We start from the raw sequence: 144,179 nt of genomic DNA on the forward strand, positions 1-144,179 counted from the left end.
AGGAAGCCGAGCACAGAAGCAGTGGGATAAAGGAAAGAGGAGGCGGAGGGAAGAAGTTGCTGGAAGCACAGAAAACAGCCCCAGTATTCAGCATTAATGGGATAAATAAGCCCAGAAACTTTCTTCATTTACATATGAGGCAGGGAGGACATGGGGAGGACACCCAGCTATCACTTCTGTGCTGTAACCTTCTTATCTGCAAGAAATGTGTCACAAGTCTTCTGACAGGTTGCAGAGACAAGTGAGCTGGAAGGAAAGCACGTGGTGTACAGCAGTTATGAACTACAAATCCCAGAATGCCCTGCTATGTATTTTACCATCTCTTAAATAGGATTTCATGTGCTAGAAGACATTTTACCTAATGGTGCTGTTCTGACTAGCACTGGTCTGGCTTTGTTCCTGCCTATCTCTGCTCCTGAGATATGAGATGCCTTCTTCCCCCGTATGACAAGTGCCGCAGAGCGATAGTCATGGTAATGGTGGAAAGTGCCGCAGAGCGGTAGTCATGGTAATGGTGGAAAGTGCCGCAGAGCGGTAGTCATGGTAATGGTGGAAAGTGCTGCAGAGCGGTAGTCATGGTAATGGTGGAAAGTGCCGCAGAGCGATAGTCATGGTAATGGTGGAAAGTGCCGCAGAGCGGTAGTCATGGTAATGGTGGAAAGTGCCGCAGAGCGGTAGTCATGGTAATGGTGTAAAGTGCTGCAGAGCGGTAGTCATGGTAATGGTGGAAAGTGCTGCAGAGCGGTAGTCATGGTAATGGTGGAAAGTGCCGCAGAGCGGTAGTCATGGTAATGGTGGAAAGTGCCGCAGAGCGGTAGTCATGGTATTGGTGGAAAGTGCCGCAGAGCGATAGTCATGGTAATGGTGGAAAGTGCCGCAGAGCGGTAGTCATGGTAATGGTGGAAAGTGCCGCAGAGCGGTAGTCATGGTATTGGTGGAAAGTGCTGCAGAGCGATAGTCATGGTAATGATGGAAAGTGCTGCAGAGCGGTAGTCATGGTAATGGTGTAAAGTGCTGCAGAGCGGTAGTCATGGTAATGGTGGAAAGTGCTGCAGAGCGGTAGTCATGGTAATGGTGGAAAGTGCTGCAGAGCGGTAGTCATGGTAGTGGTGGAAAGTGCTGCAGAGCGGTAGTCATGGTAATGGTGTAAAGTGCTGCAGAGCGGTAGTCATGGTAATGGTGGAAAGTGCTGCAGAGCGGTAGTCATGGTAGTGGTGGAAAGTGCTGCAGAGCGGTAGTCATGGTAATGGTGTAAAGTGCTGCAGAGCGGTAGTCATGGTAATGGTGGAAAGTGCTGCAGAGCGGTAGTCATGGTAGTGGTGGAAAGTGCTGCAGAGCGGTAGTCATGGTAATGGTGTAAAGTGCTGCAGAGCGGTAGTCATGGTAATGGTGGAAAGTGCTGCAGAGCGGTAGTCATGGTAATGGTGTAAAGTGCTGCAGAGCGGTAGTCATGGTAATGGTGGAAAGTGCTGCAGAGCGGTAGTCATGGTAATGGTGGAAAGTGCTGCAGAGCGGTAGTCATGGTAGTGGTGGAAAGTGCTGCAGAGCGGTAGTCATGGTAATGGTGTAAAGTGCTGCAGAGCGGTAGTCATGGTAATGGTGGAAAGTGCTGCAGAGCGGTAGTCATGGTAGTGGTGGAAAGTGCTGCAGAGCGGTAGTCATGGTAATGGTGTAAAGTGCTGCAGAGCGGTAGTCATGGTAATGGTGGAAAGTGCTGCAGAGCGGTAGTCATGGTAATGGTGTAAAGTGCTGCAGAGCGGTAGTCATGGTAATGGTGGAAAGTGCTGCAGAGCGGTAGTCATGGTAATGGTGGAAAGTGCTGCAGAGCGGTAGTCATGGTAGTGGTGGAAAGTGCTGCAGAGCGGTAGTCATGGTAATGGTGTAAAGTGCTGCAGAGCGGTAGTCATGGTAATGGTGTAAAGTGCTGCAGAGCGGTAGTCATGGTAGTGGTGGAAAGTGCTGCAGAGCGGTAGTCATGGTAATGGTGTAAAGTGCTGCAGAGCGGTAGTCATGGTAATGGTGGAAAGTGCTGCAGAGCGGTAGTCATGGTAGTGGTGGAAAGTGCTGCAGAGCGGTAGTCATGGTAATGGTGTAAAGTGCTGCAGAGCGGTAGTCATGGTAGTGGTGGAAAGTGCTGCAGAGCGGTAGTCATGGTAATGGTGTAAAGTGCTGCAGAGCGGTAGTCATGGTAATGGTGGAAAGTGCTGCAGAGCGGTAGTCATGGTAATGGTGTAAAGTGCTGCAGAGCGGTAGTCATGGTAGTGGTGGAAAGTGCCGCAGAGCGGTAGTCATGGTAATGGTGTAAAGTGCTGCAGAGCGGTAGTCATGGTAATGGTGGAAAGTGCTGCAGAGCGGTAGTCATGGTAGTGGTGGAAAGTGCTGCAGAGCGGTAGTCATGGTAATGGTGTAAAGTGCTGCAGAGCGGTAGTCATGGTAGTGGTGGAAAGTGCTGCAGAGCGGTAGTCATGGTAATGGTGTAAAGTGCTGCAGAGTGGTAGTCATGGTAGTGGTGGAAAGTGCCGCAGAGCGATAGTCATGGTAATGGTGGAAAGTGCTGCAGAGCGATAGTCATGGTAATGGTGGAAAGTGCTGCAGAGAGATAGTCATGGTAATGGTGGAAAGTGCTGCAGAGCGGTAGTCATGGTAGTGGTGGAAAGTGCTGCAGAGCGGTAGTCATGGTAATGGTGGAAAGTGCTGCAGAGTGGTAGTCATGGTAGTGGTGGAAAGTGCCGCAGAGCGATAGTCATGGTAATGGTGGAAAGTGCTGCAGAGCGGTAGTCATGGTAATGGTGGAAAGTGCTGCAGAGCAGTAGTCATGGTAATGGTGGAAAGTGCTGCAGAGCGATAGTCATGGTAATGGTGGAAAGTGCTGCAGAGCGGTAGTCATGGTAATGGTGGAAAGTGCTGCAGAGCGGTAGTCATGGTAATGGTGGAAAGTGCTGCAGAGCGGTAGTCATGGTAATGGTGGAAAGTGCTGCAGAGCGGTAGTCATGGTAATGGTGGAAAGTGCTGCAGAGCGGTAGTCATGGTAATGGTGTAAATTGCTATAGAGGCCAATCTGTTATCCAGTTTCACTCTGGCACTTTAGAGGAGAGCAGTGTCCCAGGTTGCTGACAGGTGTGGGGTGCATTACACTCTGTTGTAGGCCCCAGGTTTCCTGCCGTCTCCAGACCTCCGTCCTCAGGAGCCACTGCACACAATTTAGCCCATTGACTGTCAGCCTCAGGAATTTTCTGTCCACTTCAGCAGTGCACCTGGGATTGTCCACCTTCCAACTATACAGATCCCTGTCCATCTTCCACAGTACGCCAGCGGACACAATGTGCCGAGCAGCCAATATGCCTAACCTTGGGTTCTGGACACGACAGTTCGGGATACCAGTAGGGCTTCCCACTGATTTGAACAACTGGTACATGTTGGCCCTAGCAGCCCACGGCACCTGAACTTGACTTTCTCATGGTAGTTCCCTAATTCACTATCAGGAAGTGCCCACTTTTCACTTAGGCTACTTTCACACTAGCGACGCACGACGCAATGCGTCGTGGCGACGTACCGATGCATGCTGTGAAAGCGCAGCTCTGGGGAGGAGGGGGCGGAGTTCCGGCCACACATGCGCGGTCGGAAATGGCAGACACAACGCACCAAAAAACATTACATGCATCGTTTTTTGGTGCCAACGGTCCGCCATAACACGACGCAACCGTCGCACGACGGGTGCGCCGTGTCGCAATGCCTCGCTAATACAAGCCTATGGAGAAAAAACACATCCTGCAAACAACTTTGCAGGATGCGTTTTTTCTGCAAAACGACGTATTGCGACGTGCGTCGTACGAAGCTAGTGTGAAAGTAGCCTTACACTAGTCCCCACTCACTGGGCTAGTTTTACCTATTAACTATATGCTATCCTATAGACTAAGCCTAGTGTCCTTATCATATTTCCTATGTTGTTACTAAACCACTTAACTATATGAGCAGTACTTATACTATCCCAGGTCTAACCCTGCACTATGCACTACTCACATTATACATTAACACCTCACATCCTTATACGCTGTACATTACCATCATATAATGTAAAAGACGCACATCACCATTCATATTGCATGTAGAACCGCATGACATTGTTGTCTTCAGAGGTAGGAACGCAGCAGAACAGCCCATCACTCTTACATTCCTCCCCTCATTGGACATGGTCATCCTCAACCATTCTGGAACTGGAAGGCAACATATAGTATACAGTATATAGTGTAAGTGTACAGGTAACACACTGACTCACCGGTGACGTCTCTAGTTGAAGTCCTTCATCTTCGCTTTTCTTCTTCATCCAGTTGAGACCGCTATCATTTCTTCCAGCAAGGACTCCTCTCTGCAGAAAATAACAAAGTCATCTAGAGCACATTAGCCAAATTTTCCACAACCTCTATAGTACGCCAGATGAAGAAAAAAGCGACCGTGTCGCCCTGCACAGTAGCAGGACCTCTCGTCCCCCACACTGAAGATAGTATCCTCAAAAATAATATCCCTTAATTAGCCCCTACTGTAATAATATCCCACATTCTGGACCCCATGTGTCCACCCATTCTGCCTCATGTCTCTCCATATTGCCCCCATAATCATCTATAATAGTATAATGCATCCCATAGACATATACCTGTATAGTAGTATAATGCAGCCCCACAGTGGTATAATGCAGCCCATAATATAATAAAGCCCCATAGCAGTATAATGCAGCCTCATAATAGTATAATGCCGCACCAAAGTAGTATAATGCACCCAATAATATAATGTGTATAAAGAAATATTATGTAAAATTATAATTATTATAGAAATATTATATAAAATAATATTTATTGTACTAAAATGATTTTACAAAAAATGTGCCTCCACTATTAGGCTTAATCTTTCCCTAATTTGGTTTTAGAACAAGTTTTTGGGTGCCATATGTGACAACTTTATGAATACAGCCTCTTTTTAGTAAGTATTAACCATAGAAAGATCTGTATCACACTTGTTCGATGACTGGCTTTTTTGCCACTGATACCATTGATATATAAAACAATTTTAATTTGTTCCTTTTTTATTATCAAAAAATATAGTTCTTACCGATAACGGTATTTCTCTGAGCCCATAACGGCACCACGGAGAGAGGGGATCCGCCCACCAAGGACAGGAAACCTACAGATAAAAAGGCGGTACCACTCTCCTGCATCAGTTGTTTTACATAGAGAACGATGGGAGACTACTAAACATTTGTTAATTTTAACTGTTTATCATAACTAGATACCGCGTGACTTTAAAACTATGAGTAGACTATGGCACTATTTTGATGTGAGCACCCACAAGTGAAGGGAGGGAATGTACGGGTGCCGTCATGGGCTCAGAGAAATACCGTTATCGGTAAGAACTGTATTTTTCTCTGATCGCCCATGACGGCACCACGGAGAGAATTGCATAGATAGTATATTCAGGGAGGGACCACCGCCTCCAGAACCCTTTTACCAAAAGTAAGGTCTGAAGAGGAGATTAGGTCCAATCTATAGTGCCTATAGAATGTGGATGGTGAGGACCAGGTAGCAGCTCTACATATCTGGTCAATGGAAGCTCCGGCCTTCTCCGCCCAGGAAGTCGCTACTGCCCTTGTTGAGTGAGCCTTAACCTCCCCGGGAACGGACATCCCACTTGCCGAGTATGAGAGACTGATGGCGTCCGTGATCCATCTTGCTATGGTGGCTTTAGATGCTTTTTCCCCTTCCGGGGACCCTGGAAACACACAAACAGAGAGGAATCCTCCCTACTCTCTCTAGTGACTTCTAGGTAATGTAAGAGACATCTTCTTACATCTAGTGTATGTAGTGTTTGTTCCTCCTTATTTTTAGGATTGGGACAGAAGGAGGGGAGAGATATCTCTTGAGACCTGTGAAATTTTGAAGCCACTTTCGGGAGATATGCTGGGTCTGTTTTTAAAATGACCCTATCCTCTAGAAATTGTGTGTAAGGAGGGTTAACTGAGAGAGCCTGTAAATCGCTAACCCTACGGGCAGAAGTAAGGGCGACTAATAAAGCTGTTTTGAGAGAGAGTTTTTTTATTGTAGATTCGTGTAATGGTTCGAATGGCGGACTAGTCAGGGCTTTAAGGACCAAGTTTAAGTCCCATTGAGGAACAACTTTTACTGGAAGAGGCCTTGATCTTCCTGCCGCCCTGATGAATCTAGAGACCCACCTATTTGAAGCCAAGTCAAAGTTCAATAGGGCTCCCAATGCCGCCACATGAACTTTTAGGGTGCTAGTGGCTAAACCCATCTCCAACCCATTTTGTAGGAATTCTAGTATGGAAGCAAGGGGAATTTCTTTCCCTATTTTTTCACCTGAAGAAGACAGAAATTTTTTCCATACTTTGCCGTATTGTTTTGTTGTAACCGGCTTCCTACTTTGTAACAGAGTTGAGATTAACCCTGGAGAGAACCCCCTGCTTTCTAATAATTTCCTTTCAAAAGCCAAGCTGTCAAGTGCAAGTTCTTGACTCGAGGATGACAGACTGGGCCCTGCGACAATAGATCCTGGTGGTCTGGCAATACCCAAGGGTCGGATATTGACATCTTCCTCATCCATGAGAACCAAGGTCTCTTCTGCCAGAACGGGGCAATTAAGATGACCAGCGCCCCGTCCTCCCGAATCTTCCTCAGCACTGCTGGAATCAGAATAAGAGGAGGGAAGGCATAGACCAGATGGTGACCCCAAGATATCAGGAAAGCGTCCACAGCTACTGGGTTCCCCAGGGGAGATAGGGAGCAGAAGGAGGTTACTTTTTTGTTTAGATGACTCGCAAAGAGATCTATTTTGGGAACACCCCATCTTTCTGTGATCTGGGTGAATATCACCTGATTTAGTTCCCATTCCCCCTGTTTTAGACTGGACAGGCTGAGGAAGGCTGCTTTGTAGTTGTCTACTCCCCTTATGTGTAGACTTGTTAGGGATAAGAGGTTGCTCTCGGCTATTTGCAGGATTGATTTGGTCACTTCCATTAGATTTTTGGAACGGGTACCCCCCTGGTGATTTAGGTAAGATACTACCACCCGATTGTCCGACATTACTCTTACATGGTGAGAGTGAAGGACCCCCAAGAATTCCTGAAGGGCATATTTTACTGCAAGGAGCTCCTTCATGTTGGAGGATTTGTTCACTGTAGATGGAGACCAAATGCCCTGGGTTACTAGGTCGCCCAGATGAGCCCCCCACCCTGAAGGGCTTGCGTCCGTAGTCAGGACTTTCGAGATCTGAATTACCCACGGGACTCCCTGGGAAAGATTTTCCTGCGATTTCCACCATGTCAGAGAGTGATTGGTGCGAGGAGATAGAGTTAACTGCCCGTCTAAATGCCCTCCTAGATGGATTTGCTCCGACAATATCTGCCATTGAAGATCTCTTGAATGTAATTGGGCCCACTGGACTGCGGGGATGCAAGAGGTCATGGAGCCTAAGAGGGACATGGCCTGACGGAGTGTTATGGAGGGGAGAGATTGGGTTCTCGATACTAAACTTTTTAGTTTTTGTATCTTGTTCTCCGGGAGCAGACATTCCATCTTTTTGGAGTCTAGAGTGAGACCCAGGTACTCCTGGACCTGAGAAGGCATTAGTCTGGATTTTTCTATGTTTATTAGCCAACCCAGTTTCTTTAAGGAATGTATCACTATTGCCAGTTGATCCTCGCAATGTTGCGGGGAGGAGCCTATCACCAAGAAATCGTCCAGATATGGAACGATTAGGGTATTTTCTTCTCTGAGGTGAGCCATTACCTCTGCTATCAGCTTTGTGAAAACCCTCGGGACTATGGCAAGACCAAATGGTAGAGCTGAAAATTGGAAGTGATTTAGGACTCCCCTGATGTGAACTGCCATCCTGAGGAATCTCTGGTGATCCTTGTGTATTGGGACGTGATAATATGCGTCCTTTAGGTCCAGGACCACCATGAAGCATTGGGGAAACAACATCTTGATAGATGATTTTATCGTTTCCATCTTGAATGCTTGAACCTCCAGGTAATCGTTTAGTTTTTTTAGATTTATAATGGTCCTGAAGGAACCGTCTGGTTTCTTCCTCAGGAATAGAGGGGAATAGTACCCTTGCCCTCTTTCTTGTGGGGGAACCTCCAGGAGTACTCCCTTTTTTACTAACCCGATGACCTCGTTTTCCAGTGCCAGCTGTTCTTCTGCCGAAGATCTTATATATGTCATCGTAAAAGAGGGACGGGGACATCTTTTGAATGTCAGCCTCAGACCTGATTCTATAATGTTCAGAATCCATTGACTGGAGGTAATCTTTTTCCAGGCTGGGAGAAAGAGAGATAATCTCCCTCCCACCTGGGGCGAACCTTCATTGAGAAGGTTTCTTGTTATCGCTGGGGTTTTTGTTAAAGATGAACCCCTTGTTTTTGTTCCTCTTATCCTCCCACTTTCCCTGGCCTCTCCCAGGGTTCTTGCGGAAAAACCTCTTGTTCCGAAAGGGCTTCCGGTAAGAGGGGAGACCTAGAGAGGGAAAGGACTTTTTCTTGTCCCCTGCTTTTTCCAAGATGTCGTCTAATGTGGAACCGAACAAAAACTCTCCTTCGCAGGGGATAGTACACAGTTTTGTTTTTGTTTGCAGATCGCCAGGCCAATTCTTAAGCCAGAGGGCACGCCTGGCCGCATTAGCAAACACTGCTGACCTGGCAGCTAATCTGATAGAGTCTGCGGAGGCGTCAGCCAGAAAAGCCGCAGCTCCCCTTATTACAGGTAATGTCTTCAGCATCGAGTCTCGGGAAGTTTTCCCCTTTAATTGACCCTCTAGTTGATTTAACCAGATCATTAGGGAGCGGGATGTGCAAGCTGCTGCCACTGCCGGTTTCAGGCCTCCTCCCGCTGACTCCCAAGAGCCCTTGAGGAAGGCGTCCGCCTTCTTGTCCATAGGGTCTTTTAGGACCCCCATGTCCTCAAACGGGAGAGCGAATTTCTTTGATGCTTTAGCTATTGCTACATCTAATTTGGGGGCTTTTTCCCAAAAGGAGCAGGATTCATCCTCGAAGGGGTATTTCCTTTTTGGAGTTAGGAGAGTCTTTTTCATGGGTTTTTTCCATTCCTTCTTAATTAACACTGCAATTGCTTCATTAAGCGGGAAAGCTCTTCTCTTTTTTTGTTCTAAGCCCCCAAACATGATGTCTTGTGCTGACTTTTTAGGGTGGGAGTCTACTAATCCCATAGTACTCCTCACTGCCTTTATGAGGCCATCGGTGTCCTCTAGCGGGAAACAATTGTGACCTCCTGAGGAAGAAGTGGATGATGAAGATGAGGAGGAGGAGTCGGAGGATACTGAACTTGCACTATCGCTGTCAGATTTAGAGACTGGGGACGGGGACCTGTGTCTGGTCCTTCTCCGTTTTTTCCCCTTTTAAGGGATCTAAAGGTGTCTTCCACCTGTTCTTTAAACAGGTTTTTAAGATCTGTTGCAAACCCGGGCAGGCTTTCGGATACAGTCTGCTGTATGCAGGAATTAGATAGCTGCTTCTCCAATGCGGGTGGAAGATCCTCTTTACAGATGGCACAGATTTTGTGCTTTGTTTTACCTACGCTTTTCCTCCCCTAAAAGAGACAAATAATAATCTTACTGTCTCTAACTTTCACGAAGATCAACTTACCACCTCCAGGACCCATAAATACCGGTTGGGGATTCTCTGCCTCTGGCTTTTTCCCCAACGCCGTGCTGGACTCCTTGCTGTGTTGAGACCTTTGGCGTTCTTTGCTGGTGTCCTGGTGACCTTTCTGCTGTCGCCTCTTTTGCTGCTGCTGCGGCGATGCTATAGGTGAAGGTGATTCAGGCAAGGGAGATGCCGGGTCGCTCATACTGCTGCTGGTCTGCTGTCACTGCCAATAACGCGTGCTGCGCTGATGCTGCGACAACTAGTAGCTCCTAAGGCTCTTGCCGATATACTGCAGAGCCACTGGGAGGAAGTAAATTCTCCCTTTTAAAGCTCCCGCCGCTTTATTTTTTTCCTTCGGCGCCTGCGCAGTAGCGCTCAGCCGACGGCGAGGAGCGTTGAACGCCGGCGCCTGCGCAGACGCTTCTGCGGCGCCTTTGGAACGCACAAGCGTCAGATCGGCGTCGCCTGCGCAGTGGCGTCCAGACAACGGCGAGGAGCGCCGAACGCCGACGCCTGCGCAGTCGGGTTTCAGCGGCGCCTGTGCAGATCCAAGCCCCAGCGTCTCGCGAGACCAGCGCAACTCCGGGCATGCGCCGGACTCTCAAGATGGCCACCCGGAGTGCAGATATGGCGCTGCTGACCGGCACCCCCGGTCCTATGCAGACCCTACCGCGCGGCTCTGCATGCCTGATGGCAGTGCAGTGTGCAGGCTGACGCGTGCTAGGGGAGGGCCACGCCGCACCTCCCGCAACCACAGAGGGACCCCCCTGGATGTTGCCACTGCTGCATCTTACCTGGGGAGGTGACCGCAAACTCCTTGTCACCTCCCCCACTCACCCTAGAGGCCCACTAGCCCCCAGCGGTGGTGCTTCGGGTCATCACCCCAGCCGAGGCAGAGGGACCCCAGCTGCCTGAGTCGGACTGGTTGGCCCCGGAATTCCAACGTTGAACCGGTAAGTCCGTAGGTCTCCCATCAAGGACAGGAAACCAACTGATGCAGGAGAGTGGTACAGCCTTTTTATCCGTAGGTTTCCTGTCCTTGGTGGGCGGATCCCCTCTCTCCGTGGTGCCGTCATGGGCGATCAGAGAAACAATATCTATATATTCCTTTTTTTGCTGTATTTTACAAATATCTCTGAAAGTCATGAACTGGGAACTGAGTAATTTTAATCATGATTTTAAAAGTAAAAATCCTTTTTTTATCTTCATTTTTCAATTAATCGATCACATATTATATATATATATATATATATATATATATATATATATATATATATATATACATACACTAGATGGTGGCCCGATTCTAACGCATCGGGTATTCTAGAATATGCATGTCCTCGTAGTATATTGCCCAGCCACGTAGTATATTGCCCAGCCACGTAGTATATTGCCCAGTCACGTAGTATATTGCACAGCCACGTAATATACAGCACAGAGCCACGTAGTATATTGCCCAGCCACGTAGTATATTGCACAGCGACGTAGTATATTGCCCAGTCACGTAGTATGTTGCACAGCCACGTAATATACAGCACAGAGCCACGTAGTATATTGCCCAGTCACGTAGTATATTGCCCAGTCACGTAGTATATTGCCCAGCCACGTAGTATATTACACAGCGACGTAGTATATTGCACAGTGACGTAGTATACAGCACAGAGCCACGTAGAATATTGCCCACCAGGTAGTATATTGCCCAGTCACGTAGTATACAGCACAGAGCCACGTAGTATATTGCACAGCCCACGTAGTATATTGCCCAGTCACGTAGTATATTACACAGCGACGTAGTATATTGCACAGCGACGTAGTATACAGCACAGAGCCACGTAGTATATTGCCCAGCCAGGTAGTATATTGCCCAGTCACGTAGTATACAGCACAGAGCCACGTAGTATATTGCACAGCCCACGTAGTATATTGCACAGCGACGTAGTATACAGCACAGAGCCACGTAGTATATTGCCCAGTCACGTAGTATATTGCCCAGCCACGTAGTATATTGCACAGCCCACGTAGTATATTGCACAGCGACGTAGTATACAGCACAGAGCCACGTAGTATATTGCCCAGTCACGTATGTAACAGGTTAAAAAATAAAAAAGAAACATACTCACCATCCGAAGAGCCCGTTGTAGTTCCGGTGCTTGTGAGCGGTGTCCGGTCCCAGGATTGGTATGACTGCAGGACCTTCCATGACGTCGCCTTCACATGACCGTGACGTCATGGAAGGTCCTTCTCCCATAGCATCTTTGGAAGTGGAACCTGCCGCTTGCAGTGCAGAGGAGAGGACGCAACGGTGGAAGGTGAGAATAAGTTTTTGTTTTTTTTTAATTATTATTATTTTTAACATTAGATCGTTTTACTATTGATGCTGCATAGGCAGCATCAATAGTAAAAAGTTGGGGTCACACAGGGTTAATAGCGGCGGTAACGGAGTGCGTTACCCGCGGCATAACGCGGTCCGTTACCGCCGGCTTTAACCCTGTGTTAGCGGTGACCGGAGGGGAGTATGCGGGCGACAGGCACTGATTGCGGGGAATAAGGAGCGGCCATTTTCTTCTGGACTGTGCCCGTCGCTGATTGGTCGCGGCAGCCATGACAGGCAGCTGCCGAGACCAATCAGCGAATGAATAACCGTGACAGACAGAAGGACAGACAGACAGACAGACGGAAGTGACCATTAGACAATTATATAGTAGATATACACACATATATACACACATATATATATATATATATATATATATATATATATATATATATATATATATATATATATATACACAGCGTCGGACTGGAGCACCTTGGGCCCACCAGAGAAAATCATTCTTGGGGCCCACTATGTAGCTACATAGAAATAGATACAAGACCACCAATTGTGCGGTAAAAAGCGCTAATATCAGGGTATAATATAAGGTAGTTCACATTTTAATAATGTAGCAAGGGTTGGGGTAGCCCCCTCACAGAATATAATGTAGCCCCCTCATAAAATATAATGCGGTCCCCTCTCATAGAATATAATGCAGCACCCCACAAAATATAATGCAACCCCCTCAGGTATGACAGTCCCCACCATAGAATATAATGTAGCACCCCCATAGGTTATAATGCAGCCCCCCTCATATAGTATAATGCAACCCGCCACAGAATATAATATATATAAAGGCACAGATGATTGGCCTCGGGGAGACCAAAACATCCAACACCGCAGAGACACCATCACGTGTTTCTCAACGCAGTGATTCCAGAACACTGCCCCCATCCCTTATGGGAAATATGCAGATGCATGTAAAGAAGCTGCGGAGACACCATCACGTGTTTCTCGACGCAAGCAGTGAATAGCCAGGCCTTTCCCCGGGAAGGAACAACCACGGGAAGGGCAGCATCCTATGAAGGAAAGCCACCTATGCCAAGCATGGTATCCATCCACAGACAGCTGTTTCGGGGTTTTTGCCCCTTATCTGTAAGGCCTGGCTATTCACTGCTTGCGTCGAGAAACACGTGATGGTGTCTCCGCAGCTTCTTTTCATGCAACAGAATATAATGTAGTCCCCTGAGAGAATGCAGTTCCACCACAGAATATAATGCAGCCCCCCATAGGGTATACTGTAACCCCTCATATAGTATGATGTAGCCCCCCATAATATAATGTAGTCCCCTGAGAGAATAATGCAGCCCCACCACAGAATATAATGCAGCCCCCTATAGGGTATACTGGAACCCCTCATACAGTATGATGTAGCCCCCCATAATATAATGTAGTACCCTGAGTATAATGCAGTCCCCCCACAGAATATAATGCAGCCCCCCTGGGCCGTATTTAGAGTTTCTGCTGCCCTAGGCACTTTTAGTGCTGCCTCCCCCATTGGTGAGATACTATCGGCAGTGACTTTGGCAAGAATCACTGATGTGAAAGTCGCCTTTTGCAGCAGATCTGGCAGTGTTTCTGCATCTGCTGCGTAACGGATCACTTACAGCAACACTGCATTCGGCCTCATTCATTCCCTATGGGATTTGCGGCACTTGCCGTGATCTGGCAAATGCGGTACCATACCTCCCAACTTTTGAAGGGAAAGAGATATAAAGTTTGTGGCGCGCGTAGTGCGCCGCGGCAAATTTTAGGCCACGCCTCTGACCACACCCATTTCACAACTAGTCACACCCATATCCACGTCCCAACCACAGCCATTTAGCAGTGCTGATCACACTGTTTTATATACAATAATTATAAACAAAAAAAAATATGGCCACACATAATAGCCACACATGATGCTCAATACTGTATAACGGCCACCACACATGATGCTCCATACTGTATAATGGCCACACACAGTCCTCCATACTGTATAATGGCCACACATGATGCTCAATACTGTATAATGGCCACACATGATGCTCCATAGTGTATAATGGCCACACATGATGCTCCATAATGTATAATGGCCACACATGATACTCCATAATGTATAATGGCTACACATAGCGCTCCATACTGTATAATTGCCACACAGTGCTCCATACTGTATAACGGCCACACACAGTTCTCCATACTGTATAATGATCCCACATGATGCTCAATACTGTATAATGGCCACACATGATGCTCCATAGTGTATAATGGCCACACATGATGCTCCATAATGTATAATGGCCATACAGTGCTCCATACTGTATAATGGCCACACATAGCGCTCCATACTGTATAATGGCCACACAGTGCTCCATACTGTATAATGGCCACACAGTGCTCCATACTGTATAATGGCCACACAGTGCTCCATACTGTATAATGGCCACACAGTGCTCCATACTGTATAATGGCCACACATAGTGCTCCATACTGTATAATGGCCACACAGTGCTCCATACTGTATAATGATCCCACATGATGCTCAATACTGTATAATGGCCACAAATGATGCTCCATACTGTATAACGGCCACACATGCTGCTCCATACTGTATAATGTCCATTGGCCACACATGATGCTCCATACTGTATAACGGCCACACATGATGCTCAATACTGTATAATGGCCACACACAGTTCTCCATACTGTATAATGATCCCACATGATGCTCAATACTGTATAATGACCCCCCCCCCTCTTGTATGCAAGGCTCATATCCCCCCTCTTATATGCATGGCTCATATCCCCCCCCTGAATGCATGGCTCATATTCCCCCCTGTATGCTTGGCTCATATTCCCCCCCCCTGAATGCATGGCTCATATTCCCCCCTCCTGTATGCATGGCTCATATTCCCCCCTCCTGTATGCATGGCTTATCTCTCCACCCCCCCGCTCCTGACCTGCTCCCATCTTGCATGGCGCGCCGGCTTATGTCCTCCTTCATCCCCCCGTCCCTCATACTCACCTGACCCGTCCCTCATACTCACCTGACCTGTCCCACACACCGCACCGACATCCCTCTGGCTCTGTCCCTGTCCCAACTCCCGGCGCAGCACCTTCTTCCTGCGTGAGCGGTCATGTGATACCGCTCATTAAGGTCATGAATATGCGCATATTCATGAGCTTAATGAGCGGTACCACATGACCGCTCATTCAGGAGAAGCTGCAGATGCCGAGACCAGGCATCGCTGGAGCAGGGTGAGTATCGTCTTCAAGGAGGGTGGGAGGGAGCCCACACAGCAGTTGTCAGTGCCTGGGCCCTCCGGAGAATCTTCTGGTTCTCCGGTGGGCCGGTCCGAGTATATATATATATATATATATATATATATATATATATATATATATATATATATTCATTCATTTTTAATGCAATAAATATAATTTTATATAATATTTCTTCTTAATCATTATTGTTTTTCTGTTTTATTCCATCCGTCAAATTGACAGGTTAGGACAAGATGTAGGGAACTTCTTCCCAGTTTTTTTTCCTACGTGGGTTCTCCTCCAAGATTTCCAAAACCAACATTTTTTTTCTTCTAGTCTTAAAGCTGCAAAATAATTAAAGAAATATTATTTATAATGTTCATTCATTAAAGGAAATCTGTCACCTCATTTTTCGCATATAAGCTGCGGCCACCGCCATCAGGGGCTTATCTACAACATTCTGTAATGCTTGGACAGCACTGGTGATCGGCTGGCAGAGGGAGAAGGGTCCCCGTTTGGCTTACCTCCCCTCCAGCTGAATCCCGATGGCTTCCGCACCTCAGGCATCCTGTTAGCCACATAGCAGTCCGCAATCCTTGCAGCCTGATCCGCAGTTTGTGGCGACCGATTACACACAAATTGTCATACATTCGTGGGGCACATGTGAAGAAATTGATCATTGACCAAAAGATCCATTAAGTCCTCAAAACTGTTAACAGAAAGTCCCCTAATCCATTGGTGGAACGTGGTCCTCAAGGTGCTCACAACATCCGCATAGCTGTCCGGTGATCCATGTTGTAGGTTCCGGAACTTTCTACGATACACTTCTGGTGTCAGGTTGTATTTTCTGATCAGGGCCTCTTTTATGGCCTCATATTTCGCATCTAGCTCTGGTGGGAGGTCAGCAAAAACTTCCAGGGCTTTGCCTCTCAACCCTGGGGTTAGATACTGTGCCCACTGCTCACGGGGTAGATGGTACTGCCTGCAGGTTTTTTTAAATCCCCGCTGGAAAGTATCTAAGTCCGTATCCTTCTCCATCACAGGGAAGTTTTCAAGACGTGGCCTCCTTGGATTTATGTCCTGGGAGGGGGTTATCTGAGGACTCATACCCCGCTCTATTTGAGCCATCTGAAGCTGGAACGCTCTGTCCTCCCGGCGTTCTGCAGCCTCTCTCTCAGCCCGGTCCCGGCGTTCTGCAGCAGCAGCCTGGCATTCTGCAGCCTCTCTCTCAGCCTGTTGGTCCCGGCGTTCTGCAGCTTCTCTCTCAGCCTGTCGGTGCTGTAAAATAAGCTGCATGCGCAGATTGGGATCACTTGTTCCCAGCCATTGTAAGTCCATTTGCAAAGTACAGTCCATAGGCTCCTCAGCACTGGCATTGCTGACACTTCCATCAGGCATATCCAGTGCAAGAGCTGGCATTGCTGGGTCTCTCTGAGGTGGGCTCTCTCCGAGGTGGGCTCTCTCCTTGCCCAGATGTTCCAGCACTTTGCTCTATGTCCTGCTCAACCAGGGCGCGTATCAGCAGCTCCCTGGATCTGTCGGCTGTCTCTATTCCTCTCTGCTCACAGAGGCCGGTCAGAGCCTCTTTACTCTGCTTCTTGTACTGGGCTGCCATATCGATGAACAGCCTTTGCCAAATAAAAGATAGCAAATAAAAATGGGGTGGGGAAACTGTTTGCAAGTATGTCTAAGTAAGCACTGAGTTGAACCTTGAAGAACTGGTGCACTCCTCGCAAGGATACCAATTCTTTAGCACAGGGAATAATTGCTTAAACCATGCACTAATGCTCTAATAGAAATAATTCTATCCCACCGCTCGCCACCAATTGTCACGGATCCCTTCTCTGTGGTGTCACTTATTCGTCACATGCCTGCTCTCACACGTGACTTGGGGTTGTGCCTGCAAGAGTTAATCTATCTCCCCACTCTCAGTCCAACATTCAACCTCTGTCCTATGCTGTAATGGGAGCATAAATCACACACCGACCCAGGCCACACACCCGCTCATACACGTTGCCACCACTCATCGAATACACAGGCGATGAGTCCTGGAACTAATAATAATACTAATAAAAATATGTCTATCACTCATAAGGCTCACACACCTTTGGGCTATGGATTCATTTAGAACATTCAAGGTTCAACTTGTTAAAGTTTTATACTTAAATAGCAAAAAGTTCAATGCTTACAATAAGAAAAAGGTATAAAAATATGATAATAAAAAGACATACAACTTATGGAAAACAGTGTCAAAATAAACAGGAGAAACTTACAGAAATTACCTAACTGGTAGTTGCTTTCTGCTCCCTGAGGGAAGGAAGAATGTAGTTGGTGGAACACATCAGCTTCTCAGGCTGCCCTCACATGTGAACACAATTCTCTGTCAGCAGCCTAAATTTATAGCTCTGGTCTGAGGTCAGGTTTCTAGACCGGCCCCTCAGGCCAATATCATAACTGCTGCCTGTTTGATTGGGCCACGGCCGCGCCCCCCAATGAATTTCTCTTGTAGAAAGGCTCTCAGGGATAGATTACCTCAGACCGCAATTAAGCATCTCCTCCAAGACCTCAGAGGTGCCAAATGTTGCTTTTCTTCTCGGCCCTAGCTAGACCCCCTGGTGAGATATGGAGACAGAATTTCTACTAGTCCCAAGGAAGTACCTATTAACACCTAGGTGCGACTTGCCTTCAGGACAGATGTTACATTATCACTAGTCACACATATAACCCTAGACATATGTCCCTACACACACATATATATGTATATATATATTTCACCACACCTTTATTAATACATATAGCAGTAGAGATGATGAATTAAAATGTGCACACAACATAGAGCATTTTAGATATATTCTGAATCAAAAGAATGCAACAGAAAATTATTTAAAAAGTATATAATTAGACCAAAATGACACTTGTAAAGTGCCTCCAACAAATTAATATTTATGATCCCATAATAAAAATATAAAAATATTAGAAAAAGGGAAAAACTTCCTATAAGGGCTCATACTCACTTGCGCGAGACTCGGATGAGTCTCGCATGGCAACACCCGGCTCTGCACCCGGCACTCAGATCGGATCGTGCGGTCGCATAGGAATACGTGCAGCCGCACGCTCCGCTCCTCTGTGCTTGGTGCAGTGCCGGGTATTGCCGTGCGAGACTCATCCAAGTCTCGCGCAAGTGAGTATGAGCCCTTATTGTGAATCAATAAAGTGCAAGTAGTGTCACATTACAAAGGAACAAAGCGGTGATCAGTGTCAGCCTGATGAACATTGGGTCCCCCGGAGGATTTGATTCTGAGGGCCCATCTTTCTCCCACACTGAAGAGCCCCTTGGAAGCTGCAAGGTTTGCACTATGAACTCTCTTGAAGGAGAAGCCAGGGCCCACCGGAGGATTCTCCAGTTCTCTGGTGGGCTAGTCCAACCCTGGGGGTGATCTTCATACAGGAGCAAAGTGCACAGTGTCAATAGCAAAAATATGAAAATACTGTATAAATTGGAGATCTATACCTTTTAAGGTCCACCTGGTCACTATGGCGTGCCCACCCTCAACAGGGCAGAGAATTACGCCTGCACAGGAGCCGTGACAGGAAGCAAGGAAGAGGACATCATTGCATGAAGATGGGAGGCGCCGGACCCCGACCTGCAACGCCCATCGGATCGGACTGCCCCTGGGGTGAGCAAAATCAAACTTGTTATAGAATGCTGAGAAAAAAAAACACAAAAATTGAGCTTAACTTGAGTTGGTACACATGCAGAGGTTAAACGCATGTTCACATTGGCCACAAAACATTAAAACCTACAAGAGAAAAAAGTAAGCGAAAACCCTGATGTAACTAAGTAAAAATGCATTTAAGTAACAGAGTTTTTAGTAATACTGTTTTTTGATTAAAAAAATAGCACAAAAGCCATCCCACCGCGTCAAGGTAACTCTGATAGGGACAGTCCTGCACTGTCTAATATTAAAACCTTACCATGTGTCAATGTTGACCTCAGTGTGAATAAGGGCAGACAAAAGGACTGGGCCCAACCAGGGAAACACCAGACTAGCATTAAAGAATGCTGTAGATAAGCCCCTAATGGTGGTGGCCGCAGCTTATATGCAAAAAATGAGGTGACAGATTCCCTTTAACATTAACATTCTTTAGTTTGTCTTTTATATATGTCATGTGCTCCACCATGTGGTGATACTTTGAACTTTGACATTGTTTTTCATTTGGCTAAATTGATCTGTTTAAACAGCTACTTGTGCTTGATTGGCCAGAAAACTCACCTGACCTTGTATTGTCAAAAGGAAGATGAAAGACACCAGCTACAACAATGCAGATGAGCTGAAGGCTGCTATCAAAGCAACCTGGGCTTCCATAACACCTCAGCAGTGCCACAGGCTGATCGCCTCCATGCCACGCCACATTGATGCAGTAATTGATGCAAAAGGAACCCCGACCAAGTATTGAGTGCATTTACTGAACATACATTTCAGTAGGCCAACATTTCAGATTTTAAAATCATTATTTCAAGCTGGTGTTATAAAGTATTCTAATTTACTGAGATAATGATATTTGGGTTTTCATTCATAATCATCAACATTAACAGAAATCAGCACTTGAAATAGATCACTCTGTAATGACTCTATATAATAGGAGTTTCACTTTTTGTACTGAAGAACTGAAATATATTAATTTTTTGATGATATTCTAGTTTTGTGAGAAGCGTCTGTATATTGCCCCCATGCTACTGAACATTGTCCCCCATGATGATGTACATTGTTCCCAATGCTGCTGCTTCTGAATAGAGTCGTCCAGCAGAACAACAAATCCGTCATGTCTCTGCTCTGTAAATGGGAATAGCTGCTGTTCTCCACCGATGGTCACAAAGTTATCTCATATTTAAACAAAGAGCCTGCAGAGGGGAAAACTGCTGAAACCGTCTGATACAAGTCACATATCATCCACTAATATTTATTCTTCATGTACACCCATGACAGCTTATTACCTGAAAAATAAACTGTAAGTGCCCATGTATATGTAACGGTGTAGATTTGGCCTTTGCGTTGCAGTTCCACCATTAAAGTATAGATAACAGAGTGCAGGCAGGCACCACCGCCAGGGATCACCGATAACATGCTACAAAACAACATGGCGTATAAACAAAAAAGAAAACAGTAGCATGCAAACTGAAGGGATCACCACCAGGAGTATATATCAAAGTGTACCAATTTTATTGAACCACACACAAAAAACACTACACAAAATGATTAAAAACACTTAAAATTTGCAAAAACATAGCAAAAGAACAATGAAAGCCAGACCTGTAATAAGGTCAAACCACAGTGCCACCCATAAAGCTATCTCAGAGTACAAAATGAAAGTCCCCCCAGTGGCTATAAAGTAGCCAAAACATAGGGCATCCTATACTACCTGCCAGAAATACATCAGGTCTCCAAGATAGCATCCCCACAAGATCGGTAAGGGCAATCAAAGATGGTAAGGTGAAAGGGTGGCACCGGGCACAGGTTCCACCATTCCACCATGACAGGAAGTTGCAGCGGGCTGCAGGGATTTTGTGTAGAGACTCCAATGCGATGGTTGATTCACTAAAAAAGTTCAAGGAGGAACGGGACACATGGACACATTTCTTGAAAGATATAATATATGACAAGTTATGGGCACTAGATTTTTTGTTCAAGCCTGGATGGCTTTCATAAAGGTAACCTTTAAGGACACGTTAACCACATGAAGAGGGGAAGGATGATGGTGATCTTAAGAAAAGAGGCGGGTCAAAGCCATATACACCTATCTTAACGGACCGCCACATCTGTAAGTATAATAAAAGCTATTAAGCGGCATCTGCGGACTGGATTGAGGACTTTTTTTTTTTTTCTTTTTACAGTATTCCAATATACTGTAAAAAAAGGCATTAATGGTGGGGGCCATAATTTATATGGGAAAAACCTGGTGACATGTTCCCTTTAAAAACGATTATATTACAGTTTATGAGGATCAGAGTCTGTGATGGCACATTGCTCCAGGGAACTAGTCTGATTGCCATATGTGGAAGGCATTTTTCCCCTAATATTGAGCTATTAGCATCTGCCTCGTGCCTTCCTATGAATCAATACGTTACTTTATAGGCTGAACTTGATGGTCTTATGTCTACCTTCAACCTTAAAAACTATGAAACTGCAGTGTGGGGAAGGTATCATGAGATATAAGCAGGGCTGCTACTATAAATTTTCGGGGCCCCATACTGGCAAAATTTTCGGGGCCCCTTGAGACTCCGCCCAGGCTCCACCCCAGCCCCGCCTCCACCCCTCGAACTGTCCACAGTCCCACTGCTATCTCTTGGAAAAACTCCACTTCTCACCTATCACACATTAACAGTTCCCATCACCAGATCACACATATAGCCGGCAGCTTTTGATTTGGCCAAAAGATTTTTTAAGCCGCCACCATAAACCGGTAGATGCTTTTGGCCGGGCCCTACTCTACTGTAACCTACTAAACATTTGTTAAAATATGCAATACAATTTAGGTATATTTTTATTTATTTTTCAATTTTTAAAATGACCAGCAATATCACATACAACGAACAAATACCACCGCACCATGACCAGACACCATATTACCACCACAAAGTGACCAAATAGCACATACACGGGACAAATACGGCAACACCATGTCTAGACCACATATTACCACCACATAGTGACTGAATACTAGAGTACTGATAAGTAATAAAAAATAAACACAGTACTATCACCATCAGTGCCATTATACACAGGAGATCTGTACTTAGTATGCAGTGTCCGTGTACAGATCACTGGTGACATTGTACACAGGACCACTGTATATAGTATACAGTGTATAGTGTCAGTGTATAGGTAACACACTTACTCACCTGTGACTTGTCTAGGTGAAGTCCTTCATCTTTGTTTTTCATCTTTCATCCAGCACAGACCGCCATCACTTCATCCAGCCAGGGCTCATCTCTGCAGGAAATAACAGTTATCTCAAGCTCCACTTGCAGAACACATTACTTAATTTTTCCCAACTTCTACATTACACATGAAGAAAAAAAGGCGACATAGAGTCACTCAACACAGTAACAGGACCGCCGCCCCCCCATTTAAAACAGTATACTCAAAAAATAAAATAAATACATCACTGCAGTAATAATATCCCTAAATTAGTCCCTATGTAATAATATTCCCCATCCTGGCCCCCGTGTGTCTCATTCCTGGCTCCAGCCATATGTTCTCCAGTCCTGCCCTCATGAGTATCCATTCTGCCCCCTATGATCCCCCCATCCTGACCCATCTGTCTCCGTCGTATCCATCCTGCCCCATGATCCTGCGCGATCTGTCTCCAATCCTGCTCCCAGTGTCTCCAAACATGCCCCAATGTCTTTCATTCTGCCCCGTATCTCCATTCTTGCCCCACCTGTCTCCAGTCCTGCCCCCAGTGTGTCCAGCATTCTGCCCCCAGTGTCTCCAGCATTCTGCCCCTAGTGTCTCCAGCATTCTACCTCCAGTGTCTCCAGCAGTTTGCCCGTGTGTCATGCATTCTGCCCCCAGTGTCTCCAGCATTCTGCCCCCAGTGTCTCCAGCATTCTGCCCCCAGTGTCTCCAGCATTCTGCCCCCAGTGTCTCCAGCATTCTGCCCCCAGTGTCTCCAGCATTCTGCCTCCAGTGTCTCCAGCATTCTGCCCAGTGTCTCCAGCATTCTGCCCCCAGTGCTCCAGCATTCTGCCCCCAGTGCTCCAGCATTCTGCTCCCATTGTGTCAGGCATTCTGCCCCCAGTGCTCCAGCATTATACCCCCAGTGTGTCCAGCATTCTGCCCCCAGTGCTCCAGCATTCTACCCGCAGTGCTCCAGCATTCTACCCCCAGTGGGTCCAGCATTCTGCCCCAGTGCTCCAGTATTCTACTCCCAATGTCTCCAGCATTCTGCCCCAGGCCCCCCAGATCGCCGCTCTTAATAATAATAATAATAATAATAATAATAAAAAGTTCTTCTTACCTGGCCGCGCTCCTTCAGCGAAGGCGAAGCTCCCCTCCACTCAGCTGAAGCGCGCACTTGCCGGCAACTGACACTGACGTCAGACGCCGGCAACGTGCATGCTGCGGCTGACATCAGCTGCCAACCTCCAATTGGCTGGCGGCTGTTAACTATTGATGTGCGGGCTATAAATTGCCAACGCTGCAAAAGGAGTCCGCTGGGGCCGATGGTGTGCAACTTATATGGTTTTGCTCCCTACAGGTGGAGCGGAGGCCCCAAGGATTCCAGGACAGTATGAGGGGTTGTGGATGTTGGGGTGCAGGAATAATTGGAAGACACAAGGACTGTAGTTTCTTTACCTTTAATTGTAGGTGCAGTCCAGAGCACAGGTAGATCTGGGTAGCCTGGAAGCAGTTCAGAATCCCCCAAGCCAGTTGGGGTTGGAGGCCTCTCTACTGCGCTGTTCTTTGGTGCTTGGTACTTTTAGTTCTCCTTATGTCCCTCTCTCAGTCTGTCCCTCAGGTGGAACACTACCCGCATGGCAGGCAGCTTGAGCCTTTTCCAGGGGTCACTCCCTCGTAACTCCGGGCTCTTGTATGCGGCTGTGCCTTTGGGTGTCAGCTGGGGCCAGGAGACCTGCAATCTCCTGTCCTCAGGATTTGGCTGCGGGGCCTGCAGTTCCCACACAACCACGGACTCCGGTGTGTGGTCTTCTGCGCTCAATCCTGGAGTGAGCTCAATCACAGCTCCACTCCCAGTCTCTCACCTCACATGCTTCCTCTCCCTTCATTGTCTCACACTGCACTCCCTAACCCCGCCTCCAGACCAGAACTTATAGGGAAGTTCCCCTGAAATTGGGTTTAGAGCTCCCCCTTCTGGTCTGGAGTCAGGAAGGTGCTGTATGTTTGTGTTACCTGTTAAGGGGATCACTTCTTGCTTCCAGGCATGACATCACCCCCTGTGAGGGAGGTCTTGCCACTGTTGCATCCAAACTCCTGGGGTGCCACACAGTGAGCTGAAGGCCAGGAGGCGCCATGCGAGACCCGAGGAGAGCTGCACAGAGGGTTGCTTGGTCTGTGGGAACGAGTCTCCAGAGGGGAGCAGTTCAAATGCTTCTTTGAGCAAGGCTTAGTTGTCATGGGAGCAGAAGGCGAGCTTAAATGTGATCGTTTGTGAAATAAAGGCTAGAAAGGCTTGCGGTGGAGGTTCTGCCATTGACGGGGTGCAGGCTTTGTGTACTGTTAACCAGGGTAGGGTCTGCTCTGTTAGAGTCTGCTATGGAGATAATGGTACAGAGTAACCCTCATCTTAGTTTAAGTTATAAATCAGTAGAAAATAAGCAATTTTTCGGAGCTGTCGGCTTCTTCCTCCCCCTGGACTGATCTTTCACTTAGGATTCATGGGTAAAATCTGTATTCAGTGAAATTCTAATGTGGAGTAAGGAGGAGAGAGCTAGAGACAGACATTCGGCTGCAAGTTCTCCTGAAACCACAGTTACAGTTCTCCATAGACCTATATTAGCACCGACTACCATCTCCTATCTCCATAATGGGAAAGTCTGTCTTCACTGAAGACAGGTTTTACCCCTGAATTGGGAATGAAAGCTCAGTCCAGGATGAAAAAGAAGCAGATTTCTCTGACAAGATATTAAGGAGTGTCTTATTTTCACATATATTATTGATTTATGGAAAAAAGCAATTACAATGACAGTTACTTTGTAACCCCTTCCTGACCATAGACGTATCCATATGTCCTGGTTGGACATATGGATGCATCCTGGTGATCTTGCGCACACAACAGCTATGCATGTACGATCGCCGCCAGGTGTTCAGCTAACATGATAGCTAACACCCAGCTCTCAAGGCCATGAGCGGTATCTGCACCACTCCTGGCAAATTAACCCCCTAAATGCTGCAATCGATAATGATCGCAGTATTTAGAAAGCAGGGAGAGGGAGGGAGCTCCCTGTCCCCACCGATTGGTGACCCCGCAATGTCATCGCAGGGGGCCTGATCACTGCCATGGTGACCCAAGATCATCGGAACAACATCTGGGTCACCAGGCTAGCATTCTTGTTAGACCATGCTCAGACCATGATCTTACAAGTTTGTGTACCAGTGAAGCACTGAAAGTTATAAAGCATAACAATGCTAGTTTTAGGGTGTGACAGCAGCCAAAAGTAAAAAAAAAAAAATATATAAATCGCTGTAATCGCACCGAGCTGAAGAAGAAAGTCCTCTAATCACTTATACTGCACGAGGAACGGCATAAAAAAATTAATAAAACCAATTGTTTACCTCTGTTGATTTGTTAATTCTGCCTCCCAAAAATCCCATTAAGGCTCAGCGCACATTTATCCTGCGCTTTACGCCAAATGGTGACACCAGGGTTTCTATGTAATTCTCTGAAATATGTGATTCATACGGAACCCCGGGTGGAAGATCCCCTATATTGAGGCAGATGGAGGAACTGTGGACACCGTCTGACTCTGGATTTGCCTTCAGACCGGCCGGACTCTGCCAGCCCTGTGATCTGGTGCTCTGGACTGTGGATGCTGAACCTTTAGTAAAAAGGTAAAGAGACTGCACCCTTGTGTCCTCGTTCTTCACTGCGCCTCACTCCATCCATCATCTACACTCCGGGAAGCCCTGGGGATATACTTCACCTGTGGGAAGGTATGCCATCTAGCTGCCATAACATCACCCCAGCGGACCCCTAAGCAGCGTTTGTCACCCTGACCGAATACCACAGGTGGCGTCACGAACATTATCCCTTTAAAGACCTTTCCCCCCTTTTATCAATGGACGTCCCTAGGGCCACGGATCGGGTCAGCCACCGTGACATCCCCCTTGAGAACCGAAGGGCCCAGCTCCGAGTAACCCCTAGCCCTTGGGGGCGCTCCAACTTTGGCGTCGCAAACAGGATCTACTTCAGCCTGAAAATCAGGTCATGTGCGCCTAAGAACTGTGCCAGAATTGTATTTGAACTGTGATTTACTAAAGGACTGTGTATTGCAAAAGACCGCCAAAATTCCCGCCAAAATTGCCACCATTACAGCGCCACGAGGAGCGCAGGAGAAGAAGAAGGGCATGCCATCGTGGGCGGGTCCAGCAGAGCGGCATGAAAAATATGCCTTCCCCCTGCCAAAACTTATGTGAAGAAGGAGGTGTTGAAAAACAACATGGCGGAGGGAAGTGAGCGGACCTAGGAGCATGGGATGGAGCACGAGGACTCTCCCAGCTAGGGCCTGCAAGAACTGCACCCTTCACCGACGATGAATCCGGACCTCTTGCGGAAGAAAGAGTGAGAACGCACCTGTCAGCTCATGTGCCAGGAGATGGAAGCTGTGGCCGGGTGGAAGAAGACCTCCATCGGCAGCCTCGTCTGGTCCGGAGCAAGAAAGAAGTTCCGGCGCTCCGAAGCCAGAAAGCAAGGCCCTGCCGGAAAGTGGGATACTGCAACCGGAGACGACCACGCCGCTGCACAAGGCTCTGCAACAGCGTTCCAGACCGGCGCTAGTGGGACCACATCTGAAGCAGGTATGAAGAACGACCTTGCCCCGATGACCAACCCCACTCCAGCGACTACTCGTGCCACAACTAAGACTCATGACACTACCCCTCTAGTCCCTGAACTAGCGGGTCTTCAAACCAAAACCACTACTACTGTGTGCATCATTTCTACTACTGAACCTGCTACTGTAGCAGAAGCTGACACTTGTACCCAGACAAATAATGACTTGACCACACATGAGAGACAAACCAATGACATCGATACAACAACAGATGAGAACTCGGATACAGATCTTCTCAGGCCAGGAAGTGTTCGCTACCGACTGATGCCTTGCAACCTACTATAAAAGAACACTGAAAATGACTGTAAATAGTTAACTGTTCATCTTTTGCTGCTCTACAAAGTACTGAACCCGTTACTGAAACAGCAACCGCGGCCCCTGTTGTGGCCGCCGCTAACGACCAAGCTACTCAGACTTCCGTTGTGGCCCTGGATTCCCAGGCCAAGAAGGGATGTGTGCCAGGTAAAGCCCTTAAAGCCGTCTAAATGAACCTCGAAACCCTGAAAAAGGAATGTAAATAGTTCTTAAAACATTTTTCTTGCTTTTCAAGTTTAAACCCATCCAGGGTTAACTCTTAAAGGGATCCCCAGCTTAAAGGGATCCTATGTTTGTTTGTACCAGTTGCATCAGTTTTGCACAAGTTTTCTTACTTTTATTAAAGAACTGCAGAATCATGGACCGTTGCATGATCATAAACTGTCCTTGCAAATAGTTTGCACCTTCTTAAAGGTGCTTTCTACTGGTTTTACAAAAGGAGGCTTTTACAGAGACTGCCTCTTAACAGAAACTGCTGTTATAATCTTGCTGTAATAATTGCTTTGCTTTACAGACCTGAAGAAAAATCCGTTGGTGTGGCAGAATTCCGGGTCAGGATTACACATCTTGTAGCCCACCCAAGACCAACGTTGGGGGTTCGTCACGGGTCCCTCGCATCACGTCACCTTTAAATAGACTTCAATATTGATTATGTGATTAATGCTTTGCACTACCTCAGAAAAAGACTTGACTTTGCCCTTAAAGGGATTGGTTACTTGTTGCACTGTGTTGAAAAGTTAATATATTATAGAAGTAATATAATAGATAGTGAGTTAATGTAATAAAGAGAAAGTAGATAGTAATAATGTTTACATAGCTGGTAGTATGTAGCTAATATGGTAGAATTAAGGTTAGATTGTTAAAATGATGTACTGAGAATAAAATTGGAAGAAAGATACAGTGAGCCTGTAAGGGGGTGATATCTGTTCTGCGTTTCAATAAAGTGAACCCGTGGGGGTCAATGAGTCATTTAGTGAGTTACTTAGTTAGCTAGTTGGTTGCTAATTTTGCACTTAGGAAAGAATAATAAGCCTACAACCTACAGTAACCACCGATCGACCAAACAGCTGCATGACCAGCTCTATCCTCACCTACTGTATTCTCACCCATCCCTTGTAGATTGTGAGCCTTCGCGGGCAGGGTCCTCACTCCTCCTGTACCAGTTATGACTTGTATTGTTTAAGATTATTGTACTTGTTTTTATTATGTATACCCCTCCTCACATGTAAAGCGCCATGGAATAAATGGCGCTATAACAATAAATAATAATAATAATTGTTACACTTGAATAAAGAATAAGAATGCTTGCCCTTCATAGATAGTATACCTGTACGGGTAATAGTATTTTATAGTTAATACAAGATGAGCCAAGCAGTGCTCTCACCTCCCATAAAAGAAAGCACAGTTAAATTAACTTGTTTTATAGCATTTCAAAAATTGCATGTCTTTTCCTAATGTATTGTTGTTTTCTTTCCCAGTCTGGGAGTACTGGATTTAACAGGGGGGGGGGGGGGGGGAGTGCAGCACCCCAAGGTCCTAGTCATTGCAGTAATGTTATTCTTCCACCAGGGGGAGTGATGTTACATCTGAGGGCAATAAAGGAAGTCTCCTTACCAGGTATCACAAACCACACAACACACTTCAAACTCCAGTCCGCCAGGGGGAGCCACGCTCCTATCTATTAGGGCACTCCTCACAATTAGGTAAAACTGGTGGTCTGGATAGGACATTAGGCAGAAGCTGACTGGGCTTGAGCCAGGCAGCACCTGTCAGGCAGCCAGTGGGGAAAAGAGGAACATCTAGCAGCTGCAGACAGGAGGGTCCCTGACAGGGGTGGGATCCTGTCAGAGGCCTAGACAGAAGGCCACGGAAATGTGCCTGCTTACCAATGCGGCAGCGTCCTAAGAAAGAGACATTGAAGGAAATTGCATTGCTGAGAGTGAGAAACGAAGTCATAGCAAAAGGAGAGGAAACCAGAAGGAGTTCTGCCCTGTAAAAGGCTGCCTCCTTTCTGAGGCGCAGAAGCCGGTAGCCGGAACACAGAGGGAGTCATCGTCTCCAAGCCTGGCTCCAGAGACCGACAGGACAACTAGTTCCATATTAGTTGCCCGACCTTATACCCAGGAGGCACGGTGGCAACTGTGTGGGCCGGGGCGTGATAGTGTCCCTGTAAAAAGCCTCAGGCCATCAGTCATACAGGTTTGTCCTATCCATACCATCAGGGGGACAGAGAGAGAAAGAGACATAACATCTACAACAGTTGTGAGGACCTTACCGAGACGCCCAGCAGGGAGGTACTACAACACTCAGGCGCTAGAGGAAGGCTACTGATTTCCACCTGGATAAGGGGACTCTGGATTTGCCTTCAGACCGGCCAGACTCTGCCAGCCCTGTGATCTGGTGCTCTGGACTGTGGATGCTGAACCTTCAGTAAAAAGGTAAAGAGACTACACCCTTGTGTCCTCGTTCTTCAATGCGCCTCACACCATCCATCATCTACACTCCGGGAAGCCCTGGGGATATACTTCACCTGTGGGAAGGTATACCATCTAGCTGCCATAACATCACCCCAGCGGACCCCTAAGCAGTGTCGGTCACCCTGACCGAATACCACAGGTGGTGTCATGAACATTATGCCTTTAAAGACCTTTCCCCCCTTTTATCAACAGACGTCCCTAGGGCCACGGATCGGGTCAGCCACTGTGACATCCCCCTTGAGAACCGAAGGGCCCGGCTCCGAGTAACCCCTAGCCCTTGGGGGCGCTCCAGGAACACAGCTAAACAGAGGCCGCATGGAGTCCAGAGTAACTCTGCTGCCTCATTCTATTGAATGGATTCCTCAGGGGCTTCATCTGAATCACATAATTCGGAGATTTAGATGGAAACCCCAAACTAAGTGCTCAGCGTAGAGCGCCAGATAAATGTGATTCCAAATTTTATGTAAAATGTTCCCAATAAAAGCTTCAACTCAGTCCACAAAAAAGCAAGTCCCCAATCAGGTCCATCATCTGTCAATGGAAATATAGAGGGCTTCCACATTACTGGTAGTACAACAGCTCTAGAAAAGCAAAATGGCTCCTAACCCTTCAAAAGAAATCCAGGGAATTCTGCGCTCCCAAATCCAAATGCCCCCCTCCCTTCTAAGCCCCACAGTGTACCTAAACCACATATAGTGCCCACATGTTTGGCATTGCTGTAGTGATGAGAGCCCGCCTAATTTACAGATGCGTGTCTCCAGAAGCCTGAGCTAGACATAATGCACTGGGCATAACAACCTACTGGGCACTACAATAGCAGATTTGCAATTTTCACTCAGCATCATTCATTGCTGCTTGTTTCTGGAAAACACCCATGGAGTCAAATCAGCACTACACCTATAAATAAATTCTCAAAGAGGTATAATTTCCAAAATGGGGTCACTTGAGGAGGGATTCTGCTCTTCTAGCACTTAGGGGCTCTGTATATAGAGTCTGCACACTGTTCTAGGAAAATCTGCACTCCAGGAGGCAAATAGCTCACTGTCCTCCTGTTTTGCTTATGGGACATATCTGCTGTAAAAGGACGAAGCAAAATATTTTGTTTGACATGACACCTCCCATGATTGTTGACATTTTGCTTTCTCATGCCGCATTTCATTTTTATGGGGATACAGCAATGAGGATTACATGGTGTCTTTATAAAGATGAAATCAGAAAAAGAAAAAAATATTAAAAAAACAAAAAGGAAAAATTATCTATTAGAATGAATAGTGTCTCTTCAACTGCTTTAGTGCCATGACCAAAGAAAATGTGCAAGGCAAATCAGAAAAGATGAATAAAATAAATCATGCATCTAAAATTATTAAAAAAAAATAAACCATGTTCACAGAAATACAGAGGAGACACCAGGAAAGTAAAAACCCTGTTGTACAAATACAGCTCTGGCAAAAAATTAATAGACCACTTGCACAGTTTTATAAAAAATCAGCTTCTCTCCATGTCTGACAGCCATTCCATTCCAGTGTCAGTTGAATTCCAACCAGAGTACATCTCACTCTACTTAATGTGCTTCTGATTAGGTGATCACCTGAACCAAATCTTATTTAACGAAGGAAAGTATATAAAAAAAACCCTGCTGTGGTGTTCACAAACCTCTCGCAATAGGACAAGTGGGATGGCAAAACAAGTGCTAATAATAGCCCAAAAGTAATAGGAATGAAAAAATAACTTTTAACCATGCCAAAGGAGTGGGAAAAGAAAAGTCTTGAGTGAGGAAAAGAATTCTGGCTTTACTAGCAGAGGGACGCAGTGAGCATCATGTTGCCTCCATCCTTAAAATGTCTAAGATGGCAGTCCATTACAACAAGGTCAAGTAACAGACATTGGGAACAACAAAGCTACAGACCGAAAAAGGGTGAAAACGACTCTCCACTGACTGGAATGACCACCATCTTATTCAAATGTCACTCAGCAACCGCAGGATGACCAAGTAACCTACAAAAGGATTGGCAAATGGCAGCTGGGGTGAAGTGCATGGCAAGAACAGTTCGTAACAGGCTCCTAGAGGCAGGGCTCAAGTCATGTAAAGCTAGAAAAAATCCTTTCATCAATGAGAAGCAAAGGAGAGCCAGGCTGAAGTTTGCCAAAGACCATAAGGATTGGACCATAGAGGACTGGAGTTAGGTAATCTTCTCTGATTAGTCTAATTTACTTTGCTCAACAACTGGTCATCTAATGGTTAAATGGAGACCTGGAGAGGTGTACAAGCCACAGTGTCTTGCACCCATTGTGAAATTTGGTGGCGGATTGGTGATGATCTGGAGATGCTTCAGCAAGGCATGAATTGGGCAGGTTAATATTTGCGAAGGACGCATGAATCAAGCCGCATACAAGGTTATCCTGGAAAAACAGTTGATTCCTTCTGCTCAGGCAATGTTCCTCAACTCTGAGGACTTGTTTTTCCAGCAGGACAATGCTCCATGCTAGGTCAATCAAGGTGTGGATCAAGGACGACCACATCAAATCCCTGTCATATCCAGCCCAATCTCCAGACACCTGAACCCCATTGAAAACCTCTGGAACGTAATCAAGAGGAAGATGAATAGTCACCAGCCATCAAACAAACAAGAACTGCTTAAATTTTTCTACCAGGAGTGGCATAAGATCACTCAAAAGCAGTGCTGGTGGAAAGCATGTCAAGACGTCAAGACGCATGAAAGCTGTGATTAAAAATCATGGTTATTCCACAAAATATTGATTTCTGAACTCCTCCTGAGTTAAAACATTAGTATTGTTGTTTCTAAATGATTATGAACTTGTTTTCTTTGCTTGAGGTCTGCAAGCAATGCATTTTGTTATTTTGAACATTTCTCATTTTCTGAAAATAAATACAAAATGTATTGCTTGGAAATTCGGAGACATGTGGTTAGTAGTTTATAGAAGAAAAGAATTTACATTTTACTCAAAAATCCATATATATAATTGTCTAAGGGTTTTTCCATCTGTTTGTCTGTCTGTCTGTCTGTCCTGGAAATCCCGCGTCTCTGATCAATCAGCAACGGGCACAGCGACGATGATGTCATAAAGGACGTAGAAATCCCACGTTTCTGATTCAGCGATGGGCACAGTATCGACGTAGATGTCATAATGGTTGCCATGGCGACGATGATGTCATAAAGGTTGCCTCGACCAATCAGCGACGGGCACAGTCTGCCGCAAATTCTGGAATCATCATTGTCCATATACTACGGGGACATGCATATTCTAGAATCCCCGATGCATTAGAATCGGGCCACAATCTAGTATACCTATAAAGAGAAAAATCAGACAAACTGAAAATGTTGCAGTGGTCTCTTAATTTTTGCCAGAGCTGTAGAGATAAATGCAGCCACTGGAGGACGCCCTACTCCCATCATATGTGCAAGGTTTGAGAAAAGATGTGCACAGAAAGTAGTGGCTCAGATAGAGAAGCAAAACATTTAATATTTTCTAAGAAATAAGACGAAATATGTAACAAGTTACAAGCATTTTTCAACACTAGTAAATCACTCTAGGAGGAGCATTTGGATGCAGAATATGATGCAAGAAACGCAATACAAAGGCTCCAGGAAAGGCTGCGGAAGAGCAAAAGTCTTGAAATATAACAAAATAACAAAGCAATCTTATATACGGTAATTATATCTATGGAAATATATTAGATGCATAGATAGATAGTCGGTCGTACTGGGGTGTCTGGGACCCACAGGGGAATGAACCCTAGGGGCCCACCCTACAGCTATATGCAAATACTTGTTAGCCATTATCCCCGTAAGGATAAGTTCACACAGGGTGCTTTTGCTGCGTTTTTTTGCTGCGTTTTTTAATGATAATTTTCAGCTGCTTTTTCCAATACCAGCAAAGCCTATGAGATTTCAGAAATTGGGCAGTATGGTGGCTCAGTGGTTAGCACTGCAGCTTTGCAGCGCTGGGGTCCTGGGTTCAAATCCCACCAAGGACGACAGCTGCAAGGAGTTTGTTTCCTTTGTTTCCTCTCCGTGTTTGCGTGGGTTTCCTCCGGGTACTCGGGTTTCCACCTACATTCCAAAGACGTACTGATAGGGAATTTAGATTGTGAGCCCCATTGGGGACAGTGATGATAATATAGCGCTGCGGAATATGTTAGCACTATTTAAAAATAAAGATTATTATTTATCTCATGCACACACATTGGTTTTTTGTTTGATCAGTATTTTGTGCTTTGCTTTCAGCGTTTTGCTGTTTTTTTCACCCATTGACTTGAATGGGTGTTGAAAAAAACGCAGCAAAAACACAGGTATCATTATTTGCTGCATTTTTGCTGCTGAAAATTCAAGGACATTAGTATTGACAAAGAGAAAAAAAACGCACTAAAAAAAGGACCAAAAAAACGCACCACATACGCAACAAAAAACGCACCTAAACCTTCTTTCTTGCCAAGATCAGGTTTTGCTGCAGAAAAAAAAAGCAGCAAAAACGCCCTGTGTGAACCTACCCTTATAGTGGAGCGTCAACTGTAAACCACAGGCGACTCCTGCACATCCACTGTGCGCCACCATAACAGGGATGTACAATTACGGTAGTTTGCATGAAAAAAAATGAGTCTAGCTCACCGTAATAGGCATCCTCAAGGTGTTCGGAGCACAGGAAACGCTGTGGTAAAGGCGTGGAGCACTCACAAAACAGAAAAAATCATGATTAAGGGTGAGCAGTCACCTGAAACGCGTTGATGTCACATACCATGTAATCTACATCACTGATGCCGTTTTATCTTCCACTGAGCTCTATCAGTGAATAAAGAAAGAAGTTTGTTCACAAGTTCATTGAGCTGGATTTTCTTCTGCTTTAAGTTTGCACTAACCCCTTGAGGACAAGGGGTATCTCCATTTTCTGCTGCCCTTCTTCCCAGAGCCATAACTTTTTTTATTTTTCCATCAATATGACCATGGCAATGCTAAAACTGACCTGCCACTATGATTCTATGAGTTCGTAGATACCAAACATGTATAGGTTCTTTATTATTTAAGTAGTGAAACAAAAATTCAAAGTTTACCATTTTCTGAGACCTGTACAGTCTCCATTTTTCGGGATCTGGGGCTGGATGATCGCTTTTTCTTTACATACCGAGCTGATTTTTTTTATGGACGTCATTTTAGTGGAGTTACAATGTATTGATCACCTGTTATTGCATTTTAATGCAATGTTGCGGTGACAAAAAAACCCGTAATTCTGGCGTTTTGATTTTTTATTGCATTACGCAGTTTACCAATCGGATTAATTATTTTTATATATTGATAGATTGGGCGATTCTGAACGCAATGATACCAAATATGTTTATTTTTTAAATAATTTTATTGTTTTATTTTGAATGGGGTGAATGGGGGCGATTTAAACTTATATTTTTAATTATTTTAAAAACCTTTTTTCACTTTTTACTTGCTTCAATAGTCTCCATGGGAGACTAGAAGCTGCGATCATCCAATCGTACAGAGCAGGCTGTAGCTCTGCTCTGTGTAGCAGAAATGCTTACTTACCATGAGCGCCAACCGCTGAGCGGCGCTCATAGCAATAAGGCAATGACAACCACAGAGCTCTGCTGCACCAACACCGGGTTGTCATGCCAACCTATCGGCAACCCGCGGTCATGTAACACGGGCGCTGATGGGCGTAGTTTGCGACGTGCTTCCAGCGCGTGCATGTTAAATGCTGCTGTCAGAGCCTGACAGATGGCAATTCCACCTGTTGCTATTAGGGGCACATGACAGCTGATCAGATCAGATATCATGTGCCAGAAAAGGTGTGGGCTCAGCCCCGGAGCCAGCACCAAATGAGGAGGCACCCAATAACAGACACTGAACATCATTGACTGTTAAGGGGTTAAAGCATGGGTGGGCAATTAATTTTGCCATGGGGCCGCATGAGAAATATGGATGGTTTTAGAGGGCCGGACTAATATAATTAACTCATTTTGAGAGAATCGGAGCACACTATGATCATGTTGTGATTTGCATAATTGACCCAATTTTCTTGGATGAGAAAACATACGTGACAGAGCCTCAGCGGAGCACTGATTGGTGGAGGAGAGCCCTTTGACACGACGCAGAGTTCTGATACCAGATCTGATGGGATGACCATAGGTGAAGGATGAGTGAAACCAATGGATAATGTCTCAATGACAGCCTTACTGTGGGAGACTGGCCGAGGTCAGATTGGATCCAGGGAATATAAATCAGAAGGACAGATTTACGTCCAGTCATAAGAGGGCGACGGAGAATAAACATCTGTGAGATGTCAGCAGGAACAAGGACACTGCTACACACCATTTACCTGCGCACCAAACATGTACTTTTCCTGCAAAGCAATAAATCACATCTGACCCCCAAATACTCGTGTAACCATTACTCAGCATTTCAGTGGTCTTCAATCATGTCTAGTGCACTACTACTCCCAGCACGCCCCACACGTGCTGAGAGGAGTAGTTGTCACCACAGGACACTGCATTCTATTATTCCAAAAAGAATGGACTCCCCGGCATGAACCTACGAGGGGTGAGAAGCGTGCCCCAGCATGAAGGGGACCACAAAGGACAAGATAGCAGCGCGGCGGGAGCAGGGGGCATACAAGGAGCTCTGCACGTCCTGCTGCCACCATTGCAGGTGCCGACATCTGCGGCAGCGGGACCTGCACGGAATGTGGCCGCATGTGACATTGGCGCCTGGGGGAGGGGAGCCCGCATATAAGTCCTCTATGACCACACAGTGATGGCACCCGTACACCCCCCGCCCCACGTGTGAGCAGGAGCCTTACCGGAGCAGCTGCAGTGCAGCCTGGACTACACAGACAGGACGCGGGCTGCTTCCCTTCCCCCATGCGATCCGCTGCTGCCACTGCCAGTACTACGGCTCCGGCTGCTGTGTCCTCCCCCGGAAGTGGAAGCTGAGCTCATCCCCGCACTCATCCTCACACACTGCATCCTGGCGGGCACCGTGCATGCCGCGCAGTGTCAGCGTGCCGCATCCTCACACCCGCTAGCTGTGTGGTCACATGTGCTGCCTGCAGCCGTCTGCACACAGTGTCCGAGCACAGACATGCTCAGCTGTATAGCCTGTCATGGGAGCATGTGGTAGTTAGCTTTCACTCCAGCCATCAGCGGTCCGCCTCAGAAGCAGCTGGCCGAGCGGTGCCGGGGGCGGCTGTCAGAAGTGACAGCTAGCTGGCGGGCCGTTTAAAACCATCAGGCGGGCCGGATGCGGCCCGCGGGCCGCATCTTGCCCAGGTCTGGGTTAAAGGGTTCTTTGGTGAAAACAGATCCACAGGTTAGGTAGGTGATACCTTATTGATCGGTGGAATTCAACCATTGGAAACCACAATGATTGGAAGAACTTTTACCCCATTTTAAAATAGAGCGGCAGATGGGTTGTCTGACCGCAGCTCCATTCTCTTTGGGGGCTTTTTAAAAAAGCCAAGTGCAGCCCCTTAGGGAATGGATCAATGGTCGAGTCGCACATGACGCTCCACACTAATGGGGATAAAAGTTGCACATTATGGAGATCGGTGCAGGTGCCAGCAGTAGGACCTCCACCAATCTATAAAGCATAATGCATCATGTATCCTTTGGCCGCGTTCACTCGTTCATTATTTGGTCAGTATTTTACAACAGTATTGATAAGGCAAAACCAGCGGTGGAACAGTCAGGGGAAAAGTATAATAGAACCAAATACTGAGACAAAATACAGACCAAAGACTGAATGTGTGAACATGGCCTTAATATAGATGATTACTTGTTTTTACCATAGAAGCCCTGTAAGTGCATATTTGCTACCGTGTGATAGTCACAGGATATGAGGGGGGGGGGGGGGGAGGCGGATAAATACCATAAAACCATGATCAGATCACATATTACCACAACATAGTGACCAAATACTACAATACTGATCATTAATAAAAACCACAATACTAATAACGTTATTACCACTGGTGACATTATACACAGAAGATCTGTATATAGTATACAGTGTATAGTGTCAGTGTACAGGTAATGCAGTGATCACCAGTGACATTATACACAGGCGGTCTGCATATAGTGTCAGTGTGCAGTATATACAGAGCTCCTGTGTATATAGTATACAAGTAATACAATGATCACCAGTGCCATTATACACTGGAGTTCTGCATATAATGTACAGGTAATACAGTGACCATCGGTGACATTATACACAAGAGCTCTGACTTCGGTAGTTGAAGTCCTTTATCTTCGTTTTTTCTTCTACATCCAGTGCAGAGCGCCATCACGTCTTCTAACCAGCACTAGTCTTTACAGAAAATAAGACAGTCATCTATAGATAATCGTTTCCAGAGCACATTCACCAATTATTCCCCAACTACTATACTATGTCAGATGAAGGGAAAAAAAAGTGACATATTGCCACCCTGAACAGTAGCAAGAAAGACCCCTTTTGCTTTCCCCCATGGAAATCAGTATCCTCAAAAGTAAATTAAATAAGAGCAGTAATAATATCCCCTGATTGGCACCTGCAGTAATTATGTCCCCACTTGCCACCATAAACCAATAATGTATGTTCCTAATTTTTACCTCCATACTGTAACTATGTCACCCCTTTATTTAATAAGGTCCCAGATCCTGGGCCCCGTTATTTAATGCCCCCATCCTGGACCCCAGTGTTCTCTTTAATAAGTCCCCATCCTGGGCCCTTCTAGTAATAATGTCCCCATCCTGAACCCCTATGTCCACTTCAATAATGCCCCCATCCTGGGCCCCCAAGTCAACACAAATGCCTACTACCCTGCCCAACCACAGAGAGGAGAAAAAGAAGAAAAGAAAAAAAAAAAAAAAAAGATTCCTCTCACCTTCCTGCACTCCCCAGCGTTCTCTTGTGGCCTCATATTCGGTGTGGTCGTTAAAATGGTTGCCGAATTCAGCTGTGACAGGGCACTATGCTCTGTGACAGGCTGCGTGATGACTTCTCCTAGCAGTAACTATGAAAGGCCATCGGCTTATGAAAGGCTGCAGGAGTCAGTGTGCAGCCACTGATAGCAATTACGTTAAATGGCCACTGGCCTATGTGACATAGGCGAACCTGTCACAGAGCAGAGCAACCGTCACACCTGCACCCAGCATTCATCTTGATGTGCGTCATCACTCGGACCGGCTCCAGGTTCTCGTGGGCCTCGGTCGAAAGTCTTAGTGGGCCCCTTTAACACATATCATGATTAGTGATACAGATAAAAATATAGGTACAGTACAGTATATGGGCACAACATAGTCCTCCATACAGTATATGGTCACCACATAGTTCTCCATACAGTATATGGGCATCATTTAGTCCTCCATGCAGTATTATGGGCACCACTTAGTCCTCTATGCAGTATTATGGGCACCATATATTGCTCTATACAGTATAATGGGCCTCATGATGCTCCATGCAGTATAATGGCTTCATATATTGTTTGATACATAAAAATGGCCCTACATAGTGCTCCATAGAGTAAAACGGGCCCCATATATGGCTCCATACCATATAATGGGCCCCATATAATGCTCCATATAGTAAAATGGCTCCATATATTGCTCCATACAGCATATAATGGCCTTATAATAATAATAATCTTTATTTTTATTATAATGCTCCATGCAGAATAATGTGCCCCATATATTGCTCCATACAGTATAATGGGCCCTATGTATTGCTCCATACAGTATATAATGGTCTGATATAATTATCCATACAGTTTATAATGGTCTGATATAATTATCCATGCAGTATATAATGGTCTGATATAATTATCCATGCAGTATATAATGTCTATAAGGTTCATAAGAGTATAACCAATCCCCCGGGAAGGCCTATCATCTTCGGTATTAAATGTTTAACAGCTAATACAGGTCCTTCTCAAAAAATTAGCATATAGTGTTAAATTTCATTATTTACCATAATGTAATGATTACAATTAAACTTTCATATATTATAGATTCATTATCCACCAACTGAAATTTGTCAGGTCTTTTGTTGTTTTAATACTGATGATTTTGGCATACAACTCCTGATAACCCAAAAAACCTGTCTCAATAAATTAGCATATCAAGAAAAGGTTCTCTAAACGACCTATTACCCTAATCTTCTGAATCAACTAATTAACTCTAAACACATGCAAAAGATACCTGAGGCTTTTATAAACTCCCTGCCTGGTTCATTACTCAAAACCCCCATCATGGGTAAGACTAGCGACCTGACAGATGTCAAGAAGGCCATCATTGACACCCTCAAGCAAGAGGGTAAGACCCAGAAAGAAATTTCTCAACAAATAGGCTGTTCCCAGAGTGCTGTATCAAGGCACCTCAATGGTAAGTCTGTTGGAAGGAAACAATGTGGCAGAAAACGCTGTACAACGAGAAGAGGAGACCGGACCCTGAGGAAGATTGTGGAGAAGGACCGATTCCAGACCTTGGGGAACCTGAGGAAGCAGTGGACTGAGTCTGGTGTGGAAACATCCAGAGCCACTGTGCACAGGCGTGTGCAGGAAATGGGCTACAGGTGCCGCATTCCCCAGGTAAAGCCACTTTTGAGCTACAGAGAAGCAGCACTGGACTGTTGCTAAGTGGTCCCAAGTACTTTTTTCTGATGAAAGCAAATTTTGCATGTCATTCGGAAATCAAGGTGCCAGAGTATGGAGGAAGACTGGGGAGAAGGAAATGCCAAAATGCCTGAAGTCCAGTGTCAAGTACCCACAGTCAGTGATGGTGTGGGGTGCCATGTCAGCTGCTGGTGTTGGTCCACTGTGTTTCATCAAGGGCAGGGTCAATGCAGCTAGCTATCAGGAGATTTTGGAGCACTTCATGCTTCCATCGGCTGAAATGCTTTATGGAGATGAAGATTTCATTTTTCAGCACGACCTGGCACCTGCTCACAGTGCCAAAACCACTGGTAAATGGTTTACTGACCATGGTATTACTGTGCTCAATTGGCCTGCCAACTCTCCTGACCTGAACCCCATAGAGAATCTGTGGGATATTGTGAAGAGAAAGTTGAGAGACGCAAGACCCAACACTCTGGATGAGCTTAAGGCCGCTATTGAAGCATCCTGGGCCTCCATAACATCTCAGCAGTGTCACAGGCTGATTGCCTCCATGCCACGCCGCATTGAAGCAGTCATTTCTGCCAAAGGATTCCCGACCAAGTATTGAGTGCATAACTGAACATTATTATTTGTTGGTTTTTTTGTTTGTTATTAAAAAACACTTTTATTTGATTGGATGGGTGAAATATGCTAATTTATTGAGACAGGTTTTTTGGGTTATCAGGAGTTGTATGCCAAAATCATCAGTATTAAAACAATAAAAGACCTGACAAATTTCAGTTGGTGGATAATGAATCTATAATATATGAAAGTTTAATTGTAATCATTACATTATGGTAAATAATGAAATTTAACACTATATGCTAATTTTTTGAGAAGGACCTGTATGTCTAAATAAGTTGACTTTTTTTTTTTTTTTTTTTTTAAATAAAAGGTGGTGCCTGCGTTACCCTCACACATAAAGGACAGTACACATGTCCTGCAGATTCTTAAGGGGGTTCATTGGCAGGACCATTTTGGGAACGTTAGAAGTCACCGCTCTCTATACTGTGATTCAACACAATAAGGGCTGTCAAGCAGCTACATATTTCTTAAAGGAGTCCAATTTATTACCCAATAAACAAATATCTATTATATCTGAATGTATGCAATATATTTTAACTCACAACTATTTTTGCTTTGAAGAGCACTACTACTCCCAGTGATGGGGTACCGCCATGGGGACCAGGTTTGTGCCCAGCTACGCTAACCTTTATGTGGGTAGGTGGGAATCCACTATCATCTTACACGATGGCGGGCTGCGCTCGAACCTGGTCTTCTGGCATCGCTTCATTGATGATATTCTTTTTATTTGGTCAGGGGGTCCTGAAACACTGGTACAATTTTTAAAGGAAATTAATAAAAATGAGTATTTTTTAAAATTTACCGCAGCGACCAGTACGGAATCAATAAATTTTTGGGATCTTAATATTTTTACAAATAAAGGCACAATTCAAACCCGCATTTACCATAAACCAACAGATGTAAATAATTATATTTCAATGATTAGCTGCCACTTACACAGCTGGCTGATTATTGTCCCTAAGAGTCAGTTTATACGGGTAATCCGGAACTGATCTAGGAGACAGGACTTCATGGAAGAGACCAATTTGCTGGTGAATAAATTTACCAATAAAGGTTTTGATGTCCGATTCCTTATGGAAGAGAAACAGAAAATACTGGATCTACCAAGGGAGTTCTTATTGCAGAAAAAACTCAAAAGAGGTATGCAGCAAGCTGGTATTGAGTGTTTTCCAATTATAACCAATACAATTCTAATACTCATATCTTGAAGAAAATTGTAAAAAGACATTGGGGGATCTTAAAAGAAGATAGGACTATTGGCGAACTGCTACCAGAGGAACCTAAATTTATATTTACAAAGGCAAAAAGTTTGGGGAATCTGATAGCACCCTCCCTAAATATAATTCAAGTAACCCCATAGGGGTCTTGGGTGGCAAATTTGGATTCTACCCATGCCATCAATGCAAAAACTGTAAGATTCTTAAAACAGTCAAACAATTCACAATTTCTAATGGCAATATGACATATACCATCCACAATTTTATCACATGCACTACAACAGGGGTAATTTATTCCTTGAAATTCCCGTGATAAAGCTTATGTAGGGCGTAAAAAACGTCCTTTGAATGTCCGCATTAATGAACACATTAGAAATATCATGAATAAATTTGCAGGGCACCCCCTATCAAAGCACTATGCAGACCATCATGGGGGAGTAACTTCAGGTACAGTGGTAGCAACAGGAATTCAACTTATAAGAAAAAATTGGAGAAAGGATGATTTTATAAAAGAGATGTCCCACGGTGAGAGTCGATGGATCTTTAATCTGGAGACTCCCTAGCCCCAAAGGGGTTAAATTGTGAAGTTGAATTGCTTGCTTTCAGTTGAAACTGGCAGTAAGGATTAAAGGTGATATCTAGATAGATAGATAGATAGATAGATAGATAGATAGATAGATAGATAGATAGATAGATAGATAGATAGATAGATAGATAGATAGATCTATCTATCTATCTATATATATATCGATATATAGATATAGGGATTTTTGTGTACTCACCGTAAAATCCTTTTCTCTGAGCCATTCATTGGGGGACACAGACCGTGGGTGTATGCTGCTGCCAATAGGAGGCTGACACTAAGTGATACAAAAAAAAGTTAGCTCCTCCCCTGCAGTATACACCCTCCTTCTGGATCTCAGCTAACCAGTTTGGTGCAAAAGCAGTAGGAGATCAATAACAATATATGAGCGTATAGCATGTCATATTCTAAAAAACAAGCATAAGCTAATAACAGGGTGGGAGCTGTGTCCCCCAATGAATGGCTCGGAGAAAAGGATTTTACGGTGAGTACACAAAAATCCCTATTTCTCCTTCGCCTCATTGGGGGACACAGACCGTGGGACGTCCCAAAGCAGTCCCTGGGTGGGGACAACAATAGATCAGGCCCTGTGTAACCGCTACTTACAAGTGCGCCACCGCGGCCTGCAGAGGAGTCCGCCTGCCTAGACTCACATCTGTGGAAGTGTGGGAATTATAGTGCTTCAAGAATGCATGCGGACTGGACGAATCCGCAAGCTTGCAGGCGTGCCTTGCTGACGCCTGGTGCCTAGAACCCTTGATAGACAGGGAGATAGGCTGACATCTAGCACAGAAGGACTCCTGGATGGTGAAAAGAATTCACCGTGTTATCATGGTCGATGAAATGGCTAAACCCTTCCTGAAAATGTCAGGAAGCCTTCCTCTACCGTCAGGAAGCCCAAATAAAACGTCCAACCTTCAGAAGGACGCCGTCCTCAAGACGTACCTACTCAGAGCACTCACTTCGTCCAGAATATGGGGGATCTTATTCCATTTTGTGGACTGGAGCCAAAAGAGATGAGGGAAGAACTATGCCCTCATAACAGTGGTAATACAGTACCACCTTGGTAACAAGGGATGGAGATGGCCTGAGGACAACCTTGCCTCGAAGGTAATAAGGGAAAAAAGTCTGAAAGAGCAGAGAAGCTAGCTCCGAAGACTCGTCAGAGTGAGAATATCGCAGAGGAGAACGAGACGACTTTCCCTGATAGTAAAGTCTGTCCGGATGAAAAAGGAGCCTACTGTAAGGCTCCTAGGAATAATAAGTTTCAAAAAAACTGACTGTCACATCCCAACATAGACTAAGTGTGAACAGGTGCTGAACCTAGAGTCGCCAACTCGTATATAGTCAAGTAAATAAGGCAGCACACTGCAGCGCTAAAACATGCAAATATGAAACACGAAAATTCGTGTTCACACTTAGACTATGTTGGGATGTGACAGTCAGTCAGTTTTTTGAAATGTATTCTTTAGCCTTCTGATCGAGCACTCCGCCTCCTAGCCACAGGTGTTTTAATTACAGCAGGTCCATACCCCCTCCACAGAGAGAGAATTTTAGTCTAAGAAGAGGTTTCACAGGTACCCATTCAGATGGAGACATTTATTCTCAGCGAGGAAAGGCAAGTGTAGGACCTGGTATAAGAGAGATGCCGTAAAGTGGCTACCAGGTACACATAAAATTGGCCATTTTTATGCGCTAAACGCTCTCATTTTTCATATTTCTAGTGCAGTAATGCAGTTCAATTTTCGTGTTTCATATTTGCATGTTTTAGCGCTGCAGTGTGCTGCCTTATTTACTTGACTATATATGAGTTGGCGACTCTAGGTTCAGCACCTGTTCACACTTAGTCTATGTTGGGATGTGACAGTCAGTTTTTTGAAATGTATTCTTTAGCCTTCTGACCGAGCACTCCGCCTCCTAGCCACAGGTGTTTTAATTACAGCAGGTCCATACCCCCTCCACAGAGAGAGAGAGAATTTTAGTCTAAGAAGAGGTTTCACAGGTACCCATTCAGATGGAGACGTTTATTCTCAGCGAGGAAAGGCAAGTGTAGGACCTGGTATAAGAGAGATGCCGTAAAGTGGCTACCAGGTACACATAAAATTGGCCATTTTTATGCGCTAAACGCTCTCATTTTTCATATTTCTAGTGCAGTAATGCAGTTCAATTTTCGTGTTCCTAGGAATAATAAGGTCCCAATGATCTAACGGTATGCGATATGGAAGAACTACGTGTGAAAACTCCCTGTGAGAAAGTCCCTACTTGCAGTTGTGCTGCGATAAGGCGAGAAGATACTAGCTCCGCAAACAAAACGGACGTGGTCAGTGCGGATCTCTGAGGATCACTGGGGCCCCTTTCTGCTTCCGAAAGGCTTTCGGAAGCAGTGGAAGGGGAGTTATGGAAACTGGTACCACGGCAGAACCAGAGCATGGAGAGCGATGGCTCTTAGATCTCGAGGCCGAACCACGAATTCGAGTACATTGGCCTTCAGTCTGGATGTCATCCCACCTACAACTGGAGAGCTCCAGTAAGGACAGATCTGATGGAAGACTTCGGGGTGAAGTTCCCACTGACTTGAGGCGGAACCCTGACGGCTGAATTTGTTTGCCGTTCAGAGTTCTACTTCTGGGATATATACTGCAGAGATCACCGAATAATAGACTTCGGCCCATCAGAGAAAGTGAGGTACCTCGGTCATGGCGCCTGACCGTGGGTACCTGCTAGATGACTGAAGTAAGGCACCGCTGTGGCATTATCCAATTGAATTCGGATAGGGTGACCCGCCAGAAGGCAGTGGACCTGCTGCAAGACTACCGTTCGGATCTCCAGAACAATGATGGGGAGAAGAAGACTGGCATTGGTAGTTACTAATAACCATTGAACCGGGAGAAAGGCCCTGGATGAAGAATGAGCTCAGAGACTATTGTCTGAAAGTCTGTATGACTTGCTGAAAACGAGCAGAGCGAAGGAAACCGCTTCCATTGTCGTCACCATTTTTCCTCAGAACTCTCTTAGCAAATCGAATGAAATGAGGGGGTGAGTAATCAAGTCCTCAGAACTCTCCTTGCGCGAGCTCCCTGTTGAAGGGCCATGACCTTGTCTCGAGGAAGAATTACCATCCTTCTAGAAGTGTGCAGGATCATCCTCAAAAAGGATATCTGCTGGGCTGGAAATGAGGAGAACTTGTCTAAGTGTAGCTGCCAGCCCAGGAGAGAAGGTATCGCAAGAGATATAGACGACTCAGCGTAGTCCTGGAAGGGCGGCTAGACAGACCAAACAGGGCAGGACGAGCACGCCTCTAGAGTGCAAGAGAAACAAGACATCCGCCATGACCCGAGCGAACACTCTGGGTGCGGAAGCAAGGCCGAAGGACAAGGTTGTGACTTGAAAATGCTGCTGACGAATGGAAAGGCGAAGGAATTTTTGCAGAGGGCAAGCAATCCGAATGTCGATGGATGCCGGAAACTGCACCTTTTTCTGTTGAAGTAATGGCTGAGCGGAGGAACTCCATCCAAAGAAGGAGGACCATGTCAAAGGTTGTTAGAAGTTTGAGGTCCAGGGTCGATCTTACTTTTCGTTCCTCTGTTTGGAACCAAGATCCCTTAGATCTAGACTGTGCTGGACAATCCTTATACAATCCTTTGTCAGTCTCCCGCTCAAAGGATTTGATTGGCCAGTTGTTGCTGGTGTGAATCAAGGTAGTTAAGGTCTCCAGCCAGGAGACCATTGCTCTAGCAATCCATGCAGCCGCTAGGGAGGATAGAGCGCTGGACCCGAAGCCGCAAGACGGAACAAACCAGATTTGCTATCTGACAGTCCGTGGTATTTTTAATTGATGACCCATCAGGTAGGGATACTGGTAGGTATACCACAGGAGATTCTACCCGGTTAATCTGCCCCATGGCAGAATGTGCGGCTGCATCCAGCAGGTCATAGTCTCTTGCCATCTCCTCTTTTCACGGTGCAGAGATAAAAATTAGGAACCCTCGATCCATCAACCTCTTAACAGGGAAGTGGAGAGGAATTGTCCGCCTTCTTGCATCATCCACTAAATAGTGGTGATGCAGAGGGGGGAGCTCGTACTCCAAAAAGGGTGCCTCTATATGTCCACAGAGTTCAGGTCTCCAGGTGGACAGGACAGGTTGTCTGGCGTTAGGCCTGGATGCAGAAGAGGAAACATGGAGACGACACTCCGTGTGCTCGTCTGTTGATGGTGTGGGGAGATCAATGCCCTTTAAAGGACCCGTCGCCCTTAAAAAACACGCCAGGCATGGCATCCCATGTAGAGGCTTCTGTCCAGTGAATCGCTTATCCGAATTGAATGGCAAATGCTCTCGAGGGAGTTTAGTCTCTGAAGCTCTGGCAAGCTCAGGCAATATCCAATCCATATTCAGAGCCTTGTTGTCATCAAATCATTGGTGAGGGAGCAGGAAACGAAAAACTTCAGTTTTCTAGATACCTGTATGTTTCTAGACGCCTGCACGTTTCTAGAATACTTGCGGCCCCTGCTAGCCGACGGCTCCCATGTAGGATAGGGACCATGTATATTGGTCCTGCGAGCACTCCAAACACATAGGGTACACATTGCCATCTCCGTGTGCGGTTCCACCATTACTCCAAAGCAACATGCCCGCTGCCTTGGGGTCATCCTTGATTCTGACCTTTCATTCACCCCCCACATCCGATCACTGGCTCGCTCTTCTTACCTGCATCTCAAAAACATTTCTAGAATTCGCCCTTTTCTTACTTTCGACTCTGCAAAAACTCTTACTGTTTCACTTATTCATTCTCGTCTGGACTATTGTAACTCTCTACTAATCGGCCTCCCTCTTACCAAACTTTCCCCGCTCCAATCTGTCCTGAATGCTGCTGCCAGGATCATATTCCTCACCAACCGTTACACCGATGCCTCTACCTTGTGCCAGTCATTACACTGGCTACCCATCCACTCCAGAATCCAGTACAAAACTACTACCCTCATCCACAAAGCACTCCATGGCTCAGCACCACCCTACATCTCCTCCCTGGTATCAGTCTACCACCCTACCCGTGCCCTCCGCTCCGCTAATGACCTCAGGTTAGCATCCTCAATAATCAGAACCTCCCACTCCCGTCTCCAAGACTTTACACGTGCTGCGCCGATTCTTTGGAATGCACTACCTAGGTTAATACGATTAATCCCCAATCCCCACAGTTTTAAGCGTACCCTAAAAACTCATTTGTTCAGACTGGCCTACCGCCTCAATGCATTAACCTAACGATCCCTGTGTGGCCTATTTATAAAAAAAAAAAAAAAAAAATCAGGTTCCTCGCATCATGTTCTCATTCACTTTATGCAGTTAATAGCCCTCTGTGTCTGTACTGCTACATACTTAGGCAGTTAACTGGTTCATGCAGCTTTACATGAACACCCGAGCCTTACACTATGGCCGGTCCGAATAACTAAAGCAATTACCATCCACCTCTCGTGTCTCCCCTTTTCCTCATAGTTTGTAAGCTTGCGAGCAGGGTCCTCATTCCTCCTGGTATCTGTTTTGAACTGTATTTCTGTTATGCTGTAATGTCTATTGTCTGTACAAGTCCCCTCTATAATTTGTAAAGCGCTGCGAAATATGTTGGCGCTATATAAATAAAAATTATTATTATTATTATTATTATTACACAGAGGGATTCAATCTCTTGGTCAGAGAACCATGGATTGGTCAGTGAAGAAGTCCACTGAGGGGAACTAAAGGATAAAGCTGGGGTCGGCGGCGGAGGGCTCCTCGGACTGATCAAGCTAAGACCAGGGAATACTGGTCATGCACCTTTAAGACCAGAAAATACTGGTCATATGCCTTTAAGACCAGGGAATACTGGTCGTGCACCTTTAAGACCAGAGAATGCTGGTCGTGCACCTTTAAGACCAGAGAATACTGGTCGTGCACCTTTAAGACCAGAGAATGCTGGTCGTGCACCTTTAAGACCAGAGAATACTGGTCGTGCACCTTTAAGACCAGAGAATGCTGGTCGTGCACCTTTAAGACCAGAGAATACTGGTCGTGCACCTTTAAGACCAGAGAATACTGGTCGTGCACCTTTAAGACCAGAGAATACTGGTCATGCACCTTTAAGACCAGGGAATACTGGTCATGCACCTTTAAGACCAGAGAATACTGGTCATGCACCTTTAAGACCAGAGAATACTGGTCATGCACCTTTAAGACCAGGGAATACTGGTCATGTGCCTTTAAGACCAGGTACTTCCTTACCCGGGTACTGATGTAGAGACGATGTGCCCCTTTAATGCAAAAATACTGTCACCCCAGTGTGAGCTGGCCGGGTGGACCAAGATGGCCACCGGGAGCTGCAGAGTTGATAAAATCTCGCAGAGAGCGAGAAGCGCCAATTTGGGGGGCGGAGCCACAGACACGATGTTGAATAGGCCTAAGCCGGGGCCTAAATTTCTGTAGCCGGCGGACATCTCCAGTGGGTCGTTCCAGGCCAGACTTCCAGGATGCGGCCTACAAATCGGCCGAAGCCGGGGACTAAATTTTTGCAGCCATCCAGAGCGTTACCTCAGAGAGGTGGGCCACAGGGAAGTGGTTGAGGCTGCCTGTCAGCATGTGGATATCCCACTGAAGATGGATCCACTCACCATTGGTGCGCGTCCCGGCATGGAGCCGCCGCGGATGTGGGTTTCAGCGCTGTTCTGTGCAGCGTGGACGGTGCAGGGATAAGCCTCAATCCATCATCCCTTTGTTAGGGAGGTGGAGAGGAACCGTCCGCCTCCTTGTGCCATCCGCTTTCACAGTGGTGGGACAGTGGGGGCTGCTCGGACGCCATAGAGAGGGGCCTCTGTACAGCCACGGAGTTCAGTCCGGGTGGACAGGGCCAGTTGTCCGGCATTAGGCCTGGCTCCAGGAGAGGATACATGGAGGCGACACTCCATGTGGTCGCCTGCTGCTGGTGTGGGGAGATCGGGACCATGAAAGGAACCGTCGCCCCTGAAGTGAGCTCAGGCATGGCTTCCCACGTCGCAGGAGAGGGTACGGGGAGGTATACTCGCCGTGCTCGCCTGTTGATGGTTCGGGGGAGATCGGAACCTTGAAAGGAACCGTCGCCCCCTTCACTCCGTTAATTAAAAAAATAAAAATTTACAGAAAAGTAAACAATAAAATAAAAACGTTGGGGTCTGAAACAGACCCATGTGCCTCCTACAGACACTAAGCAAGAACTGGTTAGCTGAGAGCCAGCAGGAGGGTGTATACTGCAGGGGAGGAGCTGAGAGCCAGCAGGAGGGCGTATACTACAGGGGAGGAGCCGAGAGCCAGCAGGAGGGCGTATACTGCAGGGGAGGAGCCGAGAGCCAGCAGGAGGGCGTATACTGCAGGGGAGGAGCCGAGATCCAGCAGGAGGGCGTATACTGCAGGGGAGGAGCCGAGAGCCAGCAGGAGGGCGTATACTGCAGGGGAGGAGCCGAGAGCCAGCAGGAGGGCGTATACTGCAGGGGAGGAGCCGAGAGCCAGCAGGAGGGTGTATACTGCAGGGGAGGAGCCGAGAGCCAGCAGGAGGGTGTATACTGCAGGGGAGGAGCCGAGAGCCAGCAGGAGGGTGTATACTGCAGGGGAGGAGCCGAGAGCCAGGAGGAGGGTGTATACTGCAGGGGAGGAGCCGAGAGCCAGCAGGAGGGTGTATACTGCAGGAGAGGAGCCGAGAGCCGGCAGGAGGGTGTATACTGCAGGGGAGGAGCCGAGAGCCGGCAGGAGGGTGTATACTGCAGGGGAGGAGCAGAGAGCCAGGAGGAGGTGTATACTGCAGGGGAGGAGCCGAGAGCCAGCAGGAGGGGGTATACAGCAGGGGAGGAGCCGAGAGCCAGCAGGAGGGGGTATACAGCAGGGGAGGAGCCGAGAGCCAGCAGGAGGGTGTATACTGCAGGGGAGGAGCTGAGAGCCAGCAGGAGGGTGTATACTGCAGGGGAGGAGCCGAGAGCCAGCAGGAGGGTGTATACTGCAGGGGAGGAGCTGACAGCCAGCAGGAGGGTTTATACTGCAGGGGAGGAGCTGACAGCCAGCAGGAGGGTGTATACTACAGGGGAGGAGCCGAGAGCCAGCAGGAGGGTGTATACTGCAAGGGAGGAGCCGAGAGCCAGCAGGAGGGTGTATACTGCAGGGGAGGAGCTAACTTTTTTTTGTATCACTTAGTGTCAGCCTCCTATTGGCAGCAGCATACACCCACGGTCTGTGTCCCCCAATGAGGCGAAGGAGAAATATATATATATATATATATATATATATATATGTATATATATATATATATATATATATATATATATATATATATATATATATATATATACATATACATATACATATACATATACATATACATATACATATACATATATATATATATATATATATATATATATATAGACCAATTCAACGTGGGAACTAGGAGCGGTGGGGCGTCTGCCACCGGCCGGGGGAAGATTTACTTACAGAAGCCTGCTATAACCGGACGGCTTCCTTTTTCTCATAACTGCCACTTCAGGGCTACGGATACCCATTCACCAGTAAGGTAAATTACCTGACTTTATCAAGTATTAAAGGTGTATTTTTGGTATGATCTTCAAGCATTGCTCTGAGTGGCTATATATCTGAAACGTTGGGATTTTTTGATACTAAAGGGATATTGCTTGCGCAAATAACTATACATTCATTTACATAATCTTTTTCAACAACTTGAGTTGTGTGTTCTGTTTTTTTTTTTGCAGCAAGTATCCCCGTTCTCCATTTTTACTTGTGCCTCCTATTGTTTATTTTAGTATATAATGTCCCCATATAATTATCCACAATGGACCCCAAATAATGCTACATACAGTACATATTGGGCCCCATATATTGCTCTATACAGAATATAATGAACCTCATATAATGCTCCATTCAGTATATAATGGGCCCCATGTAATACTCCATACAGTATACTGGACCCCATATAATGCTCCATACAGTATAATGGGCCTTATATAATGCTCCATACAGTACATAGTGGGCCACATACAATGCTCCATACAGTATATAGTGGGCCTCATATAATGCTCCATACAGTATATAATGCTCCATATAGCATTATGGCCCCATATATTGCTCCATATAGTATAATGGGCTTCGTAATGCTACTCACAGTACATATTGGGCCACATACAATGCTCCATACAGCATATAATGTGCCTCATAATGCTCCATACAGTATATAATGGGCCCCATATAATGCTCCATACAGTATAATGGTCCCATATATTGCTCCATACAGTATAACAGACTCCATATAATGCTCCATACAGTATCATGGATGAATATGCTACATACAGTATAATAGGCCTCATCTAATGCTGAATACATACATTGCTCAAAGAGATAAAGGAACACTAAAATCCCACATCCTAGATATCACTGAATGAAATATTCCAGTTGTAAATCTTTATTCATTACATAGTGGAATGTGTTGAGAACAATAAAACCTAAAAACTATCAACGTAAATCACAACTAAATATCCCTCGGAGATCTGGAGTTTGAATGACCTGACTCCTGGAATGGCCTGACTCCTGGTAGCACCTCCAGCCTCTGGACACTGTTGACAGACACAGTAAACCTTGTTGCCACAGCTCGCATTCATGGGCCAGGTTTTTAGGCTTGTTTAACATAAAAAATATATAAAAAAATGAGGTGGTGTTTACCCTATTTTTTGATAACCAGCAAAGGTAAAGCAGCCACCTGTGAGCTGATATCAGACTGGAAAGGTCCATGTTTAATGGCCTTCAGATAATGCTCCATAGAGTATAATGAGCCCCATATATTGCTTCATAGAATATATAATGGCCCCAATGCTCAATATAGTATAAAGGCCCCATATAATGCTCCATACAGTATAATTGACCAATATAATACTCCATACAGTATAAATGGGCTCCATATAATGCTGCATAGATATAAATTAAAAAAAATAAATCAAATACTCACCTCTCCCGTTCATACCACAGGTCCAAAACACTCAGCGTCTTCTGACTCACTGCAGTGTTCAACACAGAGTGCACTGTAATGACATCACTGAGCCCTCTGCCCTTAGACGTCAGTGGTCTCTGAAGACACTGCAGATGCTGGAAACTAGGAGAGATGAGTATTTGAGGTGGGCCCGAGGCTAGTGCTGGCACCGGGCTCTCAACTCAAAGGTCCCACCATTCGCCCAGATAATTGCCTGGGTTTGCAGGGTGGTGCTGCTGGCCCTGGTGGCGGGTCAGGTCTGGGTGTGTGCGCACATGTCCCTGCCTTCTGCGTATTTAAAGGGCCTGTGTCATTAAAAAACTTTTCTTTTTTCTTCTTTCCTTCCTCTCCCTCTCTGGGGCCCACAGGAGAACTCTACAATGTCCCAGTTCCACCCTGGATAGAAAGATGAATGATACCTATCCTGCAGATATATAATTTTACAAGCTCCCAACATATTGTAAAATTGCACCCTTTAGGGCTTTCATATGGAGTTTATTGGCTACATTTTTGGGCTTAACATTAAAAAAGTATTTAAGAAATGATGTGGTGCTTCCCCTATCTTTGATAACCAGCGAAGGTAAAGCAGACAGCTTTGCATACGGGGTGAGAGTGTTCCAATATATATATATATATATATATATATATATATATATATATATATATATATATATATATATATATATATATATATACACACATATATATATATATATATATATATATATATATATATACACACATATATATATATATATATACACACACATACATATGCACATATATATATATATATACATACACACACACACACACATACATATGTATTGAAAATGTCATTTCTCACTGGTAGACAGGAAAGATTTGAGGATACATATGCATCTACAGTTTATTTTGGAACACGTGTCACCAGGAGGTTGATTTATAGACAAGGATTGGCATTTATGGTTTGTTTTTTTTACGTGACTTAAGCCATCACTCCCACCACCTCTCCATTTGTGACGAAAACCTTAATTATATTTTTTTTTATTTACCTTTTAGAGCCATCATTCCATCCACCTCATGCACAAATGCAGTTTTACCATCTCTTAAATGTGGTGCTCTTGTCTCTGTCATTCATTTGTAAACCTGCCTGAAGGAGCCTTTGTGCTCTGAAATCTTGCAAATATAATGTGTCTGGTTAGTCAATGAGGGTATCACTCCTGGAATACTTTTGTCATTTTTGGACATAAAAGTATTTACATCAGATATATAAGTGTACCTAGAAGAATTGATGCGGTTTTGAAAGTGTGACATCACAGCATTTTATCCTAATTATCCAGATGTCTATTTTCAGTAAGCCAGGAGGCATAGACTTATCTATTTGGTGACTTTTGAATTTATGTGTTTGTTTTTTGGTTGATCAAGACGACACATTCTTTTGTTTGTATCAGCCTGTAATATTGACTTTTAAGTTGACGTTTGTTGTAACATATCGTGTTTTAATCCTGGATGACAGCTGCAGTGTAATTGAACAATAGATGTTTGTTAATATGCTGATTGACAAATTGTCCAGGCCAGCTAGTTTGTTGACCTACAAAACAGAGAAGGACAAACTGTGGAAATGTATTAAATACTCAAACAATGCAATTTAATTTCATCACACCTTCATCTGGATGTTGGCATCAAGGACAACCGTTGTGAACTATAAAAAGGGATATGCCTCTGTAACAAGACATCCAAATAACCAGAAAGTCTTAACAAAACCGCAGCAAGGAACATTCTCCAGGATAGCTGCCAGATCATGAGTGGCACAGATTTAACATTCTACAGGATGCCAGCTTAGGGGGACCATGGCCCCGGCTGAAAGAATACAGATCTGCTCCATTGACCATCACTGAACCCATGGATACATTTGGGAAAGCCAGGATTGGGACCCACCGGGCTCCATGGAAATGTTTGGAGAAACCAGATTGTGACCCTCGGGTCACCTGGCCAAGTACCTCAATGGACTGTCCGCTTCCTATCCTTGTTGTTACCTCCTCTCTGTGCATTCCACAGGTGGGGATAGTAGGCCCTGGAAGCCCTGAAGTCACAGCTACTCTTATCCCGGCGTGTCAAATGGTAATTTTGCACTATCCTGTGTGTGTTTTGCTGGGACTTTTCTGTGTGTTATTTGCCTGTTTTGTGTTTCAATAAAGTATTGCCACGCGATTTTAACCTCACTCTGTATTGTCTGAGTAGTATTATGACCACGATAAAAGAGCGGGCGTTTGGGAGGAGCCTTGGTTCAAGTGGTTTCGGGCAAGCGGTCCAGAGCACCCGCTGACCCTGAGTCTCCACAGAAGGCAAAGGGCGGTCACACCAAATATTGATTTGATTTGGATTTCTCTTTTGTTCATTCACTTTGTAGTTTGTTAATTAATAAAAATAAATGACTAGCACTTCTATTATTAAAATAATTCTCACTTTGCAGCATTTTTCAATGACTGCCTAAAACTTTTGCACAGTATTGTACTTATCTTATGCATATAAAAAAAGCATATGAACAATCTCCGGAGCTCCATTTTTTAATTATTTTTTTAGGTTATTTTGTTATTTTACTCATCAAATCATATTAGCAAATGGTTGTTTATTGCTCTCAGTTTCTGTACGACTACCAGGCTTGTCCTAAATTTGATGTATAGCTATATCTAATGGATAAATTGAGGAAATGAATATTAATGACACAAACAATAAGATAAAGAAAAGGGATTTATTTTACCAAGAATATTCCATTAAACTCAGAATGATAGGATAGTAAAGAAATAATGTTTTGTCTGTTGCAGACTAAGTTGCCAACTCCGTTCTGCATCCTTCCGGCAAAGGTTTAGTTGCTGCTCAGGATCTTAAAGGTCAATTTAAGAACCAGTCACAGTGTTAAAATACCAATTTATAAGCATAAAAGAAAATAAATGTGTTTTCTATAATACAGGGTAACTAATTATACACTATATGTGTACATTCTGGGGTCCTTCAAGTAAGTGTCCATTAAAGGGGTTCTCTGAATCTGTATTCAAAATAAAACTGTGAAGGTTGTCTACACCCCCCCATCAAGCCTCAAAGGGTATGTTCAAGCAGAAAACACCTGGCTTATAAGGAGTTATAGTGATAATGCACTTTACCCACCTATGAAAGCTAATCAATGTGGTCACAGCAGTAGGACCACCCTCAGATCATCCTCTGAAAAGATGGCCTCTGTTAAAGGGGTTGTCTACTACTCAGATAAATCCCTCATAAAGGGAACCTGTCACCCCGAAAATCGAAGAGGAGGTAAGCCCACTGGCATCAGGGGCTTATCTACAGCATTCTGTAATCCTGAAGATAAGCCTCTGATGTATCCTGAAAGATGAGAAAGAGGTTCGATTATACTCACCTGGGCGGTTGGTCAGATCCGATGGGCGTCGCGGTCCGTTCCGGGGCCTCCCATCTTCTTACGACGTCTTCTTCTCGTCTTCACGCTGCGGCACCGGCACAGGCGTAATTCTCTGCCCTTTGAGGGCAGAGCAAAGTACTGCAGTGTGCAGGTGCTGGGCCTCTCTGACCTTTCCCGGCGCCTGCGCACTGCAGTACTGTGCTCTGCCCTCAACAGGTAAAGTACGCCTGCGCCGGAGCGTGAAGAGAAGAAGAGGACGTCATCATAAGAAGATGGGAGGCCCCGGACCGGACCGCAACGCCCATCAGACTGGACCGCAGCGGGACCGCCCCTGGGTGAGTATAATCTAACCTCTTATTCTCATCTTTCAGGATACATCGGGGGCTTATCTACAGAATTACAGAATGCTGTAGATAAGCCCCTGATGCCGGTGGACTTAGCTCACCTTTAATTTTGGGGGTGACAGGTTCCCTTTAAATGCTATATTCACCAGGGTAAAATAAATATAGCAAAGTCACCCCTATAACGTCGCTGTTCCAGTGATGTCAGCACCAGGTCTCCCAGGGCTGGTGTGACATTGTAATGTCACGCAAGCGCTGCAGCCAATCAACGATCGTTAGTGAGCTGCTTCACTCACACTTCCTTTGTACAAACCTAGGATGTCAAACAGAAGTGTGAGAATTGAAGCTGATTAGCGGCCGCTGATTGCCTGCAGGGCTCATGTGCCATAATGTCACTCGAGCTCTGGGAGATTTGTCGCAGACATCGTTGAAACGGCAGAACTGGATGTGCAATGTTTAATAGAGTATTTGAGAAAGGGTTGTCCGAGTAGTGGACAATAGGTTTAGGAGTACAAAACCTTGAAATGGAATAAGCACAAACATCCAGAAAAGATCTCAGGGTCCACAGCTACTGGGACCACACAGTTTGCATATAGGGATATAGGGATGAGGTTTTATTTATATGAATGTTATATAAACCTGTAAAACCCCAAAGCTCACAAAAAATAAATAAATAAAAACAATTAATTAATTCATCACCAGTTCAAAGTACTTAGTCTTTTTTCTACGTTACGCTCAGTGGGAGCCTCTGCGCCCTCCGACCCCCCACTATACATTGACATTCCCCATACCACCAGCAGTCGGAACTAGCAACATACCCCAACTTTGTATTGTAGGAAACCCCCTTTAACAAATCAACAGATCTACATGCTCGATGAAAAAAATCAAACGTACAACACATTCTGTGAGACGACTTGTATGCCTGAAATAAAGCCAAAGCTTTTACCTTTGCGGATACTAAATATCAGGAGGAAAAACAAACGCAATAAAAAGAAAGTTACGGAACAGGTGAATTAGCCTGTGGCTCTTCTGCCAATATCGAACAGATTCTGTACACCATTATAACCCCAGCAGTCCACAAGTAACAGAATTACTGCAGGAAGAAACAACAGGGATTAAAAGAAAATATATATAGCTCTATGGGGATAACCTCCCTCATAATTCCTAAAGTCATAGTTTTGTTTTTCCCAAAAAGCCGTGCACCCTACTAACTTACCCTCTGCGGTCGGTCCCACTCCCGATGCTTCTGATAAACTACATTTCCTACAAGTTCCCTATGTCTCCTCTCGGATCCCTGTGCGAGGGACGGCAGTAAACTGTGCAGGCGCTCTCGTACCATCCAAAGGAAGGTACGGGCTATAGACGACTGGCGGATCGAGACTGTGTACGTTTGTCCTGAGCAAGACAGAACTGTTGGAGAACTTAGCGAGTGGCGACCGGCAGAAAAAGTAATTTTGGAGGGGTTTTTTTTTGGTGGGACAAATTCATGGATAACTTGGGGCAATTGACTGTACTTGACAATTCATCTTTTGTTTAGCAGTGCGGGGAAGGGCAATGAGGCTTGAATATCCCTTTACGCTCTGGAGGAAGAGGACTGTCAACGCATGCTCGGTAATGGGTTCCAGGAGGCGCAATGAGTACCAAACTTTTCCCAAAAGAAATAATGTAAATAAATGTATGGAGCAACTGGTTATTTTTCCCGTACTAATTTGTGGATGCCATTGGAGACCACATCTAGGGAGACATTAAAGAATATATATCACATAGCTTCTCCGTCTCGGTCTTCTACGTAAAGAAAGTTTTGTATTAATTAAACCTGACATACAACATGGAAAAAAAAAAGCAACAAAATATAATTTTTTCCCAACATAAATAAATGAGACTTAGCAGGGTCCACGCCAATGGCAAAAAAAAAAAAAAAAAATTGGGCGCTTCAGATGAGCAGAAAACACAGGATTATGGAAAGACTGCAGCACATGCAGATCACCACCCCTTCTGATATAAAGCCCTGATTCAAGTGTACCCACCACCGACGCGGGGGGCAGCTACTTTGTAGGTATTCCTGACATTTTCGGACAACGATGCTTATGACCTCACTAAGGTATGAGGCACTTTAGTGATGTCACTAGCCCAGATAGTAGATTGCAAAATGAACTATGGAATGAGTCCACGCTAACAAAACAGCCGTATTATAGGCAGAATACACTTTGCCTAGAGCCTAGCGCATCACACACACTCTCCTCTATACTATCAGTAGCTATGTACAGCTTACGCATGTTACCGCCTGGGGTTCAGCCTTTAGTACATGTCCATTGCGCCCATCAGAAGACATTCACATAAAGGAAACAAGATAATAAATATACACAGTTCCTGTTTCGCAGTCCTTCGGGTTAAGCATGAGGAGCCATGCTGTCATTGTTCGAATCACAGTGCATAGTATCCCGATGTCACGGCTGGCGAAGTAATGGAAGTGTTCCTTCATATCCCAATGCATTTGGTTACACATCCAGGAGGCCCTATCATGCATCTAGAACTGTTATTGCACAATACATGAGGACCTGGGAAATGTCGGAAAGCATAAGAGAAAGGTAACATGGACTTTCATCCTGACGCCTGCGTTTCTCCAGTATGACTAAGCATGTCAGCCGCATGTGCCCACACAGCTGTCAACATGCGCCACAATGCACACTAGTAAAAATGCAGTAACAAGGGAGAAGTTTTCTTTTAATTCAGTCACCTCTTGTTAAAGGTAAAAGTTCAAAGACTTGAAGGATCAAAGTGCTTGATTTTCAGCAGGATTAATCTTCTAGAGGGATTTCGGCTGACATCAACATGTATCATCTTTAGGAGAAAAAAAAACAAGAAAACAAAGACAAACGTTACATACATGTCAGAAGTCATTGCCGTGTACTACTAATACGGCAACTCTCCATTTACTCCACTCCCTAAGGATGTACCTCACGCGTCTTTGCAGGAAAGCAGACCCTTAGCCGAGGACTCCCGAGATACCTCCTGCCTACTAATGGCCACACTTCTGGCTGGATCTATGGCTGGTTTGGAAACAAGTCTGGGGTTGTGGCTCTGGCCGATATTCACCCCAGATACTGCATCCGTTTTCTTTCATTTGAAAGTGATCCAGGAAACAAAAAACGGATCCTTTTCAAATGAAAGAAAAACAGAAGTCAATTTTACAAGATCCAGGTGAAATTGTTTTTTTTTCAGCTGGACAAAATAAGTTGTGTCTACACAACTTTTTTGTCAACGGATTGTTACTGGATCCATTCTAATGAGTGATATCTGGACATGTGAACAAAGCCTTACTGCGCATGACTTCCGGGAGGTCAAGTTATTGCTTCCCTCATCACTGTGCACACTAACTCTGATTGTCACCTATGGGAAAGGAGTAAGAAGAGGAGCAGTTGCTCAACTAACAAACGACCTGCACCTATATGAGGCCATTTATTAACACCATGATCCAGATATTTAGCAGCATTCAGATCGTGGCGTCACCAAATACTCGCAACACATAAAAACCCCAACCTGATCATTTGCACTAGAGGACCACGTCCATACATGTCTGACAGATGGAACATTTTTATATCATCCAGAAATTACTCTCTCCAGTTATCGGGTTTGGCATCTTTTTAATGAACGCACATGTGAACATAGACATCTGTGTAAAGTGTAAACTCCCTGAATTGTTTTTTTTTGCAGAGAACACTGTATATATGTATATTTCAGTCTTAAAGGAGTGTGCATTACTTGGACAACCTCTTCTCAATCACCGTTTCCTCCAAATAAAATAATGACACCTATACTCGCCTCTGCTGTCAGCGCCGTTCCAGCGGTGTCAATGCTGGCTCTCCCAGGGATCACGTGACATTACGTGTCACATGATCTTGGTGGCCACTTTACTGCTCCCTCCTTTAGAAGTAAATGACATGTGGAGGGAGAGAGCTGTGCCTGCTCTCACTTACTCTGGATGTCTGATTTGCCTGAAGAAGGGGACAGTGTAGTGAATGAGCCCCTCTAGTCTCCAGTCCAAGTACACCAAAAGCTTGGCGATAGATGAATTTACTTGTGTAACCAGTAGTGCCAGCATCCCAAGAGTTCTTGTACACATGGCACCAGGCAGCATGTTACTCTTAATACTGTGAGCACCCTGCGTGGCCTTAACGTGCTACCTTTGCCTACAGCGTCTCCAGACTTGTCTCCCATAGAGCACCTCTGGGTCGCCGTTAGTCGGAAAATGCAAAGGAGGCTGTCAGCAGAGGATCTTGATTATTACTTGCTGCCCAACTGCATTCATCGTAGTAAAACATTCCCCAGACAACCATTATTAACCTCATTGTTGTCAGCCATGGTATGTGAGTGCGTTTACTTCTCCGTGTGGTGCTCATTCTTGATACTGAATAAACGGAGATGTTTTATTTCCATTTTATCATCATTTACAGATCATTAAATATGCCTATTCTTGGTGATGCAATATCGATGTTGAGGAGCGTATCATTGATTTTGTACACCCTAGGATATTTTATTTGCATATCAGTCATTTTTCAGGTATCTGTATGTAGACACAGGTTTAAGTTTCATGTATGTACTCCGCACATGATTTCTTTTTTATTTTGTGTGCTGTGTCGGATGGCAGGATACAAGTCATGGTCAGAAATAGACACTTCTCATGCACACACACAAGATGGTTTATTCTGTAAAGTCACCAGGAATCACAGTTACTCATTAACTCCACATTTTCACTACTGCAGCTTTGTGCCTTATACTACTCCAGGCAATTCCTGATGTCAGGCTTGTGTATGCTGCTCAGCCATGGAAACCACCCTGAGAAGCTCTTGAGGCGTAGACCTTCTGATCCCAGAGGACATGCTATATGCTTCAGTTACTTAAAGGTGCCATTCATTTAGTCTGTGCGGCCTACCTCGGAGGCCTCCACTTCATAAGAGCATGGGCAACCACACATTCAATAAATGGTCTGGTGGAGCGGTGGGGTCTGATGCCAGTGAAAACTCTACCACTAATGCAATTTACGAGGCAGGCTGCATGCTTGGTCTCATCTACCTGCTAGCAATGGGTGTAGCAGACACGGCCCAATCCATTAGAAAACCCTTTTTATGTTGCAAATATTTATGGATTTTATCAGAATGGGCAATATGGGAAAACATTTTTATCAGAAAAATGTAGACGTATAGATGGACCGACCAACAGGGCGACTGTTAAAGTAGACCGACCACTAGTTTCCTAGGTATGTATCTATGTAATGCCTTACACTCTTACCGTGATACCACCATTTTGTTTTCTTTGGATTTTTGTTGCACGTTCTTACATAAAATGAGTTATCCGGAGGTCGTCTCTGAAAACAAGAAGAAAAGAAAAACAATATAAATAGCTAAAAGCAACAATTCAGACCTACTGACCACTTTGGTTGAGGAACCTCGGATAGTCTGGACGACCTTTTTTGGATATGCTCATGAGACTATTTGGAAACTGGTTTATCAGAACTTATTAATTAATATCAGTAGAAATACAACAAGACGCATGCGATAAGCTAGGAGTCCTATGTAAAATGGAGGACAAGGGCTCAGGATTTGGGTTTTGATTTGAGTAAGCCATAATCATCAACATTAACAGAAATAAACCCATGAAATAGATCACTCTGTTTGTAATGACAATATATATATGAGCTTCACTTTCTGTAAAGAACTGAAATTAACTTTTTGATTATATCCTAATTTAGTGAGAAACACACACACACACACACACATACATATCTACTATATAATTGTCTAAGGGTCACTTCCATCTGTCCTTCTGTCTGTCTGTCTGTCACGGTTATTCATTCGCTGACTGGTCTCGCCAGCTGCCTGTCATGGCTGCCGCAACCAATCAGCGACGGCCACAGTCCGGAAGAAAATGATCGCTCCTCACTCCCCGCAGTCAGTGCCTGTCGCCCGCATACTCCCCTCCGGTCACCGCTAACACAGGGTTAATGTCGGCAGGACCGCGTTATGCCGCGGGTAACGCACTCCGTTACGGCCACTATTAACCCTATGTGTCCCCAACTTTTTACTATTGACGCTGCCTATGCGGCATCAATAGTAAAAAATGCAATGTTAAAAATAATAATAAAAAAACAAACAAAAAAAACCTGCTATACTCACCCTCCGTTGCAGCTCGCGCCGGCCGCAATCTTCCGTTGCAGAAGGACCTGCCATGACGTCACGGTCATGTGTCCGCAACGTCATCACAGGCCCTGCGCGACAAGAACCTGCCATGACGTCACAATCATGTGACCGCGACGTCATTTCAGGCCCTGCGTGCCTGCGCTACAAAGACCTGCTATGACGTCACGGTCATGTGACCGCGACGTCATCACAGGTCCTGCGCTAATACCAACCCTGGGACCGGAACCTGCCGTGGACTAAAAGGGGCCCTCGGAAAGGTGAGTATATGTTTATTTTTTATTTTTTCACCTGTGACAAACAAGGCTGGGCAATATACTACGTAGCTGAGCAATATACTACGTGGGCTGGGCAATATACTACGTGGGCTGGGCAATATACTACGTGGGCTGGGCAATATACTACGTGGGCTGGGCAATATACTACGTGGGCTGGGCAATATACTACGTCGGCTGGGCAATATACTATGTGGCTGGGCAATATACTACGTGGGCTGGGCAATATACTATGTGGCTGGGCAATATACTACGTGGGCTGGGCAATATACTATGTGGCTGGGCAATATACTACGTGGGCTGGGCAATATACTACGTGGGCTGGGCAATATACCACGTGGCCATACATATTCTAGAATACCCGATGCGTTAGAATCGGGCCACCATCTAGTCTAATATATAATTGTCTAAGGGTCACTTCCGTCTGTCTGTCCATCTGTCTTTCACGGATATTCATTGGTCGCGGCCTCTGTCTGTCATGGAAATCCAAGTCGCTGATTGGTTGTGGCAAAACGCCCACGACCATTGCCAGGAGCAATCAGCGACGGGCACAGTCTGGCAGCAAAATGGCCGCTCCTTCCTCCCCGCTGTCAGTGCCCGCTCCATACTCCCCTCCAGTCAGCCCTCACACAGGGTTAATGGCAGCGTTAATGGACCGCGTTATGCCGCGGTGTAACGCACTCCATTAACGTAGTTATTAACCTTGTGTGACCAACTTTTTACTATTGATGCTGCGTATGTAGCATCAATAGTAAAACGATCTAATGTTAGAAAAAAAAAAGGTTATTCTCACCCTCAGACGTGCACGCTGTCCTCGGCAGTGCAAGCGGCAGGTTCCAGTTATGCGAGAAGGACCTGCCATGACGTCACGGTCATGTGACCGCGACATCACAGGTCCTGCGCTCATACCAACCCTGGGACCGGAAGCTGCCGCGAGCACTGCACACAGGCGACAGGACTTCAAGGGGCCCTCGGAAGGTGAGTATATGTTTATTTTAAGTCTTTTTTAACCACGCATATAGTGCCCACATTGCTATATACTACGTGGGCTGTGTTACATGCTGCGTGGGCTGCGTTATATACTACATGGCTGCAATGTACTATGTGGGCAGTGTTATATACTGCGTGGGCTGCTATATACTGCGTGGGCTGCGTTATACACTACATGGCTGCTATATACTATGTGGGCTGCGTTATACACTACATGGCTGCTATATACTATGTGGGCTGCGTTATACACTACATGGCTGCTATATACTGCGTGGCCACAGTTATATACTGCGTGGCCATAGTTATATACTGCGTGGCCACAGTTATATACTGCATGGCCACAGTTATATACTGCATGGCCACAGTTATATACTGCATGGCCACAGTTATATACTGCGTGGCCACAGTTATATACTGCGTGGCCACAGTTATATACTGCGTGGCCTGTATTAACGCATCGGGTATTCAAGAATATGTCGTGGCCTGTTCTAGAATACCCGATGCGTTAGAATCGGGCCACCATCTAGTGTGTGCATATGTATGTATGTATATATATACATACACACACACACACACCATTCAGGCAATAAAGTCCACGTTTTTTGTATACTTTTCGTGCTGCTTTTCTTTTTTTGCATATATATATATATGTTTCCAAACTATACTTTGTAGACAGAAGGAGAGCACCATGGTACCTTTTCTTTGCTGCTGGACAGCATGCTGATTATACTAAGACAGACAGATTGCACGGACAGCGCAGGAGACCAATCTTCCGTTAAAATTGATAGACAGATATGACCGTTGCTATAAACATGAGGATGGACAGGGATGTTATCACCAGTGAACATGACCTGCAATGAAAATTTGGGACAAAGTTCAAGATATTTGGCTGCAAACAGAGTTAAATGTCCTCCTGATCCTGACTACAAAGCAGAGTCCTCCTCCATGTAATATTCCAGTGTGACAGTAGTCCCCCTCAGCCCATGGACACTAGACAGAGCAGGACGCCTCATTAAATGTCTATGGATTTGCCATCACTACCGTCACATGATGGACTCAGCACAACTACGTTTTTCTGGTTCTATGACAGAACAGAAATGAAATTCAGAAGTTAGATATTTTCTATCGAGTGACTGAATTTTGAAATAACACTTTGGGTATGTGCACAAGGCATCATATTCAGAGGGATTATGGGTGGAAAAGCACCGCAAGAGTGTCCCATACCATGAGCACAGTGCCCAGCAGTGTACACATGACATGAGCTCTGCCCTCTGCCACTTGTACCCACTGCAGGATGCACCCACAGTGAAGCAGCTGAAAGAAGGACATGCCAATTCTACAGGCGGCTCCAGCTGGGAGGCCTCCGCTCGGTATACCTGACAGCAGAGAGCGCTGGGGCCGCTGTTAGTCTCACGGCATGGTCGCCTCAGGACACTGACCTCTGGGGGTTTCTGAAATGGCTAGGAAAACCTGGGGACCGATCTGGCTAAAAAAAAAAATGTTCCTGTGCTGAGATAATCTTATTAATGTGCCCCTGCTGTGTCCTGTGTAATGGCTGTGTCTGACCGTACAGGGACATGGTCTGATCATACCACAGCTCCTGGGCAGGAGTGGACATAAAAGAAAGTATAACTGATTCTTTTTGTGAGGTAAAACATTTTCCTGTCTGTTTTTATACAATGTTTTACCTGAAAGAAAGAAACAGCTGCGGTCCCATGCTGTAATGTCTATGTACTCTCTTTTGCTTCCTCCCCTGCACAGCAGATGTGGTATGAACAGCTAACACACAGTAGAGAGAGCAGGAGCACATTTATAAGATTATCTCGGCACAGGGACATTTTATTTAAACACACCCAATCGTGGAACTTATTATTCCAAGATCTATTGATTAAAATGAACTTTTGTTCTTTGGAAAACCCCTTTAAGAACGTAAATGAATTCTAATATCCCTTAGACGGGGGTTCCCGAGTCCCCTGTGTGACTGAAGCACTAGCTTCATTCATACCTATGGTTTCTGGAAGTGGCAGTGTGGATGTGTGACCGCTGCTGCCATAGGCGGTAATGACGTGGTGGTCATGCATGTGCGCTAGAAGATGAGGAAATAGAATGGCAGGAACCTGGTCTGGAGGGCAGATCAGTACTCCGTGGCCCCTGGACAGGAGCCCTGTAACCCACATACTGCATCCATAGATCCTCTTGATTAGTCAGCCTGGAGCAGTGCTGTGGCGTGAGGCCGCGCCAGGCCAGCTAATCAAAGAGAAGCACTAGCGCTACACTCGCACAGGGGGCTTGCAACTCCGCAGCACTACGATATGAAGCCAGAGAAATATAGAGGTGCAGCCTAAAATCCCCACACAGGTTTCCATCACGTCATGTACATCTTTACCTGAGGAGAATCAAAAGGATATCGACTGCTGAACTTAAATAAAAGCTGAAACTTCTCTCCTTCGTACAGCGTCCCGGGCGCTCCTTCCATGTCTACAATCCACCTGAAAGTATAAGGGAAAGTAAGCCGCAGGAGACAACAACCACATGGCACAGCCGGCACGACAGGCGGCTCTGAGACTTTCGCACACTTAACACACACATATGCAGTCACGCTTACTACTTATTGCGGTCTGTCTATAGAACGCGCCATTGTGTAATGTTCACTTACCAGGCTCACACCTGCCTGTAGAATCGCCAATACGGCCAGTACCAATACTGATATTCTAATATCAAGGTAATGTTAACACGCTAACCTACTCAACAGGCAAAGTGAGTGCTGACGAACAGCTGCAGTGTGGTGTGCGCACAGCCCTGGACATTTATATATCATCTCTATAGTACTGGGATGGCGTATGTACATGAAAGTCATTATTGGACCAGCAAAATGACTAAGCAATAAACTTTACTACAATGTGACAACTATTCATAATTTTTGCTTCATTGTATTTCCCTGATGCTGCTGCGGATGGACTCAAGACAGAATCAGCCTCCTTCCCCCTCTGGCATCTGAAAATACAATCCTTTTTACAGTCTTCTCAGGTATAATGCCATGCTACTGCAGAGGCTCTGCTCCTTCCTTGACATCAGTGCAGAAAGTGATATCTATTGGCCGCTTTATAATGAAGGAAAGGTCACTATGCCAAGATCTCTCTGTGGGTAGAGTGCCTGAGCACGTGTTACCACTAGCACTTAACACCACTAGGTACCACCATACTGGGTAACTAAATGTCATAACTCCTTACTGGGATTTGATCATTTTTAAAAGGGATTGTCCAGTATAAAGAAGTCGTCACCTATCCGCAGCTTAGGTGACAACTTGTTGATCAGTGAGGTCCGACTGCAGGAACCCGAACCGATCTGCATAACAAAGGAGCTTTTATTCCCGCTGTAACGGAGCGGCATTGCACATGCTCGACAGCTTTTCCATTCATTTTCTATGGGGCACCCCAGCACTGCACCCAGCATGTCCCGGCAGCCCCAGGGAGAATGAATGGAGTGGTGGTCAGGCATCCAACCTGCTGCTCCATTTTGTAACCAGGATGAAAATCCCCTGTTCTGAATGGTGCAGGTCCAACAGCAGTTGGACCCCCAATACCAGCATGTTCTCATATCTTGTGCGGATTATTTTCTTCTACATATCTTGTCCTGTGATTTGCTGGACAATTCCTTTAAAATCTATACAATACAATGATAACGGTTTGGACTGTTGAGGGGTGGTCAGGGCAAAATAACATTTTGCCAGATAACAGGATATGTAAAAAAAAAAAAAAAAAAAAAAAAAATACCGAACTCTGTCATACTAAGATACTGGCATCAACCTGGATCCTGCTCAGGCTGCTCCAAGGTCTGCGAAAACACAGGATGCGGAGATGCCACCATTCTACCACCTGCCAGACTGCTGCCGCCTGTGTTTGCCTGCAGTGGTCAACTGGCTTTGAGCAGTGTATTCTCATAAAACATGTGATGAATGTGGCTTAAAGCCAATTGACCACTGCAGCCAATCACAGTCCGCAGTGGTCCGGAGGCTGCTGGAGCTATAACATTACCGCTTCCTGTCCCTGCACAGACCGTAGAGCAGCCTGTGCTGTATCTAGTTGGATGCTGGCGAATATGACTGAATTTATTATTTTTTCATTTCCTGTCCCCTGGGCAAAGTTTTATTTTGCCCAGACAACCCTTTTAAAGAGACATTAAAATAGTGAAGAAAACATCAATTACTTCCTTTTTCTCCCCGTGTCTATGATCATATTCTGTCTCATATTGCAATCAAAACTGAGAAATACATAACATAATTTGCTGGGTCTTTGTAATTTTACATCTGTCTCCCTTTATTCCCATTATCTGGCTGAGAGACAGCTGCAGAAGAAGTCTTCACCCACCACTCTGTCTGCAATAAAAGACATACAGTGGCATGCAAAAGTTTGGGCACCCCTGATCAAAATTACTGTTATTATGAACAGTTAAGCAAGTTAAAGATGACACATTTCCTTTGTATTTTGCGTAAAAAAACATATATATTTTCATCTTTAACGCTTTGAAAACTACAGATGCAAAAGTTTGGGCACCCTTGGAGATTTCTGTGCTCAGTTGACTTTGAACAAGGTTTCAGACCTCAATTAGCCTGTTATGATTATGGCTAGTTCACTATCATCGCTGGGAAAGGCCAGGTGAGGCAACTTTCCCAGCTTTATAAAAACCCAGCCTCCTCTAACTTTGTGCCAAAAAGCAGCAGCCATGGGCTCTTCTAAGCAGCTGCCTAGTACTCTGAAAATGGTGGTGGCCCACAAAGCAGGAGAAGGCTATATGAAGACAGCAAAGCATTTTCAAGTTGCCCTTTCCTCAGTTTGAAATGTAATTAAGAAATGGCGGTTAATAGGAACAGGGGAGGTCAAGATAAGGTCTGGAAGACCAAGCACAATTTCAGTGAGAGCTGCTTGTAGGATTGCTAGAGAGGGAAATCAAAACCTCTGCTTGACTGCAAAAGACCTTAAAAAATGTAGCAGACTCTGTTCCGAGATACCTACACAAATATGACCATCATGGAAAAGTCGTTAGAAAACCTCTCCTGGGTCCTCACCATAAAATTCAGTCAGAAGTATGCAAAAGAGCATCTAAAGAAGCCTGATGCATTTTGGAAAAAAGTCTTGTGGACCAACGAGGTTAAAATAGAACTCTCTGACCACAATGATCAAAAAGGTATGGGTGGGGAAAAAAGGCACATATGTTCAGAAAAAGAACATTTCGCCAACAAGGAACATTTCACAGGTAGAGAATGGATTCAATGAAATTTCAACAAATTCTTGATGCAAATATAACCCCATTAGTAAAAAGCTGAAGTTGAAAAGAAGATCGCTTCTAAAAATGGATAATGATCTTAAACACAGGTCAAAAGGAACAAGCTGAAGGTTTTACAATGGCCCTCACAGTCCCCTGATCTGAACATCATTGAAAGTCTGAGGTAAGACAACCCAGGAATCGCACAAAACTGGAAGAATTTTCCAAAGAAGAATGGATGAAAATCCCTCAAACATGAATGGAAAGACTCTGGGCTAACTGCAAAAAGCGTTTTCCATCAGTCCATTTTCCTTTTCGTAAGTTTTAAAATGTAAAAGATGATGGGAAAAAAAAATTATACACAAATTTTTTTTTACCTAAAATACAAAGGAAATGTGTCATCTTTAACTTTAGGCCTTTTAGTGATAATTTTATCTTCAATCTGCTTAATTCACAATTAGAGCAAAACCAGGGGTGCCTGAACTTTTACATGCCACAGTAGGCATCTGAAGCCACCAGAAACTCTGCCCTGACTGAAGCACATGTCTTAAGATGGCGCTTGGCAGCAGGTGAAAGATGTGCCAGTCATTAAGAGGAGTATGCCTCATAATGAATTTTGAGCGTCTTTCTCCAATGGACGCTTCATCTAGACTGAAATACAGAACACCAGTCTTGAATAATTGAGACAAAATGTGAAAAAGGTTTTCTGTGCTAGGGCAAATTTACACTGTAGGATTCCGAATCCTGTGTGTAATATATCAACTGTTGGGATTCCGCTATGCTTGCCGGTTTGAGTGGTTGTCACAATTTGTACACTTGTATTATTACTTACCTGAAAGTTCAGAGAGAAGCAGGAAAGGAAACTGCAAGAACTAGCAAGTGAGGCAGAATCCTAACAGTGACTAGGTTACATATGATTAGGATTCGGAAGTCGCAGCCCTTGCTGAATGTTGGCCCTAACCAGGAACACACATAAGTCCCTCCCCCAGAACAGATCAGAAGATACCAATGCCATGTTCTGTACCTGACTAACTGCTTTAGGGGCTTTATCAAGCTTACTGTTCTCATTTATTTCTAGGTGTACACAGCCGGCGTCTTGGAAGCAAACACCGAAGACCAAATAAATGGACACAACAAATAGAGGAAAAAAAAGTTAACAGGGTATTCCACATCATACCCGTTGAAGCGCCAGACCGGCGCGAAACGGCCGTCATTCTGCTCCCGCATTCTCTTGTACAGACACCCCCGTGCCGTGAAGATTTTTAATCAATAAAGATACCTGCTTATGAAGATCGGTGAGTGCTGCCGTGTTCTTATTCTCATATTCCACATCATAGTACATGATAGCATTATGGGTATGCATTCAATGAGAGCAAGTCTACCACCCTTCCATCCAAAGAATCAGTGGTGGTCCCAGAAGTAGGACCCCTAGCGATCAGTATAGGAAGCCTAACTTAGCGATATACCATCACTTACTAGCAAGCAAACACTCTGTTAAGCCATGTTCATTAACTTGAGAACTATTTTATGGCGCTGCATCAATCATCTGGACGATTCTCAGGTTCTGGCAGTAAATGTAAATTGTACAATTATTCTCAGCGGTTTCATTCTCTCTACATTTCCTTTGCCCTGACATATATGTATATCACATTGTGGTGAACACGACAACAGTCCGGTTCCCCTCCTACGTAACAGCAGCCGCTAACTACAAGATGTCATTCTGGCGTTGTAGTTAGGGACACGCATTCACAACTACAAGCGTCGCCGCCAGTTCCTTGCCTTGGACAAGCAATTTGTCAACCTGCGGAGGCCTCCAGCATTTACATAGGTAAACAGCGAATTACTGCAAGCACAGGCTGACAGATGGCAATACACGGAGAAGTGATGCAGTTAGGATGCTTTTCAGTCCTGTCCATATAAAATGGAACGAGCCTGGCAGCGCACCATCCTGAAAGTGTAATAAAGTACATATGTTATTTCAGAGGATCTTAAGGGTAAGTTCACACTTGGTGCTTTTTCAGTATTTTTTTTTTCTGCAGCAAAACCCGATGCCTTGGCAGGAAACAAGCTGCAAAAAAAAAAACAAAACAAAAAAAACAGATTTTCCTTGTGTTTTTCTTACTTGCTAGATTTGTCTCATGTGCATGCGGATACAGTTTAGTGTCGAAAAAAAAAGTCCTAGTCTATAGAATCAAGCTTAGGCACAAAAAACACAGCAAAACCTGATACCTGCGTTTTTGGTGCCTTTTTTCAACACTCATTCAATTCAATAAGTGAAAAACGCTGAAAGAAGAGACTTGCTCCATTGTGCAATAAACCATGCAAAGCACGAAATCCTGATAACACAAAAACAAGCTGTGTGCATGAGATTTCTGAAATCTCAAAGGGTTTGCTCGTAATGTAAAATGCAGCTGAAAATTAGAATAAAAAAATAAAAATAAGCATCAAAAAAGGTTTTTCCACTCTTAAAAAGTGGTCCTCAAACAATAGCACCCATGTAAAATAAAATCAGATTGCCCTCACACTCCCCGGGTCCAGGGCAGGCTCTCCACCACTGTTCCTGCCTTCATGTTTTGGCTGTAGCGGTAACAGATTGGCAGCTGACATCACCACTGCAGCCAATCATGGTGCGGTCCAAACTGTCTACATAGTCTATGTCAAAGACCAGATCAGCGATTGACAGTACTGGACTGAGAGTACTATCTGATGTTATCTAACATGAATGCTATGCTAGCGTTCGGGATACCACTTTTTTAATATAGAAAACCCCTTTAAAAGGTAATTGTCACCCCCCGAATGATTCTGGGCTATTACTATGGGCATACAGGTAATAGAATGATTAAACCAGTCTTGCCTGTATGCCTCATAGCAGCGGTGTAGATCGTGAGAAATGCAGTTACCGTATATACTCGAGTATAAGCCGAGATTTTCAGCCCAAAATTTTGGGCTGAAAGTGCCCCTCTCGGCTTATACTCGAGTCAAGGTGGGTGGCAGGGTCGGCGGGTGAGGGCGCTGAGGCATACTTACCTAGTCCTGGCGATCCAGGCGCTCCCCCTGCCGTCCCACGGTCTTCTGTGCTGCAGCTTCTTCCCCTCTTCAGCAGTCACGTGGGACCGCTCATTACAGAAATGAATAAGCGGCTCCACCTCCCATAGGGGTGGAGCCGCCTATTCATTCCTCTAATCAGCGGTGCCGGTGACCGCTGATAGAGAAAGAAGCTGCGGCACCGAAGACCAGGCAGAGGGACAGCGCGAGGATCGCCAGGACTAGGTAAGTATAGCATATTCACCTGTCCTCGTTCCAGCCGCCGAGCATCGCTCCATCTTCCCGGCCGGCGCCTCCATCTTCCCGGCGTCTGCGCTCTGACTGTTCAGGTCAGAGGGCGCGATGACGCATATAGTGTGCGCGGCGCCCTCTGCCTGATCAGTCAGAGCTGAGACGCCGGGAAGATGGAGGCGTCGGAACGAGACGCTGGGAGCTGCAATCAAGGGAGGTGAGTGTGTTTTTTTTTTTTTTATTGCAGCAGCAGCGGCGGCAGAGATTTATGTGGAGCATCTATGGGGCACAGTGAACGGTGCAGAGCACCGTATATGGGCACAGCTAGGGGGCACAATAAACGGTGCAGAGCACCGTATATGGCACATCTATGGGGCACAGTGAACGGTGCAGAGCACCGTATATGGCACATCTATGGGGCACAATAAACGGTGCAGAGCACCGTATATGGCACATCTATGGGGCACAGTGAACGGTGCAGAGCACCGTATATGGCACATCTATGGGGCACAGTGAACGGTGCAGGGCACCGTATATGGCACATCTATGGGGCACAGTGAACGGTGCAGAGCACCGTATATGGCACATCTATGGGGCACAATGAACGGTGCAGAGCACCGTATATGGCACATCTATGGGGCACAGTGAACGGTGCAGAGCACCGTATATGGCACATCTATGGGGCACAATGAACGGTGCAGAGCACCGTATATGGCACATCTATGGGGCACAATGAACGGTGCGGAGCACCGTATATGGCACATCTATGGGGCACAATGAACGGTGCGGAGCACCGTATATGGCACATCTATGGGGCACAGTGAACGGTGCAGAGCACCGTATATGCCACATCTATGGGGCACAGTGAACGGTGCAGAGCACCGTATATGGCACATCTATGGGGCACAATGAACGGTGCAGAGCACTGTATGGCACAGCTATGGGGAAATAATGATCTATTTTTATTTTTGAAATTCACCGGTAAATGCTGCATTTCCACCCTAGGCTTATACTCGAGTCAATAAGTTTTCCCAGTTTTTTGTGGCAAAATTAGGGGGGTCGGCTTATACTTGGGTCGGCTTATACTCGAGTATATACGGTAATAATGATTTATGTTTATGATTTCTTCCAGGCTCCCAGGCATGCGGTGCTTGAAAGAAAACCCTTCCTCCTCTCTCCAATATAATGGCATCCCAACCATGCACGTCACGCACACTTGTGACGTGCAGTTGCGGCATTGTAATCCAGCGCTTGAGCTTCAGCTTCAGGTCACGAACAGATGGATGGACATTCTCCTTCAGGATGTTTTGGTAGACAGCAGAATTCATGGCTTCATTTACCACAGCAAATCTTCCAGGTCCTGAAGCAGCAAAACAGCCCCAGACCATCACACTACCACCACCATATTTTACTGTTGGCATGATGTTCCTTTTTTGAAATGTTGTGTTACAGCTACGCTAGATGTAATGGAACAAACACATTCCAAAAAATTCAACTTTTGTCTCTTCAGTCCAAAGAGTATTCTCCCAAAAGTCTTGGGGATCATCAAGATGTTTCCTGGCAAATCTGAGACAAGCTTTTATGTTCTTATTGCTCTTAAGTGGTTTTCGTCTTGGAACTCTGCCATGCAGGCCATTTTTGCCCAGTGTCTTTCTTATGGTGGAGTCACGAAAATTGACCTTAACTGAGGCAAGCGGGCCTGCAGTTCTTTGGATGTTGATGTGGGGTCTTTTGTGACCTTAGGGTAATTTTAGTCGGCCAGCAACTCCTAGGAAGGTTCATCACTGTTCCATATTTTCACCATTTGTGGATAATGGCTCTCACTGTGGTTCGCTGGAGTCCCAAAGCTTGAGAAATGGCTTTATAACCTTTCCAGACTGATAGGTCTCAATTGCTTTGTTTGTCATTTGTTCCAGACTTTCTTTGGATCGCGGCATGATGTTTAGCTTTTAAAGAACTTTTGGTCTACTTTAGTTTGTCAGGCAGGTCCTATTTAAGTGATTTCTTGATCGAGAACAGGTTCCCAAAGATGTGATAAACCACAATTAATTTAGGTTTTACAGGGGGGGTGGAGGGGGATCACTTTTTTACACAAGGCCCTGTAGGTTTGGATTTCTTTTTGCCTTAAAAATAAAGACCTTAATTTAAAAACTGCAGTTTGTGTTACTTGTGTTATCTTTGTCTAATATTTAAATTAGTTTGGTGATCCTTAGTATTTAAGGGTACCGTCACACAGTGAAATTTTGATCGCTACGACGGCACGATTCGTGACGTTCGAGCGATATATCTGTGACGTTCGAGCGATATCGCAATGTCTGACACGCTCCTGCGATCAGGGACCCTGCTGAGAATCGTACGTCGTATTAGATCGTTTGAAACTTTCTTTCGTCGTCTAGTGTCCCGCTGTGGCGGCATGATTGCATGGTGTAACATATATCGTATACGATGTGCGCATAGTAACCAACGGCTTCTACATCGCACATACGTCATGAAATTATCGCTCCAGCGTCGTAGATTGCAAAGTGTGACAGCAGTCTACGACGCTGGAGCGATATTGTTACGACGCTGGAGCGTCACGGATCGTACCGTCGTAGCGATGAAAATTGCACTGTGTGACGGTACCCTTAGTGTGACAAACACACAAAACAATAGGAAAACAAGGAGGGGACAAACACTTTTACACAACCGTGGGTAATTTTTTTTTTTGTTTGTTCTTTATTTTGTGTGTTTCTAATTACTTATAGAAATGTTATCTTTCTCATTTCTACTTAGTCCCTCTACTGGACTTTAACTTTTATTTATCTGATTACGTCCAATGCATTAGACTGGTCAGTTTAACAATGGCAGAACATCTGTTCAATCCTGCTTGTGGCATGGTCTAACAGGCCACTGTACTTGGCAGACCTGGAGGTCATTATTTGAGCTATGGCTGCCATGAATACAATCAGCACCCCACAATAAAGTTGCAGTGAGGCCACTGGGGTGAGAGAGGGAGCCTGCTCTAAATGCCCTTATTGTTATTGAACGCGCCATTTGGAGGGTTAAACAGCCAAGGTTGATGCTGGCATGAGACTGTTGTCTGCTGGCGTCGCTTTTGCTGGCACAGATCCTATGCACGCATCATCACCATCACTTTCCGGGACATCCATTTGCAGAAAGTACTTGCAAATTATAATGTACCAGTACGTCATGTCGGGAAGTTATTAAAGAGATTTTTGCTGCCTCATATTAAAGGGAAGGTACCGCGTTTGTAGAACATTAATTAATCAATGTAATGTAGCATAACATGCTGTTATAACCCAGATATGAATGCATGTAAAACAGATTCCGTGTGTTATACGAGTAGAAAGAATGCACTGGGGGCTGACATCTTGGTTTTGCAGCAGTAGTATGTCACTATCAGTGTCAGATTACGGCACCCCATGGACATAGGAGATAATAGACCGGCTCGGACCCTATCTGTAACATTGCAGCAGCATTAGCAGTGAGCTGGGCACGCCTCTGTGGGCTGCACAACTCACTGCTGTAGGTGTGACTAGCTGCCATTTTATTAGAGCCCTGTGCTATCTGCCGAGCTCCACTTGCTCTCTATCACAGGAGAGAAGCACTGACTGCTCCTCTGTACTGCAGGCATTGCACATCCTGGGCAGACATCCTCTGCTCTCACATGCTGCCCTGTGTGCTTCTCCTGCTCTGTCTCCGCCTCCCCACTTGCACAGAGTCCCAGTGATCTCCGGTAAACTGCACTCTCCCCCTGTGTCGCTCTCCCTCTCTGTGCGGCGTGTTGGGGTCTCTGTGCGGCGTGGGGGGGGTCTCTGTGCGGCGTGGGGGGGGTCTCTGTGCGGCGTGGGGGGGGTCTCTGTGCGGCGTGGGGGGGGTCTCTGTGCGGCGTGGGGGGGGTCTCTGTGCGGCGTGGGGGGGTCTCTGTGCGGCGTGGGGGGGTCTCTGTGCGGCGTGGGGGATCTCTGTGCGGCGTGGGGGATCTCTGTGCGGCGTGGGGGGGTCTCTGTGCGGCGTGGAGGGGTCTCTGTGCGGCGATCTCTGTGCGGCGTGGGGGGTCTCTGTGCGGCGTGGGGGGTCTCTGTGCGGCGTGGGGGGGTCTCTGTGCGGAGTGGGGGGTCTCTGTGCGGCGTGGGGGGATCTCTGTGCGGCGTGGGGGGATCTCTGTGCGGCGTGGGGGGATCTCTGTGCGGCGTGGGGGGATCTCTGTGCGGCGTGGGGGATCTCTGTGCGGCGTGGGGGGATCTCTGTGCGGCGTGGGGGGATCTCTGTGCGGCGTGGGGGGATCTCTGTGCGGCGTGGGGGGATCTCTGTGCGGCGTGGGGGGATCTCTGTGCGGCGTGGGGGGATCTCTGTGCGGCGTGGGGGGATCTCTGTGCGGCGTGGGGGGATCTCTGTGCGGCGTGGGGGATCTCTGTGCGGCGTGGGGGGATCTCTGTGCGGCGTGGGGGGATCTCTGTGCGGCGTGGGGGGATCTCTGTGCGGCGTGGGGGGATCTCTGTGCGGCGTGGGGGGATCTCTGTGCGGCGTGGGGGGGATCTCTGTGCGGCGTGGGGGGATCTCTGTGCGGCGTGGGGGGATCTCTGTGCGGCGTGGGGGGATCTCTGTGCGGCGTGGGGGGATCTCTGTGCGGCGTGGGGGGATCTCTGTGCGGCGTGGGGAGGTCTCTGTGCGGCGTGGAGGGGTCTCTGTGCGGCGTGGAGGGGTCTCTGTGCGGAGTGGGGGGGTCTCTGTGCGGAGTGGGGGGGGTCTCTGTGCGGAGTGGGGGGGTCTCTGTGCGGAGTGGGGGGTCTCTGTGCGGAGTGGGGGGGTCTGTGCGGCGTGGGGGGGTCTCTGTGCGGCGTGGGGGGGTCTCTGTGCGGCGTGGGGGGGTCTCTGTGCGGAGTGGGGGGTCTCTGTGCGGCATGGGGGGGTCTCTGTGCGGCGTGGGGGATCTCTGTGCGGCGTGGGGGGGTCTCTGTGCGGCGTGGGGGGGTCTCTGTGCGGAGTGGGGGGGTCTCTGTGCGGAGTGGGGGGGTCTCTGTGCGGAGTGGGGGGGTCTCTGTGCGGAGTGGGGGGGTCTCTGTGCGGAGTGGGGGGGTCTCTGTGCGGAGTGGGGGGTCTGTGCGGCGTGGGGGGGTCTCTGTGCGGCGTGGGGGGGTCTCTGTGCGGAGTGGGGGGGTCTCTGTGCGGCATGGGGGGGGTCTCTGTGCGGCGTGGGGGATCTCTGTGCGGCGTGGGGGGGGCTCTACGCGTGTATGCAAGCATCGTCCGATGGGACTACAAGTCCCATCGGACGATGCCTGCTACAATGACAGTGATTGACACATTAGCCAATTATGGGACAGTAATAGTCCCATCATCCGGCTAATGTGTTGAATGAAAAAAAAAAAATACTCCATACATACATGCTACATACATGCTACATACATACTCCATGCATGCTACATACAATACATTCATACATTACATACATATAGACATACAGTACATTAAACATAGATTTCATACTCACCATTACTTGTCACTTTGTTCCCCGAAGCCAGTGTCATCTGTAAAAAAAATATTAAAAAAACAAAACAACCAATATACTCCCTGTCCGCAGAAATCCACGAGTGTCCCACGGCGATCTCCCGTGGAGAGCAGCAGCATCAGATAATGCGACTGCTCTCCAGGGGCTCCAGGAACACAATGACAGCAGGAAGGTATCCTTCCACCACTGTATTCCTCCGCCACTGTAAAAAAAAAAAGTCCCTAGTCTCACTTTATGCCATTGCTGTATGAGAAATTTTCCCAGGCAGCAATTGCCATAAAGTGAGACCTTGTCCTAAGGTAACCTCTCAGTGATGCACTGGAGGAGCCATTGTCTCCTGTCAGTGTGTCACTGAGGGTCCTATAGAGCGGTGACATCACCCGATGTCACTGTTCTATAGGGGAGATCGTCGTGGAACACTCGATATTAATTGGACTACGGCGGATAGGTAGTATACGGTTTATTATTTTACGTTTTTTGCAGGCGCTGAAGTATGGTAAGTATGGTGAAATGAAGAATATTAAAATACTTTTTTCCTAATGTGTGCGTGTTTTTTTTTAACCCTTTCTTACTATTGGATTAATAACGGATAGGCGTCTTATTGACGCCTCTCCGTTATTAACCCGGCTTAATGTCACCTTACAATAGCAAGGTGACATTAACCCTTCATTACCCCATATCCCACCGCTACACGGGAGTGGGAAGAGAGGGGCTAAGTGCCGGAATTGGCGCATCTTACAGATGCGCCATTTCTGGGGCGGCTGCGGACTGGTATTTGTAGCCTGGGGAGCAATATCCATGGCCCCTCTCTAGGCTATGAATATCAGCCTGCAGCTGTCTGCGTAGCCTTTCTGGCTATAAAATATAGGGGGACCCCACGCAATTTTTTTTGGGGGGGTCCCCCTATTTTAATAGCCAGTAAAGGCTATACAGACAGCTGCGGGCTGATATTCATAGCAGGCTACAGATATTGGCCCCCGGCCGTTGGCTTTCCTCCTCTGGCACAGAAAATTGCACGGGCGCCCACGCGGTTTTTTTTGTTTTTTTTTTTAAATTCAACCCTCATAAAGGCCTCTTTCACACTTGCGTCGGTACGAGTCCGTCGCTATGCGTCGGGCCGACGTACCGACGCACGTTGTGAAATTTGTGCCCGACATGGGCAGCGGATGCAGTTTTTCAACACAACCACTGCCCATTCTGAAGTCTGGAAGGAGGGGGCGGAGTTTTGGCAGCGCATGAGCGGTAGAAAATGGCGGACGCGCTGGACAAAAAAAGTTCACTTGAACGTTTTTTCGTGCCGACGGTCCGCCAAAACACGCCGGATCCGTTGCACGACGGACGCGACCACGCGACGTGTGGCCATCCGTCACGATCTGTCGCTAATACAAGTTTGTGGGAAAAAAAACCGCATCCTGCGAGCACATTTGCAGAATCCGTTTTTTTCCGCCAGACCCGTTTTTTCCACCGGATCCATTTTTTCCCGCCGGATCCGTTTTTTTCCGCCGGATCCGTTTTTTCCCGCCGGATCCATTTTTTTCTGCTGGATCCGTTAATTCCCGCCGGATCCGTTTTTTTCCACAATTTCCTTTTTTTTTCTGCCAGATCAGGTTTTTTTTTCCATTGGATCCTTTTTTTCTCGCCGGATCCGTTTTTTTTCCACAATTTCCTTTTTTTTCTGTCAGATCAGTTTTTTTTTCCATCGGATCCTTTTTTTTCCCGCCTGATCCGTTTTTTCCCGCCAGATCCGTTTTTTTCCACAATTTTCTTTTTTCTCTGCCAGATCAGTTTTTTTTTTCCATCGGATCCTTTTTTTCCCGCCTGATCCGTTTTTTTTCCCGCCGGATCCGTTTTTTTTCCACAAGTTCCTTTTTTTTTTCTGCCAGATCAGTTTTTTTCGCCGGATCCGTTTTTTCCCGCCAGATCCATTTTTTTCCGCCTTATCCGTTTTTTCCCACAATTTTCTTTTTTTTTTCTGCCAGATCAGTTTTTTTTTCCATCGGATCCTTTTTTTCCCTCCTAATCCGTTTTTTTCCGCCGGATCCGTTTTTTTTTCCACAAGTTCCTTTTTTTTCTGCCAGATCAGTTTTTTTTCCATCGGATCCTTTTTTTCCCGCCTAATCCGTTTTTTTCCGCCAGATCCGTTTTTTTTTTCCACAATTTACTTTTTTTTCTGCCAGATCAGTTTTTTTTTCGCCGGATCCGTTATTTTCTCATTGAGTTGTATTAGCACCGGATGGCCACACGTTTCATCCGTTTTTTGCAGGATCCGTCAAAACAGCTGTTTCCGCCGGACGGAAAACACATACAGAGGAACGGTTTAATCGCGATCTCACCCGCCGCTATTGCGGGCACGTCAGTCATGTTTTTTTTATTGACAGATTGGGCGATTTTGAATGCGGCGATACTAAATATGTGTAGGTTTGATTTTTTTATTGTTTTATTTTTGATGGGGCAAAAGGGGGGTGATTTAAACTTTAATTTTTTTTTTTTTCATATTTTTAAAAACATTTTTTTTTACATTTGCCATGCATCAATAGCCTCCATGGGAAACTAGAAGCTGGCACAACTCGATCGGCTCAGCTACATAGCAGCGATCATCAGATTGCTGCTCCGTAGCTGAATTACAGGCTTGCTATGAGCGCCGACCACAGGTCTAGTGTATTACGGTCTAGTGTGACCCCGGCCTTAGCCATACAATGCATCTCTCCCCTCCCTCCATAATGCCTGGCTATTCACTGCAGAGCTGGAGCTCCCAGACAGCTCCCAATGCTGCTCCATGCACACCACATGTCTTCACTCTTCTTGGGTCCAGATTCTGCTGAGCCCACTGTGTTCTGCTCCTCTGTAAACAAGCTGTGCCTCTGATGCAGTAACTGCTGGTGATAGCAGGTCACAGGGCAGTCACACACAAAATGGCTCTGCCCTGTGATGCTGCTCTTCATTCTTACTGTTGGGGCAGTAACTGCTGACATCACCATTTCCCTCCCCTTTTGGGTGGTCTAATATCCCTGTGGCAGAGCTGCTAAATCTTACTATAGCTGCTTGAGGTCTAAAACGGAAAATGCTCCCCCTAGTGGTAAATATGTATATTTGTAGAAAAATATATAATATTTTTCATATAGAAATGTTTGCAAACAGTGCAAACATTGCATTAATACATTTTAATTACTATTTTAAGCTTAATTTCACAAAAAAACAAAATACAAGAAAACTGGTGGCACCTTCCCTTTAAAGCAACAAAGAGATGAGACAAAGATCCTGATTGAAGAGATGTATCACATAGCGGGCTTCTTGCTGCAGGCTTATCTGCTGCAGCTCTGCCAGTTTTCTCATTGAAGAGCTCCAGCTACATACAGTACAGACCAAAAGTTTGGACACACCTTCTCAGTTAAAGATTTTTCTGTATTTTCATGACAATGAAAATTGTAAGTTCACACTGAAAGCATCAAAACTATGAATTAACATATGTGGAATTATATACTTAACAAAAAAGTGTGAAACAACTGAAATTATGTCTTATATTCTAGGTTCTTAAAAGTAGCCACCTTTTGCTTTGATGACTGCTTTGCACACTCTTGGCATTCTCTTGATGAGCTTCAAGAAGTAGTCAACAGGAATGGTCTTCCAACAATCTTGAAGGAGTTCCCAGAGATGCTTAGCACTTGTTGGCCCTTTTGCCTTCACTCTGCGGTCCAGCTCACCCCAAACCATCTCAATTGGGCTCAGATCTGGTGACTGTGGAGGCCAGGTCATCAGGTGTAGCACCCCATCACTCTCCTTCTTGGTCAAATAGCCCTTACACAGCCTGGAAGTGTGTTTGGGGTCATTGTCCTGTTGAAAAATAAATGATGGTCCAACTAAACGCAAACTGGATGTAATAGCATGCCGCTGCATGATGCTGTGGTAGCCATGTTTGTTCAGTATGCCTTCAATTTTGAATAAATCCCCAACAGTGTCACCAGCAAAGCATCACCACATCATCACACCTCCTCCTCCATGCTTCACAGTGGGAACCAGGCATGTAGAGTCCATCCGTTCACCTTTTCTGCGTTGCACAAAGAGACGCTAGTTGGAACCAAAGATTTCAAATTTAGACTCATCAGACTAAAGCACAGATTTCCACTGGTCTAATGTCCATTCCTTGTGTTCTTTAGCCTAAACAAGTCTCTTCTGCTTGTTGCCTGTCCTTAGCAGTGGTTTCCTAGCAGCTATTTTACCATGAAGGCCTGCTGCAGAAAGTCTCCTCTTAACAGTTGTTGTAGAGATGTGTCTGCTGCTAGAACTCTGTGTGGCATTGATCTGGTCTCTAATCTGAGCTGCTGTTAACCTGCGATTTCTGAGGCTGGAGACTCAGATAAACTTATCCTCAGAAGCAGAGGTGACTCTTGGTCTTCCTTTCCTGCGGCGGTCCTCATGTGAGCCAATTGCTTTGTAGCACTTCATGGTTTTTGCAACTGCACTTGGGGACACTGTCAAAGTTTTCCCAATGTTTCGGACTGACTGACCTTCATTTCTTAAATTAATGATGGCCACTTGTTTTTCTTTACTTAGCTGCTTTTTTCTTGCCTTAATACAAATTCTAACAGTCTATTCAGTAGGACTATCAGCTGTGTATCCACCAGACTTCTGCTCAACACAACTGATGGTCCCAACCCCATGTATAAGGCAAGAAATCCCACTTATTAAACCTGACAGGGCACACCTGGGAAGTGAAAACCATTCCCGGTGACTCCCTCTTGAAGCTCATCAAGGGAATGCCAAGAGGATGTAAAGCAGTCATCAAAGCAAAAGGTGGCTACTTTGAAGAACCTAGAATATAACACATTTTCAGTTGTTTCACACTTTTTTTTAAGTATATAATTCCACATGTGTTATTTCATAGTTTCGATGCCTTCAGTGTGAATTTCCAATTTTCATTGTCATGAAAATACAGAAAAATCTTTAAATGAGAAGGTGTGTCCAAACTTTTGGTCTGTACTGTAGTCCATGAGTCTGTCTAACCTACCCCCTTCTATTGATTGGCAGCTTTTTGCCTGCACAGCAATGGTATATAGCAGTACTGATCGGTGTGGCTGTGAATCCAACACTGAAGTGTAATACATTTGTTGAAAGCTAAAGTTTGATCTGTCCGGTCTCTCACTATGCCAAGTGGTCCTCTCTCTTCCTCCGCCTCCTCTCTACAAAAAGTTTAGTAAGCCAAGTAACCTGATAATTCACAGGGCTGGCAGTCTGTCAGACCAAGGCCATCTTCAGTTCACAGGTTTCCCTGACCTGAACAAAGAGCCTTATATATGTCTATGAGACTTTTCGTTCAGGTGAGAAGACCCATAGTTGTTCCAAGCAGTGCAGTCTGTAACCAAACAGTGAAATGCGGCAGTCCGAACCGGACCCAGGGATGGATTTCAGCGGTTTAACAGAGTGGATGCCGCGTTCTGGAGGCAGGAGAAACCGTTTTTTACGTACCGGTAATAGGATTTTACAGAGTCCACGACAGCACCCACAACAATGAGAGAGGGGATCCGCCCACCTTCCGGACAGGAACCTACAGGTTAAAAAGGGGCGGTCCCCCTCGCCCTCCAGTTTGTGTTCCAGAGTACAAGGGATACCGCCAATGCATCAGTACATGACAATATTATCTTAAACAATACTAAATACCACCACCTCTATAGAGTGATCTCTAAGGCACACCTTCCAACAGAGTGCAGGAATAAGTAACTAATACGGGGGGGAATGTATGGGTGCTGTCGTGGACTCTGTAAAATCCTATTACCGGTACGTAAAAATAATAATAAATAATAATAATAATTTTTATTTATATAGCGCCAACATATTCCGCAGCGCTTTACAACTTATAGAGGGGACTTGTACATACAATAGACATTACAGCATAACAGAAATACAGTTCAAAACAGATACCAAGAGGAATGAGGGCCCTGCTCGCAAGCTTACAAACTATGAGGAAAAGGGGAGACACAAGAGGTGGATGGTAACAATTGCTATAGTTATTCGGACCAGCCATAGTGTAAGGCTCGGGTGTTCATGTATAGCTGCATGAACCAGTTAACTAGGTTTTTTTTTTTTTTTTTGTTTTTTTTTATTAGGCCACACAGGGATCGTTAGGTTAATGCATTGAGGCGGTAGGCCAGTCTGAACAAATGAGTTTTTAGGGCACGCTTAAAACTGTGGGGATTGGGGATTAATCGTATTAACCTAGGTAGTGCATTCCAAAGAATCGGCGCAGCACGTGTAAAGTCTTGGAGACGGGAGTGGGAGGTTCTGATTATAGAGGATGCTAACCTGAGGTCATCAGCGGAGCGGAGGGCACGGGTAGGGTGGTAGACTGAGACCAGAGAGGAGATGTAGGGTGGTGCTGAGCCATGGAGTGCTTTGTGGGTGAGGGTAGTAGTTTTGTACTGGATTCTTGAGTGGATGGGTAACCAGTGTAATGACTGGCACAAGGTAGAGGCATCGGTGTAACGGCTGGTGAGGAATATAATCCTGGCAGCCGCATTCAGGACAGATTGGAGCGGGGAGAGTTTGGTAAGAGGGAGGCCGATTAGTAGAGAGTTACAATAGTCCAGACGAGAATGAATAAGTGAAACAGTAAGAGTTTTTGCAGAGTCGAAAGTAAGAAATGGGCGAATTCTAGAAATGTTTTTGAGATGCAGGTAAGAAGAGCGAGCCAGTGATCGGATGTGGGGGGTGAATGAAAGGTCAGAATCAAGGATGACCCCAAGGCAGCGGGCATGTTGCTTTGGAGTAATGGTGGAACCGCACACGGAGATGGCAATGTCAGGCAAAGGTAGGTTAGTAGAGGGAGAAAACACGAGGAGTTCAGTTTTTGACAGGTTTAGTTTCAGATAGAGGGAGGACATGATGCTAGAGACAGCGGTAAGACAATCACTGGTGTTTTCTAATAAGGCAGGCGTGAGATCAGGAGAAGAAGTGTATAATTGGGTGTCGTCAGCATAGAGATGGTACTGGAAGCCAAATCTACTGATTGTTTGTCCAATAGGGGCAGTGTACAAAGAGAAAAGGAGGGGGCCTAGGACTGATCCTTGAGGAACCCCAACAGTAAGGGGAAGGTGAGAGGAGGAGGAACCAGCAAAACATACAGTGAAGGATCGGTCAGAGAGATAGGAGGAGAACCAGGAGAGAACGGTGTCCTTGAGGCCGATGGAGCGGAGCATAGTGAGGAGGAACTGATGATCCACAGTATCAAATGCTGCAGAGAGATCCAAGAGAATTAGCATGGAGTAGTGACCATTAGATTTAGCTGTTAGTAGATCATTAGAGACTTTAGTGAGGGCAGTTTCAGTAGAGTGTAAAGAGCGGAAACCAGATTGAAGAGGGTCGAGAAGAGAGTTATCTGAGAGATAGCGGGTAAGACGGGAGTGGACCAGGCGCTCGAGGAGTTTAGAGATGAAGGGAAGATTAGAGACAGGTCTATAATTAGCGGCACAGTTTTGATCGAGGGATGGTTTTTTAAGTAATGGATGTATGATGGCATGCTTAAATGAGGAGGGAAAAATACCGGAAGTGAGGGAAAGGTTGAATATTTTTGTTAGGTGAGAGGTGACAGCCGGGGAAAGGGACTGGAGGAGATGTGACGGAATGGGGTCACTGGTGCAAGTGGTCGGGCGAGAAGATGCAAGGAGCCTGACTACTTCATCTTCTGTAACTGCTTCAAAGTCAGAGAGTGAACTAGATGCAGTGGGGGAGGGAGGACAGTGCATGGTATGAAGAGATTGGGAGATGATTTCCTGTCGAATATGGTCAATTTTTTCTTTGAAGTAATTGGCCAGATCGTCAGCACGGAGATCCGTGGTTGGGGCCTGCGCTCTTGGGTTGAGTAGGGACTGGAACGTGTCAAAGAGACGTTTAGGGTTATTGGACAGGGAGGTGATGAGGGTGTTGAAGTAGGTTTGTTTGGAGAGGTGAAGGGCAGAATTGTATGTCTTTAGCATGAACTTATAATGGATGAAATCTTCGGGTAGATTAGATTTTCTCCACAGACGTTCTGCGCACCTGGAGCACCGCTGCAGGAAACGTGTTTGCAGCGTGTGCCACGGTTGTTGCCGTCTGTGCCGGGTTGTTTTATGTATAGGAGGAGCAGCTTCATCCAGGGCACTTTGCAGGGTTTCGTTGTAATGCTTCAGAGCAGAATCAGGACATGAGATGGAGGAGATTGGGGCCAATGAGGACTGCAAGTTCTTCATAAGTTCCTGGGTGTTAATGGCCTGTATGTTTCTATAAGTGTGGAAAGTGGGGGTGACCTGAGCGGGAGGGAAGTTCTTGATAGAGAATGAAAGAAGGTTGTGGTCAGAGAGTGGGAGAGGGGAGTTTGTGAAATCATCCACTGAGCAAAGCCGGGAGAAGACCAAGTCAAGGGAGTTTCCATCTTCATGTGTTGGCGAGTTAGTATGCTGCAAGAGGCCGAAAGAGGAGGTTAGAGCCAAAAGGTGAGAAGCAGATGGGGAGAGGGGAGAGGGGAGAGGCAATAGGGATGTTGAAATCACCCATGATAAGGGTGGGGGTGTCACAGGAGAGAAAGTGTGGAAGCCAGGTGGCAAAGTGATCCAGGAACTGATGAGAGGGGCCGGGAGGACGATACACCACCACCACTCGCATGGAGAAGGGGACGTAGAGTCTGACCACATGGACCTCAAAGGAAGGGAAGACAAGTGAGGGTACTTGGGGGATAACTTGGAAAGTACATTTTGGTGAAAGGAGCAGACCAACGCCTCCGCCTGCTCTGTTGTCTGATCTTGGGGTATGAGAAAAATGTAGTCCACCATATGAAAGAGCAGCAGCAGCGGTGGTGTCTGACTGCTGGATCCAGGTTTCAGTAAGAGCCAGGAGATTAAGAGAATTAGAAAGGAAGAAGTCATGAATGAAGGAGAGTTTATTACACACAGAGCGAGAATTCCAAAGGGCACAATTCAAAGAGACAGAAGGCATGCAGGGAATATTAATAAGGTTAGAGGGGTTTCTGAGTGTAGCAATTGGGAGGTTTGACTGGCTATAACATGGGGGGCCGGGGTTTGGAGATATGTCTCCAGCGACTAGGAGGAGGAGGATCGAAAGAGTGAGCAGATGGTGAAGTGATTTGTGAGAGCGTCTCTTGTGTTGGATGGTGGGACTGAATGGATCTGCGCTGTTAAGCAATGTGAACAGAGCATGAGTGCTATACATAGGAGAGGCAAGGACAGAGGGGCCGATATGGATGGAGTGTAGGGAGTTAATGCAAGGGCGGTGAATGTGAGTGAATGCAGCAGCTAGGATATAGATTATACAAATAAATATGGTGAATATTTGTGCTGTTTCAAGTGAATAGGGAATAGATTTCGATTGTCTTACCTGTCTCCTGCCCTGTCTAACTGCCATGTTATAACTGCCGAGTACTTAGAAAAAAAAAGTACTTTGAAGAAAAATACACGAATAACAGTGCACGAATGCACCCCTGCATGAATGCATCCCCAAGCTAGGTCTACATTTATAGAAGGCTAGCCCTTAGATCTTCCTTTTTTTTTTTTTTTTTTTTTTTGGGTGTTTAAGCTCGTTAGCAATCAATCAAACTCAGTTGAGACAACAGGACACAATAAATGTAGTGATCAGATAAACAAATGTCCAAGTCTACATGGATCATAAACTGCTTTAAAACAGTTATGTGATCTCGCTGAGTAAGGACATGCAAAAGTCAGATTAAATATCTATAAAACACAAAAAATGCATAATAGGATGAATAACATATATAGATATATGCAGGATTCAATGCCGAAGATGGAATGACTCAGATACCATTCAAGCTGCTTGCTGTCAGGGACTGGAGCAATAGACATGCAGGATATTTCAGCTCAGAGAATGAATGATCTGTTTACCATTCAAGCTGCTTGCTGTCAGGGACTGGAGCAATAGACATGCAGGATATTTCAGCTCAGAGAATGAATGATCTGTTTACCATTCAAGCTGCTTGCTGTCAGGGACTGGAGCAATAGACATGCAGGATATTTCAGCTCAGAGAATGAATGATCTGTTTACCATTCAAGCTGCTTGCTGTCAGGGACTGGAGCAATAGACATGCAGGATATTTCAGCTCAGAGAATGAATGATCTGTTTACCATTCAAGCTGCTTGCTGTCAGGGACTGGAGCAATAGACATGCAGGATATTTCAGCTCAGAGAATGAATGATCTGTTTACCATTCAAGCTGCTTGCTGTCAGGGACTGGAGCAATAGACATGCAGGATATTTCAGCTCAGAGAATGAATGATCTGTTTACCATTCAAGCTGCTTGCTGTCAGGGACTGGAGCAATAGACATGCAGGATATTTCAGCTCAGAGAATGAATGATCTGTTTACCATTCAAGCTGCTTGCTGTCAGGGACTGGAGCAATAGACATGCAGGATATTTCAGCTCAGAGAATGAATGATCTGTTTACCATTCAAGCTGCTTGCTGTCAGGGACTGGAGCAATAGACATGCAGGATATTTCAGCTCAGAGAATGAATGATCTGTTTACCATTCAAGCTGCTTGCTGTCAGGGACTGGAGCAATAGACATGCAGGATATTTCAGCTCAGAGAATGAATGATCTGTTTACCATTCAAGCTGCTTGCTGTCAGGGACTGGAGCAATAGACATGCAGGATATTTCAGCTCAGAGAATGAATGATCTGTTTACCATTCAAGCTGCTTGCTGTCAGGGACTGGAGCAATAGACATGCAGGATATTTCAGCTCAGAGAATGAATGATCTGTTTACCATTCAAGCTGCTTGCTGTCAGGGACTGGAGCAATAGACATGCAGGATATTTCAGCTCAGAGAATGAATGATCTGTTTACCATTCAAGCTGCTTGCTGTCAGGGACTGGAGCAATAGACATGCAGGATATTTCAGCTCAGAGAATGAATGATCTGTTTACCATTCAAGCTGCTTGCTGTCAGGGACTGGAGCAATAGACATGCAGGATATTTCAGCTCAGAGAATGAATGATCTGTTTACCATTCAAGCTGCTTGCTGTCAGGGACTGGAGCAATAGACATGCAGGATATTTCAGCTCAGAGAATGAATGATCTGTTTACCATTCAAGCTGCTTGCTGTCAGGGACTGGAGCAATAGACATGCAGGATATTTCAGCTCAGAGAATGAATGATCTGTTTACCATTCAAGCTGCTTGCTGTCAGGGACTGGAGCAATAGACATGCAGGATATTTCAGCTCAGAGAATGAATGATCTGTTTACCTGTATGAAGAGAGAAGAGATGCTTGATTATATTCTGCCATGTTATAACTGCCGAGTACTTAGAAAAAAAAGTACTTTGAAGAAAAATACACGAATAACAGTGCACGAATGCACCCCTGCATGTAAAAACTGGTTTTCCTATCGCCACGACAGCACCCACAACGAGAGACTTTCAAAGACTATTTAACTGGGAGGGACCACAGCACTAAGTACTGAACGGCCAAACTGTAAGCTGGAATTAGCAGATAGATCAAGGCGATAGTGCTTATAAAAGGTGGAAGGTGATGACCAAGTTGCCGCCTTACATATCATTTCAATGGGGACATCTGCCTTCTCCGCCCAGGATGATGCCATGGCCCGAGTGGAGTGCGCCCTGATGCCTTCTGGTGGTGTTAACTCCCCTGGCAGAATAGGCAAGACATATCGCTTCTCTAATCCATCTAGCGATAGAGTTCTTCGTGACACCAGAACCTTTTTTCTGATTCTGGAAAGAAACAAACAGAGCCCTACTCTGTCTCCAGCTTTGTGTCCTATCCAGGTATTCTAATATCGCCCTCTTTACATCTAGGGTATGATATTTTTTCTCCTCTTCTGAACCTGGATTTTCATAGAAAGATGGTAAATAAATCTACTGATTTAAAGGATCTACTGATAACGCATGTATATCACTGACCCTCCTGGCAGATGTTAATGCTAAGAGTAGAGCTGTTTTTAAGGTTAAATTTTTCATTGAAATAGAGTCTAATGGCTCGAACGGAGGTTCAGTCAACGCCTCAAGCACCAAATTTAAATCCCAAGGGGGTATTCTTACAATATGGATTGGGTTAGAACGCTGACATGCCTTAATAAATCTAGCAACCAATCTATTACCAGCTATATCACTGTTATACAGAGCCCCCAAGGCTGAAACATGAACTCTTAGAGTGTTGACTGCTAAGCCCAATTCCCAGCCTTTCTGAAGGAATTCTAAAATAGCTGAAATCGGAGCCTTATCTCCTAATGGTTGCTGATAAAACATAAGGAATTTTTTCCAAGTTTTTGTGTAGATCTTTGTAGTGACCTCCTTCCTACTTTTCAATAAGGTAGCTATTAAAGCATTAGAGAACCCCCTCTCCTTCAGAAGCTCCCTCTCAAGTTCCAAGCCGTTAAGTGAAGAGTCTCCAAATTTGGATGATGAAATGGACCCTGAGAGAGGAGTTCCGGAACCACTGGCAACACCCAGGGATCGGTCACAGACATTGTCCTGAGGAGAGAGAACCAAGGCCTCCTGGGCCAGAAGGGGGCGATTAAGATCACTCTGGCTCTTTCCTCCCGGATCTTCCTGAGAACTATCGGAATCAGACACATTGGGGGAAAGGCATATGCCAGCTGGAAGTCCCAACGGACACGAAGGGAATCCACTATAAATGGTTGGTCTGCTATGTGTAAAGATGCGAACCTTCTGACCTTCCTGTTCTTCCTCGTAGCAAACAGATCTATTGTCGGCAACCCCCACAGATTGACTATCTGATCGAATATCTGTTGGTTTAGGGACCACTCTCCCTGAAGAAGGGAATGGCGACTGAGGTAGTCCGCCTCTATATTGAGTTCCCCTTTTATATGAACTGCCGACAGGGATTGTAAGTGTTTCTCGGCCAGAGACAATATCTGTGCTGTAGTGGTCATCAGGGATCGAGACCTTGTCCCCCCCTGATGATTGATGTAGGCTACCACAGTCATATTGTCTGTTTGTATCTGTACATGCATATTCCTCAGGGATGGTAGTAAGGAAAGAAGAGCCTGATTGACTGCAGTAAGCTCTCTTAGATTTGAGGAATTCTGGGACTCTTGAATCGACCATCGCCCTTGGGTTAGAATGTCTCCCATATGGGCTCCACAACCGAACGGGCTGGCATCTGTTGTAACTATATTGTTCGGAGTGATGGTCCAGAGAACTCCTTTTGACAAATGTGCTGGATTGAGCCACCATCTCAGATCATGAAGAGTGGCGGGTGATAATTTGAACCTTCTGCTCAGAGCACCGTGAAGATCTTTTTCTGCTTGAAGAACTTCGTATTGAGGCATTTGGGTATGAGCCTGAGCCCATCTTACCGCCGATATACACGCAGTCAAAGATCCTAGTAGAGACATTGCGTCTCTTAGACTTAAGTTTGTAACTGTCCTTACTGCCGTGATCCTTTGAACGATCTTCCGCTTCTTCTCTTCTGGTAGAAAGGATGACTGATCTTCTGAGTCTAGAAGAACTCCTAGGAACATTTGACGTCTTGTGGGTTCCAGTTTTGACTTTTCCCAGTTGATTATCCATCCGAGTTCCTGTAGGGATGATATTATGGCATTTACCCTAGACGTACACTGGTCAATTGAATTTCCTACTATCGTCTAGATAGGGCACCACAAGGGTTTCTCTCTCCCTGATATGGGCCATTACTTCCGAAACAACCTTAGTAAAAACTCTAGGTGTCATGGACAGGCCAAAGGGACTTTGCCAAAAATTGAAAATGTTTAATCTAATGGTTTACCCATACTGCCATCCTGAGGAATTGCTGGTGATTTCTGTGAACTGGAAGATGGTAGTACGCATCTTTTAGATCCAAGACCGACATGTAGCACCTAGGAAACAAAAGCTTAGTTGTTGACTTAATGGATTCCATCTTAAAAGCGTGGTACTGAAGATATTTATTCAATTTACGTAAATTTATGATAGTCCTAAAGGACCCATCAGGTTTAGAGATTAAGAATAGCGGAGAATAGAAACCCGACTTCTCCTAATGTTTTGGTACTTCTTCAATAACTCGCTTTGTAAGCAATTGTTGAATCTCTAATTCTAAGGCCTGTTGTTGGGCCGGAGTGTCCAGTGATGTTATCACAAAATGATCTGGGAGAGTTCTCAAAAATTCTAATTTTAATCCGGACTCAACCACCCCCATTATCCAGGCACTAGAAGTAATCTTTTTCCATTTATCTGAGAAGAACTTTAGTCTTCCCCCTACTGGTAGATCTGTTTTATCTGTAATTACGCCTACGTCTTGAGAAAGATGAAGGGTTCTTATAGTATCCACCTTTCTTCTTTTGATCTGATGTTTCCCAGTCGCGATTATATCCCTGCTGGTCTGCCTGGAATCTTCTGAAGGGCATGCATCTTCGGAAGGCGTTCCTAAAAGTGGGATTAAACGTTTTAGGAAATCCCTTCTTCCTATCTTCTGCCTTTGCAAGGATGTTATCCAGCACCGGGCCGAATAGGTACTCACCCCTACATGGAATGGAGCAAAGTTTAGCTTTAGCCTGAGCATCCCCCTTCCATGTCTTTAGCCATAGTGCCCGTCTGGCTGCATACGAAAGACCTGCCGATCTTGCGGCCAATTTCAGAGAATCAATCGAGGCATCTGCTAGATAAGCTGCTCCTTCTCTGACCTGAGACAGGGAATTCAACAATTTATCCCTGGGTACCTTCGCTTTAAGCTGCTCCTCCAGCTGAGTCACCCAGACCATAATTGTTCTGGCCGTGCAGGTGCCTGCGATAGTAGGCTTAAAGGCTCCAGATGATGACTCCCATAATTTTTTAAGGAGCATGTCAGCCTTTCTGTCTGAAGGATCCTTGAGGAGCCCTACATCTTCTAACGGAAGTGAGGCTGTTTTCGAAGTAGAGGCTACTGCCGCATCTATTTTCGGAACCTTCATCCACTGGGATAAAGTGTCATCTTCAAAGGGGTACCTTCTTTTTGCAGCTGAAGGTAAAAACCCCTTATCCAGCTTGTCCCACTCCCGTCTGACCAGATCTTTAACTGAATCCACCACTGGGAAAGCTTTCCGACTTCTCTGGCTCAGCCCTGCGAACATGATCTCCTGAGTTGTTTTCGGTTCTTTACTGTCTGCAACCCCCATAGTTGCACGGACTGCCTTAATTAAGGTCTCCATACCATCCGTGGAAAAGCAAGGCCTTCCCTCCTCATCTGAAGAGGATGCCGAAGAACTTTCCGAACATTCGCCCTCTTGTACCGAAGGGCTGGAATCGGACACCAACTCCACACTGCTTTTTTCATGCCGTCTGGTTTTAAGGGATGATTTTATTTCTTCCCTAATTACCTCCCTCAAATCCGATACCCGGAGAGGGGCCTCTTCTTCTAACATACGACATATGCATGATTGGCATCATTTCTTTACATAGGTGTCAGGTAGAGGCTCTGTGCATACAGCACACTGCTTATGCTTAGATTTGGAGACCTTTTTCCCCTACAATAAAGCATAGTGTAGAAAAAACATCTGTATCAGGCAATGGTCTACATATTACACTCACCACTGCTGGAAAATGTAGAGTACCGGTTTTTGAGGGGGTGAGGTGCGACGTGACGCTGGTTTGCCAGGGTCCTGCTGCCCACGTTCACCGCTATGAGACCTGTGCTCTCCTGTCTGTCGGTGTTCGGCGTCTCCTGCCGAAGACATGTTGCCGCACACACATCTCACCTGAGCGCTGCTTCTTTTCAAAAGTCCCGCGCTCCTCCTCCCGGTCTCCTCCGGAAGTTGTTACTCTACTTCCGGGTCATAAGCGCCGACCTGCTCCTGCAGCGTCGCGCGCGTGTGAACGACCCAGGGCGGCATGCCTTCCCCCGGGAACGTCACCGCTCCTTGCCAGACGAGGGAGGAAGCTGGACACAGGACTTCCCCCGACGCTGCTTCCGGGCCCCCGACTCTGCCGTTCTCCCCGGACACCGCACAGAGGCTTGGCGGACCCGGGTAAGACAAAACGACCTGTAGGCTCCCGCCGTCCGGACAGGAACCCAAACTGGAGGGCGAGGGGGACCGCCCCTTTTTAACCTGTAGGTTCCTGTCCGGAAGGTGGGCGGATCCCCTCTCTCATTGTTGTGGGTGCTGTCCTGGCGATAGGAAAAAGGCTTATAAGTGGATAAAGAAGTATATTTCACTAATAAAATATATTACAAAGTTTATATTCGCTTGTATATTGACATATGCTAAGTTTGTTGAAACCACAGTGACCATTTAAGTATGTTATTTTTTCCTGTGGTTATAATTGTCGTCCAGTCACCATGAATAAATGCTATTCAGGCGTCATAAAGATAACTGCACATTCTGCTTTTTCTCAAGAGAGGACAAAGCACTTAAATTCCTCAATGAAAGCACCTCCTGAAATACATAGCAATAATCCCATTACTTCATAGAAAACATCAAAACTAAGCTGAGTGCTACAAGAGAGGAGATCAGTCCTGACAATGTGACACATAAGCCGCCTCTCTGATGGGATACGCTCACACACTTGGCATTATATTACCATACACAATACGCCTACCATTCTGGACATACCCGCAGCACCATTAAGTATTGCTGATCAGGTATGGGGAAGTGTTGGTACGTCATGGCTGGCAGCTGTTACCGCAGGGCATATACATTTATGGAAGACCAAAAATAATGCAGAACAAGAAATGGAACAAAATCAGTTGTTGCAAAAAATAGTGAGCGACATCCAGATCTCCGCGGGAGCAGAGACATTTGGCAGCATCACCCACGGGCAGAGTCACTGGTTGCTAGGTGGCTGTCCTAATCTATTTAGGTGCAGCCTAGTAAGTAAAGAGCTTGTGACAGTCATCAATTAGAGAGAGTGAATGATTCACTAACGGTCACAAGGAGAAAATCAATGTCATGGTCAAATTGTGTTACCAGAAAACCATGGCAAAATCCATGGACCATCCTAAGTATATGCTCACATAATGCAACATATGTTGCATTGTCACGTTTCAGTAGCAGCTCAGCATTTTTTCCAATATATTACAGTATAGGCAATTATGAAGAACACTTGCTGTAAAGAGTCCTATCCAAGCACTGACAGATGTCACACAGAATTGCTGTACCTCCAGTTTCAGTGTAGTGTATCCTATGTGATGCAACTTCAGGCCCTCTCCCTGCCTCCTGCTCGTGATAGATTTTTCCTTTGTCACTTCTTACAAGCAGGGGGCAGGATAGACAGACTAAAGTTGCATGTAATAGAATACACTGGAGATTTTGCACACAGTGCTCACACAGTTTAGTCACGCAGTGAGTCAGGGGGATTTTGTAGGGACTCGCCTACTTCTCTATTCTCCCGCTCACTTATGTAAAGTAGAAATTATATATTTAGCAGCACTGTAGTGACATAGTTCATCACACAGGGGAGACTGACCTTTTTACAGAACAGAGCGTGTACTGGACTGATGGTATGACTGGAGAGGACATGGCATAGTTGCAGATAATGATACATTCAAAACATATAGATGCTACTGGGCTGGAAGGAAGACACTTCTACACTGCTAGAATACTGCTGTGCTAAGGCTTTGTTCACATGTCCGTTTTTTTTTTTCCATTTAAAGTAGACAAACATAACAGAAAACCATAATTAGCAGCCTCTGAATTCCTACGTCAAAAACAGGTCTGTGGAGTTGGTAAGCCAAACCTCCGACTCCTCAATATCCATGTCACCGACTCCACAGCCCTGGTCAAAAAGTCTGTTTGCTTTCTGAATGTTGTCCATTTTCAGAACCAAAGAAAAAGTTCTGCATTCAGGACTTTCTTTTCCTGTTATAAAAATAAGCGGAAATCAGATAGACCCCATACAAAGCTATGAGACCCCCTCTACTATACAGCAATTTCCAGAACGCTAATTCCAGTGCTGTTGGTGTTTGTCTTTTCTAAACGGAACAGGTGTATGGACACGTGATCTGAACTTAGTCATGGTACAAATGGCAAAAGAATAAAGGAAAGAGAGCTAGAGGATCCATCCATGATAGGAAAGCTTTGATTTCAGTTTAAGAAAGAAATGAATAGTCTTATGTTAGTTAATGACGGCTGAGAGGCCTAACTCTGGGACTTTTACGCTGCACAGGGGTGTTTCAGGTCACCCATGGTACAGCGGCTGTATTCATGAAGCCCAGGTCACCCGTGGTACAGTGGCTGTATTCATGAAGCCCAGGTCACCCGTTGTACAGCGGCTGTGTTCACGAAGAAGTCTGTAGCTCCCTGCACAGCCAGATGGTTGGGAGTGCTAGACCAGAGCTGTGGCCTTTTCATCCCCAAGAGGTGATCTCAGAGGCTAGAACTCCTAGACATAAGTCATAGCATACTTAATAATAGTAGGAACCCCCTTACAAACTTGACCAGCTGTACTGGCTTTTATGCTAACTGCATACATCCCGTATAATGATTGCATGAGTATAGGAGGCTACATGATTGGCAGATAACTGGTACATTTGTCATTTATTGAGTTGACCACAGCAACCAAATGGACTTTTGGTTTGCAAAATTCCTCTGGAAAAAAAAGAAAGATATTTTCGTGAAGGACTCTTGTACTTTTCCATTGCAACAGTTTTCCTAGGTCCTGCACAATGCTCATATACCTCCGGATCAGACGTCCCCAGCCCCTTCATATGTGTAATGAAAAGCCCATTAGACGTAAGCGATTGAGGCCGGCCATGCATTTACAGGAAGAGGTTGAAGATCCTTTTCATTTCACTTACTGTGTAATGGAATTCTGAACGCTCTTTTCATTTAGGGTCATCCCCGGTGGAGGCTCGTTCTGCAAAGCCAACAGTTCCTTCTGCAGCCGCTTCTGCAAAGCATGAAAGCAGGCGTCATTAATAGAGGAGCTCGCACACAATTACAGCAACAGATTATTAACATATCCAGTCACTACAGGAAGGTACTTCATTACAGCAGTCAGAAATCCCATTATGCAGGGAGGAGAACGTTTCATGACATTTAAATAAAAATACCTCAGACAACTCACATGAAGTACAGTAAAAATGTGAATGGCAACAATGCAACCAGGCAGCAAACAATGGATCTGCAAATACCAGGGATGAAAGCCTCTAGATCAGTGCTCTCAACCTTTTTTAGGCTATGTTCACATGCCCAGTAACCATCCGTTAGAACGGATCCCGCAGTAATCAGTTGACAAAAAAGTTGTGCAGACAAAACTTTGCCTGAAAAAACACCTCATTTCATCTGGACCCTATTTAACAGTGAAGCCTATGGAAAACGGATCTGTGAAATAATCACCAGTTCTCCCATTTCATACAGGTCTGCTTTCTGCTTACTGGATCCGTTTCAAATATATAATTACCGGTACTTGTAAGATCCCATGTCCAGTAATGTATATTAATGATTTTTTTTACCTTAGTAAGAAACTGATCAATTTTCTATAGACTTCAATGTTAGAAAAAAAAAATGAAAAAAGAACCAATTGAAATCAGTTTTTTTCAGGTGGGCAAAAAAGTTGCGTCTGTACTACTTTTTTTTGTCAACGGATCCTTGCTGGATTCGTTCTAAAGGATGATAACGGGACATGTGAACTTACCTTGAGGGCCCCACTCATCTCTGAGAAATGGTGACAAGCCAGATCCAGCCCCCACCCCACAATAGTGACACCCGGAGCACCCAAAGCTTCCCCACAGAAATCACACGAGACCTTGTGCCCCTGTCCCTCGTAGTCAGTATACTTACATCCAGGGCTTTCCACCTTACGCCCACGTGGTATTCTCACACCAACAACTGCAACCACACAACTGCATCCAGTGTCCAGCACCCCTTGATTTCCAGCGTACCATATTTATCTGTCCCCATTTCCCCGCCAGTACAAGCCCATCCACAGAAGTCACCATCCGGAGCTGCTCTATAGTAATGCACCAAGCTGGCAGAAAGCCAGGAGCCACACGTCAAGGGTCCACAAGCCACATCCGGCTCCCAAGCCTCAGGCTGTGGACGCCAGCTCTATATGCAGAAGTTGGAACAAGAGGGGAGTCTCTGAACGTTTTCTAAGGCTCTATGTCACTTATCGTAGTGACCGCTGACTGACAGACGGCATTGTACCTACGTGTGGATCCCTTCTGTTGGCTGCGATCTCAGCACAAGAGGACGTACAACCCCCATCTTCATGATCCTAGATCTAGAAACATTATATCTTCATAAGCAATGAAATGTACGCTTTTCTTAACACCATTTTCCGTAATACATCATCAAACATCAAAAATATTCTAAAAAAATACTTGTGTACACCACTGTTAGAGTATATGAACATGGAGCTGAGTTTATTTCTACCATCAAAACTCATTGTTTTTGGCGAGCTCCTGCTCCAAAAGCTCCTTTAAATATTCAGCGTAAACACACCGTTAACCTCTCATTGTCCTTTTGAAGCGCATTTCACATAAACGAGCATGCAAACACTGCTTGGGTTGTGGCAAGGATCATCAAAGCACCGATATCCTTAGTAACAGAAAGTTATTGGTTTTTACATCCTGGAAATGTGTTTGCCATGCTGTTATTGCAGCTGTCCGCTCAGGGTGCAGACGGTGCAGGATCCAGTGAACACGAGCTCTATAGGCTGAGGCCCCTGTTAGATGAGGGTAATACAGTAGCACCATATTATTTATTTTACTCACTTATATAGCGCCATTAATTCCATGGCGCTTTACAGACATTATCGGCACTGTCCCGATGGGACTCACAATCTAAATTCACTATCAGTACGTCTTTGGAATGGGGGAGGAAACTGGAGAACCCAGAGGAAACCCATGCAATCACGGGGAGAACATTCAAACTCCTTGCAGATGTTGTCCTTGGTGGGATTTGAATTTAGGACCCCAGCGCTGCAAGGCTGCAGTGCTAACCACTGAGCCACCGGACACAACACCCAGTTTTTCCCATATCCCAAAGCTGCGGAACTGATCTTCATGGTCTTTGGGTCACCTACCTGTATACTCCACACATTCCCTGCTTATCTCCATCAGTCCTGTATGTATATCCCATAGTCATGATGACTTGTGCCATCTGTGCCTTCATGGCGAGTACCGTAGGGCAAGGCACTGCTGACCTGATGTAGGAACACAAACAGCTGGAAAATGTTGGTACACTCTCTGTAGTCAGTACATTCCTTTATACTCCAGACAATGTTCTTAAGGCCACGTTATGTACCACACTGCACCATGTGAGCCCTGCCCTACCATGTACCACATTACACCATGTGAGCCCTGCCCTACCATGTACCACATTACACCATGTGAGCCCTGCCCTACCATGTACCACATTACACCATGTGAGCCCTGCCCTACCATGTACCACATTACACCATGTGAGCCCTGCCCTACCATGTACCACATTACACCATGTGAGCCCTGCCCTACCATGTACCACATTACACCATGTGAGCCCTGCCCTACCATGTACCACATTGCACCATGTGAGCCCTGCCCTACCATGTACCACATTGCACCATGTGAGCCCTGCCCTACCATGTACCACATTGCACCATGTGAGCCCTGCCCTACCATGTACCACATTACACCATGTGAGCCCTGCCCTGCCATGTACCACATTACACCATGTGAGCCCTGCCCTACCATGTACCACATTACACCATGTGAGCCCTGCCCTACCATGTACCACATTACACCATGTGAGCCCTGCCCTACCATGTACCACATTACACCATGTGAGCCCTGCCCTACCATGTACCACATTGCACCATGTGAGCCCTGCCCTACCATGTACCACATTACACCATGTGAGCCCTGCCCTACCATGTACCACATTACACCATGTGAGCCCTGCCCTACCATGTACCACATTACACCATGTGAGCCCTGCCCTACCATGTACCACATTACACCATGTGAGCCCTGCCCTGCCATGTACCACATTACACCATGTGAGCCCTGCCCTGCCATGTACCACATTACACCATGTGAGCCCTGCCCTGCCATGTACCACATTACACCATGTGAGCCCTGCCCTACCATGTACCACATTACACCATGTGAGCCCTGCCCTACCATATACCACATTGCACCATGTGAGCCCTGCCCTACCATGTACATTACACCATGTGAGCCCTGCCCTGCCATGTACCACATTACACCATGTGAGCCCTGCCCTACCATGTACCACATTACACCATGTGAGCCCTGCCCTACCATGTACCACATTACACCATGTGAGCCCTGCCCTACCATGTACCACATTACACCATGTGAGCCCTGCCCTACCATGTACCACATTACACCATGTGAGCCCTGCCCTACCATGTACCACATTACACCATGTGAGCCCTGCCCTACCATGTACCACATTACACCATGTGAGCCCTGCCCTACCATGTACCACATTACACCATGTGAGCCCTGCCCTACCATGTACCACATTACACCATGTGAGCCCTGCCCTACCATGTACCACATTACACCATGTGAGCCCAGCCCTACCATGTACCAAATTAGGGTCATTCCATGGTAGCTTACGTTACAACACGATATAGTAACTTACGTTACAAAGATGATGGTAACTTACCTTACAATAAGTTTAATCCATTGGATGGTAACATATTTCAACGCAAGTTACCATCAGCTTAGTAACAAAAGTTACTATACTGTGTGGTAACGTAAGTTATCTATATTTCTTGTAATAAAAACTGTTGCTTTTAACTTGAGAGGTTAAAATAAACTTTTTAAGTTGCTGGGACTATGGTGTTTAATACAATAAAAATAGCGCTTCTCCCCTGTTTACCAGAACAGAAAATTTGGCAGACTCATGAAGGACAATTGCCTTTCCTTTTTTTGTAACGCAAGTTACAAAGTAATAACAGTGGATTTTGTTTTTAATTTTATTGATGAAAAATCAAACTGTGTTGAAATCTATTGAGAATAGTTGAAGGTCAATGAATGAAGATACATTCACTCCTTCCTGTAAATTACCATGGAATGACCCATTACACCATGTGAGCCCTACACATCCTCCTAATACAGAGATCACATGAATGAAATCTAGTGAGGACAGAAGATGCAAATGTTTCGTCAGGCCCTAAGAAATGGAGCCTCGCTGCTCTCCTCCTCAGCCGCAAGAAAGAATTGGCCATCTTGGGATTTCCCATCATACTTAACCTCTTCACTTCTGCTACTAAGCAGCACAACACTGGCAATACAATACCCACAGCCCAAATCTGCTATTACATGACTACGCGATGATCAGGTATGGCAGCCTGTACCCCGTGTAGATCACCGCCACTTCTCACAGCAACGTGGTGGAAACCTGTATACCCTGTGCAAAGTCACTAACAATTCAGAAGTGGCAAGATAAAGGTCAGGGGACTTTACACTTCCCACTCATCCTAGCACTGCAATCACAATAGAAAACTGCATTGCTAAATCTGCCCACAGTATTTAAAGGGGTATTCCGGGACAGGCAAAAATAAAGGGCTTAAAGGAATAAAATAAGAAAAGAGCAGCTACTCCTCTGATCAATCCCCTGCCGCTCCAGCAACACTGCTTGTGGTGTACGTTCCTGCTACCATCATGTACAGTATACATGTGTGACCACTGCAGCCAATCACTAGCTTCATCAATCTACTGCCACTGCGGAGGCTGGTAATTGGCTAAAGCAATCATGTGGGTGGATGGCACGAGACCACTCCAGGGAATTAAACCAGGACTGTCATGGTACATTGGAGGGGCAAGATATTTACCAGGTAAGTAAAGAATAAGTAAATAAAATAAATAATGCCTCATTATTAATGATGAGCGAGTATACTCGTTGCTCGGGTTTTCCCAGAGCACGCTCGGATGACCTCCGAGTATTTATGACGGCTCGGAGATTTAGTTTTCATCGTGGCAGCTGAATGATTTACAGCTACTTGCCAGCTTGATTACATGTGGGGATTCCCTAGCAACCAGGCAACCCCCACATGTACTCAGCCTGGCTAACAGATGTAAATCATTCAGCTGCCACGATGAACACAATCTCCGAGCAGTCATAAATACTTGGAGGTCACCTGAGCAACGAGTACACTCGCTCATCACTACTCATTATGTATACCAATTATAAAAATGACATAAAGGAACAGTTTTAACTAAATTTTACGATTTAAAAAAAAATCTAAAAAGTTTGTGGAAGGAAGAAAATGTTATACAGAAGGTTTGTTAATGACAATTCTTATAAACCCAAGATCTTCCATAGTCTTGTAAGAAATGGAACACAGAGGGGTGTTCCAGCACACAAAAACGATGCCTTATTTCACCGCCAGTCCCTCAGTTGCCCCTGACCCAAGACGCTGATTGGAGGGGCTGGTCATGTATTGTCTATGAGAGCAATGATGATGGCAACACATAAGCTATTGTCATTAGCACCATAGACTTAAGAGGCGGCAAGGCAAATATGTCAATGGCTAGTTGGTGGAGGTGGATCAGGTGCCAGCTACCAGGGAACCATAAAAGGTCCTTGCACGTACCACTGTTAACAAGTCCCCTTGAGAAAGCGGATGACAAATAGCGAAACGTGCGTTGGGGACTTTACTTTCACTGGTAACAATATTAGCTGCCTTAAGTAATGGGTAAGGTGGTTTGTTCTTCAATTTGTTAGTGAAACTATATGATGTGTATTGTGGATTTTTCCCCATTTTGACCATTATGCCACCACTGTTGGAGACTCCACTTATATGATTTCACATATAAGTGAAAAACACCAAGGTTACTTACGGGTAGCCGGTTTTTCCGGAGCCCATGACGGCACACCTGACAGAGAGAATCCGCCCAGCCAGGACAGGAACCCCTACTGAAAATAAAAGGGCGGTACCTCTCGGTCGCTTCAGTTGGTTTTCAGAGCATGAGAGGCCCCCCTGGTTAGTACACATGGCAATCCAACACCACATTATAATAACTAAAAGCACCCAAAACAATAGTGCACACCGAAAAAGTGATAAAAGGGGGGGAATATACGGGTGCCGTCATGGGCTCCGGAAAAACCGGCTACCCGTAAGTAACCTTGGTGTTTTCCCTTCCCCCATGACGGCACACCTGAGAGACTTTTGTAGAAAGAAAAAACCTTAGGGAGGGACCACCGCTTGAAGCACCCTTCTACCAAAGGTTAGGTCAGCAGAGGAGGAAAGGTCTAGCCGGTAGTGTTTGAAAAAAGTCGAGGGTGAGGACCAGGTAGCGGCCTTGCAAATTTGGTCAATTGATACCTCAGCCTTCTCTGCCCAGGAGGTAGCCATAGCTCTGGTGGAGTGAGCCTTGATGCCGTCAGGAACCGGAGTGCCACTTGCAGAATAGGATAGACTAATGGCCTCCCTGATCCATCTAGCAATGGTACTTTTAGCTACCCCACATCCCTTTTTATTACCCTGAAAGGCTACAAATAGGGTTTGATCTTTCCTCCACTGACTAGTCATGCTCATGTATTGTAACATGGATCTCCTCACATCTAACATATGGAACCTTTGTTCCCCCGGATTTTTAGGATTACTACAGAATGAAGGTAACGTAATCTCCTGACTCCTATGAAATTTTTGGACTACTTTGGGGAGATACGCTGGATCTGGTCTTAGGATTATCCTGTCATCAAGAATCTGAGTGTAAGGAGGGCATATCGATAGAGCTTGTAAATCACCTACCCTACGGGCCGATGTTAGGGCTACTAGTAGGACTGTTTTCAGGGTGAATAATTTAGGTGATATGTCCTGCAAGGGCTCAAAAGGATTTTTGGTTAAAGCCTCCAATACTAGATTTAGATCCCAAGGGGGAATTTTGGGGATAATAACCGGTCTAGACCTGCCACAGGATTTTATAAATCGTGAAACCCACCTATTAGATGCTAGGTTGCAATTATATAGGGCCCCTAAGGCTGAAACTTGTACCTTAAGGGTGCTAGTTGCTAATCCTAATTGCAAACCTGTTTGTAGAAATTCTAGGATGGGACCCACTGGAGCTACATCCCCTAACGGTTCACCCAAGAAGTTTAAAAATTTCTTCCAGGTCCTACCGTAGATTCTGGATGTTATAGGCTTTCTGCTTTTTAACAAGGTGGAGATTAAGCCCGGAGAGAATCCTTGGCGACTTAGTAGTGCCCTCTCAAATTCCAGGCTGCCAGATGGAAGCCCTTCACCTGAGAGTGGGTCACTGGTCCCTGGGTTAACAGGTCCGGTACATCTGGCAGAATCCATGGGTCTGTTAACGACATCTGCCTTAGAAGGGAGAACCAAGGTCTTCTTGGCCAGAATGGAGCTATGAGTATTATTTTCGATCGGTCTTCCCTGATTTTCCGGACTACTGCTGGAATCAACACTATCGGGGGAAATGCGTAAGCCAGAGAGAATTTCCACGGTATTAGTAGAGCATCTACCGCGAAAGGATGTTCCTTTGGGTTCAGTGAGCAGAATTTTTTCACTTTCTTGTTGTGTGAGGTAGCAAATAAGTCTATCTCTGGTGTACCCCAGGTCTGTATTATTTGCTGGAATACCCCGAGATTCAGGGACCATTCCCCTTGTCTCAGAATTCTGCGACTCAGAAAATCTGCTTGTGAGTTTTCTACACCTCTTATGTGTAGTGCTGTTAGGGAAGATAGGTGTTTTTCTGCCCAATGGAATAGTAAGTTTGACACCTTCATAAGGTTCCAAGACCTCGTCCCCCCCTGGTGATTGATGTAGGCCACTACTGTTCGATTGTCCGTCATGATTCGAGCATGGCGCCCCTGGAGTAGGGGAAAAAAATGTTTCAAGGATTTTTCTACTGCCCATAGTTCTTTCACGTTTGAGCCAGAGCTCCTTTCTTGGGAGGACCAAGTTCCTTGAACTGAATGGGATCTCAAGTGAGCTCCCCAACCTGACCCGCTTGCATCGGTTGTGATGACGTCTTCGACCGCTTTCTGCCACTGGACTCCCATAGTGAGATGTTCCTTTATGGTCCACCAAACTAAGGAATCTCTTACATCCTGATGAAGACATAGATTTCCTTCCAAACGCCCTTTTAACAGTCTTTGAGCTGACAGAACTTCCCACTGTAGTTGTCTCAGGTGGAATTGTGCCCACCCTACAGCCGGAATGCAAGATGTTAACGAGCCTAGTAGGGACATTGCTTTTCTCAGGGTCATCTCGGGTTGGTGTATTGCTGCAGTGGTCAAGTTGATTATTTTGGCTACTTTGTTCTCCGGAAGGAGGCAGAGTTGACGTTCTGAATCTAGTATTAAACCTAGGAAGGACTGTATCTTCACTGGGACCAACTTCGATTTGGGAACATTTATCATCCAACCCAGCTCTATTAGAGTTGCTATCACAACCGTTATCTGATGGGAGCAATCGGCCTCTGTCTTCCCTATCACCAGAAAATCGTCTAAGTATGGGACGATGACGACATTTCGGGAACGGAGGTATGACATTACCTCTGCCATCACCTTGGTAAAAACCCTGGGAGCTGTGGATAGGCCGAATGGAAGGGCTGCATATTGGTAATGTTTCACTTGGTCTTGTATGTAGAGTGCCACTCTCAAGTATCTCCAGTATCCGCGATGTATTGGAACATGATAATATGCATCCTTCAAGTCTATTACTGCCATGAAGCAGTGAGGGAACAGAAGCTTTGTAGTTGTATTGATGGACTCCATCTTGAAGGAGTGGTTGTCTATCGAGTGGTTGAGTTTTCTTAGGTTGATTATGGTTCTCCAAGAGCCATCGGGTTTTTGTATCAGAAAGAGGGGGGAGTAAAACCCCCTTCCTACTTCCTGAACCGGGACTTCTTGCAAAACATTTTTTTGAATTAGACCAAGGACTTCTGTTTCTAGAACTAACTGTTCCTGCTGGACTTTCCTCCGAGGAGTCATTATAAAATTGTGACTGGGTGGACGGATAAATTTTATTTTTAGGCCGTCTTTTATAATATTCAGAACCCAGGTGCTCGGGGCGATGTTTATCCAGGCTGGATAGAAGAGGGAGAGTCTTCCTCCAACCTCTGATGTAATGTCATTGGGGGGACTTTTTTGCTGAGGTAGAGGGCCCTTTGAACATATAGCCCGTTCTCCTTTTATCTTTGAAATCCCAATTTCTCCTATCTCCCGGAGGTCGGCCTCTGTTAAATCTCCTCCGAAAAAAAGGTTTTTTAGGATCTTTAGGGAAGGTTGGAAAGGCTTTCTTTTTGTCTCCTGCCTGTTCCAATATCTCTTCTAACTTCTTCCCAAAGAGGAGTTGACCGTCACATGGGATGGAGCAAAGCTTATGTTTTGATGGCAAATCTCCCGGACACCCTTTAAGCCATAAGGCCCTCCTGGCCGCGTTGGACAGGCCAGCTGCCCTAGCCGTTAATTTCGCAGAATCCACGGAAGAATCTGCCAAGAAGGCTGCTGCCCCTTGAACTAGGGATATGTTTGCCAGAATATCATTCCTAGGAACTTTATTTCTTAGCTGGTCTTCAATTTGCTGTAACCAGACCATAAGGGCGCGAGCTGTACACGTTCCAGCTATAGCTGGTTTCAAGCCCCCTGCCGCGGCTTCCCAGATGTGTTTCAAGAAGCCATCCGCTTTCTTGTCTAGTGGATCATTTAGGACCCCTGAATCTTCCAACGGAAGGGATGACTTTTTCAAAGATTTGGCTACCGCACCGTCAATCTTAGGGATTTTTTCCCAGGATTCAGAATCTTTTTCTTCAAAGGGATATCTCCTTTTTGATGAAGAAGGTAGGGTACCCATTTTTTCGGGTTTCTTCCATTCTTTTTCGATCAATGCTTTGATTTTTGCATTGACCGGAAATGTTCGTTTTCTTTTCTCTTCTAGACCGCTAAACATGACATCCTCAATTGATCTAGGCGTCTTTTCCTCTTTAAGACCCATAGCAGTCCTGACCGCTTTAACTAATTTTTCTACATCCTCAGTCGGGAAACATGGACGCCCCCCCGTATCACTATCTGAGGAGGAATCTGAGGACTGGATAGAGGCGGAAGAGGTAGAGGGAGACTGGAATGATTTCTGAGAGGCCTCCGAATCCGTAGGCACCTTACGGCTTTTCCTCCCCGCTTTTTTGAGGGCCAGTTTTAGGGAGTCTTTTATCTCTGCCTGAATTATGGTTTTAAGGCTAGAGGCAAAATTAGGGGTCTCTTCCTGAATAGTTCTATTAATGCAGTCAGCGCAGAGGTCTTTCTGCCACTGAACTGCAAGCGGAACTTTACAAAGGGCACATTCACGGTTCTTTGTTTTGCCGCTAGATTTCCTCGACCCCTAGTGATCAAACAGAAAAAATGGACCCTGTTACCATAAGGTCGACATTCACGTAGATCACTCACCACCGCCGACAGTCAAGGGTACCGATTTTGGAGGCTGGACAGATGCACGTGTAGTGTCCTTCCTGGACGCTGAAGAATCTTGCCGAACAGGACGGCTGCCACTTCTACCACTTGAGCGACTGCTCCTGTGCTGGTGGCTCGGCAAAGCATCTGATGAGAGCTCCTGGCGCTGCTGCTGCTGCTGTGATGGCGGCGGCTGCTGCTGCTGCTCCTGTTGTCCTACTTCCATATTGAAGTTTATGGACATGAGCGCGTCTTCTGTGGTCAGGCACCCTTTTATGGGGGACCACTGCACTCCCCGCCTCCTCCGGTGCCCAATAGTGGCCCCTCCCCTCCTCTGCCGCGCCGCCGGAGACCTTATTCCACCGGCCGGCGTTTCTTCATGGGCGCCGCCATCTTGGATCCGGCGCCCGCCCCCGACGTCACACGGGCACGCCCATTCCCAGTGTGCCTTGCGCGTGACGTCAGACGGGCGACCCGGAAGCGGCCACCGCACCTGGATGCCGGCAGAGGGAGGAGGGCGGCGTGGCAGCCACGGAAGGACCCAGGATATCCGACCGTGCTGCAACAACGCCCGCTCGGACGCAGAGACCCGGGGGACCTGCGGACGGCGCATCCAGACTCCCGAACCCGACGCACAGGCGCTGCCTGTTTCTTCCACGCCGGGACGGGACCTGGGTAAGTGGAATCACCGCCGTGTTCAGCACGAGGGTCCCTGTCAGGACAGGAAACCCAACTGAAGCGACCGAGAGGTACCGCCCTTTTATTTTCAGTAGGGGTTCCTGTCCTGGCTGGGCGGATCCTCTCTCTCAGGTGTGGCGTCTTGGGGGAAGGGAAAAAAATGCTGTGCTAATGGTGCAGAAAATTCCGTGCGCAAACGCTGCGGATTGAAAGAAGTAGCATGTCACTTCTTTTTTGCGGATCTGCAGCGTTTTTGTACCCATTCCATTATAGAAATCTGCAGGGGTAAAAAACGCAGTAAATCCGCAAAAAATCTGCAGCAAAAGCGCACAAATAACGCATCAAATCCGCACCTGCGTTTTCTGCCAAGAGATGCAGAATCCGCACCAGAAATTCCTAAGCCTAATCCGCAACGTGTGCACATAGAGATCCTCCTGTTTATATATAGATGATACATTTTGTATACTGGAATGCCCCTTTAAGGTTATGTCAACTGCCAACATCTCATTTTTCAGCCAGGGATGCAAATCAGGAGTATTCTCTAACGTATCCGAAGGCCGCTCCCATCATATGCCAAGAAGTGAAGCCGTAATTTTATAAAAATGGCAGCATATAATAAGGAATAATGTAAGTTTTCATGTCCTCGGTTCAAATCCCACCAAGGACAACATCTGCAAGGAGTTTGTATGTTCTCCCTGTGTTTGTATGAGTTTACTCCAAGTTCCAAGCTTTCCTCCCACATTCCAAAGACATACTGATAGGGAATTTAGATTGTGAGCCCCATTGGGGACAGTGATGATCATGTATGTAAGGCGCTGCAGAATAACATAGCGCTATATACGTCTAAGAAATAATATTGTGCAGCCGAGCACTGCACACAGCTCAGTACAGTAAGTTACATCACATCCATTAAAGAAGCAACGTGGGCTACTTTCACACATCAGGTTTTCGTCGTCAGGCACATTCCGGCTAATTTTGAAAGAAACGGATGCGGCAATTTGCCGCCGAATCCGTTTTTTTTGCTCAAACACTTGTATTAGCCCCGGATGGCCTCACGTTTCATCCGTTTTTTGCCGGATCCATCGAAAATCAGTTTTCTGGTGGCCGGAGTAAACGTACATAGGAACATTTTTTCGGTCCAACGAAAAACTGGACAGCGACGGTTCCAGCAGAAAACGGGTGAAATTATGAATCAGGCAACAGATTCCATTTTTTTTTAATTGAGCATGCCCCATAGCAGCATTTTCCATTGTGGAGTCAGTCTCTCTGGCTCATCTTTCCTGGACCAGCTAGTGCCCGATATCAGCTACTCGGATCCAGCAAAAAAACGCATCCGTTGCATCAGTTTTTCACAATTTGCAACGGATCCATTTTTTTTTTTTTACAAAAGTAACTGGATTCAGCCTGATGGCGAAAACCTGATGTGTGAAAGTAGACTTAGAAAGATATTACGGATGCAAAATAGAACATGAAGGGAGTGTAAAAGGGCAGGTGTACGCAATGTATAGGGAGTATAATATATAGGGAGTATAATAGGGCAGGTGTAGGGGATGTATAGTGAGTATAATAGGGCAGGTGTAGGGGATGTATAGTGAGTATAATAGGGCAGGTGTAGGGGATGTATAGGGAGTATAATAGGGCAGGTGTAGGGGGTTGTATAGGGAGTATAATAGGGCAGGTGGAGGGGATGTATAGTGAGTATAATAGGGCAGGTGTAGGGGATGTATAGGGAGTATAATAGGGCAGGTGGAGGGGATGTATAGGGAGTATAATAGGGCAGGTGTAGGGGGTTGTATAGGGAGTATAATAGGGCAGGTGGAGGGGATGTATAGGGAGTATAATAGGGCAGGTGTAGGGGGTTGTATAGGGAGTATAATAGGGCAGGTGTAGGGGGTTGTATAGGGAGTATAATAGGGCAGGTGTAGGGGATGTATAGTGAGTATAATAGGGCAGGTGTAGGGGATGTATAGGGAGTATATTATATAGGGAGTATAATAGGACAGGTGTACGGGATGTATAGGGAGTATAATATATAGGGAGTATAATAGAGCAGGTGTAGGATATGTATAGGGAGTATAGTAGAGCAGGTGTAGGAGATGTATAGTGAGTATAATAGGGCAGGTGTAGGGGATGTATAGGGAGTATAATAGGGCAGGTGTAGGGGATGTATAGTGAGTATAATAGGGCAGGTGTAGGGGATGTATAGTGAGTATAATAGGGCAGGTGTAGGGGATGTATAGGGAGTATAATAGGGCAGGTGTAGGGGGTTGTATAGGGAGTATAATAGGGCAGGTGTAGGAGATGTATAGTGAGTATAATAGGGCAGGTGTAGGGAGTATAATAGGGCAGGTGTAGGGGGTTGTATAGGGAGTATAATAGGGCAGGTGTAGGCGATGTATAGTGAGTATAATAGGGCAGGTGTAGGGGATGTATAGGGAGTATAATAGGGCAGGTGTAGGTGATGTATAGTGAGTATAATAGGGCAGGTGTAGGGGATGTATAGTGAGTATAATAGGGCAGGTGTAGGGGATGTATAGGGAGTATAATAGGGCAGGTGTAGGGGATGTATAGGGAGTATAATAGGGCAGGTGTAGGGGGTTGTATAGGGAGTATAATAGGGCAGGTGTAGGAGATGTATAGTGAGTATAATAGGGCAGGTGTAGGGGATGTATAGGGAGTATAATAGGGCAGGTGTAGGGGGTTGTATAGGGAGTATAATAGGGCAGGTGTAGGAGATGTATAGTGAGTATAATAGGGCAGGTGTAGGGGGTTGTATAGGGAGTATAATAGGGCAGGTGTAGGGGATGTATAGGGAGTATAATAGGGCAGGTGTAGGGGATGTATAGTGAGTATAATAGGGCAGGTGTAGGGGATGTATAGTGAGTATAATAGGGCAGGTGTAGGGGGTTGTACAGGGAGTATAACAGGGAAGGTGTAGGGGCTGTATAGGGAGTATAATGGGGCTGGTTTAGGGGATGTATATGGAGTATAATGGGGCTGGTTTAGGGGATGTATAGGGAGTATAATGGGGCTGGTTTAGGATGTGTAGACAAAGTGGTGTAATAGAAAAAGTACATAGCTATAACAAGAGTAGAGGCGAGAAAGTACATACAGGAGTATAACAAGACAGATATATTGTATATTCCCTATAAAAACAAAAATATTGGAACATACGTCCACTCCTAATCATTGGAGTTTGTCCCTCTTGGCTATTGCCACATGTGTATACCATCGGGCCCCTCGCCGGGACCACTTTATTAAACTTAGTGATAGAGTGGTTAATTCTAAAAGCTCACCGAATTTGAGGGTGGCCCTGTTAATAAGATGCTACGGGTGTAACAAGTCAGTCCATGACATTTCTCCTTTCCTAAATATTTCCACGATCACCTACAAGCAGCATCATTGAAAGGTGGAAGCGTTTAAGAACTGCAGGAACTCGGCCATGAGGTAGAGACCACAATATTACAGAATTGGGTCACCAAGTGGTGAGGTGCATAGTGCAGAAGAGTCGCCAACACTGCTGACTGCAAACTGTCAGAATCTTCTTGGTATGGGTTTCCACGGCCAATCAGCTGCGTGTGAGCCTAACATTACCAAACACAAAGCCAAGCATCGAGTGGAAAGCTAGAAAACATGCCGCCACTGGACTCAAGAGCACTAAGGCTAGGGTCACATTGCGTTAGGGCAGTCCGTTTAGCGCATAGCGCTACAGACTGAGCTAACGCAATGTCCCAAAAGGGATCGCGTTGGCCGATCCCGCTAGCGCAGATCCCCGATGTGGGTGTGCGCTAGCGATGCGTTCGCCATTACAGGCAATAGCGGCGTTAACGGACTACGTTACATCCCTAGCCTAAAAAGGTTTTCTGCAGAGTGACGAATCATGCGCCTCTACCTGGCAACCTGATGGTCAAGTCACAAGTATAGCGGTCCTCCTAATGTGGTCAGGTTTGAATAGAAGAATTTCAGAACATTATGAAAAAAAGGAGGTAAACAAACCAGAATGTGTGGCCTCAAAGTACCTCCCTTTTACTCTGAGGACAGCTTTACACCCCCTTGGCATTCTCTCAAGCAGTTTCATCAAGTTCTAAGCCAGAATATGGCAGGAATCACTCAACTAAGACAAACAGGTCAGTCAATACGGAAAATTGCTAAAACCTTGAAAGTAGTCTAAAGTGTAATCATGAAAACCAAGAATTGCTATGATGAAACTGGGTCTCATTATGACCACTTCAAGAAAGGAAGGCCAAGAAATACATCTGCTGCAGAGGATAAGTTCATCAGTTACCAACCTCATAAATTGCAAATTAACATCACTTTAAATAACAGCCCTCAGAAACAATGGACAGAAAGTAAGAGAGACACCTCAACATCAACTGTACAGAGGAGAGCAAATAAGCCACTACTGAAGTCAGCAAACAAGAAAACAATACTCGTTTTTTTTTTTGTTTGTTTTTTTTAGGAGAAGCAAAACTAGATTAAATTCAGGTCAATGAAAATCTGTACTATGGGCAGATGAGTCATATTTAACTTTTGTTACAAACCGCCATATCTTTATGAAACAAGAAAAGTGGTTCCGAGATGTTTGGTGCCCATCATGAATCATGGTGGGGAAGGTGTGATGGTGATCCGGTTTGTGATTTATTCCAAAATTATTGTACACCCTACCCAGCATGGCTACCACAGCATTCTGCAACAAAATGCCATCTCATCTGATTTGCACTTAGGCTACGTTCACATTTACGTTGTTGGGCGCAGCGTCGTCGACGCATACGTCATCGCCTCTATCTTTAACATGGGGGGGTGCGTGGACATGCGCCAGTATGCGTTGTATTGCGTTTTACGACGCATGTGTCAATTTGACGCACCAGATAGGGCGTGGACGACGCTACTTGTAGCGTTTTCCCTGCGCAAAAATTCATGAACAATACCAGTTTATGTCAACGCATGCGTCAAAAAACGCAGCGTTGTGTATATGTGTTGTTGGTTGCGTTAACGACACTGTGCCCAACAACGCAAATGTGAACGTAGCCTTAGTGTGACCATAATTAGTACAATGACTCAAAACACCTCTCCAGGCTGTGCAAGGGCTACGTGACCAAGAAGGGGAGGGATACAGTGCAGTGTCAGATGACTGTCGCCACAATCACCCCACATTAACCCTATAGAGTTGATGTGGGATACGTTGGACCAGAGAGTGAAAGCAAAGCAGTCAACAAGTGCTCAGGAGCTCTGGTAACTCCTCCCAGACTTTTGGGAGCCATTTCAGACGACAACCTGATGAGGGAGTGTTGTGATCAGGGTACAAAAGAGAACTCTGAGGAGCATGAGGTTTAGAGAGACAGTCAGCAGAAAACCAAGTACAGGCGCTCGGTGCACCCTCCGTACGGTCTAACGCAGAGGTCCCCAACTCCAGTCCTCAAGGCCCACCAACAGGTCATGTTTTCAGGATTTCCTTAGTCTTGCCCAGGTAATAATTGCATCACCTGTGCAATGCAAAGGAAATCCTGAAAACATGACCTGTTGGTGGGCCTTGAGGACTGGAGTTGGGGACCTCTGGTCTAACGGGTCAGTGCACCTTCCTTCAGTGCACCTTCCTGCCTCCATGTTTTCAATCCATTTCTGCTCTTCGCCACAGATGTCAATCACAATGGAGGGAAGATGGCGGAGATAGATGGAAAGTGCACTTCAATGTATTACTGGTGTAGATGTGTGCACATACTGTTACACGTGTGTGTGTGTGTGTGTGTGTGTGTGTGTGTGTGTGTGTGTGTGTAATATATATCTATTTTATAGGTCAGGTGTACAGTATATGTACACACACGTGTAGGAGCAGCGTATATATATATATATATATATATATATATACATACACACATTACAGGGGCATATACATACACGTGTAGGAGCTGTATATATAAACGTGTATACATATTACAGGACAGGGATGTAGGATATTTGTACTGTACACCTACACAGTACATTTCTGCATATAATAAACATACGTTTGTGTACACATCATATATTATACATTACAAGTGCACAGGAGATAGATATATATATATATATATATATATCTATTACAGGACAGGGGAGTGGGATAGATACACCAAGGAAGCATATATTATATAGCCTGTATATAGCATGTTAAGGCTGTGACTATCTAGCACCCACGCGTGCAGGCTCCGTGTCCGGGGACTGGGCCAGTGTTGGGGTTACGTCCCGTGTCGGTAGAAGTCGGAGACTTTACTTTCTACGCCATGACACGACAGGTGCCGGAGAGATTCGGTCACAGCACCGACCTCCACACTGACAGCACGGAGTTGTGTACTGACCGCGGTGACACCCCCACAGTCTGCGCTACAGGAAGGTGCGGACCGGGGTCATCCGGGTGTTACAGTCGCACAGCACTCACCTGCATTGACGCCATGATGGGAACCCACCCCCTCCCGCCTACGGTGACGCCGTTACATCTCACGTGACCTGCTTCTCCGAAGCCGTTTTCCGCATGCGCGTTGACTGGTGGTTTTAGCCGCACATGCGTAGTACGCGGTGCACCGCGCGTTCTCCTGACTGACCTGTGCTGCTTTCTTCACATCATTCACTGCCCTGTGACTGTGCACCAGGAAACATGGGGGGCGTCTTGCCTCCAGCTTTTAATGATTTCTGTACCTTTTACATAATGTTTTTATTAAACCCCAGTAGTATGACGAGGCTGAAGTTGGTTTCTTATTCGTCAGTTTCTAATTCGACTATTTTATTTATTTTTTATAGGTTTAACAACAAAAAAGGAGCATCACAAAACAATAATAACACACAATGCAGCGAGGTGCCCTGATGTGAGTACACTTAACAATAGCTAAAAAAATGATAAAACTGGCAAAAAATGGTCATCAAAGTGGGCACCGAAGGGCGTTGATGAAAGGGTTAAATGCGTTTGGGCCACTGATCTCACACTTAGAATACACAGGTGGCGCGGTACCGCAGAGTCACTGCACTGATATCGGAGCAGAGTCGCCAACTTGACTTTTTATGTTTCTGGTCTCCTTATCCGATAACAGGCAGGCAATATTTTTACGGACACATTGGGATCCCATAATAATGTGATGATCAGAGCTCGGCGTCTCCGGCCCACAGAGATGATGAGAAGACGGCGGCGTCATCACTGATCTGTAACATGAGGAGAAGTAGGCACAATAATCTAGAACTTTCTTCAGCCTCATAAAAATCACGGACTCTTTAGGGTATGTTCCCACAGTCCATACACGCTGTGGGTTGGGTGCTGCCTAATTCCACAGCGTCCAACCCACAGCGTCCAGATGTTACAGCATAGTAGATAGGATTTCAAGAAATCTCATGTCCACAATGCGTGCACCGGCACCCGCGGCTTCCCTGCGGAGACGGATATGCGGCGCATCTTTTCAGACCGCAGCATGTCTATTTATCTTGCAGAGACGCTCAGTCTCCGCAAGATAAATATCACCAGTCCAATGTATAGGACACAATGATTGCGCACGGTTCAATGAACACATGTAGAATCATCGCTTCCAAATTCCTGGAGCAGCACATCCACGCTGAACTTTCCTCCCACCTCTCATCTAAGGCTAGGTTCCCATTGCGTTAATGGGACCGCGCTAACGGACAGCGTTGCACGGCGAAATTAATGCCGTGCAACGCATCCGTTAGCGCGCCCATTCACAGCAATGGGGATGCGCATCACTAATGCGTGCCATTTTCGGTACGCGCTAGGGATGTGCCAGTGTTTTGTGGCGCACCGCGGACGCTGCTTGCAGCGTCCGAGGCGCGCCCGAGGTCCGTTCCCCGCTCTCGCAGATCGGAGATCTGCGAGAGCGGGGACGTTTAACGCGACCCCTTTACAAAACATTGCGTTAGCGCAATCCGCTAGCGCTAGGCGCTAAACGGATTGCACTAACGCAATCTGAACCTAGCCTAACTTGCTCTTTGACAATCTACAATCTGGTTTCCGCCCCCATCACTCAACTGAGACAGCCCTGACCAAAATAATAATAATAATAATTTTTATTTATATAGCGCCAACATATTCCGCAGCGCTTTACAAATTATAGATGGGACTTATACAGACAATAGACATTACAGCATAACAGAAATACAGTTCAAAACAGATACCAGGAGGAATGAGGGCCCTGCTCGCAAGCTTACAAACTATGAGGAAAAGGGGAGACACGAGAGGTGGATGGTAACAATTGCTTTAGTTATTCGGACCAGCCATAGTGTAAGGCTCAGGTGTTCATGTAAAGCTGCATGAACCAGTTAACTGCCTAAGTATGTAGCAGTACAGACACAGAGGGCTATTAACTGCATAAAGTGAATGAGAACATAATGCGAGGAACCTGATTGCCTATTTAAAAATAAATAAAAACAATAGGTTTTTTTTTTTTTTTAAATAGGCCACACAGGGATCGTTAGGTTAATACATTGAGGCGGTAGGCCAGTCTGAACAAATGAGTTTTTAGGGTACGCTTAAAACTGGGGGGATTGGGGATTAATCGTATTAATCTAGGTAGTGCATTCCAAAGAATCGGCGCAGCACGTGTAAAGTCTTGGAGACGGGAGTGGGAGGTTCTGATTATTGAGGATGCTAACCTGAGGTCATTAGCGGAGCGGAGGGCACGGGTAGGGTGGTAGACTGAGACCAGAGAGGAGATGTAGGGTGGTGCCGAGCCATGGAGTGCTTTGTGTATGAGGGTAGTAGTTTTGTACTGGATTCTGGAGTGGATGGGTAACCAGTGTAATGACTGGCACAGGGTAGAGGCATCGGTGTCACGGTTGGTGAGGAATATGATCCTGGCAGCAGCATTCAGGACAGATTGGAGCGGGGAAAGTTTGGTAAGAGGGAGGCCGATTAGTAGAGAGTTACAATAGTCCAGACGAGAATGAATAAGTGAAACAGTAAGAGTTTTTGCAGAGTCGAAAGTAAGAAAAGGGCGAATTCTAGAAATGTTTTTGAGATGCAGGTAAGAAGAGCGAGCCAGTGATCGGATGTGGGGGGTGAATGAAAGGTCAGAATCAAGGATGACCCCAAGGCAGCGGGCATGTTGCTTTGGAGTAATGGTGGAACCGCACACGGAGATGGCAATGTCAGGCAAAGGTAGGTTAGTAGAGGGAGAGAACATGAGGAGTTCAGTTTTTGACAGGTTTAGTTTCAGATAGATGGAGGACATGATGTTAGAGACAGCGGTAAGACAATCCCTGGTGTTTTCTAAAAAGGTCGGCGTGACAACAGGAGAAGAGGTGTATAATTGGGTGTCGTCAGCATAGAGATGGTACTGGAAACCAAATCTACTGATTGTTTGTCCAATAGGGGCAGTATACAACGAGAAGAGGAGGGGGCCTAGGACTGATCATTGAGGAACCCCAACAGTAAGGGGGTAACGACCTACTTACTGCCAAAGCTAACGGACATTACTCTATACTCCTCCTCCTAGACCTGTCCTCTACTTTAGACACAGTTGACCACTGCCTCCTACTACAGATCCTCTCCTCCTTTGGCATCAAATACCTCGCCCTATCCTGGATCTCCTCATACCTTTCCAACCCCACAGTCAGCGTCTCCCACTCCCACACAACCTATTAATCCCACCCTCTCTCCCAAGGCTCTGCTCTAGGACCCCTACTCTTCTCAATCTATACACTTGGCCTGGGGCAACTCATAAAGTCCCATGGATTCCAATACCAACTTTATGCTGATGACACTCAGATCTACCTCTCTGGCCCAGATGTCATCTCTCTGCTGTCCAGAATCCCGGAGTGTCTATCAGCCATATCCTCCTTCTTCTCCTCTCGCTTCCTCAAACTCAATGTGGACAAATCTGAACTCATCATCTTTCCTCCGTCTCATAGATCTACCTTACCTGAGCTATCTATCGCAATTAATGACATCACTCTTTCCCCCGTACGGGAAGTCCGCTGCCTCAGAGTAACCCTTGACTCTGCCCTGTCCTTCAGACCGCACATCCAAGCTCTTTCCACCTCTTGTCACCTCCAGCTCAAAAATATCTCCAGAATCCGTCCTTTCCTCAACCCTCAATCTACTAAAATGCTTGTGCATGCCCTCATCATCTCCCACGTCGACTACTGCAACATCCTTTTCTGTGGCCTCCCTGCTAACACCCTTGCACCTCTCCAGTCCATCCTTAACTCTGCTGCCTAATTCATCTCTCTCGTCGCTACTCCTCCGCTTCCCCCTTCTGCAAATCTCTTCACTGGCTCCCATTCCCTCAGCGTGTCCAGTTCAAATTACTAATACTGACCTACAAAGCCATCTATAACCTGTCTCCTCCATATATCTCTGAACTAATCTCCCGATATCTTACCTCATGTAATCTCCGGTCCTCCCAAGACCTCCTTCTCTCCTCCACACTTACTCGCTCCTCACCAAACCGCCTCCAAGACTTCTCCCGAATATCCCCATCCTGTGGAATTCTTTGACCTAACACGTCCGACTATCATCCACATTCGGATCCTTCAGACGGAACCTGAAAGCCCACCTCTTCAGGAAAACCTACAGCCTGCACTGACCCCGCTGCCTCCTCACCACTACCGGAGCTACCGCCTCACCAACACCGGAGCTGCTTCAACCCTCAACCTATTGTCTTCTTCCCCACCATCCTGTAGAATGTAAGCCTGCAAGGGCAGGGTCCTCACCCCTCCATATCCAGGGCCGTATTCAGAGTTTCTGCTGCCCTAGGCACTTTTAGTGCTGCCTCCCCCATTGGTGAGATACTATCGGCAGTGACTATGGCAAAAATCACTGATGTGAAAGTAGCCTTTTGTAGCAGATCGGGCAGTTTTTCCGCATCTGCCACGTAACGGATCACTTACGGCAACACTGCGTTTGGCCTAATTCATTCCCTATGGGACTTGCGGACGTGTGCGGCACTTGCGGTTTTGCCGCGATCTGGCAAATGGGGTACTTGCAGCAAAGTAAAAAAAACGCTGATAGCAGTGCAAAACCGCAAGTGCCGCACATGTCCACAAGTAGCCATCACTACCTGTCCCTGCACCTTGCTAGCTCATCCCTAACAATCCCACCCAGACCTAAAACTACACAATAAAGCTTTAGAAAAACAATTTATTACCTGTCATATTCCTCTGATAATGAGGGCTCCAGGCTATGGCGTAGACTGGGACGGGCAGTCTCTGGGTCTCCATCCTCTCTGTGCACACCCTCAGTCCCTGCCTCACTGCCTGTGCTGTACTGTGCACAGACCTCCACCGGACTCGGTAATCACCGCAGTAGCATACTGGCAGAGGTGTATCTAGGTTTTCTGGCACACGGGGCAAGAATTCATTTTGGCGCCGAAGGCCCCCCCCCCAAAGGACATATGGGATTTGTACACTTAGTCATGTAACCACGAACTGCTCTCCCTAATGCTCTCAATGTTCAGTGAAAAACTGAGAGTTGTGAGAAGAGAATCTCGTTGTCACAGGACCATAAGTATGAAAGTCACATATGAGTGAAGTGTCCATGTGATCACTACTGGAACCTGCAGAGCTGAATCCTCACATCGCAGCTTCTGAATTCTCACAACTAATGCACTGCACCCTTTTAGGATTCTCCCTTGCCGGTGGACAGTCATGTCAGCACAAGCATGTGATTTGTATACTTCTGACCACATTCCGACTAGACGTGCCCGGCCTCACGCAGTTCATTTTCTTTGAGGCCACACATGTCTAGTCAGCACGTGACCGCATGTATGTAAATCGCCAGCAGGAGAGAATCCTGACAGCGTGCAGTGTGCACTGTGAGAATTTCAGAAGTCTTCAGTCACATAGAATGACTGCAGACTCATCACAAACCTGGACATCCCCTTTAATGCTCCTAACATAAATAAAAACATGAGAATTAGTCAGTATCACAAATAACAATCCTTATAGATGACATCGTCTCTGGAGTCGTTCTCCTTTTCTTCATCTTGTCCAGACCCCATGATGAGTTTTCTCATCCACAGCCGTCTCTGCAGACTTCCATCTTCTCTGCTCTTTGACAGAAAATCTCCACATGATGCCCTTAAAGATACAAGTGTCATTATAATGCTCCTAAATAAAAAAAAATGCCCCTCACTATATTGTCTGCACAAAATATGACCCTCCACACTGTTCCTCTTATAGTATATGCTCTTTATACTGACCTCTCCTTTCCATACCGGCCCCCTCTTCACACTGTCCTTTCACACTGTGTCCCCCCTATAGGGCCCAGTATTTATACTGTACTCTTTGATCACACTCCCCCTCCTTGGTATACTGTCCCATACTGGCTGTGCCCTTACACTGTCCCTCCATGCTACGCCCCCCTACTCAGGTTCTATTCTGTGTCCACATACGTTTCTCCCCCCATACTGTCTCCTCACACTATTTCCCTCCCTCCTCATACTGTCTCCTCTCACATCCCCCTGTTCACCATACTGTCTCCTCATATATTTACCCCCTAACTTTCTATACTGCCTGCTCCCCTGACTTCCCATACTGTGTCTACACACATTCCATCACCCTCACTCTCCGTACTCTGTGCACATACATTTTTCACATCCCTACTCATACTGGGTCCACATACATTCCCCCGTTCGCTCCCCACACTTTCTGCACCCATCCCCCCATATTGTTTCCTCATATATGCCCCCCATTCCCTCATACGATTTCCTCATACATGCCTCCCATTACCCAGTAGTTTCCTCATACGTGCCCTCATTCCCCCATACTGTTTCCTCGTACATGCCCCCATTCCCCAGTACTGTTTCCTCATACATGCCCCCCATACCCCAGTACTGTTTCCTCATACATGCCCCCCATTCCCCTGTACTGTTTCCTCATACATGCCCCCCATTCCCCTGTACTGTTTCCTCATATATGCCCCCATATCCCCCTTTGCTCTTCATTTTGTGTCCTCAAACTCCCCCACACATTAAATCCCCCATCCCCACTACAAATCTCCCCACACACAATAAATAACCTCATCTCCACTCCAGATCTCACCCCACACATTAAACACCCCCATCCCCAATCCAATTCTCCACACACATAAATCCCCATCCAAAAATTCTCACCACACATAATAAATTCCTCCTTACCTCTCTAACTCTTTCCACACATAATAAATCCCCCCCATCCACACTCAAATTGTCCCCACACATGATAAATCCCCCTATCCCCACTCAAATTCTCCCCATAATAAATCCCCCCATTCCCACTTAAACTGTCCCATCCCCCCGTGTACTTAATCTTCGGTGTCTTCAGCTCCACTGGATCACTTACCACCAGTGTTCGCCTCTGCAGTGCGAGTGAGCGATGTCAGCAGCGTGATCACATGACCTGATCACACTGCTCGCATCGCTCTGATCCGGCAGTCAGAGCCTTAATTATACTCACTACTGTAAGATGCGAGTACAATTGATCATTGGGCAGGGGTGGACACTGACAGCTTGGTGCCCCTGTGCAAGAAATGTGTCTGGGCCCCATCCTTTTATGGCTACAAAGCTATATATATAGCCACACACACATACATGTGTATATATTACATAATCTCCTTTATTATGTATATTGCCATCCCTTATTATACAGTGCCTTCTCTTGTTATGTACAGCACCGTCCCTTACATATTGGATATAGAGCCCTATATATATACCTTATATATAGAGCCCTGTTTTTTCTTATATACCATCCTCTCTTGTTAGCTGTATAATGCAATGATGGCTGATGGAGCATGGGAAAGCTTCTTTTGTAATGGAGGAGCTGATGGACTGGTCATCTGGTCACCGACTCCTCCATCAGCAGTCATTTTATATCTAAATAAAGAGGGGACTATGTAATAAAAGAGGGTGCTGTGAATAACAAAATTAACAAGAATACACTATGTAAGAGACAGTACTGTACATAACAGCAGAGGAAGCTGTATAATAAGGGACGGCACCATATATAACTAGAGAGGATGGTATGTAATAAGCGACGATGTTGTACATAATAAAAGAGGAAACTATGTAACTAAGGATGGTGTTATACAGAATAAGTGAGTACACTAAATACTAAGGGACTGTGCTATGTATAATAAGTGAGTAGAATGATATAGAAACTGAAGCGTATTTTGAACAAAATATAACAATCTTTATTAGGATAAAATGGACATACACATATCAAAAATAGTACCCACAGGAAGTGTTTGGTTAATGAGCCAAGAAACAAAAGTGGCACCATTACTGAGCAAATGCTCTGGCAAGACCTAGTGAAGCATATGTAACATGGTATGTTGCTATATAGAAAGAAACTACTGCAATAGGGAACACAGTGACACTCAAGGCATAAACAGCTAAGAGCAGATATATACAGCCATAGTGGCGTGCCAGAGTTACCGTGCATAAACATATAATGAGCAGCAGGAAACACACGCTATACTCGCAGCAACCGTAACAAACATAAATAGCAGGGTCTTACCAGAGCTCAGGAAATGGTGCCACAGCCCCTACGCGCGTTTCAGCGGCGTGCCTTCGTCAGGGGGAGTGACACTGTGCAATCTGTCAGATCAACGATCTGTAATGTCCCCCCCTGGGACAAAGTTAAAAAGTAAAAAAAAAAAAATCCAAATGTGTTAAAAAAAAATTTAAAGAAAATTCCTAAATAATGAAAAAAAAAAAATATTATTCCCATAAATACATTTCTTTATCTAAATAAAAAAAAACAAGAATAAAAGTACACATATTTAGTATTGCCGCATCCGTAACGGCCCGACCTATAAAACTGGCCCACTAGTTAACCCCTTCAGTAAACACCGTCAGAAAAAAAAAAAAAAAAGAGGCAAAAAACAACGCTTTATTATCATACTGCCAAACAAAAAGTGGAATAACACGCGATCAAAAAGACAGATATAAATAACCATGGTACCGCTGAAGGTGTCATCTTGTCCCGCAAAAAATGAGCCGCCATACAGCATCATCAGCAAAAAAATAAAAAAGTTATAGTCCTGAGAATAAAGCAATGCCAAAATAATTATTTTTTCTATAAAATAGTTTTTATCGTATAAAAGCGCCAAAACATAAAAAAAGATATAAATGAGATATCGCTGTAATCATACTGACCCGACGAATAAAACTGCTTTATCAATTTTACTAAACGTGGAACGGTATAAACACCTCCCCCAAAAGAAATTCATGAATAGCTGGTTTTTGGTCATTCTGCCTCACAAAAATCGGAATAAAAAGCGATCAAAAAAGTCACGTGCCCGGAAATGTTACCAATAAAAACATCAACTCGTCCCGCAAAAAACAAGACCTCACATGACTCTGTGGACCAAAATATGGAAAAATTATAGCTCTCAAAATGTGGTAACGCAAAAAATATTTTTTTGCAATAAAAAGCGTCTTTCAGTGTGTGACGGCTGCCAATCATAAAAATCCGCTAAAAAACCCGCTATAAAAGTAAATCAAACCCCCCTTCATTACCCTCTTAGTTAGGGAAAAATTAAAAAAATGTATTTATTTCCATTTTCCCATTAGGGCTAGGGTTAGGGTTAGGGCTAGGGTTAGGGCTAGGGTTAAGGTTGGGGCTAGGGTTAAGCTACAGTTAGGGTTGGGGCTAAAGTTAGGGTTAGGGTTGGGGCTAAAGTTAGGGTTAGGGTTTAGATTACATTTACGGTTGGGAATAGGGTTGGGATTAGGGTTAGGGGAGTGTCAGGGTTAGAGGTGTGGTTAGGGTTACTGTTGGGATTTGGGTTAGGGGTGTGTTTGGATTAGGGTTTCAGTTATAATTGGGGGGGTTCCACTGTTTAGGCACATCAGGGGCTCTCCAAACGCGACATGGCGTCCGATCTCAATTCCAGCCAATTCTGCGTAGAAAAAGTAAAACAGTGCTCCTTCCCTTCCGAGCTCTCCCGTGTGCCAAAACAGGGGTTTTCCCCAACATATGGGGTATCAGCGTACTCAGGACAAATAGGACAACAACTTTTGGGGTCCAATTTCTCCTGTTACCCTTGGGAAAATACAAAATTGGGGGCTAAAAAATAATTTTTGTGGGAAAAAAAAGATTTTTTAATTTCACGGCTCTGCGTTATAAACTGTAGTGAAACACTTGGGGGCTCAAAGTTCTCACAACACATCTAGATAAGTTCCTTGGGGGGTCTAGTTTCCAATATGGGGTCACTTGTGGGGGGTTTCTACTGTTTAGGTACATTAGGGGCTCTGCAAACGCAATGTGACGCCTGCAGACCATTCCATCTAAGTCTGCATTCCAAATGGCGCTCCTTCCCTTCCGAGCCCTCCCATGCACCCAAACGGTGGTTCCCCCCCCCCCCCCACATATGGGGTATCAGCGTACTCAGGACAAATTGGACAACAACTTTTGGGGTCGAATTTCTCCTCTTACCTTCGGGAAAATACAAAACTGAGGGCTAAAAAATAATTTTGGGGGGAAAGTTTTTTTTTTTTATTTTCACGGCTCTGCGTTACAAACTGTAGTGAAACACTTGGGGGTTCAAAGCTCTCACAACAAATCTAGATGAGTTCCTTAGGGGGTCTACTTACCAAAATGGTGTCACTTGTGGGGGGTTTCTACTGTTTAGGTACATTAGGGGCTCTGCAAACGCAATGTGACGCCTGCAGGCCATTCCATCTAAGTCTGCATTCCATATGGCGCTCCTTCCCTTCCGAGCCCTCCCATGCGTCCAAACGGTGGTTCCCCCCCACATATGGGGTATCAGCGCACTCAGGACAAATTGGACAACAACTTTTGGGGTCCAATTTCTCCTGTTACCCTCGGGAAAATACAAAACTGGGGGCAAAAAGATAATTTTTGTGAAAAAATATGATTTTTTATTTTTACGGTTCTGAATTATAAACTTCTGTGAAGCACTTAGTGGGTTAAAGTGCTCACCACACCTCTAGATAAGTTTCATAGGGGGTCTACTTTCCAAAATGGTGTCACTTGTGGGGGGTTTCAATGTTTAGGCACATCAGTGGCTCTCCAAACGCAACATCGCGTCCCATCTCAATTCCTGTCAATTTTGCATTGAAAAGTCAAACGGCGCTCCTTCCCTTCCGAGCTCTCCCATGCGCCCAAACAGTGGTTTACCCCCACATATGGGGTATCAGCGTACTCAGGACAAATTGTACAACAACTTTTGGGGTCCAATTTCTCCTCTTACCCTTGGGAAAATAAAAAGTTGGGGGCGAAAAGATAATTTTTGTGAAAAAATATGATTTTTTATTTTTACGGTTCTGCATTATAAGCTTCTGTGAAGCACTTGGTGGGTCAAAGTGCTCACCACACCTCTAGATAAGTTCCTTAGGGGGTCTACTTTCCAAAATGGTGTCACTTGTGGGGGGTTTCAATGTTTAGGCACATCAGGGGCTCTCCAAACGCAACATGGTGTCCCATCTCGATTCCAGTCAATTTTGCATTGAAAAGTCAAATGGCGCTCCTTCGCTTCCGAGCTCTGTCATGCGCCCAAACAGTGGTTTACTCCCACATATGGGGTATCGGTGTACTCAGGACAAATTGTAAAACAACTTTTGGGGTCCATTTTCTCCTGTTACCCTTGGTAAAATAAAACAAATTGGAGCTGAAGTAAATTTTTTGTGAAAAAAAGTTAAATGTTCATTTTTATTTACATATATGCTAGCGACCTTAGGGAGAGACCCAAGTTGGGCTATATGTAGCGGGACGTGGTGGCTAGCATATATGTATCGCTTGCTCACCGAGCCCCACTCCATACAGCCAACCAATTCCAGCCCTGTGCTGATGAGGGCCTAAAGCCCGAAACACGTGTCCACAGGTAGGAATTGGTTGGCTGTGTAAATTTAGAAACTAATCCGCAGCATTGCACGCTTGGCGGTTCCAAGCGCTGTGGATTAGACTGGGGTGGAAAGAGATGATTTGCATAGCTCCGCCTACTGCAAAGGATTCTGGGTAAACCTGCTATTCTTTGTATTATGCTGCTTGCAAGTACTTTCCGTTTCAGGAAAGCATCCACTATGTATTTCCTTTAAGTAGAGGGCTTTTCGGTCTCTTTCGTCCTGCTACATTTAGCCCAACTTGGGTCTCTCCCTAAGGTGGCTAGCATATATGTATCGCTTGCTCACCGAGCCCCACTCCATACAGCCAACCAATTCCAGCCCTGTGCTGATGAGGGCCTAAAGCCCGAAACACGTGTTCACAGGTAGGAATTGGTTGGCTGTGTAAATTTAGAAACTAATCCGCAGCATTGCACGCTTGGCGGTTCCAAGCGCTGTGGATTAGACTGGGGTGGAAAGAGATGATTTGCATAGCTCCGCCTACTGCAAAGGATTCTGGGTAAACCTGCTATTCTTTGTATTATGCTAATTGCAAGTACTTTCCGTTTCAGGAAAGCATCCACTATGCATTTTTATTTAAACATTCCAAAAATTCCTGTGAAGCACCAGAAAGGTTAATAAACTTGTTGAATATGGTTTTGAGCACCTTGAGGGGTGCAGTTTTTAGAATGGTGTCACAGTTGGGTATTTTCTATCATATAGACCCCTCAAAATGACTTCAAATGAGATGTGGTCCCTAAAAAAAATTGGTGTTGTAAAAATGAGAAATTGCTGGTCAATTTTGGAACCAAAATTTTTTTTTGTTAGGGAGTTATAAGGGTTAAACCCCTTATAACTCCCTAACAAAAAAAAATTTTGGTTCCAAAATTGTGCTGATGTAAAGTAGAAATGTGGAAAATGTTACTTATTAAGTATTTTGTGTGACATATCTCTGTGATTTAACTGCATAAAAATTCAAAGATGGAAAATTGCGAAATTTTCAAAATTTTCACCAAATTTCCGTTTTTTTCACAAATAAATGCAGGTAATATCAAAGAAATTTTAGCACTATCATGAAGTACAATATGTATACAATAAACTTGGCACTTAAATCGGTTGTAAGGTGAAGTTAATTGACTTTATTGCACGTCCCAGATACAGTTTCAACAGTTAAACGTTTTCGGTCCCACTGGACCTTCTTCAGAACAATTTCCAATTTATCTGGTTAAGCTGGTTACAACATGTGGAAGGAAAAATCACCTTCTAACGAGAAACTGTGGAGCAATGCAATAAATGGGAAAACGAAGGGGCTAGGCGAACTAAGCCGCTAATGGAGTCTGTGGCCCATAATCAGGATGAGGAGCTCAGATCTGCGTGGTGCTGGATTCGTTTTCCCATTTATTGCATTGCTCCACAGTTTCTCTTTAGAAGGTGATTTTTCCTTCCACATGTTGTAACCAGCTTAACCAGATAAATTGGAAATTGTTCTGAAGAAGGTCCAGTGGGACCGAAAATGTTTAACTGTTGAAACTGTGTCTGGGACGTGCAATAAAGTCAATTAACTTCACCTTACAACCGATTTGAGTGCCAAGTTTATTGTATACATTGATTGACGGGTTGGAGACCCTACTTGAGCACCATATCTCACCATCCAGCAGAGTGCCGTGTTTTGTACATTATATGAAGTACAATATGTCACGAGAAAACAATGTCAGAATCACTGGGATCCGTTGAAGCGTTCCAGAGTTACAACCTCATAAAGGGACAGTGGTCAGAATTGTAAAAATTGGCCCGGTCATTAACGTGCAAACCACCCTTGGGGGTAAAGGGGTTAAAAGACACATCTGCATCTTTTTCTCAATATCGGACATGAAATCAGAGTAAACCTTTCGCGTTTTAGAACAATACACACATATCAACCGATTAGTATTAAAGTAAAGTCACAAATAGTGATGCATATGCGCTCATGAAGGAATGGCAGACCATTCGGATACAAAGTAGAACCCAACAGAGAAAAAAAAAAATGAAGCTTAGAAAAAACAGTAGAAATAACTAAAGGAGAGGTGAAACAGGATATTATGTATTAAAACACCTTTATTATACATACACGGCGAGGTAGTGGCACAGAAAAACAAGGGGTGCTTAAACATATTATAGCATAAAAGAGGATTATTCAAAGCTATGCAATAAATAAAGATGGTAAAAAAGGAATTAAATAATTAAAAATAAGGATAAGCAAGGAAGTACCGGAAACCAAGCCAGATAAGTGGTATATGTACAGGAAATGTACTATGGAAACATCAAATAAGCGTACAAATGGAGCAGGTATCCAGAGAACAATTAATAAAGTGCTAGAGTGCTTAGGGTCCGAGTATGATGTGAGTAGCACAAAGATACATTTGTATAGGAGGACAAGGTATACATGCTAACCAAACGTGCACATGTGAAGTAATTATAACGATATTGAAGCCGCAAGGTATAAGTGGCGTCAACCATAAAGGAAAAGTATCACTGATGAATCCATAGAATAGAATTACGTAATCGCTCCTGTGAAACCAATCTAATCAGTTTTTATGAAGAGGTAAGCTATAGGCTGGACCACGGAGAGTCATTGGACGTGGTATATCTCGATTTTTCCAAAGCGTTTGATACCGTGTCGCACAAGACGTTGGTACACAAAATGAGAATGCTTGGTCTGGGGGAAAATGTGTGTAAATGGGTTAGTAACTGGCTTAGTGATAGAAAGCAGAGGGTGGTTATAAATGGTATAGTCTCTAACTGGGTCGCTGTGACCAGTGGGGTACCGCAGGGGTCGGTATTGGGACCTGTTCTCTTCAACATATTCATTAATGATCTGGTAGAAGGTTTACACAGTAAAATATCGATATTTGCAGATGATACAAAACTATGTAAAGCAGTTAATACAAGAGAAGATAGTATTCTGCTACAGATGGATCTGGATAAGTTGGAAACTTGGGCTGAAAGGTGGCAGATGAGGTTTAACAATGATAAATGTAAGGTTATACACATGGGAAGAAGGAATCAATATCACCATTACACACTGAACGGGAAACCACTGGGTAAATCTGACAGGGAGACGGACTTGGGGATCCTAGTTAATGATAAACTTACCTGGAGCAGCCAGTGCCAAGCAGCAGCTGCTAAGGCAAACAGGATCATGGGGTGCATTATACTGCCTCTGTACAAATCCCTAGTTAGACCGCACATGGAGTACTGTGTCCAGTTTTGGGCACCGGTGCTCAGGAAGGATATAATGGAACTAGAGAGACTACAAAGGAGGGCAACAAAATTAATAAAGGGGATGGGAGAACTACAATACCCAGATAGATTAGCGAAATTAGGATTATTTAGTCTAGAAAAAAGACGACTGAGGGGCGATCTAATAACCATGTATAAGTATATAAGGGGACAATACAAATATCTCGCTGAGGATCTGTTTATACCAAGGAAGGTGACGGGCACAAGGGGGCATTCTTTGCGTCTGGAGGATAGAAGGTTTTTCCACCAACATAGAAGAGGATTCTTTACTGTTAGTGATATGGAAATTTGGGTTGGATAAATCTATCCCGTGTGTGCTGTGGCCGTTCCCAATAAGACTGAGTATTTTGAGCGCTCATCAAGAATGAGTCTGTACACGATTATGACAGGAAAGCATTCCATCAATACTGACCCTTTATTTCCTGATACATAGTTTTATAATTGCATATAGAAAGGAGTGGTTAGGGGTGGTTAGTTAATTAACATATTGTCTAGCTCCTCTGTTATTGGTTATCTGAATATATATGGAATATTGTGATTAATGCACATATGACTGCTGATTAAGCAACTAAAATGAAGTTCTCTGCATCTGGGACAAAGTTGAGACAACTCATCAGCACTTAATACATCTGGAGTTCTTCTGCTTTTTGGGTGGAAAACACCAAACTGTCTGTCTGGCTTATATCAGTTTATGTCAGCCATTTTAAGCAATTGATTATAGTGTATATAGATATATTTGCGTTTATATGAGTATATATGATTATAGAGGAGTATACATGCAAGTGAGATCTACATGATATAAATATTTCTATCACAAGCCCCCCTTAGATATCACTTGCCCTAAACCTAGCCTCCTGTCCCAAAGCGCTGCAACTCTTTTGTGCTGCCGGCGAACTGACGCAAGCCTAGTGCCTACGCCCTACACCGTACAGACTTTTCGCAAATGGGCGATCAGGAGATCTGTCCCTAACGGGGGTTAGTTGCAATCAGTCTCTTAGTCAATAGCATGTGTAGTGTATTCTTTATCAGGTAGGTCATCTATTCGGTCAGGCAGGGCATCCACAACATCGTTCTGGCTTGGGTGTCAACTTCTGGTCGGGGAGCTTTCTTGCAATGCGATGCGTGGATCCAAGTGGGTCTTCCCTCCAGCTTCACAGAGGTTGGTGTCATCAGTGGCACTTGGACAGGACCATCAGATCTGGGATCGAGTAGTGTTCTCCTTACAAACTTTTTTCACCAACACCCAGTCTCCTGGCTTCAAGGAGTGCGTACCGGACACTGAATCTGGATCTGGCAATGAAGAAAAAACTCGAGAGTGGATGTTAGCAAGTTTCTTGGTGAGTTCAATTACATAAGCAGACAAAGTATCATATTACATAGTCAGCTGCTGAGGGAAGAATACCCCTAACCTGGGACTAGACCCAAACAAAATTTAATATGGTGACAGCTTTTCTGAGCCTTTGGGAGTGTGCCTTACACTAAGTAGTGTGATTGGGAGTGTCTCATGCCATGGTTTGCGTGTCTCTTGGGCAACTTTCAATATCCTGTTAAGTGTCCCATTCAGTCTATCCACTTTCACGCTACTCTGGGGATTGTAGGGAGTGTGTAGGCCTAAGTCTGACCCTACTGCTGACCAGATCTCTCGTGTGAGACTTGCTGTGAATGCGGGTCCCTGGTCACTCTATCACTTCTCAGACCCCATATCTGCATATCTCATCTCTGAGAGTAGCTTCTTTGCAGTAGTCTTTGCTGACTGGGTCCTCACTGGGAAAGCTACTGGCCATCCTGAGAACACGTCCACGACCACAAGGGCATATTCAAAACCTCCACTTGGCGGCATCTGGATGTGGTCTATCTGGATCCTCTGGAAGTGGTACAGCGGGCTGGCAAGATGATGTGTGGGAACTTTCTCCATTCTTCCAGGGTTGCATTTGCCGCAGGTCAGACAGCTGCTAGTGAACTTGGCTGTTAGGGTGGAGATCCCTGGAGCGAACCAGTAAGCACCAATCAGATCATTCATCTGTGTCTTTGATCTGTGTGTGGGCCCATGTGCCCACTGGACCTCCATAGGATACATGCTTCGGGATAAACAGGGTTTGTAGTCCATTGTGTATACCCTTCCTTCTTCATGTGTTGCTCCCTTCCGCATCCAGCATTCCTTCTTGTCCTTTTTTGGGGCTTGCTCTTGCAGCTTTTTGAGCAGATCCCAGGATGCTATCTGGTCAGGTTTCTTGTCTTCAGTCTTCATGTAGTAGCCGTTTGGCTCTGTGACCTCTCCCACTTCTCCATTTTGCCTTCCTTTGGCTGCTTCTTTGGCTGCTATATCCACCATGTTGTTACCCCATGCCTCTACTGAGTTCAATTTTCCATGTGCTTTGACTTTTAGTACTGCCACCATTTTTTGGAAGTTGGAGTGCATCCAGCAGGTCCTTAATGGCTCCATGATGCTTCACGGTTGTTCTGCTTGCTGTGATGAGGTCTCTTGCAGTCCAGACGGGTCCAGAGTCGTGTGCTATGCAATGCGAGTACCTTGATTCGGTGTATATGTTCGCAGTTTTGCCTTCTGCAATCTGGCAGGCCTTCGTCAGCGCTATCAGTTCTGCTTCCAGAGCTGACAGACTAGGCGGCAGACTTCTGGACCACAGGATCTCTTGATTGCTGGTCTCTGCACATCCTGTCTGGAATCTTCCTTCATCATCTGCAAATCTGGAACCATCCACGTATAGGATCAACTTTGGGTTGGTCAGTGGTTCTTCTGCCACCTTGGGTAGTCCTGCTGTTTCCTGTTGCCTGATGCTGAAGCAATCATGGTCATCCATCCGGAGCAAATCCAGATCCCTGCGGAAGGTATCATGCAGATTTTCGCATCAGTCGGTAGAGCATCAGGATTTATATATAAGGGGACAATACAAATATCTCGCTGAGGATCTGTTTATACCAAGGAAGGTGACGGGCACAAGGGGGCATTCTTTGCGTCTGGAGGATAGAAGGTTTTTCCACCAACATAGAAGAGGATTCTTTACTGTTAGGGCGGTGAGAATCTGGAATTGCTTGCCTGAGGAGGTGGTGATGGCAAACTCAGTCGAGGGGTTCAAGAGAGGCCTGGATGTCTTCCTGGAGCAGAACAATATTGTATCATACAATTATTAGGTTCTGTAGAAGGACGTAGATCTGGGGATTTATTATGATGGAATATAGGCTGAACTGGATGGACAAATGTCTTTTTTTCGGCCTTACTAACTATGTTACTATGTAATGTTACCTGGCAGTCTGGCTTGCTGTATATGTGCGGCACGCACCCCGACTCACGTTTCGGACAGCGTCCTTCGTCAGGGGACGAAATATCGGACCATCAGTGGGTCAGGTACAGGAGATTCAAAATGGAGTCAATAAAGCCAAGCATCCAGCTAGCTAATAGGGAGAGACAACACCATGTGCACTTTAGATCTGAGAGATGCATACTATGACGTACCAATTCACCCAGACCACTTCCAATATCTGAGGTTCGCTTTAGACCATCAGGGTTTGGGCCACCATTTCCAGTTTACGTGCCTTCCATTTGGCCTACCCCCGGCCCTTCGCATCTTTACAAAGATAATGATGGAGGTGGCAGCTTTTCTGAGGAGGCAAGGGATTATCGTGGTCCCCTACCTGGACAGCATCCTGCTGGCAGCAGACTCGGCTATTCGCCTCAATCAACAACTGGCCCAGACTATCAACATTCTAGAGGGCCTGGGTTGGCAAGTAAACTGGGAGAAATCCAACCTACTTCCAGGACCCAGAAGGTGTTTTTAGGAGTCTTCCTCGATTCCCATGCAGGATGTCTTCCCTGCCCTGCATAAAACAGGCAGAAATCAGAAGCAGGATCGGGGCGTTGCAGAGGAAGAGGACAATCTCCATCAGATACGCCATGAGGATCCTAGGCCTAATGACATCCTGCATTCCAAGCGTACGTTGGAGTCAGGCTCATTCAAGATGGCTTCAGGCTCCGGTCCTTACGTCCTGGAACAGCCATCACTCTGGCCTGGACAGAAAGAGGAGAATCCCCGCCAGTCTGATGAATTCCCTGTCATGGTGGATATCCAGGAACAATCTCGGAAGAGGAGTGCCATGGATCCTTTCTCCGTGTACCCGTGTTTCCGCCGACGCAAGTTTGAAGGGATGGGACGCAGAGGTGGAGGGTCGTTTCCTGCAGGGTACATGGTCCCCGGAATACCAGAAAAGATCCTCCAATTACAGAGAGCTAAAGGCAGTATGGGAGACTCTGCAACGTTGTCAGGATACGGTCAGAGATGGTCATGTGAAAGTGCTGTCGGACAACATCACAGCAGTTTCCTTTCTGCGGTGCTAGGGAGGTCCAAGGAGCCTGCTTCTGCAGACCTTAGCAGAAAATTTATTTTGGTGGGCAGGAAGGAATGTTGAGTCCATCCCTGCGGTGAAGAGCTTCAAAAACAGAACAGCGGATTTTGTCAGCAGAGAAAAACTTTGGTCCTCCAAGTGGGAACTGAACCCAGAAGTATTCCACCAGTTGACCCAGAGATGGGGAACACCACGTATAGACCTGGTTGTGACCAGGAAAAACGCAAAGGTGGCAAGATTCTCCATGAATCCAGAGGACAACCCAGAAGGCATAGATGCCCTATCTCAGAGTTGGGAATTAGGTCTTCAGCATGCATTTCCCCCCCCTTTCCCCTTATATCGAAGGTCCTGAGTTAAATCAGGGAAGGACAGGCCACAGTGATATTGGTAGCCCCCTTATGGCCCAAGAGGAGTTGGTTTCTAGTATTACACCACATGGCTTTGGAAGATCTGATTCCCCTTCCAGACAGGCGCAAACTGCTGTCCCAAGGTCCCCTCTGGCACTAAGACCCTCGTCTTCTGCACCTGATGGCCTAGATCCTGAGCAGAAAATCCTAAGCTCCAGGGAGTTATCAGACAAGGTGATAACTACCATGCAATCGAGTAGGAAACCAGTGACGTCAGCTATCTATTCCAAAGTATGGAAGAGGTTCTGTTCTTACGTGGTGGAATCTACTTCAAGCGCATCCCGAACAGACATTCCCAGAATAATGAACTTCCTCCAGAGAGGATTTGAGATGGGCCTGAGGCCTAGTACACTAAAGGTACAAGTCTCTGCCCTTAGCGCCTTTATGAACTTTCCTTTAGCAGACCACCCTTGGGTGGCAAGGTTCTCTTGATCCATTACCAGGTTAAGACCCACAATCAGAGAGACCGTTAAACCATGGGACCTAAACCTTGTGTTAGGTACATTGTGCAGATCTCCCTTTGAGCCCCAGGAAGAATCCAGCATCAACTTTCTCTCTACGAGGACGGCATTCCTGGTGGCAGTCACCTCGGTGAAACATTTGGGTGAATTACAGGCACTGTCAATTAGGGATCCCTCTTTGCAGATCCTAGAGGAACGGTTAATATTTAGGCTTGACTCGTCCTTTTTGCCTAAGGTAGTGTCAGAGACAAATTTGAGCCAAGAGATTGTTCTTCCATCTTTTTGTCATTTCCCAAAGAACGAGAGGCTGTTTCATACACTAGACATGAGAAGGGCAGTGATGCGCTATGTAGAGGTCACAGCTACCTGGAGGCAGGACTCAAATCTGTTCATACAATATCCAGGAAACAATAAGGGTAAAAAAGCCTCGAAATTACATAGCACTAGCATACGAGTCAGAGAAAAAAAGATCCCCGGCTTAAAATTCAAGCCTACTTCACAAGGGCGATTTCTGTATCCTGGGCAGAAAGAGCAGGGGCTTCCACAGACCAGATTTGCAGGGCGCAAATATATAACAACCTTTTGTAAACACTACAAGCTAGATGTGATGAAAGGTCAGCAATTGGCTTGCAGACAAAAGGTCCTATAGGCAATGATCCCACCCTAGAATGCCATTTATTTGGTATTTCTCCTGTCGTGCTGTCATGAGGACTATAAACATAAGGATGAATGACCTCGGGGAGATCAAAACATCCAACACCGCGGAGACACCATCACGTGTTTCTCAACGCAGTGATCCAGAACACTGCCCCCATCCCTTATAGGAAATATGCAAATGCATGTAGAAAAGCCGCGAAGACACCATCACGTGTTGCTCAATGCAAGCAATAAATAGCAAGGTCTTTCACCGGGAAGGAACAACCACGGGAAGGGCAGCATCCAAAAAGGAAAACCACCTATGCCAATACATGGTATCCATCCACAGACAGGCATAGGTGGTTTTCCTTTTGAATGCTGCCCTTCCCGTGGTTGTTCCTTCCCGGTGAAAGACCTGGCTATTTATTGCTTGCATTGAGAAACACGTGATGGTGTCTCCGCGGCTTTTCTACGTGCTGTCATGAGGGACGTCCTGGGGAAAATAGAAATTAGATCTACCAGTAATTGTATTTCCAGGAGTCCATCAGGACAGCACCATTACATTCCCTCCCCTGAATTCTAAAACTGATGTGAGTTTAACATTTGGTATGTAAGAATTCAATAAAATAGAGATGAATCCATCCTGCTGTAGTGATTGGTAAAAGTCACTGGTGGTGAGGTGAAAGTGGGGGGCTTTTAACCTCTTCTGTTTCTTGTCCCTTGAGGATAATAGGACTACCTCCTGTCATGATGGACTCCTGGAAATACAATTACCGGTAGATCTAATTACTATTTATTTACCATCTTTATTTATTGCATAGCTTTGAATAATCCTCTTTTATGCTGCTTATATGTTTAGACACCCCTTGTTTTTCTGTGCCACCACCTCACAAAGTATGTATAATAAAGCTGTTTTAATACATAATATCCTGTTTCACCTCTCCTTTATTTATACTGCTTCTTCTGACCTTCATTCGTTTCTTTCTCTGTTGGGTTCTACTTTCCCGTGTTAGGTCACTTAGGGTTACCATAATTATTAATATTTGCCAAATGCCAGACTAATGAGAGAGAATGTTTTAAGGCATTTTTATTACTTACTGCAAAGTCAAAAGTTTACATACACTAGTATGTAAATCTCTATGCCTTTAAACAATTCTGGACTGCCCATGTGTAATGTTATCTGAGTTAGAGACACACCTGTGGATGTATTTTAATGCACACCTGAAACACACTGCTTCTTTGTGTAGCGTCATGGGAAAGTCTAAATAAATTAGCCAAGATATCAGGAAGAAAATTGTGGACTTGCACAAGTCTGGCGCATCCAGACAATTTCAAGATGCCTGAAGGCGGGTACAATTTCAAGATTGGAAATAGCAAAGAAGAAAAAAAGCCAGCTCACCAAGTAGCCACCGCAGGAGCACGGAACCCAACGCTGATCCACGCGGTCATCTCATGAAGAAAAGAAAAAATCGTTCCAGCTCCAAATAGTAAAATCCAAATTCCAACTTTATTAAGCCAATATAAAAACAACGGTGGACATATGCTCTACATGTGCATATCAGGACACGAGCGACGCGTTTCGATCCTACACGGCTCTTTATCAAAGCTACATATGAAAAGGATTTTACTATTTGGAGCTGGAACGATTTTTTCTTTTCTTCATGAGATGAACGCGTGGATCAGCGTTGGGTTCCGTGCTCCTGCGGTGGCTACTCGGTGAGCTGGCTTTTTTTCTTCTTTGCTATTTCCAGTTTTGTGATTGCCGTTGCTCCCTTGTGGATTGTTTCTATTTTTCTGTTTCTATGGCAAATAGTGCTGACAAATAAATTGACATTGCTGCATTCAGGACCGATATTTTATTTTATCATTCATTTATCATTTTTTCGTTATGGCTACAAATCTGACAAGAGACAGATCACACAAAGCTGCTCAGGTGTTCTCTAATGATATGGAGGAATGTACAGGTCCTTCTCAAAAAATTAGCATATAGTGTTAAATTTCATTATTTACCATAATGTAATGATTACAATTAAACTTTCATATATTATAGATTCATTATCCACCAACTGAAATTTGTCAGGTCTTTTATTGTTTTAATACTGATGATTTTGGCATACAACTCCTGATAACCCAAAAAACCTGTCTCAATAAATTAGCATATTTCACCCATCCAATCAAATAAAAGTGTTTTTTAATAACAAACAAAAAAAACAACAAATAATAATGTTCAGTTATGCACTCAATACTTGGTCGGGAATCCTTTGGCAGAAATGACTGCTTCAATGCGGCGTGGCATGGAGGCAATCAGCCTGTGACACTGCTGAGATGTTATGGAGGCCCAGGATGCTTCAATAGCGGCCTTAAGCTCATCCAGAGTGTTGGGTCTTGCGTCTCTCAACTTTCTCTTCACAATATCCCACAGATTCTCTATGGGGTTCAGGTCAGGAGAGTTGGCAGGCCAATTGAGCACAGTAATACCATGGTCAGTAAACCATTTACCAGTGGTTTTGGCACTGTGAGCAGGTGTAAGGTCATGCTGAAAAATGAAATCTTCATCTCCATAAAGCATTTCAGCCGATGGAAGCATGAAGTGCTCCAAAATCTCCTGATAGCTAGCTGCATTGACCCTGCCCTTGATGAAACACAGTGGACCAACACCAGCAGCTGACATGGCACCCCACACCATCACTGACTGTGGGTACTTGACACTGGACTTCAGGCATTTTGGCATTTCCTTCTCCCCAGTCTTCCTCCAGACTCTGGCACCTTGATTTCCGAATGACATGCAAAATTTGCTTTCATCAGAAAAAAGTACTTGGGACCACTTAGCAACAGTCCAGTGCTGCTTCTCTGTAGCTCAAAAGTGGCTTTACCTGGGGAATGCGGCACCTGTAGCCCATTTCCTGCACACGCCTGTGCACGGTGGCTCTGGATGTTTCCACACCAGACTCAGTCCACTGCTTCCTCAGGTTCCCCAAGGTCTGGAATCGGTCCTTCTCCACAATCTTCCTCAGGGTCCGGTCTCCTCTTCTCGTTGTACAGCGTTTTCTGCCACATTGTTTCCTTCCAACAGACTTACCATTGAGGTGCCTTGATACAGCACTCTGGGAACAGCCTATTTGTTGAGAAATTTCTTTCTGGGTCTTACCCTTTTGCTTGAGGGTGTCAATGATGGCCTTCTTGACATCTGTCAGGTCGCTAGTCTTACCCATGATGAGGGTTTTGAGTAATGAACCAGGCAGGGAGTTTATAAAAGCCTCAGGTATCTTTTGCATGTGTTTAGAGTTAATTAGTTGATTCAGAAGATTAGGGTAATAGGTCGTTTAGAGAACCTTTTCTTGATATGCTAATTTATTGAGACAGGTTTTTTGGGTTATCAGGAGTTGTATGCCAAAATCATCAGTATTAAAACAATAAAAGACCTGACAAATTTCAGTTGGTGGATAATGAATCTATAATATATGAAAGTTTAATTGTAATCATTACATTATGGTAAATAATGAAATTTAACACTGTATGCTAATTTTTTGAGAAGGACCTGTATTGTGGCACCTGACTTGCATGATGGTTTAAAAAGTCTGGAAAAACTTTTACTGCAAGAGACTAAGATTTGGTGGGATCAAACAACGTTGAATAACTATATTTCCAAAGATATGGTCCCAAGGGGACTGCGCATTAAAAAATTACCCACCACCGTTTATTCCATGGAATTTATGGATGAATGGAATACTCTTTTAAGCAATTGTTCTTTGAATCTCATGAGACTAATTGTCAAGCATGAAGAGGTTAAACTGAGGGAAGTTCAGCAAGAAATGGAGGCTGTTAATTTGTCCCTGGTTCAATTTAAAACTATGGCACAGTTTGATTCTCTTGTTAATAAAATGCAGGACAATGTGAATGCTGTGGAAGAGGACATTATGGAGAGAAAAAAACGCAAGTTTGCCCGAGATCTCAATGACTATGCCACTAAAAAAGTCTATGAGTGGGGCCAATGGGAGCACGGCAATAGGACCCCTAGGGTCCATTTTGAAAAGCAGCTCAGGTAACCGTAGACAACTAGCCAAACCGCATGTCAATTTCAACCCATCTGATCCTGAGTCATCGGACAATAATCCCAGCCTGTCAGATGTGTCATCGGGAGAATCTGTATTTGGAGCTAGAAAAAAGTTTTTTCGTCACTCAAAAAACGCAAAAGGCGTGGTGGCAGGAAGCACCACAGAAGCATACGGAATTGTGACTCGTCGGAAGAAACGTCTGTTCAAATAAATTCTACGGCTAATAACAATGTTTTGAATTTATCATCAAGGACTCTAACACAAGACCAACTTGAGGTTCTGTCTCTGGGTCTGAATTTTGTGCCCAATCAGAACTTTGACTTATTTTCTACAATTTTAGATATCAACAAGTTTGTCCGAAACCTTACTGTGAAAAAACACTTTCTGAATAATATCGACAACACAGATGGTATTAATCCTGATGAACATATCTGCCGTGACACAGGTTTGATTAATGAGTTTTTGGGTATGAATTTTCCAGAGCAAGTCGCTTTGGTTTCTTTACAGTCTCTTGATATGGAGAATCGGGTTGATAATGTCATTATAGATCATTCCCCTAGTTTTGTAACGAAAAATCCATATTTTTATCCAGTCCATGCTAGATCTGACTGCATGGACAGATTTCAGGAGATTGTGGAGAGAGAACTAAAAAAGCTGAGTAATAATCTCACCTCTGTTAATGGTAATTACCAGTCTGGCAATTTCTCCTATAGACAACGCAAAGCGCTACATGAACTTAAAGAAATGGATGACATTGTGATTAAGATGTCAGATAAGGGTGGATTGGTGGTTGTATTAAATTCTACAGATTATTGCTCTAAAATCATGGAATTGCTTTCTGATACACTAGTGTATGATAAACTGAGTTGTGACCCTTCGGTTAAATTTAAAGAAAAGGTGGACAAAATTATTGAGGAAGGGCACAGCATTGGTGTATTATCTGTGAAACAAAAAGAGTATATGATTGTGGACAATCCTGTGTGCCCAATCCTTCATGGTCTCCCCAAAGTCCATAAGAGCGATGTGATTCCACCCATGAGGCCAATAGTGTCAGGCATTGGCTCAGCAAATGAGCACCTGTGTGAATGGGTAGACTCAGTATTGCAGCCTCTGGTACGTAGAATTCCTGGCTATCTGAGAGATTCCAAAGAGGTATTAAAAGTTTTCTCTGACAAATTATGGTTGCCTAACTATTCATGGCTATGCTGCGATGTCATCTCATTATACACATGTATCCCACACAAATTGGCTATGCATGCTATTCAATTTCATTTGGATCATTTCAGTAATTATTCGTTTGATTTAAAAAATTTCATTTTACAGGCAATTCTTTTTCTGATGACACATAATTTTTTTTCGTTTAATGGTAATTTTTTTTTTGCAAAAATCAGGCGTGGCTATGGGCGCTAAATTCTCACCATCTCTAGCTAACCTTGTAATGGCCTTTTGGGAATATGAATTTATTTTTTCAGCATCCAATCCTTTTCTGTCGTGTTTGATATGGTATGGCAGATATATTGATGACCTACTAATTATTTGGGGGTCCGATATATCTGCCATACCTAAATTCATTGAATATTTGAATTCCAATCAATACAACATTCGTTTCACATACAGGCAAGATCCGGCTCATATTCAATTTTTGGATTTAAAATTAAAAGGTATAAATAATTGTTTCATTTCTACTAGCACATACCATAAGTCGTTAAGTGGAAACACTATACTACATGCCAGCAGCGGCCACCCCAGACACACCATCCGGTCTGTGCCGGTTGGTGAATTTGTTAGAATTAAACGTAATTGTAGCGATCAGCGTGATTTAAATGCGGAGATAGATTTGGTCTCTAGCAAATTGAAACGTCGTAACTATCCAGATTGGACACTCAAAAGAGCTAAAAAGATTCTCGATAATAAAAATCGTGAAGATCTTATTGCACGGAAAGAGAAGAAAATATCAACATCGACATCTCCCACATACAGAAAGCCCTATGTGTGCTTTCAATTTAGTCGACAATTTTACCAAATTAAAGGGATCATAAATAAATTCCTTCCCATATTATATGAGGATGCAAATTTAGCAGAAATTTTGAAAACTGGTGTCAATGTTGTTGCAAGAAAAGCACCATCCATAGGTAACAGAGTCTCACCGAGTTTTTTCTGCACAGATAAAAAAAGAAATAAAACATGGCTAGAGTGCAATGGTTTTTTCAAGTGCGGTACTAATAACTATAGAACATGCGCACATGCTGTTATTACCAAAAAAATTTCTAATTATAATAACACACAATGTTTTAATATCAAGCAGTATATTAACTGCAATACTAAATGTGTTATTTACAAAATTGATTGTACTGCATGTCAGTTGTCCTATGTTGGATGTACGTCACGAAAGTTGAAAATTCGTATCAATGAACATCTTTATGATATAGGTTATACAGGTGAATCTACACGTACCTTATCAGCGGCTTCCAGACACTTTGTAATTGCTCATGCTCGCAGCACCAAATTCTTTCGGGCATACGGGATTGAACGTGTTAATAAACCTCTACGGGGTGGAGACACTATTCGTTGCCTCCATACCCGTGAGGCCTTTTGGATTTACCATCTCAGCACTCGATCTCCCACAGGTTTGAATAGACGTAACGAATTAATGTTTCATTATTAAAATGTGTTTATATATGTTGTTGCTATGTGGTTTATCACAGATTTGTTTTTATCATAGTGTGTTTTCGTTTTGTTTTTTTTTCCTTTTTTTTTTTTTCTCTCCTTTTTTTTCTCTCTCTTTTTTTTCATTACTATGTGTATTCATGAAGGACCGCCCATACGATCATGTGACCGTTCATTTGAATGCCATTGGTGTATAGGGTCTATATATTGGTTGATGACCATTTCATATGTAGCTTTGATAAAGATCCGTGTAGGATCGAAACGCGTCGCTCGTGTCCTGATATGCACATGTAGAGCATATGTCCACCGTTGTTTTTATATTGGCTTAATAAAGTTGGAATTTGGATTTTACTATTTGGAGCTGGAACGATTTTTTCTTTTCTTCACAATTTCAAGATGCCTGAAGGTGCCTCCTTCATCTGTAGAAACAATTATACGCAAGTACAAACAAGATGGGAATGTCCAGCCATCATACCGCTCAGGAAGGAGAAGGGTTCTTGTTATGGCTGGCAATCAGGCAACACAGCGTGCAGTAATCAGCGCACATACAGAGATCTGGCAATAACCAAAAACAATAGGACGAGCTCTGAGACGTGGAATCTCTGTAGACTGCAGTACCTGATCTATCCTCACACAACTATAAGCAGCAGTGGATTGCGCCTATCACTACCTATGCAACTCGGCACTGCCTGAGGAGCTGACTAGCCTGAAGATAGAAATACAAGCCTGACTTACCTCAGAGAAATACCCCAAAGGAATAGGCAGCCCCCCACATATAATGACTGTTAGCAAGATGAAAAGACAAACGTAGGAATGAAATAGATTCAGCAAAGTGAGGCCCGATATTCTAGACAGAGCGAGGATAGCAAAGAGAACTATGCAGTCTACAAAAAACCCTAAAACGAAAACCACGCAAAGGGGCAAAAAGACCCACCGTGCCGAACTAACAGCACGGCGGTGCACCCCTTTGCTTCTCAGAGCTTCCAGCAAAAGTTAATAGCAAGCTGGACAGAAAAAACAGAAAACAAACTAGAAGCACTTATCTAGCAGAGCAGCAGGCCCAAGGAAAGATGCAGTAGCTCAGATCCAACACTGGAACATTGACAAGGAGCAAGGAAGACAGACTCAGGTGGAGCTAAATAGCAAGGCAGCCAACGAGCTCACCAAAACACCTGAGGGAGGAAGCCCAGAGACTGCAATACCACTTGTGACCACAGAAATGAACTCAGCCACAGAATTCACAACAGTACCCCCCCTTGAGGAGGGGTCACCGAACCCTCACCAGAACCCCCAGGCCGACCAGGATGAGCCACATGAAAGGCACGAACAAGATCTGGGGCATGGACATCAGAGGCAAAAACCCAGGAATTATCTTCCTGAGCATAACCCTTCCATTTGACCAGATACTGGAGTTTCCGTCTAGAGACACGAGAATCCAAAATCTTCTCCACAATATACTCCAATTCCCCCTCCACCAAAACAGGGGCAGGAGGCTCCACAGATGGAACCATAGGTGCCACGTATCTCCTCAACAACGACCTATGGAATACATTATGTATGGAAAAGGAGTCTGGGAGGGTCAGACGAAAAGACACCGGATTGAGAATCTCAGAAATCCTATACGGACCAATAAAACGAGGTTTAAATTTAGGAGAGGAAACCTTCATAGGAATATGACGAGAAGATAACCAAACCAGATCCCCAACACGAAGTCGGGGTCCCACACGGCGTCTGCGATTAGCGAAAAGCTGAGCCTTCTCCTGGGACAAGGTCAAATTGTCCACTACCTGAGTCCAGATCTGCTGCAACCTGTCCACCACAGAATCCACACCAGGACAGTCCGAAGACTCAACCTGTCCTGAAGAGAAACGAGGATGGAACCCAGAATTGCAGAAAAATGGAGAGACCAAGGTAGCCGAGCTGGCCCGATTATTAAGGGCGAACTCAGCCAACGGCAAAAATGACACCCAATCATTCTGGTCAGCGGAAACAAAACATCTCAGATATGTTTCCAAGGTCTGATTGGTTCGTTCGGTCTGGCCATTAGTCTGAGGATGGAAGGCCGAGGAGAAAGATAGGTCAATGCCCATCCTACCACAAAAGGCTCGCCAGAACCTCGAGACAAACTGGGAACCTCTGTCAGAAACAATATTCTCAGGAATGCCATGTAAACGAACCACATGCTGGAAGAACAAAGGCACCAAATCAGAGGAGGAAGGCAATTTAACCAAGGGCACCAGATGGACCATTTTAGAAAAGCGATCACAGACCACCCAAATGACCGACATTTTTTGAGAAACGGGAAGGTCAGAAATGAAATCCATCGAAATATGTGTCCAAGGCCTCTTCGGGACCGGCAAGGGCAAAAGCAACCCACTGGCACGTGAACAGCAGGGCTTAGCCCTAGCACAAATTCCACAGGACTGCACAAAAGCACGCACATCCCGTGACAGAGATGGCCACCAGAAGGATCTAGCAACCAACTCCCTGGTACCAAAGATTCCTGGATGACCGGCCAGCACCGAACAATGAAGTTCAGAGATAACTTTACTAGTCCACCTATCAGGGACGAA

General features: G+C 45.3%; 1 protein-coding gene across 1 annotated transcript; it reads right to left on the reverse strand.

The window, feature by feature from the left end:
* Positions 1 to 55,435: 55,435 nt before the first annotated feature.
* Positions 55,436 to 114,456, reverse strand: UBE2W (ubiquitin conjugating enzyme E2 W). Its single transcript, XM_069731488.1, has 6 exons — positions 114,363 to 114,456; positions 96,700 to 96,791; positions 66,296 to 66,398; positions 64,605 to 64,760; positions 61,740 to 61,815; positions 55,436 to 59,291 (listed from the first exon to the last, which is right to left on the reverse strand). Exons 1-6 carry the CDS (start codon positions 114,375 to 114,377, stop codon positions 59,278 to 59,280), a joined length of 456 nt encoding a protein of 151 aa, XP_069587589.1. The 5' UTR covers positions 114,378 to 114,456; the 3' UTR covers positions 55,436 to 59,277.
* Between the last annotated feature and the right edge of the window lie 29,723 nt (positions 114,457 to 144,179).

This window comes from Ranitomeya imitator, chromosome 6 (genome assembly GCF_032444005.1).
Source record: "Ranitomeya imitator isolate aRanImi1 chromosome 6, aRanImi1.pri, whole genome shotgun sequence".
Taxonomy (NCBI): Eukaryota; Metazoa; Chordata; class Amphibia; order Anura; family Dendrobatidae; genus Ranitomeya; species Ranitomeya imitator.

Bases quoted from the DNA above. Each gene is read 5' to 3' on its own strand.
- UBE2W (XM_069731488.1), bottom strand. The intron at 64,761-66,295 runs GTAAAGATGTAC...TTTTCATTGCAG, and splicing joins ATCCTTTTGATTCTCCTCAG to GTCATGTTCACTGGTGATAA. The intron at 61,816-64,604 runs GTACCATGGTGC...TCTTGTTTTCAG, and splicing joins TGTCCAGCAGCAAAGAAAAG to AGACGACCTCCGGATAACTC.